Consider the following 121,896-nt stretch of genomic DNA (forward strand, 5'->3'; position numbering starts at 1 on the left):
CTTCCCCATGTTGGTGGGGAACTTCCTATGCTCCAACTTGCAGCCATTGCCCCTTGTCCTGTCTCCACAGACAATGAAAAGGGGCTGCCCATTTCCCCCTGCATCCCATACTGAAGATATTTATCAACATTAATAAGGTCCCCATCTGTCTCTTGTGCCTTGTCTTTAAAAACCATCAGCCAACACATGAATCAGTGGGTAGCTGTCTGTCCCCTGGCCCCGTGTCTGTCAGTTTGTCCAGGGAGATGAGCAGCCTTGAGACTTTTGGAGGGCTGTACCCCCTTGTGCCTCACCCCATAGCTGTGGGGGCAGTTTGGAGCAGGGCAGCACCGTGTTGGTGCGTTACACACCCTCCTAGATGGAGACATATTCTGCAGGCGGAGAGGACGCAGTTTGCTGCAGTTCACCCAGCATCATGTTTACCCAGGCCTCAGGCTATCCATTTCCTTCAGGAGGACAGGTCAAGGTGTTCAGCTATTTTCAGTTGTGACACATGATTTCAGAGTTTGCCCTTGATTCTTGCTGGCTTTCCTTTATTAAAGCCGCATGATTAATTATCCAGATATGCACGTACCGCAGGGCCTAATGAACTGGGCACCGACAGACGCCGTTTACCCACCTCCCAGTCTGTCCAGTTCCCAGTTCACAACAGGAGATGTCCAGGAGGACATTCAAACTCTCAGTTCTCCTCTCCCACCTCCAATCCCACCAAAGCCAGGTCACCAGGGGGGACACGCAGGTGTCACCGCAGGAGCTGGGGCTGTGTCACTCACCTCTCGTGTCCTCTGCAGGTCGGTGATGTGGGCTGACAGGGCCTGGAGGCAGCGCTCTGGGCTGAAGTGCACGAACCACAGCTGGGAGGGGCAGGGTTAAGGAAGGGGTCTTTCCATGGTTGCCCCTCTGCAGCCCTGCAGTCTCCATGCAGGTCACAGTACAGTCCAGCAAAGGCAGCTGGTGCCTATGGGATGCTCAGGACACAGTCAGGAACAACTAACACACCTCAGGGCTAACTTTAAGCCAAGAGGGTCTGGGCGAAGACAAAACCTCAAATAAATGGGGGAGAGAAGAGGGGTGGCAGGGAAGGGGGGCATTACCAGCCTTCCTCAAACACCTCCTGAAGCCTGAGGAGGAAAAACTGGGCCATTTCCCATCATCTCAGTGGCCCTACATCAGAATTGACTGGTGGGTCACACTGACTTAGCTCCCCTAGACTCCTCCCTGCTTGCCTTCCTTTGTTTCTAGGAATTAATTCCATTTATGTTTTACAGTACAGTGCAGTACTTGGTGCTTGTCTGCAGAACAAGCAGCGTAAAAGATAGAGGGTCAAACCAGACCTGGCACAGGAGCAGGTGGAAAGCATGAATCCTTGGGTTACTTTGTGCTCTCAGGCAGCTCTGGGACACGGAAGTAAAGGTACATCAGACCTCACTTGCTGAGGTGCAAAACTCCACTGGTCTAAAGAAACGTGTAAATCTGGTTCTGAAGTGTTTCCTCCTCATTCTGCATGACTTCACCCCTGCCAGCCCTCCTGCCACTGCCCCTGCCCCCTCGTCTGACCTCCTGTTTCAGCCTTGTTTCCCTCTGCTTTTGTACTTCATGCCTCTCTACATCTCCAGGGAGTGGGGGGAGCAGGGCTCCACCAACAAATCCTGGAGACCACCTCTCTCCCCTTCCATTAACACTTCCATGCAGTTTTAAACTCTCTTCTTTCCCCTTTGTCTAGTCCAGAAGAGGTATCTCTGAAAAGCAGGAAATGAGCCCAGGGATGGAGACTGGTGGTTTGTTTGGGTTTTTTTCCCCCCACAGGCCCATTGTTGTCACTCTGCTCATAACAAGAATCATCCCTGTCCTCTAAGTACAATACACTTACAGGAGTAATTGTCTGCCCAAAGGACTAAGCCCACTTCAATCTTTCAGACTCATTATTTCCACATATCTTGGTCCCCACTAATAGGGAAAGAAGAGATACCCAGTCCCTCCTGGCATCCCACAGGAGGAAAAACAAATCCTGGCAATCCTCCTGGATCATAACACCAATAAATACCTCCACATCATTAGCTTCCCATTAGTAGGACACAAGCAATTCTCTATTGAAAGGATACTTGTAGGATGTTGTGTGGCCCATCCAGGACATCTGTGATCCCCAGAATTAAATTGTGTTTGATAAAGATTTCATTGACAGCTGCCAGCCTCACGTCTGTATTCATATTTATCTATTAAAGAATGGGAGAAAAAATTAACAGGCTCTACAGCTAAAGCTGGGCCAGCCTGAAGCTGCACACTGCAGCTGGGTAACCCCAAACACCTGATATCTGTGCAGACATCTCATGCAGGATTGTTTCTCTTGTAGACAAGGTGGCTGAAGTGGAACTGACTTCCAGTATATCATGTTTTCTGTCCCATCCCCAGCAGTCCCCAAGCAATGGGCTCCTTTCCCAAACCTCTGTGCCAGGTCTCCCCTTGGAAGAATTGTTGCATGCCTGTCGTTAGAGGCTTGCTCCAAAATCCACTCTAACCAGTGCAAAGACCCCTCTGGATTTTGAATCAAGCCTTCCCAGTGTTCCTCAGGTCACTCCTCAGGAATTTCCATACTGAGCAGTGGCTGCTGCAGGCTGGTTGCCTCTCCAGCTGACATCACCCCCCTGTCACCTGCTACTGCCCAGGATACCGCTGGTTTATCATTTTATTCCAACTTCTATGGGTTAGGAGCTGCCTTTTTAGCTCTGGACCTACTGCCAGGCAGGTGTGGTCGGGGCCTGGACCATGACTCCAGAGCGCTGTAGAGACACAACTAAACAGTGCTATTAATAGGAACAGGCAGCTGAGATTGCAGGGACCGAGATAGCAGGGACTGAGGCTGCAGGGACCAAGGCTGCAGGAACTGAGATTGTAAGGATTAAGATTGTAAGGATTAAGATTGCAGGGACTGAGATTGCAGTCACTGAGGTTACAGGGATTGAGATTGCAAGGACCATCATCAGGCATGAGGAGTGAGCCCCCAAGGCTTCCCCCCAGTCGTGGGAACATGAGCCACACTCTGCAAGGGTTTATCTCCAGCAACAGGCAGTTTGAGCCAGGCTGCCAGGCTCCAACACCCACGTTTCAGGCATTGCGACACCTGACTTGGCTGTGTCACATCCCTTGCCTGAACCTGATCCCCAGCCCTGCTGTACAGATATTCCCTCCTCCCCAAATTAATTATGGTCTTCGCATGCATCTAGGACACAACCTGGGTCCCAGGGCTTTGGCAGGAGGGAGTCCCACTCCCCGTGCTCTGCACACAAGCAGCCTCCTCCTACCTTCCTCTGGCGACGATCGATAACCAGTATCACCACTACGGTGACCGCGACAGCAGCCAGGGTCACCAGCACGCTGGCCTCCCAGTAGCGTCCGAAGGAACACAGCTGGACCGTGGAGTAAATGTTTGCCCAGAGAGACATGTAAAAAACCTGTAAAAAACCCAGAGAGACTGATGGGAATCACAAAACCATGAAGGTGAGGAAAGCTACAGGAAGAAGAGAGCTACTGGTCCCTTCTCGCAGGGGAGAATGGGGAGAAATCTTCTTCCCTCACTATAAATTAAGTCACAGGAGATTTTTCAGAGGGTGAGAAAGGACAAAATCCCTTTGTGATAATAAATAAAGGACTAGAAGGAGCAGAGGATAGTTTATTGTAAAAGATTACTGAAGACAGAGTGTGAATTACTAATGGTGACTCATACCTAGGAAGGGTTTCAACCGAGTTCTCCATTTAGATAAGAAATGCACTCACTGAGGCATACTGATAATGCCTGTAACAGTCCCTGTATTCAGAAGGCTCCTGTGCTCAGAGTCCTCAGTTACAGTAACACTCAAACCACGGTCTCTGACACCGTGCTCAAGGACTACGCTAAGGGCTGACCAACTTGGCCTTGGCAGAAAGACAGGCAGAACAGAATTAATTTGCCCTTTATTTCAGACCACACACATTTGGGCAGGAGGCTGCCTAGAAGCAAATACAGCACAGCATGTCACAGCCTCACCTTGCAAGAGTATAACTCACTGGCACCAAACACCTCAAAGCACCGAGCACCGATTCCCACGGTGTCAGTGGAAGGAGAAGACTTGTACAATGGCTATCCAAAAAGATAAGGGCAACTAAGAGAAGTCAGATTTTATCACACCCTCAGCGCGCTGCAAAGTATGAGCCTTGCTAATGGTTGGGGTCTCTGGAGGAGCTTCTCCCACCAAAAGATGACAAGCAAGACTAGACAATCACCTCTGTAACCAAAGCTGACTGGCCCATTGGTCTAAATTAGCATCAGGACCAGAATATCTACAGATTTTTTAAATGAAATTGAAAAAGAAAAGTCTGATATAGGCACTGCTACCTCAGCATACACTGATTATCCAGCCACGGACAGCCCACGTCGCTGGGACTACCAGCAAGGTTGGAGAAGGTGCCTTGCTCTCCACCTACAGAAATCCTGTGGACTGAGGTTTCCTAAGGACCCCACAAGGATGCTGAAACTCAGTATCTCCTCCCCACTCCAACCCCTCTCCCCAGGCACAGGAACCCCAGGTCTTGATGCATCTCAGTGGGTGCATGTCTGTGAGAAATCCCACCGTCCTTACCACAGCAATAGCTATCTGGAACGCCCTGGAGTTGTAGAACATGTACCGCCTCACTTCAGGCTTCAGGACAGCATCCTGGATTAACCTTCTCCACTGATCCGCTGCCACCTGCTCAGGGAGGAAACAGCAAACTAGGTCCACCCACTGGTTTCCATGAAAAGAGAAAACTGCCTTTTTAGCATCTTTCATCACAAAAAAAAAGATGACAGATTGTCCCAGGGACACTCCACCCCATCAGAGTGACTTTGAAGCAATTCTCTCAAGCCTATGGTAAGTGGGTTTCTTAAGGAGGTGTGAGCCAAGGCCACTGCAGCTGACTTGCAGTCCATGGGCAAGAGACTGAAGCTGAGCATGACGTGGGTGAAATGATGTGAACCCCTCCAGCACTCACCCCAATGGGGTCCCCAGGGGAGATCACGTGAGGAGATTACCTGAACCCCAAGGGACTTCAGTTTCTCTGCACAAAGGTCCATGTCAAAGGAGGTGGCCGAGCAGTTGTTGTCCATGCTGAGCACCATGAGCACCTGGCCATTGAGGGGTTCTGCAAGAGCAGGGAGGAGACATCAGCACAGGTTTTCCTCCCAGCAGTTAAGGAGCATGTGGCAAAAGGAAGCCTGAGGAACACAGACCACATTGAGACCAGATCTACGTGTTTTAAACGGACCCAGAATTCCCCCTTGGATATTTCTAAGAACATCACAAAGAGCTCTGGAAGCAGCACAGGGGCCTGATGTCCCCTGTAAGGAAACACCCTACAAAGAGGAAGGAAATCCCAAAGGCATTCCAGGATCAAGCAGTCAGAGGTAGCATAATGCTCTGATCTTCAGCAAGATAATGTCTTGCCTCACTGATCCCTATCTGAAAGGATGATGGGCTCAAACTGCTGGGTGTTCCTAAGGATGTCTGCTTCTTAGAGAGATCTCCCATCGCTGACACACCCCACCCACTACGAGAAGCAGCTTAGGCAATCAAATCAAGGTGCTTTCCAATAATCACATTGTCTGGGATGTGGCAGGGCTGCCTTGGAGCATGAGCTCCATAGGTCCTTCAGCGTCCAGGTCCCAGGTCTCACAGTGCTCCTGGGCAGCGTGGCTCTGCTCAAGGCTCTCAGCTTCCCAGTTTCAGCCAGGGCTGGGACCACAGATGTAATCTGCAGACTCAGGTTGCAGTCAGGAGCCCAGAAAGCGTGAGGAGAGCCTGCCCTAGATTAGAAGAGACAGCTGCTCAGAGCTGAGATAGACCAGTCTTGGAGCAGCACAGCAGAGCTGTGATCTCCAGGCATCCTGTTTCACATTCACCTCGACTTTGCCCAAGCTGTGCTACATCAAGAGGAAGAGCTTGTGTCTAAGGAAGTGACGTGCTCAGATGAGATCCTGTTTCACTGAGGCACTGCACCCAGCTTTCCTTCCCCCTTAAAGATCTGGGGTCAGTCCCAGGGCTGCTCCTCCTGACACTGCCTTCTGGGGGCTCTCCTGGACAGCTGTGCTGCCCAAAACACACCTTGATGTTTAGTTATTTTTACAGGTGAGGTGCTGCCAAGGAGCATCTTTGAAACATCCACCTGGGGTTATTTTTCAGGTTGCTGCATTCGGTGCTGCCTCCCTGCTCCTCACCCAGGAGCTGCTCACTTACCTTTTACCCACTGCAGGGATCCTTCCTTTAAATCACTCCTACAGTAGAGGATGGAGGGGAACGACCCATTTTTCTCCGTTCCACCAGCTTGGCTTTTATGGGCCATGCTGAAGGTGCCTCTCCTTGAGGGACAATGCAGTGTGGTCAGAAATTCAGTGCTTCTCTATCTGCCTTATCTGTCCCTGCCACGAAGCCCTGATTCAGCCCCGCAGCAGCAGGCAGCAGGCTTGAGCTCCTCCTCGGGGACCAGATTGTGAAACCTTCATTCGCACTCCCACAGACAGCTTCCTGGAGATCTTGCTTTCCACCAGCAAGGAGGAGACATGTTCGAGCCCTGAAAAGAGGAAAAGAAACCCCAAATTTTTGCAGAGGCAGCAAACAGAGAGCACAGACCGCCTGGGCATACCCTGCTATCTGGACCCTACTGGCTGTAGGTGTTACCACATCCCTGAGAGCCAGCTGTGACTGCAGGACACACAGGAGCCCCTTTTGCTGAAATTACTTTTTCTTTCTTTTTGTTTTTTAACAGGTGGGCAAGTTATCCTTAAATATCCCATCAATTATCCCTGCAGCCTTAAATAGTCATATTTTGTCAATGATTAGCCAAGGAACGAGGCAGGGTTTCTCCTCACAAAGCCAACAGGCTTTTCACCATTGCTTCCAGCAGGCACTTTACTCCAGAGCCAAGTGTAAACGCTCTTCCCTGGGAGCCATGGTGACGTGGTGGATAACTCAGTGAGGCGGTGGATAACTCGGTGATGAGGTGGATGACAACTCCCCACCGCTCGAAGGAAGCCGTGCAGATAAGGAAGGAGAACGCATCCACCCCAGGCAGAGGTGAGCAGAGCTCTCTCTCTCACCCAGCACCAGCAAAGCCTTTCAGGTCCCCTCTCCTCTCCGCCACCAGCAGTGCCAGCCACGTCCCCGCGCCAGGCAGCGTGCCCACGGGTTTGCTGCTGACGTAGGTCTCTCACCAACTGCTGGGATCTGTGGGTGGTTATTAAAGCAAATGCTTGAAAGACTCTGAGTTTACTCTTCAGCCTCCAAACCTGTCCTGTATTTGATAAGCTCCGCTCCTGCTTTGGCACCAGGAGCCTGTTGCTGTCTCCTGGGCTTCAGGTCCCATGGGGAGCTCATCTGCTTTCCTCACAAAGAGGATTGCTTTAGTTTTTTGGCTGATGGTCGATGCTGCAATTACCCCCTTGCACAAAGCCAGGAGAGGACCATCAGAAAGGAAATTGAGGCAAGAGAAACAACACCAGAAGCTCTTCTGGTTGCAGAAAAAACCCGTGGAAGGCTGGAAACTGACACTTAAAGGAATCAAGCCACAGAATCACACAGTTGGAAAAGACCTTTAATATCATGGAGTCCAACTGTTCCTGTCCTGTGCTAAACCATACCCCTGAGCACCTCATCTACCCATCTGTAAAACATATCCAGGTGGGTGACTCAGCCCCTCCCTGGGCAGCCTGTGCCACAGCCCCACAACTCTGCCAGCGAAGAACTTTTCCCTCACATCTGCTCTGACCCTGCCCTGGGGCAGCTTGAGGCCATTTCCCCCTGTCCCATCTCCTGTTCCCTGGCTGAAGAGACCATCACCCACCTCTCTGCACCCTCCTGGCAGGTCAGTGTAGGTGGTGATAAGGTCTCCCCTCTGCCTCCTCTTCTCCAGGCTGAACACCCCCAACTCCCTCAGCCACTCCTCATAGGATTTGCCCTCCAGCCCCTTCCCCAGTCTCATTGCCCTTCTCTGGACACACTTGAGGACCTCAATGTCCTTCTTAAGGTACACACTGAGGTGTGAGGTGTGTGCACACAGGACAGGCACAGCACCTGCCCTTCACCAGTCCCAGTGAGGGGCGATTCTGCTGCACGCTCCAGTGCTGTTTCCACCGGCACGTGTTCCAGATCGTGTCTCCCAGCACTGAGAGCTGGATTCCGACAGGGAATTTTCTCACCCCTTTCCCCTTCAATCCCCTGAGGTTGGCATCAAACAGGAGGGAGAGTGAAAACACAGGACAGAAGAACCTGCACAAAACAGTGGCAGAGCAGAGAGTGAAAAGGCAGAGGAAATGAAAGGAAAACCTGATGGAAACCTACCACCCTGTTGTTGCTGCTATCGCATTACAGGAGAGATGAACCAAGGCTCCCTGGCTTAGACACTGAGGACTTTGAGTCCCTGGAGAGCAGACCCCAGGAGGTGTGGGGCGATGGGTGCGGCAGGGTCAGGGTAGCTCAGCCTTCCCCACCACGTCTGGGGGCTGCAGGAAGGAAACCGCCTTCCCCAGCTGGGACGGGCTCACCCACAAAAGCAGTTTTGCTTTTACCTCTCCGTGCAGCGCAGGCTCTTTTGGCTCTGTTTAGTTTCACTTCAGAACAGCTGCCTGGTTTTGGAGATGGCTCCCCCCAGATCTTCTTCTGCCTCCTCCTGTGCTCACACAAAGAGCATCCTCTCTCCTCCTGCACTCCCCGGGCTCTGTGTCTCTCTACATCTCTTCTTGTTCTTTATGCAATACCAACATTTCTCTGGTGGCTTTGCCTCTTTCAGGCTATGGTCCTTCTTTTTAGGGCGCCTCCAAGCCCTAGCTGATCAGCAGAGACACACTGGAAGCACTCTGCAAGTCCTCCTGCGACCGCAGAGGCTTACCGGCTTCAGCTCACCTCCTGCTCCTGGGGAGCCAGCTCAGCTCCCTCCTCTTCCTGCTCCTGCTCCTCCTCCTTCTCCTCACCGCCCTGGATCTGCCATCGTCCCACTGCCTGCCCAGGCGCCGCGCTGTCCCACCGCCGGGTGGGGGGGGTCTCCAGTCCCCCCAGCCCGTGCCAGGGAAGGTACCTCTCTTCCCGGCGTCTCCCAGGGACCAGGGACTAACCAGGCACAGCTCACCCAAGGCAAGCAGCCTTCGCCCCCGCGCTCCTTCTCATTACCCGGGGCTGCAAGCACCAACTTGCAAAATCTCCCTTGCACATGTGACTCTTCCCGAGGCGCGCTGCCGAGCCCTGGCTTTAACCCTCTAAGAGCTCCTCAGAAGCACTTTCCCACCCAAGGCTCAGCCTTGGGAGGAGATCCTGCTGGAGGACTAAGGCTCACCTTTTGCAAGGTGGGGGTCCAAGAGCTGGAGCCTAAAGGTCGTGAAGAGCTGAAGAGTGGCACAAACAGAAGGTTCTCCTCCTCCTCCTCCTGCTCCTCCTCCTCGGTCAGCCAGGCAGGACTCACAAACTACAAATCCCACAGTTGCATCAGACCCGTTGCCATGAAAATACTAATCAAAGCCAAGCATGGATGGAGAAATCACAAGAGCTGAACAAAGATCTCGTGGCTGAGGACGAGTCGCTGTGTATGACAAAAGGTCATGTTGAAGCACAGAGCACTGGGGATAACCTGTGGGAAGGGGGGGGGAGGCTGTAACACCCCCTAAGCAGGGGGCTGCACTGATACTGAGGGTGGGTGTGAGCTTCTTACCCGGCTGCTGGGCTCAGAAGCAAAGCAGTAGGTTCAGACAGAGGGTCAGAAGGACCCCCAGGGCAGCCCCATGTGCTGGGGAAGGTGCTCACTTTCCTGCAAGGAGGTAACACTGAGAGACAGCTCCTCAGCCTGGGTTCACGTGGTTTCACAAATGCTAGAGGATCCACAGAGGCTGGGAACAGGGTGGATCAAGTATCTTGGTGACTGGTAGTCTTGGTGAATAGTTTAATATAAAAAGGAAAAAAAAACTCAAGCTGTGTTGCAGTGCCTGGGTACCCTTCAGGGAGAAAATCATGTTCTTCTCTGGGAGGGATGGATCACAGAATCCCAAGGTCAGAAAAGACCTTTAAGATCATGAAGTCCAACTGTTCCTGTCCTATGCTGAACTATATCTCTTTTTTTAAACACACTCAGAGGCAGGGACTCAGCCCCTCCCTGGGCAGCCTCTGCCACAGCCCCACAACTCTTTCAAGGAAGAACTTTTCCCTCACATCTGAGCTGACCCTGCCCTGGGGCAGCTTGAGGCCATTTCCCCTTGTCCCATCTCCTGTTCCCTTGCTGAAGAGATCATCGCCCACCTCTCTGCACCCTCCTGTCAGGTCAGTGTAGGTGGTGATAAGGTCTCCCCTCAGCCTCCTCTTCTCCAGGCTGAACACCCCCAGCTCCCTCAGCTGCTCCTCATAGGATTTGCCCTCCAGCCCCTTCCCCAGCCTCATTGCCCTTCTCTAGACATGCTCCAGGACTGATTTCTGCAGCTCCAGACACTGCTGAGCAGCTTGCTCATGGCATCACGTGGCTGCATGGGGAGCAGAACCGACTTCCAAACCACTTACCCACACACTGGAAACTGGCAGCTCACACAGTAACATCACCCAGGTATTGGGAAAAATCATGTAAAACTTCTTGCTGTTGTCACTAGCTTCAGGCCCAGCTCAAATCCCCACCCAAGACAGGGCCCTGCAAAGCTTTAGGTCCGCTTCCAAACGCTCCTCATCAAAAGCTTTGGCTGCATTTCCTCCTCTTCTCGCCCACACAGGATCCTGACAGAGGGAGATGATGATGATGATGATCACCAAAGTGCTTAGAAAGAGCCCTGTCAGCTCCCTACAAAAAAAAATGCCAGGGGCAAAACAACATGGGGGCAATAAACTTGAAAGCACCTAATTATCCACAGTGCGCAAAGCATGCGCTTCTTGTTTGGCAAGACCTGCGTGCATGGGCTGATCTGGCTCCTTTGGGAGGGGTGTTGGGGGGGATTAAAAAGAAGATAAAAAGGTAATTCCGGTTTAAAGCAATCCTGGTTTTGCTGCTTGGAAGTGGTGCAGAAGAGCATGTGCTATTTAATGGTTAGAAGTTTTTAAAGTGTCTCTGAAAGTCTCCAAATCATCCAAGTTTTCTGAATGTTGAGAGTGCAAAGGAGCTGTTTAACTGCAAAGCAGAAAGAGGATGCTGGCAGGGTCCTGGTGCAGGCTGGAGGTGCTTCTGTTTCATGGTACCAAGCTGAGACCCTCTGAACCCGGCCCTGTTGGGCAAAGACATCTCCCAAAAGCCGAAATGCGGATGAACGAGAACTCGGACTTCTCTGTGCCAGGGAGCATCGTGTATACTCATGCTGGGTGGCTGGGGACCTGGGGATTTGGTTTACACATGTTAAGGCAGCTTGAGGTTTGTCTTGAGCTTTGTTCACCGGTATCTATGAAGAAGCAAGTCCTGACTTAACCCCAACCCAGGGCAGAGGTATTCGTAAAGCCTTCACGTGCTCTTCACCCAGTTTCTGCTCCCTGGTCTCACCTCGCTGAGCAGTGAAGTGATGAGCTCCTGCTGCAGCCCCCTCATGAGGGAGGGACACCTTCACCCCTGCCCCTGCCAAATGGGACCTCACCCACCCTTCCAACACAATGAAACCAGCTGCCAGGGCCAGCAGCAGTTGGGAGACAAAACCCAACCAGACAACCCCAGGACGTGGGGACAGAGGGCTGGGCTCAAGCGGTGGCGACGCTGGAGCCATCCCGCTAAAGAGCACGTCTCAGTGGAACCTTCCCCGTTTCAAATGAGGGTGATAACTTCTAGCCTCAGTGAGTCTGGGGAAGAATTAAACTTCTGGCCTCTTTTAAACAACCTCTTAATTCATTTCAAGATTTCTCCATCCTGCCATGGAGACTAAACAACTCCTTCCCTCCCCCGCAGAGCCACCTTTGCCGAACCTCCCCAGGCCCTTCAATGCTCTACTCAACAGTTTATTTTCAGCTCTTCCAACACTAGTGTCCAAAGAGGACACACAGACCTCACCTCATCCATGAGGAGAACAGAATCACAGAATCCCAGGGGTTGGAAGGGACCTGGAGAGCTCATGGGGTCCAACCCCCCTGCCAAAGCAGCTCCCCAGCTCATATTGCACAGGGCGGCGTCCAGACGGGGCTGGAATCTCTCCAGAGATGGAGACTCCACACCCCCTGGGCAGCCTGTCCAGGGCTCCCTCACCCTAACTGGGGAAAAGTTCTTCCCCATGTTGGTGTGGAACTTCCTATGCTCCAACTTGCAGCCATTGCCCCTTGTCCTGTCTCCACAGACACTGAAAAGGGGCTGCCCATTTCCCCCTGCATCCCATACTGAAGATGTTGATAAACATTAATAAGGTTCCCCCTTAGTCGTCTTCTCTCCAGGCTGAACAGTCCCAGTTCACTCAGCCTTTCCTCACAGGGGAGATGCTCCAGGCCCTTCATCATCTCCATAGCCTCCTCTGGACTCTCTCCAGGAGATCCCTGTCTTTTGTATCCCAGGGAGCCCAGCACTGGACACAACACTCCAGGTGGGGCCTGACCAGGGCAGAGCAGAGGGGGAGGATCCCCTCCTGTGACCTACTGGCCACACTCCTCTTGATACACCCCAGGATTCCATTGTCTCAGCCCCCAGGGCACACTGCTGGCTCATGGCCACATGGTCACCCATCAGCACCCCCAGGTCCTTCTCTGCAGAGCTCCTCTCCAGCAGCTCACCCCCAGCCTGTACTGGTACAAGTGGTTACTCCTTCCCAGGTGCAAGACTCTACACTTGCTTTTATTGACCCTCATTTAGTTTCTTACTGCTCAACAACCTCTGTCTCTCACCTCCATCCTACCTATGACTGTGCTATACAGCTCTGACTTCATTCTAACAATGCTCACTGCAGCCAGGCCAGTTCCCCCCCTCCCCGTTTTCTCAATCTCTGCAGCTGGCTCTTGATCACTTGGGTTTTGTGGGTTCCATCTCACCTCTCCTAGTTCAGTGTTACACTTCTCTTCAGGGAGTCTCACTGGTCTCAGACCATTTCTCCCATTTGTCAAGATGATTTTGAGTTGTAATCCAGTCCTCTGTGCCATTTGTATCCTTTCCCAGCTCGGTGCCCTGGACATTTAACTCTGTACTCCCTATTCCATTACGCTGCATTAATGAATATATTACAGGGAACCTGATTCCAGGAAAAAACCATCTGCATCTGAAGTGCTTTCCCAGAAGGACAATAACCACCAATACCTCCTGTCCTCTGGGATAACCTCACCCCTTGTCATGCCCTCAATAGAATCTCTTAGATCACCTTTCACTACATCAAGTCCCACTGAGATGTCTCCTCCTCAGCAGGCCCTTTCTAGACCCCCAAGACCATATTTTATGGCCTCATTGGATGCACATTTAAAAGGCTGATACCCCAGGACTCTTATCCCTACTTTATTTGCAGCGACTGTGGTTTCTCCCTACCTAAGCCTTGTTTGTGGCTGTACCCACAGCAGCAGCGAGCAGCAGCCAGCACAGACAGAGCTCATTTGCTTTTGATGAAGCTGCATTTTCAGTGGATAACTGTTCCTATTCCTCTTTTTTCCCCCGCTGAGCCTTAATTAGGAGAACAAAGCTGTTGAAAGCCTTGCCTTGCCCTCCCTCTTCCTGCACACCAAGTTTTCTTCACAGTCTCTGGGTTGGGTTTTTTTTTTCTTTGGTCAAACAACTCAGCGACGCTGACAGACTGACAGTCATTAAACACAAAACCTTCATTTCACAATCTCCCTCAATTACACGTTTCAAATGAAAAATGACACTTGCTTAAGGCATAAAGTGTGGTTCTTGGGGGGTTTCCTCCCCCCCTCCTTCAGCCTTTTTCCGACAAAGCCTTGAAGTATTATTCTTTTTATTATGGTAATGTAAAACCTCTTCCTTGCATCTCAAATTAAGAGAGAGGGAAAGCTTGCTATGTGCCTCAGCTAACGATTCAGCTATCGATCCAGCAGATGCTTTATTAGATTATTTTGAGACAGCCAAATGTAATTTAATACCTATTTATTTTCTGCTCCTGTGCCAGCCTGAGATACGATCTTCTCTGCATGAAATTAGCGCTGTCTCCTTTCAACCTCAGAGAAAGATGACACTGTGCTCCTTTCTTGCACTAGTTTGGGGAACTTTAACAACAAAACCTTGATCTTGAGGGTTCTCCACAACCCTTTTTACTTGCAATACTCAGCTGGGCTCTGTGGGTTCCAGGCTTGTCTTTCTTACTATGCATTAGCACAAGAAGTAGGGATGTCAGGTAAAAGGGAAGGAGATTCCAGATGAGGAAAATAGAGACAAAAGAGAAAAATGAGCAGGTTTCAGAGGCAGAGAGAAGGAAGAAGATCACTGTTCCTTTCACACAGCTACAGCTGTGGAGAGCAGGGATGAGTGCTGTTCCTCTGGGTTGGGATTGGGACCGGAGCTCTTTAACCTGTACAGGCTGGAGAGGTGGGACCATGTGAACCATGTGAAGTTCAACAAGGTCAAGGTCCTGCAGTGGGTCAGGGCAGGTCCCTGGTACCAGTACAGGCTGGGGGACGAAGGGACTGAGAGCAGCCCTGCAGAGAAGGGCTTAGGAGTGTTGGTGGAGAAGAATCATAGAATGCAGTAGGTTGGAAGGGACCTTCAAGGGCCATCTAGTCTGATCCCCCCAACAGTAAGCAGGGACACCTTCAACTAGATCAAGGTGCCCAGCAGCTCAGCATGACCCAGCAATGTGCAGTCAGAAAGCCAAACACAACCTGGGCTGTATCCCCAGCAGTGGGACCAGCAATTCTGCCCCTCTGCTCCACTCTCATGAGACCCCCCTGCAGTGCTGCCTCCCTCCTGGGATCACCCAAGCTGTGAATGACTGGGGAGGCACCTCACCCATCATCCCTCCTGTTCACTACACCTTTCTCTCATGCTCTTCCATTGAACTGCTGCAGCTTGAGCCCTGGCTGCAGGTTTGGGCACCACAGGGCAAGAGGGACAGAAAACTACCAGAGCATCCAGAGGAGGGCAGTGAAGATGGAGAAGGGTCTGGAGGGGAAGGCTTATGAGGAGAGGCTGAAGGCCCTGGGGTTGCTCAGCCTGGAGAAGAGGAGGTTGAGGGGAGACCTCATGGGGGTCTGTGGCTTCCTGATGAGGGGAAGCAAAGGGGCAGGTGCTGATCTCCTCTTTGGGGACCAGGGATAGAACCCAAGGGAACAGTGTGAAGCTGCACCAGGGGAGGTTTAGGCTGGGTGTCAGGAAGAGGATCTGTACTGAGGGGGGTCAGGCACTGGTACAGGCTCCCCAGGGAAGGGGTCACAGCGCCGAGCTGGGCTGAGGTCATCTGGGCAACGCTCTCAGTGCCATGCTGACATGGCTGGACCTGTGTGGAGCCAGGAGTTGGACCCGATGGTCCTGCTTGGTCCTTCCAGCTCAGGAAGATCCTGTGATTCTATGGAATGTGCAGGAGGTCAAACCCACACTGGCTCTGAACTGACCAAAACCATACTAAGCATTATTAGAGGTGGCAGACCTGAGCGGGATCAGGGGCTCTGACCTCCCCTCCTTTGGGATGCTGAGTGATGAGAAGGAGAGGCTGACAAGCTCAGCAGGGAGCGAGCTGTGTCAACGGATGTGCCTTGAAAACTCAACCCCAGCTTCAAGCAGACAAATGCAGGTCTTGACTGTAGCTCATAGCACATGGTCATCAGTCCAGATGACCCTCATATTCTGGTGTGAATAAGCCCTTTGTCCATCAGGTGTGCTGTACAGAGGACACACCTCAATAGTACCCCTAAAGGTGAAGTGTTACAACTCTAAATACATCGTGACCAAAAGGAAATTACACACAAATCAAGTACAAACCCTTCCTGATGAACATGGATGTGACTGGAGCCAAATGACACTGAGTAGATCCAACCCTGCCTGTGCTGACCCCAGGAAAGCACCTGCAGTGTTATCTGGGAGAAGCAAACAGCAGCACCCACTCACCTGACAGTGCACAAACAGAAGGGACCACTTCTTACCCCTGTACAGCGACTGTGACTGCGCTGACAACCGGGCAGCACTGCTGGTGGTGAGAGGGGAATTAACAGCATCAGGCAGCAACCTGCTTAAAGCAGCTTCTGGTCCTTCCCATGGTACAAGCCATGGCTCATGTACCCAGGAGGATGCAGGCAAGTCAGCAGCAGCGACACTCCAGGCACAGATTCGTACTAGCACTGGGGCAAGTTTCACTCTGATGAATCAAAACTTGCAGCAGAAAGTCCAGAAAATCAGATTTCAGAGGCAAGAAGCCGTGTCCAGCTCTGTACCACTGTCAGTGTAAGACTGCTCCCTGCAGAGGATTTTTCTGGCACAGCCTGGCTTAGGCACAGACAGCATCACAACAGGGTGAGATGAGAATCTCAAACAAAACGTCCCCCAGACTTCCTGGGGAGCAGTAATAGGAAGGAGTTCCTTCTGTCCCAGGTTACAGTCAGGTAATTCCCAAGAGTTAAGTTTCAGGGAAATATTACAGTAAGAAAACTTACATTCTTGCAACACACAGTTCTAAAGGGAGAGTCTTCACACTGCCTTTGCCAAGAGGAAACAATCAGAAAAGGGTTTTTCCTTTTCTCCTGCCTCTTAACTTTGCAGAGAGTATGGACACAAAGTCCTCATTAGCAAAGGGAGACTGATGAGCTACCAGGAGAAACCAGGGCAGACACTGTATTTTATTCCAGACACCATAGCAGTCTGTTACTGATAAACAAATGGGATGAAATTGCTAATTACAGCCTGGAGCTTGGAGGACTTTCAGGAGGAGTTTCACACTGGAGTCTGAGCACCTGTTCTCAACAGGAAGAAATGTTTCCTCTCCAAAGCACAAGAATTAGCATGGCTGCAGCCTTTTTATGAGGCCACAGCACCCCTCCAGTCATTAGACCAGACTGATTAGAACTGCTCTGATCCTGTTCCCCTCATTCTGACCTGGCTCTTTCCCCAGCCTGGCACATGTAACTTTGCAGAAGGCTTTTGTTTCAATTTTACAACCCACTTAATAGCATGAATTCCTAACAAGATCCTTTCAGAACTAGTGTGTTACTGTAAAATATGACACCAGGAGACACCCCAGCAGCCTACTCCTTCACGGCCCTGTGTGACTGCAGGCTGGCATTCATTCTTGTGACTCTCATCCACCTTACTTTCCTCCCTCATAGCCACAATCAAGTTCTAGAGGGCTGAGACACTTTTCCATGCTATGCTGAGGGTATGGGGAAATACAGGATGCTCCAAGGAAGGAACAGCACCAATCAGGTCTCTTCCTTAGATCCCCAACCGCATGACTCCTGGGGTACATGCTCATCGAGGTCTCTTCTCTGAAGAGTCTTAAAGGGAACCTGATAAAAGACCAAAGCTGCATCTGATAATCAAGTGGTGAGAGAGGGTGAGGAAGCAGCAGCTGAAACACAACCCCCTTGATGCATTCATGTGTACTTTTAAGAGCTGGAGAGCAATGCACAGACAACCCAAGGCGCTCCTTTCACACCATTCTAGGTACGGCAGGACGCACTGTGACCTTGGGATAAACAGACAGCGACCAGTACTTGACAAAAGGAAGGACAATGGCTGTGCAGCACCTGGCTATCAGACTATTCTAGTGAACTGGCAACACTTTAATTCCCCTAATGGTCACAAGAACATTTGTTCCTGGAGGTTTTTGGAATGATCTGGCAGGTAAAGCTCAGACAGGAGCCAAGAGGAGGAGCCCTGCGATGGGTTTTTAACTCACCTGCTGCGACCTCCAGACATTCCCTGGGTCTCTTTCTGTTACCAACACTTGTTCTTCAGGCTCCAGACTCCCATGAAACACAGCCAGACCTGCCAGTGTTCTTGGAACAAGTCAGCAGAAACAAGACTGACAAGAGACTTTAGAGTTAAATAAGTGATTTTACTTTCAAGTGTCATAGTGCCAGACTTGTAACTCAAGCTAAGAGCGGAATATACAGAGGATATTCAGAACAGAAACAATCAAGCAGCTGAAAACTATTGGCCAACACTGTACAGAGAGAGAATTCTTCTTAAGAGGTCTGACCCCTGTACAGAGGTGAGCACCACACCAAAGAATGCATTTTGGTCAACATGAATACAGTTACACAGGTCTAACAATTATTGACACAGGCTCTCCATGTAAACCTGGCCAGCAGCTCTTCATTCTTCCTACTTCTCAGAGAGAGAAAGCCTCTCACCAAACGTTACCCAGCTGAAAGGGGAGCATTAACGTGCCAACTTGGATATGCATTTAACAGCTTAGCACAGATCTGAGGAGACACGGCTGATTAAGGTTGGAATGAGCTCTGAATCCATCTCAAGAGAGAAACCAAGAAAACTCCCAACAAGATACTGATCACCTGCAACTCACAGAAATAATTTAAGACATTTACAAGAAGAAGAACAGTTAAGGTATGGCTAAGAGCTGTACATCACACCTGAAGCTCAGACATTACTACCAGCACTTCCAGTATGCTTATTCCTCCTCCTGCTACTACCCGTTGATGCGGTAATTCACGTGGATTTCGGGTTTGATGTCACACACCAGGGACAAGAGCTGTGAGAGGACAACCTCACGGTTCTTCTGGAAGTTCTGCTGGATCACGCTCATCTTTTCCTGGGTCTCCTTCTCGACTTCAGTGGTGCAGCTCCCATGAGATCCAAGTGCCTACGAACAGCGACAGACAGAGAAAGGTGACAGACAAGTGGTTTGGCAAAGAAAACACGACACCTCAGTCTGCACTTTGTTATTCTGGACTGGCTCAGTGCAGCATTCACCTCTCCTGACTGCACTTTCAATCACCCAACTGCACTTTAAAAAGAACCCTACCACGTTCTGTTGGATTCTCTGCTCTGATTTCCACCTAAATTTACCCCAATTTTTTTATTTCACCCACACTCCATGCCTTTTATTCTCTCTTCTTTACCATCTTAGAGCATGAGCTTCTACAGAAAGCCTGAAATAAAGGTCTTGCTGTACTGGCAGCTGGAACTGGGAAGCCCCAGGCACTACTGTTCTTGATGGCATAAGAAAAGCAATCCCTGTGATTTAGTTTAAGCACGGTCTTCACATGATCCTGTTGCTTCCACCCTGGAGAATCTTTATGAAGATCTCTGTCTTCCTAGCAGGAAGCACAGCAAGGAGTCTCTCAGAGCTTACAATGTCCTTCTAGCCCTACAATGAAGGGCAGAGAGAGCAAATTCCCTTTGTTAAGTGGGGGAAAAATGGCACAGAAAAAAAGATGTTGAAGGACAGTAGCACCCTGGGACTCAAATTCAAAGAGCCTCTCTCTCTGGAGGAGGATAAATAAAGCATAACCAGATGACAGGCAGCAAAGTCCACTTTATTAGCCTGTAATTGCCTGGGATTGTATGCCTGGGGAACCATGCTAACAAGTGGTGTGAAAAATTCATCTCAAAACTACTGACACAAAGGCTACTACACAGGAGAACAGAGGAGGTGGTTCTTCTGTGCTAACCAGAAGATGGACAGGGGCTGCTAGCTCATTTTCTGAAGATTTCAGGACTGACTGGGGCACACAGGCAGAGGAAATAACCTCAGCTGCTGAAGGGCCTCAGTTCTGCACCTTTGGGGAATATCTCTTCTCACTCAGAAAGGAAAAGCCACCCCTCAGGACACAGCAGAACACAGGCCTTACAACTGCTTCAGCACGGGAGCAGCATCTCACGTGGCAAGGGGTTCCTACCACATGAGCATGACAGAAAACAGCATCTCATGGGAGGGATGAGCCCACCTTTTTTTGACATTCCTACATGCAGCATGTTTGGGGAAGCTGCCACCATTCCAAGCACTGGCCAGTACATGAGTTTTTTAAACTAATTCACTGTCAGTCACTAGTTCTGGCTGTTGAGAGACAACACACTCCATTCTGATTCACTTCCACTGGTCTTTCCACAACATGTGGCTGTGCATCAGTTAGGGAAGTACTCCTCTAGCAACACGCTCCAGCCTGGGGGCTGCTCTCAGGGCACGTGACCCCAAACACAAGGCTAAGGGGCTGGGTAGGCAATAGTGAATGATCTAGAAAACCAACCGCTGCTTCCTTGGCTTTGAACTCCTTTTCCCTCTGCAGGCGGTACTGCTCGATCTCTGCCTGGGCTTCCTCCTTCGCCTGCTTCAGCCTCCGGTTCTTCCCTGTTTGCAAAGGACAAAGCAAGCAAAGTAAAGCACTGAGAGCACATTTCCCTGCACCTCTCCAGCCCCCCACTGCAAAACCATCACAGTAGCATTTGGCTTCTGTAGGAGGCATCTCTAGGGCACCACACGCCCTCACAGCTCCTCCAGCGTCACAGTGCGAGGTGATGTCAGGAGCCACCAAACCATCACCAAGCTCACCGAGTGATGAGCTCCCACCAGCAAGAACCGGAGAGGATCTCAGAGGCTGCAGGTTGGTCCGGCCTTGTTCATGTGAGCAGCATCCCCGAGCGACCCCGAGGAGCACAGCTGAGTTCTGCCAGTTGTGCAACTGATAGGAAAACCACCCACTGCATCAACTTCTCCTTCTGGGCTTTCCCACCGCCCCCCTCCCCTCACCCAAGGTCACCATCACTGGAGTGAGCCACAGCTACCTACTCCTCACAGGCCTGTCGGGAGCGGGAATCACAACACTGTGTGGCCTCACTTGAAATAAATAAAAGCAATCCTCACAATAGGGAGGGTTTGTAGAGGTGAGGAGCTTTACAGCCAGACCTCCTCTCGCTTAACAGGCAAATCTAACTCAGCTTCTCAAAGAGCAGCGGCTCCCTCAGCCTTCTCCCAGCCTGGAAACACAGGGCTCTCACCAAGGAGGAGGAAAGGGTAAACCAAAGGCAGGAGAGACAAACTGGAGCGCCCTGAGCCGAAGGCCCTGCTGCCCTGAAGGCCAAGGGGTCTGGGCAGCGGCCTCCTCCCAGGGAGCAGCCCCCGGGCCTGGAGCCCCGAGCTCCCTGGAGACCAGCCAGGCTGCCCCTGCCGCCGGCACTAAGGTTCCCCCACCAGCCGGGGCGCACGGAGCTCCCCTCCGCCGCCCTCCAGAGCCCCGCTGCGCTCACCGCCGCCCCTCTCCCCGGCGGAGACCGCGGCGCTACCGGCGGTCCCGAAGCCAGGCGAGCACCGCAGCCCGTCCCCGGGGGCCCGCAGACAGCGCTCCTCCGCCCCCGGCGCCGCCGGCCGGGGCCATCAGCCTTCCGCCGCCGGCCTCCCTCCCTCCCTCACACACCCCGGCGGCATCTCCGCGCTCAGCGGGGCCGCGCCAGCCGCTCCCCGCTCCCCCCCCACGGCGGGGCCGGGCCTGAGAGGCCCGAGGTGGCAGCGCCGGGCACTCCCAGGCGGCTCGGGGCCACGCACCCCCCGCGGCGGGGCCGGGCCGGGTCGGGCCGTACTCACGCTTGCGGGCCTCGGCCACCTTCTCGGCGGCGCGTTTCTCGGCCTGCAGCAGCTGCTGGATGCCCTGCGACTGGCTCGCCATGGCCGCGCTCCGCTCCGCCCCGCCGGTACGCGACAGCACTGCGCCTGCCCGCGCGCCGCACGCACAGGCCGCGCCCCTTCCGCGAGGCCGCGCCCCTGGGCCGGGCAGGGCCGGGCTGGGCCCGCCGGAGGTGGGGCTCCGCGGCCGGGCTGCGCCGTCCCCGCTTCCCCTCCGCCCGTTCCCCGCCTCTCCCGGGCCTGTCCCAGCAGCCGGTGGAGCCCGGGCGGGTCCCGCCTGCCTTTGCAGTTTCCCGAGAGTTTGCGTTTCTCCCGGCCGGAGAAGCGGCCGAAGCACGGAGCGGGCCGCTCCCTGTGAGGGCACGGGGCTGGGGGGGTGGGATTTGGGTTTGTTTTCCTTTATTTCACGGCTTTCCACCACTGGCCCGCGGCGGGATGAGCGCTGCCGTTAGTACCAGCATCCCCTTTCCTCCCCGGGAAGCGTCGGTCCCCTCCGGGCAGCAGCATCTCCTCGCACCGCAGGGCTCACCCCCGGCACTGATGCACAGGGGAGTTTGTAACAACCCAGGACCCCCTTCTCGGGGCTCCCAGGGCAGCCAGGCTGCTCTGAGGACGCACCTGCTGCACCCCAAGCCCCCCACCCCAGCCCAACCCTCAGCCATCACATCCCAGGGATGATTTAAACCCCCGAACGCGGCTCCCCAACACCTCCCGAGCATCAATTACAATTACTGCCACAGACAAGCGTCAGAGCCGTGACAGTGACTCACATCACTGCGGGGAGGGACGGGGGGCTGCTGGTTCGCCTCTCCGTCCCCGTGAGGGAAGGAACGGGAGACGATGAATCAAAGGAGTATTTATAGTGCGAATGGAGTTATGAGTGTTTGGCGGGGTCACCTTCATCTGGGCCCAGTGATTAACTAAATGAGCTTAGCGGGCCCGGCCATCGAGCGTTGTGCTTGACTTGGGAAAAGAAAAATAAAGGGAAAGATGAGGGGATGAGCTGTGATGGTAGATCTGGGTTTTGGAGCAAGGCAGGTTTGAGCACAGGGAGCAGGAGTGGGCGCAAAGCGGGGAGAGCAGGCATCTGCTGTGGCACCCACTGTCCCCATCCTGCATGGGTCTGCACTGGCAGGAAGGAAACCCACACTTCTGGTGTCTCCCAGCTGCCTTTGTGGGAAAAGAATGCTGCTTTGGGGAGCTGCTCGGCTTGTTTCGGGGGTTCTCCCGGCAGCATGGAGGCTCCTCGAGCTTCACCAACCAAGCAGGACACTCTCTGGATGACCTTCTCCCACAGTCACACCGTCATCACACCGTCATCACAACCAGCTGGGCTCCCATCTTCCCCCAGCACCAACCAGCTGCTTTCAGAGCATGGTACCAAGGACCAGGTGACAGCAGTGCCCCAGGCTGTGGCACAGCCTGGCTTCAAGGCACCATCTCCTGTAGGGTCCCATCCCTGGTACCCAGCACAAGTTCCCCCTTGCCCCATCACGAACCAACATCTCCATTTCATGTAAATGAGGATCTTTTCATAAGTGAGGGGAGCTGGCAATTCTGTTTATGTATTCTCCTGTTGTGATGAAATGTCAGTAGACCTTATTAATTCTTTGTGCACCAAAAGAGATCTCCAGTCATATTTCCTTGACATCTATCACTGTCCACTCATAATGAGAGGTCAAGTGCCCTTTGCAAAGGATGTGCCTGGAAACTTTAATCCATTGTTTGATGGGTGACTGGACGCTCTCCGTGGAGCTCTAGGCCATGAGGGAAGGCAACGAGAGTTGCAGGGGGATCCTTCCCAAACACTTGTTCAGACAAAAGTGATGCTGGAAGGATTCCAAGCGACAGCATCCGGGGCTCGAGCAAATGCCAAATACCCAAAGAGCTGCTGATGGGCAGGTTCCTCACAGGACTGCTCGTGTCAGTCAGCGACAGAGCTCCTGCCATGCTCAGCAAAGTGGGTTTTCTCCATAAAGAGCCAGGGAAGCGACAGACCCTCCCCTGCAGTTCAACCAAATGCTCTGACCTGCCCCTGGGAAGGGGAAGCTTTCCTCACCCCCAGCCCAGCGATGTTTGGAGCCTGAAGTCAGACAAACAGCTCAAGTGAGGTTTGCCAGAGGTACACAAGCACCTACGCATGTAGATAACTACCTAGTGGAACTAATTTGTTTACAACAATCATGGAAAAATCTTAATAACCAATTTCTATATTTAGTCTAAAAACGCCTTTGAAAAGCTGAGCATCATGTCCCTGTGCCTGCTGGCCCCATCCACTCATGTGGGGCTACGGGAAAAGGCCAGAAATAAACTGACAGCCAGCACAACCCTCCTGTCGTCCTGATGTTTCTGCCAAACAAGACCCAAAGGCTGCAGTTTTGCTTCAGCAACGCTGTGTACCTGGTTTTGTCTCTTAATTACCAAAGGCACAGATCACTGCCGAATCAAGACTACCTAGTTTACCCGAATTACCCTCTTGTTCCCCTACTGCTCTTCCCTCCCCAGATCAAAACCCTTCTCCATCCCACTTGTTTCCATTGCAATTTTCCAGACAGCTCTTTGCTGCAGGGAAAAAATAAAAATCAATCTATTTTTCCAGCACCTCATCCATCAGCTTCATGCTTCACCCAGCATCGAGCCTTCTGGTGCCAAGATGAGCTCTCCAGCAGCTGGCCACCACCGAACAAGCCCAAGGCCATTTGGTTTGCTGCATCAGAGCTGCGGGTGCAGAGGCTGGAATCATCTGCCTGGCCATGTTATGGGCAGGGGCACAGGAGGGGAGTTTGGGCTCCATGTAATGGGATTGCAGTTCAGTAGGTTTCAGGACATTAATAGTGTGATTAACCTGAAACAGCCACGGTAACAAATCAGTGATCAAGGACAATAAATCATCTCCTCACACGTACAGGTAGCCTGGAGGTGTCTGTGCATTGGGAAGCTGTAAATGTCTGCAGGAACCCCACCAGCCTCTGGTACAGAGCACCAGCCAGATAAAGCAAACAGCACATGATCAAACTGGTTTGGGAATGCAGGAGATAAAGGAGGAGAGGACTGCTGGCTTTTACACCATTAACCTTGGGACACAAGTAATGTGACAGCTTTAGTGCTGATTTCCCACCCCTCCCAACTGGCCAGGTCTTTTCAAAAGCCTTTGGGATCGACTGTAAAGGGCCTGGACCCAGCACGAGATGTGGCTGCTCTGGGCAAGAAGGACACAGGGAGGACCACAGCTGCTCCAGCACTGAGCACTGCAGAGCTGGCACGGAGCTGCAAGTGATGGGCTGGGCCCTACGCTGTTGGGGAGGACAGCAGGCCTGCCAGCGGCCTGGCTCTCTTCACCGAAGACACAGGCCCTGACAATATCCTCATGTTCCCATGAGACAGGAAAAGTTGCTCATGCTGAGAGGATTTTGATAATCACATTCTCAAACACAGCAGCCTTGATGACAGGGGTACAGACTGCCCTAAACCAAGAAGGAGTTACGTGAAGGTACCTGGGAGTAACGGAACATGTTATGAACCAGCCATAATAAGATGGTTAAAACAGCTGGTGTGTGGATGCTTTTAGACATCAAAGGTAAACTAACAATATTTAGCTATAAGATGTATTTATCAGAGCTCATTATAATCACTAACCAATCAGTGGGGTGTAAACAGTGTATGTAACCAATTAGCAGGTTTTTAGCTTGCCACGTTTACAGTGACAAACGTCTATAATCTGTGTGATTCCACCCAATAAAGGGCTTCACCTAAAATTCACATTGAATTGCGTGTTGCCCATCACTGATCTCTGCACTGCACCCCAGAGCCCTGAGATCACTGGCTTTACTTCTGCAGTTTTACACACACAACTCTTCTGCTTTGGCAGGGGGGTTGGACTCGATGAGCTCTGGAGGTGCCTTCCAACACCTACAGCTCTGTGATTCTGTGAATCACACCAGTCCCAGGGCATACTGGGGCTTATTTCACTTCTAGACATCTCCTGGGTACTCTCAAGCATACTGCAGCTGTAGCACAGAGGAGTGCTCCAGTGTTGCTGTATCTCAGAACCCCCCATCCATGTCCTTTCCATCACCTCTGGTCTGCCCTGGGCAGCAGCAGACCACAGGCTTCACAGCCCTTCTGCCCACCCCGGCCAGCTCTCCAGCACACAAGGAGTTATGCAGCTGCTCTGTGCTCTTTGTACCAGGGCTGGGAGTTGAGCAGGAGGCTTCATATAGACAGATGGGGCAAGAAATGCCAACTGCTGCTGTTAATAAGTCAAAGCAAGTCCATTCACAGAACTTAAATTGCTGGGCCACAGCTCACTGCTTTAATTTGAGAGTAATTTACAGCCAGTGACAAAAGCTAGATCCAAGCCAAGGAGATCACTAAGACACCCAGGGACTGAGCCAGAATAAGTTGGTATCATGGTGCCTTCAACCTGTATTGGTATCAAAGACAGCCTGTGACCCCCTCTGGGCTTAGAGACACTGGAAACTACAGCAAGGCTCCCATGCACCGCGTTCATTGTCCCCTTCCTCCCAGGAACAGAGTTTGGGGCACACATTTCTGGGCCAGGAAGAATCCAGAAAGCAACGGGATACATCCAACCTGTTGCACATTGCAGGTTGTGGTGGAGTCGGGACATAGAAAGACTGAGCTGGCAGGTGGGAGAACTTGTCCTTTTCCAGACTTGGCAGTGATGCCTCTGGGAGAAGGACCACAGGACTTCTTGGAGTAGCTTCCAGTGGCTCTGCTGCCATCCCCAGAGCCACTGAGTCGCCACAGCACTCAACCTGAGAGTTCCTCAATGGAACAAAACATCTTGCTGGTTCCTGGACATCTGCAATGTAAAGGCCATAGACTTGAATCCAGTCCCCCCAGCCCTGCGAGCCTTTTGTGACAGACAGGGCTCCCCACAGCCTGGCTCTGCTGCCAGGAGCTGGGGATGGAGTTAGAGGAACGAGCCATCCGTTATTTCAGTCTGCCAGTGATGAGACACAGGGTCCCAAGAGGGACATTACAAATCCATCTCACAGATAATAACATGATTTATGAGCTCAGACAATTACTTGGAAAGGGATGCAGCCTGTCGGAGCGACACTGGGCCATTGGCACGACGAGCAGAACCCTTGTAGCTGCCATGTAGCATGTAGCTCTGTACCCACCCGCTGCCTGATCCAAGACCTGACAGCATGGATCAACAAGCCCTATTGATTGCAGGAGTGTTGCATGGCAGTCCCAGTGCCCGGGGTGGAACAATGCTCCTATAAAGACTTCTTTGCTTGCTTAGGGCTTTGAAAGCATCCTTTGGGTTTTGCCAGGATGTGTGAGCTCGCTCTCGCCCCGTGTACGGCTTTCTGTTGGATTGATCGTTCAACTCTTGCAATCAATACATCTCGGCTCAGAAAGCAGCTAGCTCTGGAGTTCGGCTGCTGGCACGCAGGGAGGGCTGGAGAGCTGCTGTTTGGTGTGTATCCACCTCCACCTGAATGAACGGAGACCAGGGATTCACGAGTGGCATTTCCAATGGCTTTGAGAGGGTCTGTGGTGGTGCAGCCCCTTCGGGCTGCTTTGCCATCCCAGCATTGAGTTCTTGTCTTGGTTACAAAGTGGAGTGAGTTGGGATGATCAGGACCCCCCCCTAATCATACCCAAATCTCCTGCTGCCTGATCTAGAAAGTGCTGAACTACCTGACAAGAATGACAAACCAAATGGGAAAAAAAACCCAACCAAAAAACCACTGACTGAAGTCCATCATCCCACTGTAAATAGTGATCCTATGTGAGACCCTCTGAGCTCCCTGGGATTATAGAATCACAGAATGGCATGGGTTGGAAGGGGACCCCACAGATCGTAGAGTTCCAACCCCCTGCCACAGGCAGTGACACCAACCTCCTGGCCTGGAGCTACACAAGGTTGCCATGGGCTCCATCCAACCTGGCCTTGAACACCCCCAGGAACGGGGCACCCACCCCTTCTCTGGGCAGCCTGTTCCAGCCCCTCACCACTCTGTAAAAAACTTCCCCCTAATATCTCATCTAACCCTTCCCTCCTTCAGCTTCACTCCATCCCCCTTGTCCTGCCAGTCTCTGCCCTTTAACAAGCTGATTCCCCTCCTGTTTCTCTGCTCCCTTCAGGTACTGGAAGGCTCCAATGCCTAGCAGCCTTCTCCTCTCCAGGCTGAACCAGCCCAGCTTCCTCAGCCTCTCTCCATAGGGGAGCTGCTCCAGCCCTCTGATCATCTTTGTAGCACGCTGAGAGCCAGAACCTGCCCTGATCTGGGCACTTCTCGGGGCAGGTTTCACAAGGACTGTCCAACGACAGATGCCTGTAAAGGAAATTTAACTACAGGTCACGAGCAGAAGAATTCTGCCCACAGGTTAACCTCTGGGACCCCGTGTTTATGTGTATGTGAATGCTTTGGGCTTCAGCCTAAGCAGCAGTGAGCTCCATGCAGCCTGCTCTGCACTGCTACCCTAGATGGGGGTCTATGCCAGCTGTGAGGGCATGGGAGCCTTGAATTCCTTCCTAGTAACACACAGAGGCAAAGCCCATCAATATCCTGTGCTGTACAGCCTCTGTCTTATGATATCCCAATCCCATTGACTTCATAACCCACCTCCCGATGGAGCCTGAAGCAGACCCTTGGTATACACCAAGCCTACCTGGCGCCAGCAGCACAGCCCCTACCATGCTCCTCCCTGGGCTGGATGTTCTCCCCAGCATAAAATACAATAAAGTGAGTTTACAATAAAAAAGGAAAAAAAAAAAACCCTCCATAAGAAGTTTCTCTTTGCAGTCTCTTTCTGCTCCTGGGCAGGACTCTGGCAGAGTCCAAACTCCAGCTCCATTTCAGCTAGCCCAGCAAGGGGAATCAGATCAAAGCTTGCCTGCTCCTACCACAGACACACTACCTTGTAGCCCAAAGGAAACCTGATCTTGCTGCTGTTATTGACACTGAAAAATACATTCGTGATGGGCAGAACTACCCCCAGTTCTGGCCTGAGCTTACTGGTGTAGGAAGCCCAAACCCTGGGATGTTGCTGGAGATTAACACCGTTGGTCTACAGCAGATGCCAGTCAGATGCCAGGTCTGTGCCTAGTTGCTACATCTGTGCCTGGAATTTTGTTTACTAACAGACAAAACCTCCCTGCTGGGTCTCATTTCGGGGGCAGGCAGTGTGGGGGTTCACTCCTGGATGTGTTTTCCACCGTTTTTAATAAATCTGTTTGTTACTGACCCAAACATTGCAGATATTTAGAATGTACCTGCACATCCCTTCCTCCCGCTCTCTCTCATTTAGAGATCGTGTGTAATTTGGGCCTGACACTCTGAATGAATTGCATCCAGTTAAGCAAGATGCACCTTAATGCACTCAGCTACATATTTCATTACAAAATGTTCAGGCTTGGCTGTTGAAATCCCTTTCCCATGAATGATGACTGGTATTTAAACCAGGCACACAGCATTTTCCAAAGCATTTTTTCTGCTTTAATTAAAAACTAATATTTATAGAGCAGATGTGCTACATTCCTCCCAGCCCCTAAAAAGAACTCCCAGTCCCCTTTTCTGGATTGCTGGTGTCTTTCTGCAGTAAGTACCCTAGAATCACTGTTGAACCAGACTGAGCGTTATCGATTGTTGTCTCTACCAGAGGATATGATTTTAAAGAGCTCACAGGACCATACGGTCCAAGCTCATTGTATTTATTGATTGAGCCTCTGAAGACTGTAACCACATGTGAAAACCACAAGGTTATTTGTCAGCTGTTGCCTATTCCAAGGGAGCATCTGATGCTGCCTCAGATAAACCGAGTGCAGCCGCTGCTCTGGAAGGACTTTGTCACCATCGATGACTACAGACTGGAGCAGGGGAGAGTCCACGTGCTGCTGCAGGCATGTGCCAGCAGACAGAGCTAGCTCCTGCCTTCAGAAGCAGAGCCCACGCCTCATACAAAGCACCTTACCTCTAGAAAGGAGAGAGGAGATGACATCTCTCTTCCAGGGCCTGCATAGACATGCAAGGAGGCAGCAATCCCAGCTACAGGGCTGGTGGGCAGCACTTCACCCAGTATCAAAGGCTCAGAGTATATGGTCTTCACATGCAGGAGCTTTGTGTTCAGCAGAAGGATAAGAGGGAAGTTTTTGGAGCACCAGCCCTTTTTAATTGGTTCTTGTTGTCTAGCAGCAAAGTAGAGTTGTTCAGAACTTCCAAGGTTCACAATGCTAACAGCCTCCTGGCCTATCCATCTGCATTTTTATATGTATCCCAAAGGGATCTAATTTACCCCTGAAATACTCTGCCTTGTACCAGCAAAACACAAGGAAAAAAGGTTGCTTTGATCAAAGGCCAGGACATACCTCCTACCACACGGTGCTGACAGGCTGTGATGGGCTCATTCTGCAGGGAGCACAGCTCCTGGAGTTGCAGGGTGGCCCATTGCCCAGCCTGGATGGTGCTACCAGAGCTGCAGCATCACTGGGAAGCTCCTTGTTTGAAACCAGAGCAGAGAAGCACAGAGTCTCCCTTCCTGGGAAGGAGGGGCATGTCCTGAGCCAGCACTGCTACAGACACTGGGAGCAGGAAGGGTGGGAAGCCAAGGTGGCACTGGGGACTCCTCACTTCTGTGTCCCCACAGAAAGAGACCTGGAGGCTGTCAATGGGGACCACCTTATCTGAGACACCTCTGCAGCTCTGGGAGCTGCTTCCGAGATAACGGGGCAAAGGGAAGAGGAATCATTTCTACAGCCAGCCCAGCCCATACAGCAGTGGAGCCCCAGCCATCCAGCTGCACCAACAGCTCATTTACCTGGAGTATTTTGTTCAGATAGCTGACAGCCCTCAAGGCACAGCACCTTCTCCCACTGAAATCCAATGAGGAGAAGCAAGAAGGAGCTCAGGTGGTGGAAAGCTTCAAGCCCCAGTGAGTATTTGTTGGTAGAAGGAGAGCACCTGGGGAGGATGGGTTGGAGGTTGTAAGGAGGGGTAGTAGCCAGCTACTCCAGGTGGAACCCAGGTAGGAGAGCAGCAGTAGCTGCTGTGGATTTTGTTGGTTGAAAGAGTTAAAAATCTGTGGGGACCTCTGGTTTAAGAGTAATATTTTTGTCAAAGCAGTGAGAGAATGTGGCCAGATAAAATGAACTCCCATGGCCTGAGCTGTGCCCTTCTCTTCCCTGTGCTGGCTTGAGCACAAGGTGTTGGAGTGGGGAGGAGCAGCTCCTGAGTTGCTGTGGAGCCTGGGGAGCTGAGCTGGGGCTTGGGGCAGGCCCCTGACAAGGATGCTGGGCAGGGCAGCAGATGAGTGTTAACACAGACCCTTTCCAGGCTGTGGGATGCTGAAGGGGTCATGAGTTCCACTCAGGAGTGCTGCTGGTGCAGCAGCGTGGTTGCCTTCGTGGCCCTCCTGCTTGTGCTGAAGGGGAAGGAGGGTATCAAGCACTGTCTGTCTCCCTCCCCACCCATCAGCTGGCAGCTCGCCTCCTTTATCATCCTCACCAGTTTTATTGCCAAGGTTTTATGCAAAGTAGAGAAGCCTCATTAAGCGATGCTGAAAACGTGCCTCTGTGAGGCTCAAATGAGACGGCTGCGTGTGGGAGCTGAACGTTCTGGCTGGGTTAATGCCTTATTCAGAGGGATGCTGTGAGGTGCAGGGTGGGGAGAAGTCAGACCTGGGAGGGAAGGTGAACCAACTGAGTTTTCAAGCTGTGTCAGCCTCCAAGCTGGGAAACAAGCCCAGACACCCTCACTGTAAGTTTAATATCCAGCTGCGCGTGGCAAATGTCCTCTGACTTCTCTTACAGAGCTCCAGAGAGCCAATCCAGAAGGGCAGCTCTGTCCCCTCTGGCTTGTTCTGGGATGTCAGTGTTTCTTGAAGCCTGTGGACATGAAAAGCTTGGTTTTATGAGGCCCTTGGAGTCCCACGGTTGTGATCCTGGGGTCTGGTCCTCTTGTCAGGTCCTCAGCTGCTGTAAATCCGACAGCTCTGTTGCAGCCAAAGGTGCCATTGTGATTATAGCAGGTGAGAATGTCCTGCACTTCCTCATGGCTGGAAGTCCCTCTGTCCATCACCTCCTAGAGCATCTCACTCCTAGATCATCAGGTCAAAGCACATCCTCAGGGAAGAAAACTAGGAGCTGTGTTCGGATGTGGTGACCCACTGGAGCAACACTAACCATGAGCTGGGTACCCAGATGGTCTAAAGGGACCAGGGCATGGAAGAGACTTAAAGAATCAGGGTGCTAAGGGGCACTGGCTTAGAGCTGCTAAAGAAAACACTGGCTGGAGACCACTGTGTGTGTGCCAGCTCCTGCCTTCAGCACGGAGTTGGGACCCAGAGCAGGGAGATTTTTAAGATCAGGTGCTTTGATTTCTTCTCTGAAAGAGGTGCTTTGTTGTGGTGGGAGCTGAGAGTGGAGCTGCATGTGTGTACCCCCAGGAGATGTGCTCGAGCTGGGCAGTTACAGGAAGCAAGTGTGTCTTTGGGGGCTGGCTGCCTCCATGGGGGGAATCTGCAAATTCAGATTCCTCAGCTCCAGATATTAGAAAAAAACCCCACCAGGATGGGGAATTAAAGCCACATAAAGATCTGGGCATTGCAGTGCCAGGACCCCTTCAGCTGCTCTGCTTGGGAGGCAATTCTCCTGCGGTGAACCCCCAGCACCCCAGAGCAGCTGCTGTCCCAAAAATGGGGTTGGACAAGGATTTTATCTTCATTTTCTGTAATTCCTTTATTATGGAGGTCTCCAAAGGTTACAGAAATGGCAGCTCTGTAGTTGAGTCTTGCCCTGGGAGCAAGGATTTGATTGCTTCTCTTCTGCTTGTGCCATGTAAAAATTGTTTTCATCTGCCCGTTGATGGGCTGGGGTGGGAAGTGGAGCACAGAACACATAGCTGTGGAATTTGTCAGATAAACCAGTGCTTAAAATACCCCCCCCTCACCACATCCCATTACATCTCCTCTCCCCATTGCTTGTCTCATTCAGGATACTATTAACTCAGTCGCTTTAGCCGGAGCTCTGCTCACTGTGGAGCATTAAGTCCAAATAGAGCAACAGCTGCTTGAGATGCAACAGAATTCATCTCTGCTTCCTATTAGCCGGAGGTCACGGGCCCACACTGGGAAGAAGGTAAAAAGCAATTCATATAGTAAAGCTGGAAAATTAAATCTCTTGTGCCAAAGGGGAAGATTTAAGCCACATGAGAATCCATTTACTCCGGTAGTGCCCGCTGTCATTCCTGATTCCCACCAGGGACACAATGACGGGGAGATGCTGGCGTGGAAGAGGCCATCTCCATTCAGCTGCCCAGGTGAGCAGCTATTCAAAACTTACTATGAATCCAGCTATTTTAATATAGCTCAGGCTGAAGGGAGATATTTTTATTCCAGGCTAAATGAGATGTTTTTAATGTCAGCTACTAAATTATCTCGTGTAATCTAGTCGCTGCCTCCTGCTGAAGTGATGACTGTCTGCGCTCGGGGGCGACAGAATAATTTCCCTATGAATGTCTTCAGAGCAGCATGATGGTGACCTTACTCTGAGGCTCATGGCAAAGGTGCCATGTGGCAACCCAGAGCAGAAATCTCCTCCCCAGCCCAGGGCAGAGAGCAAGAGGCAGAAGAGTCCAGGCGAGGGGCCAGGATGTTGGGCTGAGATCTGTTGCTGACTCTGCCGCTGGTCTGTGTTGGGGTCGTTTTGTCAGTTGGCTGTTATCTAGCACTTCACTGCTTTTATTTAGATAGGAATCTCATTAATAGTATTTAGGGGCAGAAGCTGGGTGTGGTGGGCAGCTTCAGCTCGGGTTCAGGCTGGTGATTCAGGAAATGGCCATGAGACATGTCCATGGGCTGAGGCTGGCTTCTACCTTCAATGCATTGGCTCTTGATGACGAGGAGAAGAGAGGATGCTGTACTCAGAGCAAGCCTGAGGCCAAGCATCCTTCTCTCCCCTTCCCAAACAGCAGCATTTCCCCCTTCTCGCAGAGCAAGTCACAGTGGCTCCTGCAAGCCCTCCATCCCCACGAGCCGTGGGCAGGTCCTCAGGCAGCTCGTGCATCGTTGCTGCAAAGATCGTGGTTTCTGTGTTGTGTCTTCAGTCTGTGTCCTCACAGGAAGCAGCTGGGATGAGGGGCATGAGCTTGCAGTTGGGGTTGGCCTCTCTGTAGCCCTTCACTGGAACTGGAGCATCCTCGCTTGCCTGAGGGGCTGTTGTGGTAGTGTTCAGCACGGGTGGTTTGTATCTTCCTGGTGAGCCAAGTCAGGGCCCACTGGCAGCTTTGCTGCCTCTTAACACCCCCAAGTTTAATCGGTGCAGGACAGAGCCCTCCCAGTTCCCTTTGCTTCCATGGAGTGAGGGGGTTCTTCAGGTCAGGCAAAGACCGGGCACACGCTGGCCTTTGGAAGTGGCTGTCGGAAAGCAGCTTGGGCTGAGCAGACACAGGTACTCCAGCGTCTCTGAAGAGGCTCAGGCTGGGCTGATGCAAAGGGTGTTTAACATTCACAGCAGCGCTGGCTGCCGGGCTCAGTGCTGCTGCTGCTGCTGGGAGCTCAGGGTGGGCCACAAAGCCGGCTCCTAGCGAAAGAATAACACCCTTCAGCCTAATGACACCGGTGGCTTTACTCTGCGCATCCGAAATGATGAGATCAGGTGCCATCTAGCGTAAATCCAGTCTCTTAATGCAGATGTGACTCCATCCAGGTTTCTGGTATTTCTTCCTGCCCCCACTCTGAAATCCACAGCCTTTCCCCTGGGAGATCCTGCAGCAAAAGCCTCGCCAAGGGCCCGTCTGCGGTACCAAAGGCAGGGCAGCGGAGACACAGAGGTCTCAGACCTACACCAACATCTCTTTTATAGCCCAGCTGGGGAAATAAAGCAGGAGAGGGATGGAATGGATACACTGGGTGCTGGTGAGGGTGCCCTGGGTTGTCTCTTGTGCTCCTGGCCAAGCCTCTTCCCTCTGTACCTCCTGCAAAGTGATGGTGGGAATAGCTGGCTTCTAGGAAGAGTGAATGGGCTGGATCCAGCCTGCCTTTGACTCAGTGGGAGACATTCCCTCCTTGGATAGCACAGGTGTGCTTGTGACCCGTGCTGTACTGTAGCTCTCTGCCCTGGGGTTTTGAGGCACACTGATTTGTTTTACATCCCTACGGTGCTGCTGAGCAGCCACCCCATCACCACAGGTCACTGGGCAATGAGAGCAGAAGGCTGGAACCACCCTCTGGGGATACAGGGGTTGGTATCAATACAGCCAGCACTGATTAGTGAAGGATGTCTCCATAAATATTTATTCCCATCGCTCCTGCTGCTTGGCTTACAAGAAAAACAGGCTGTTTCTGCCTGCAGAAGTGTTTCATGCTTGTTTAACTGGGGTGTGAGTGTTGATGCACTGAGAGGCACAGCCACACACTCGCACGCCTCCGGGTGCAGTTCTCCCTCCTCGTGCAAAGGTGACTGGGAAATATTGGGCTTATCTCTAGGCTGAGATGTAAAGTCATCCTGAAAAGTAGGGAAGCATGAGCTGGTGCCTTCAAAGCTTGTGTCTGGGGAATTCCACGTTCCTTAGGGCACGGGGAAGGGGAGGGAAGGGGAGGGCTGGGGTATCAGTTCACTGCTGCCGTGTGTGGGAGTTTTGCCTGGAGCAGATCTGCTCCTGGGTTCAGAGCTCCCTGGGAAAGCCAATCCTGCCTCCGGGGAAGAGGATAAATATTTTAGAATGTAATCAGAGTCATTGGGGAAATGTGACAGGATTTAAACGATGACATAACATGCTTGTCTTGTCTCTGCTGTCTGTGCTAATGAGCATGAATTGAGAGCATTAGAGATCTATCCACAGGCATTAGTGTGTGTGAGTCAGGGGATCATAGCCTTAATTAGTCTCATCCTCTACTGGCAGCCAAGCCACTTGCCTGTCCAGCTTCAGCATAGCACGGTGCTGCCATCCCTTGTGTCCTGAGGCTGGACCTACACCTGGTCCTGGGGAGTTTCCTTTGTTCTCACCTCCCTAAGAGAAATAGGAGCACTTTTCCCTCTCTCAGAAACATTAGGACAACTCTGAGGCTGTTTGTTTGCTTGTTTACTACTGGATGTTGCTCACTCCAGGAGAACTTTCAGGCTCAGAAGAGCTTTTTTGCTAAAGCCACTATTTGTTCCACCAAATGCTTCGTTCCTACAAGTAAATGAGCTGGGCTAGAGGCAAACAAGGAAAAGCCTGCAGAGAAGGGATCTGGGATTCAAGCATGCCCTGGCTTTTCTTCCCATCCCTCTGGGCTCCTAATTCCCCAGCGTGGCCTTTTCAGTGAAATCTCCTGGAGCCCCAGCAGCAAGATTTGGCAGGGTAACAGCGTGGTTACTGAGCTGTGGTGGGAGCTGAGGGGGAGCTGAGGCTGTAGCTGCTCAGCCAGCTGAGCTCCTCGTGCTGGAGATGGGTCCTCTGGCATCCCTCAGCATTGCCCCAATGGTATGAGATGTGATTGATTCAGTTCCTTTGCCCCTCTATGTTTAATCGATGGCAGTAGGTATTTATTGCACTACATGCTACAAATCAATAGTGATTAGTACCTCGTTAACCTTCCCTGTTCTTTTGATTGTCATCTTGCAGGGTTGTAGTAACAGAGCAGAGCACCTCCTGGCAGAGAGGGGTTTGTAGGCTGAAGAAGATGAGTGCTGATGCTTGTGATGAAGATCATGACCCTACGGCCCTATTACTTCTCTCAAGGGTGGAAACGAGGTGTAAATCATGCCCACCGAGACAGAGATGCTCATGGGAAGGTTCACTCACCTCCCCGCTCCCGTGGCAGAAGCTGGCAAGCATCTCAGCCCCATAACTCTGGCAGTGGTGGAACAGGGAGCACAGCCCTGAGCCAGGGGGAGCTGCCGGGTGCTCTGGCAGCGTCAGGGCTGTCACAGCACAAGCAAGTTGCTCCCAGGTGACTCTTTTTGTGAGGCACTTGCCCCTGGGACACAGCACTGCCTCTAACGTGAGGGATGCACAGAAGAGCTGAGACTCCTGGTGAGCAGCTGTAAGGAGTAGCCCCCCCACTTCTTTTCTCCCTAGATGTGTTTCTTCTCCCCCCACCCCTTTTCTCTCCAGATGTGTTCCTTCCCCCACATCTGTGCAATCGGACCATGATGCTGGCTGAGCGGTGCTCCTGATGCAGACCCGTGGGGATCGTGTGTGCCGCAGCAGGCAGCCAGCTGGGACTTTCACTGCTGCAGAAGACGTGGGCAGCCCATAAATCCTGCTAGACTGACAGGCTCCTGCAAGATACATTTCTCTGAGTTAGATAAATGTCTTCAAATTAGATTAGCCCTGCGTGAGTTTGTTAATTCTCAGTGTGAGCAAAGTCCCTGAGTTTCCCAGCCAGTGGGAGGCTGGACTTGTGCAAATCACAGAATCAGAGAATCACAGACTGGTCTGGGTTGGCAGGGACCCCAAGGATCACAGAGCTCCAACCCCCCTGCCACAGGCAGGGACACCAACCTCCAGGCCTGGAGCTACACAAGGTTGCCCAGGGCCCCATCCAACCTGGCCTTGAACACCCCCAGGGACGGGGCACCCACCCCCTCTCTGGGCAGCCTGTTCCAGCTCCTCACCACTCTCTCTGCAAAAAACTTCCCCCTAATATCTAATTTAAACCTTCCTTCCTTTAGCTTTAATCCATCCCCCTTGTCCTGCCATTGTCTACCCTTTTAAAAAGCTGATTCCCCTCCTGTTCCTCTGCTCCCTTCAGACACAGAGAATGAGGTCCCCCCACATCCTTCTCTTCTCCTGGCTGAACCAGCCCAGATCCCTCAGCCTCTCTTTGTATGGGAGGTGCTCCAGCCCTCTGATCATCTTCATGGCCTCCTCTGACCCCTCTCCAACAGTCCCAACATCTTTCTTGTACTGGGGCCCCAGCTCTGGACACAGGATTCCAGCTGGGGCCTTATGAGGGCAGAGCAGAGAGGGACAATCCCCTCCCTGTCCCTGCTGCCACCCCTCTGGTGATGGCAGGAGCTCTGCAACACTCAGGTCTGTTCTCCAATTGCCAGATACCCTTGGCGAGCCCTTCGGGAAAGGACTGTGCTTCTCCTACATTGGTACTGTCCAGCCACAGCAACTTCTGTCAGCAGCCCAGCTCCTGTGGGATGGGCTTGAGAGCATGTCCAGCACCAGCTTGGGGGCCTTGGCTGTAGTTCCCAGGGAAGTCAAGGCTCTGGTGTGCAGACTTCTAGGATGAGACTGACTGGGCTGGGGAAGCGATGTGCCTGGCAGAAGGAGAACCTGGGACTGGAGGAATAAATTAGGCACTCACCGTGTGTGAGGTAAATGCCCAAATCCTGCATGAAGGCAACACAGAACATAAAGAATCAGTGCTCTCCCCTCTGTCAGAGCATCTTGACACTGCACACGTGAACTTGGCCGGTCCTCCTCTGCCACCTAGCTCGCCTAAGTGAGAACACTGTAACTGGCTTGATAATTTCCACAGTTAATATACATCAGCCCAGCTCCTGTGGAGCTTGTTACTCATTCCCCTGAGGCTGGTTCCTTCTGCATGCGTTGCATATGCCAGGGTCCAGAGGCTTCACCACTCCCACCTATGGACAGCCCAGCTTCAGGAATAGGCTCTGTGTCCTTTATCCACTGAGCAGTCCAACAGCCAAGCTGCCCAAATCAGGCAACGAAAAAGCCTGATCTGCCTCAGCAAGTCTCCACTTTGCCTCTCCATAGCATCCAGGCCCCCATTGGGATTTGGAGATGATTTGTGATGGGTATTAAAAAAAGCAAGCAAGCCGGTGACGCAAGTGGCTTTTTCTTTCAGGCATTTCAAAAAGGACTGGAGAGAACGTTAAGTGCAAGAAATTGCTGGAGAGGGGAGGAGGATTGCAGCTCTTAAATCCCCTGGCACTGCAGTTACACTCCGGGTGTTGTGGGCAGAGCCGGGTGAAACTTCTGGCCAGGCCAGAGTCAACCTCCCCCAGCAGCCAGCCTGGGGGAGCTGAGTTAGCCCCAGGGAGCTGAGTTAGCCCGTGCTGTTTCCACCCCACCAGACATCACTCCCCCATAAAAGGGGCTGGGAGAGGGGAAGGGCAAGGGCTTGGTGCCTTCAGGACAGACTGAGTGCAGCCTGGGAGGGTTGAGTGGGTCCTTATGTCTGGCAACACTCTGTCATCATCAGGTCAGTAAGGTACTCTGTGTTATCGCCTGGTGTGAGTGTAATTGGCTGTTATTGTTGCATGTTCACAGTGATCTTGTCAGTAACTGTCCTTACCCCAACCCACAGAGGCTCTGCCTGTCTCTCCTCTGGAAGTGAGTGGCTTGTGATGCTCAGCTGCTGCTTGGGGCTGACCCACCACGGTCAGAAAGGGTTTTTTCACCAGAAAATGTAGCTTCAGCCAAAGCAAATGCTTTCCCAAAAATGTTGTTTTGAGGGGTTTTTTTTAGTTGCTTTGGGTTTTAACAAGTGTCAAAGCATTCCAACAGCACCAGCCAAAATATTTCTGGTAAGACAGGTGAAACCATCGCTCTCTGATTCGATTAACTTTTTAATCCGAGCAGCACCTAAGTGGCTGACAGGCTGCAACCCCATGGAACAGTATGTCTCTGTGGTCTGAAATTACAATTCCCATCTTTGATCTTCTCCTGCAGACTGGAAAACAACAAATTCCTGCCCAGTTGAGGCCGTTTCGGGCTGGTTTTGCTCAGGAACAGTGTGGCACTGAGCAATATGAGCGTAAAGACTTGTGGGTCCGCAGGTACAGAAGGATTTAAGAAGTGTCTGAGTTCCCCCATTCCTCTGCCTGCTCGAGCTGTGCTCTTAAGTACCTACTGCTGGCTGCTCGCTGGGACGTGTCAAATTGGACGTGGTCTGATTAAGCACGGCAGCGCCCGTAAATTGGAAACACTCCCGTTGCGAGTGGATTACACTGGTGCTCATAACTCAGAGCTGAGAAAATCCCCCTTGAAATGATGATTTCTCACTGCTCCTAGGGCTTTTCCTTAAATCCCATGTCTGCCTGTCGTACCTGGAGCTGAAGAGATGGAGCAGCCAGCAGGGTGGGGAACTTGGTGCTGGAATTGTGCTGGGTTCAGCTTTACCATGAAGACAACGGGTGGGATGGTGCTGGGCACGTGGTACCCAGCCCTTCTGCTAGAAAACCCTCAGGATGCTTTTTCCTCCGCCTCGGCTATTTCTGCAGACCGCTCAACTGCAGCACTCAGCTGATTCTCTGGCCCTGCTGAGGAAAGCACATGTTGGGCCACACAAACCAGTCCAGCCGGCCAGGGACAGAGGATTGGGAGCCAATCTGCTAAACTGGGATTTAGCCAGGAGGCAGCCCTGAGTGCCAGACGGCTCCTAATGCTCTCTTAAGGAGCCTAGCAGCTGCCGCTCCTTCCCTGGCCATCCTCGCAGCTCAGCTCAGTCCTCCACCTCTGCAGCAAGGTATTTCCAACCAGAATTGCATTTTGGTGCCTTCTTGCTACACTGCCTTTTAATTAGGAGTGCAGCTGCTCTGGAAACATGGAGCTCACTTTTCAGCGAGTGCTCTGGAAAGTGATTACGGTGGATTAAAGTGGAAAGGTTAGGCAATTTATTCATCTGGCACTTAGCAAATGCATGGGATTATTTTGTGCTGCAAGGGTGATTTAAAAAAGAAAATTAATAACACCTTTTTGGCTCCTGATAGCTTTAAGGCACTCAGCTGCACAAGCTAGGTGTTGGGTCTGAAATGCTGTTTGGGAGCTGAGCTGCAGTGCCCAGCTGCTCTGGTTCAGCTCTGAGCTGCATCTGAGGGTGCTGGAGTTTCATCACTGGTGTCTGTGTATCACAGAACATCAGGAGTTGGAAGGGACCTCTGGAGATCATCCAGTCCAACCCCCTGCCAGAGCAGGATCACCCAGACTAAATCACACAGGAACACATCCAGTTGGGTTTCAATGTCTCCAGAGAAGGAGACTCCCCAACCTCTCTGGGCAGCCTGTCCCAGGGCTCTGTCACTCCCACAGTGACAAAGTTCCTCTTGACATTCCCGTGGAGCTTCCTCTGCTCCAGCTTCACCTGCTGCCCCTTGTCCTGTCGCTGCCATCCCTGAGCAGAACCTGGCTCTGCCCTCCTGACTCTCACCCTTTGCATATTGATAGACATTGATGAGGTCACCCCTCAGTCTCCTCTTCTCCAGGCTTGAGAAGCCCAACTCCCTCAGCCTCTCCTCGTAAGGAAAGGGTTCCACTCCATCACCTTGGTGGCCCTGCGCTGGGCTCTTCCAAGGAGCTCTGTGACCTTCTGGAGCTGAGGGGTAGCAGAGATCTGCTTCAGCCCATGGTTGCATCAGGAGCAGACACGGACTCTCAGCGTTCACTACTCCCCACTCCAAAGGACCACTCACCTGGAGGGCTGCAGAGGAATGTTGTTTTTTCCCTGGCACTGAGGTTGCACCCTGAGAGCTCGCTGCCACCCCCCAGCCAGCAGAGCTCCTGCTCTCAATGGACTATTTTGATTTATGGTTGTGGGAATCTGTCCCCCTGAGCCATGCAGCCTCACATGGGTATTGTGAGCTACTGGGAGGCATTTGTCCAGTAGGGTTACTTAAGCTGAGAAAGCTCTGAGAGGTTTTATTCAGGTGTGGGGCTGAGATTTAACAAGGGCAAGTGTGGGGTCTGGCATCTAGGGAAGAACAACCCCAGGTACCAGTGTAGGCTGGGGACTGCGCTGTTGGAGAGCAGCGTAGGTGAGAGGGACCTGGGGGTCCTGTGGGACAGCAGGAGGCTGGAGATGCTCAGATACCGTGCTATGGCAATGGTAGGGCTTTAAACAGAGGAGAGGAGTCTTTCAGAAGGGTACTAAGCCTTAAAACTGTGTTTGAGTGCATCTCACAGACAGGCGGTACCTCGGTTGCCCTTATTTTGTTTGGCTGACGTAGGCGTGTTTGTGTTTTCACTCACTTCGCTGTCCTATATCGTCCCTTTTCCCAGCAATGTTGACTGTTCCATCTGCTTATTTATCACCCACAGTTAGAACCCGCATTTCAATTAGCAATCTGCTTTGTTTAGCTTTGCTTAAAACAAGGCATCGAAAAGCTCCAACGCAGCTTTAATACATAAAACTGCTCGTAATGCAGCTGTTAGAGCTCCTCCATCATACCCACGAACAAAACGACTTCCACTGCTACCAAGATGTGCCTGATAAATTAGGCTTAATCCTCCTCCACTGCAGTGGATAGAAGAGACTTTACAGAAGACAGAAAGATTTCGGGTGATGGAGATGGGTCTGTGCTCCGGAGATGCCAAAGAAACTGAAAGCTCATGTAGGGAGAAATAAGTCATCCAGCAGCTGGAAAAGCCACCTCTGGATTTCTGCACTGGCTCCTAATCCTGCTGCTTGATGTTTGGATCCAAAGTCACAAGTTAGGGGGGTGGAAGCAGGAAAAAGTGTGTGTGGTGAGGTGTGGGGCAGGGTGTGCCTGTGAATCCCACTGATAAGGGCTGCGGTTTGGGATCTTCCTTCAGAGGACGAGCTTCTCCGGGCTGCCTGACACGGCCAGTATTTGCTTAATGAAGGGCATTAATTGCAGTGAGTTTGGTTTCGACTCCGAGCCTGTATGTCACAAATGGCTCCAAGACCCTGCCAGTAACACACGTGCCGAAATCCCGCTGCCCTGTGATTGAAACGACACCCCGTGCTGAAGTCCTCTGCGGAATCACGGCTGGATGGATGCGTTACCTGTGCTACAGCTCACCGGTTATACCGACCGGGGCTGTAATTTAACGACACCCCGCCCTCTGGAACAGCGGGCGATGGAAAAACAGCCACGGGGTCAAGTAACGGGGCCGGGCTGCTCTCCCGGGGGGTAAACTGACTCCCGGCGGGGCAGCATCCCGGCGGGTCCCCTTCCAGCCCGCCGCGGGGAGGGGCCGGGCGCCGTGCGGGGGGTCAGGGCGGCGGGGGAGTGGGTCCCGGGAGAGGCGACCCGGCCCCGCTGGGAGGAGGAGCCGAGGGGCTTTACGCCCCGGCCTGGCTCGGCTCACCCCTGCGATGAGCTGCGCGCAGGCCTCAGCCCACGTTGGGGGGAGGAGCGGAGGTGGGGGAGTGTGGAGATGATACCGCCCCGTCGAACCGGTGCCGTCCCCTCTCCCGGCGGCGGGGCGGGGTAACGAGCGGCCGCGCTGAGCACCGGTCCGGCGGGGCGGGGCTGGGGCGGGGAGGGGAGGGGGTGTGAGGGAGGGGGGGGGCGAGGGGGGGGGGGGCGCGGTCCCGCCGCCGGGCCGCTCTGTATAACCCGTCTCCCGGCAACGGCGGGCACGTCACTTCCTGGGGAGCCGCCGCGAGGCGCCGGCGAGCGCGCGCGTCCAGGCGGAGAGGCGCGTGCGGCGCCGGTCGGGGCCGGCGGGGTCCCGGTGCCGGTCCCGGCACGATGAGCGCGGAGCTGGACGGCGTGTCGGTGCGCTCCTCCTCCTCTTCCTCGGGCTCGCTGGGTTCGGCGGCGGGGCCGGCTCCCCGGCCGCTGTCGGCCAACGTGCGGCGGCTGCACCAGGCGCTGACGGCGCTGCTGAGCGAGGCGGAGCGGGAGCGCTTCATCCTCTGCCTCAACGCCTACCACGGCCGCCGCAACGTCTGCGACCTGGTGCGCTCCCTCCGCGCCCTCCTCGACGGGCCCCGCCGCCGGCAGCTCCTGCCGCTGCTGCGCCTCGTCCTGCCGCGCTCCGACCAGCTCCTCTTCGACCAGTACACAGCCGAGGGGCCCTACCTGCCGCCCCCCGGCCGCCCGGCCCCCGCCCCGCCACCCGTGGTCCCCGGAGAGCTGCGGCAGGTGACCCTGCGGCGGAGCAAGGCCCACGAGGGCCTGGGCTTCAGCATCCGCGGCGGGGCCGAGCACGGCGTCGGGATCTACGTGTCCCTGGTAGAACCGGGCTCGCTGGCCGAGCGGGAGGGGCTCCGCGTCGGAGACCAGATCCTGGGCGTCAATGGCAAGTCCTTGGACGGGGTGACCCACGCCGAGGCTGTCAAGGTAAAGCGGCTCCGAGCTGCGCCGCTCCGGCTCGCCCCGGCACGGCGTTTGGCCGCCGTGCGCCCCGTCCCACCTCCTCCGAGCCGGCCCCGGCCCCGCGATTCAGCCGCGCTTTGCCCCTCCGGAGCCCGCGGCTGTGCGTGTCCCCCCCCGCCCCGCTGCCTCCCGTTCTCTCCGGGCGTTGTCGCCGTGCGCCCCGTCCCGCTTCTCCCTATCCCCTCTCCCACCTCCATCCCGCTTCAGCCGGTGGGACAGAAGCCCCTGCGTGTCCCCTCGGCTCTCCAGGAAGCCGGGGGAAGGGGGCGGGGAGGAAACCCGCAGCCCCATCGCTGTGCGGAGACGAGCGGCTCCGGGTCCGCGTCGTGGCGGGGATCCCGGGCTGGTCCCGCCGGCGCACGGGCAGCAGGAGCGGTGCCTGGAGCCGAGCGGGGAAGTTTGCGGTGAGCTGAGCGGGGATGGCAGCACGGCGGCCCCGAGCTGGCACCGGCCGCGGTGCGGGACGGCCGGGCTCGTCCCCTCAGGGCTAAGCGAGACCTTTAATTTTTGCAATGGCAGCGCGGCGGTGCCGCTCGGGGTTTCCGTGCGCGATGAGAGGCTCCTGGAAGCCGGGAATCTGCCGGAGCCGCGTTCCAAGGCATGTACCCCCGCCGCTACACCAGGGTTTCCTCCCAAAGGTGGGGGAGCTGAGGCACGGAGCGTCTGAGCAGCGCTCCCCCCCGCTCCCCTCCTCCCCCGCTTAGGGCTGCACGGTGCCCAAAGCAACTCCCAGACCCTCCCCCGACAGCCGGGGGGAAGGGGAGCGGGTCCCCAATTGAAGTACCCCCGGCTCTTACCGCAGCCCATGTGCCCCCGAGACCTGTTGGACACAGCAGTGGGGTGCTACCGATGTAGCTTCCACGTAAGGGGGGCATGAACTGTGGGACTTCCACCTGTCACCCGCTGTTTGCGGGCAGAAATCTGCGTGTGAGGGATCCAGCCCCTTCACAGGTCCGAGCTTGTGGTCTGGGGGCTCAGCTCAGGGGGTTCCCGTGGCACAGCGTTGCCGGTCACAAACCTACCGAGCTGGAGAATCGAATTTTAGGGCTGTGATTTGTAGGCAGCGAGTGGCGAGCGGGGATCTGGGGTGCCAAGGGCTGTTCCGCGGCTGTTTGTGCTTTAATTCTTCCCTAATAAGCTAAAGCGCTTCTGCTGGCAGCCCGCGCCGTGCAGCGCGTCCCTCCGACGGAGCATTAATCTTGCATGGCTTTGAACAGCATCTTCACAGCCAACCTGCCTGCTGCCTGCCCCTGCTTTCAATCAGTGCCCCAGGCAAGGGCACATCTTCCAGGCTGGTAAATGAATTCCCAGTAATCTTGAGAGCAGAGAAAAGGTTTGTAGGAATTTTTTGTTGTTCCAAATGGCAGGAGAACCAGGGTGGAAGCTTTTGGAAGTTAGTCTGCAATTTTGTGCCCAGAGGATTGTGATTAAAAACCCTACATTTTTTGGCTGCAGTATCGGGATGGGTAGAAACCAGGTGTCAGGAATTCTCTGGTCTGTTCAATGACTTCATCTCTAATTCAGCCCACCCTGGGTAATTCACATCGCTTTCTGCTTGTTCTCTAGAATGTACACGATGTCTTTTAGACACGATTAATAGTGAGTGATACAAAGCGGTCCCTGCACAGAAATAATTCCTGTAGGATGCTGTCTGCTGAGGGGCAGCTCTGTGACAGGAGCTGCGTTTGGCTAACATGAGCTTCATACAAAGGAGAAGCTTCAAAATTGTCTGCTTTGTTGAGCTGAACTTCTTCAGACCCCAGGTTCATCGTGTGCAGCTCCTGCACAGCGGGGAAGGGTTTCAGCCCCACGTAGCTGTGGTGGAAATGTCCCTGGGAAGGGTGGTGGGGTGATTTACAGTACAGCTATAATAGTTCTTTTGGAGATTTTAAAATTAAGCAAGTGTTAATTTGTCCCGGTATGCTGTGTTTGTTGGGGGTGTGGGTGAATTGCAGAGAGCACTCAGTGATGCTGAAGGGCAGTTTTGGGGGGTTATGATGCAAATGCCTCAGGCTAATGGTTTGTACATCACGCAGGGTGTCAGAGCTGCAGGGACAAGAGGTGGTGATGTATAGGGTGGCCTGACCCCGTGTTCTCTGCTTCCCCTTGAAACCTGGGATCTCGGGCTCAGTCTTGATGTGTTAACAGCTCTGCAAAGGGCTCTGGCTCTGGTCTGGTCTCCTCAAGCAGAGCAAACCTCGCTGTGTCCCAACACCCTCACTGATGTCTGTCATCCTGCTCAGTAGCAGGTCAGTGGCGAGAGAAACATTGGATAAACAGGCTGGTACCAGAGTGAGTTTGATGCTGGGATGTACGTGTGCAACGTACTCCATCAAATACAGAGTGGGGGTGAAAAGGGAGCAGAGGGAGGCTTTCTTAATACATAACTGTGGCTACATCGCTCCGTCTCCCCAGCACTGTCTGTCTGCTTTGGACACGCAGATGTGAACTCTGTCTCCTTCAGAAGCTGTCTGATTAAAGCACGGCTCCGTTTCCGTGTGCGGAGCGATGGTCCTGCTCTCCATCTGTTGGAGAAGGAGCGCTTCCCCCCCGCTGCATGTCTGTCTTGACTGTCCTGCAGCAAGAAACTGTCTGTCTGGGACGGTGTTGTTATTCATAATATGCAGAACGTGGTGTTGTGAGCGAAGCTGTCAAAGCTAGTTCTTCAGGGTGTAAGACGATTGCAGGGATCAGGATGCCTGGCCTGCTCCCGGGCACGCCGCTCGCTCCAGGGTGAGCGTGATGGGCTGATGTTCCGACCCAGAAATCAACTTTCTGTCTGTCGGGGTGCTCAGCGATGCCTGGCTGTGAGTACAAGCAGGGAGGCAGCTGTTCAGATGGAGCAGTGAATAAATAACACAGTCTTACCTCGTTTGTGTGGTCTCACAAGAGCGTTCACGCAGCAGTTACTGCCTTCGCTTTACTGCATTCATTTTAGGAGTGGTGATAGCTCATTTGCCTTCCTTTTCATGCGTGTCTGGCCATGCAGGAGTGGTACCCCAGCAGCTTCCAGCACCCTTCTCATGGAGGAGAGAGGCACTGCTTGGGGGAGGTAGGAGGAATTTCTGTCTTCTGCCTTGTTTTTTCAGGCATCGCTCAGAGCCGTGAGGTACCAAAAATGGAATCATGGCACCGAAGGAAAACTGCCGTGGCGCTGGGCGAAGGCGACAGGGCTACTGAGCCACACACTGCCCCAGCTGAAAGCTGCCTGCTGGCAGTGGGTTTGTAGATACTTTGGTGTAAATAAGATGAAAAAAGTGGGATTCTGACTTAAATGACAAGATTACCTAAGCACTCCAAATCAATTCACTTAATGACCGGCTGCTTAACCTCCGTGTGAGTGGCAGTGCTTTCTGCCTTGGCTGCTTCGTGCTCTCTGTTTCATCCAAATCAAAATTAAATGACTCCATTACAATTACAGCTCCATCATCCCAGCGTTCAAGAGTGCACTCTAAGCAAAAGATCGCTGCGATTTGAATTACGGTGCGAGCGGAGAAGTTCGTGTTGTCTCTCATCTTCTCAGGGCTTGCTTGGTGTTCATCAGCATCACTTCACGGTATGCGGCTGGTGTCGTAGTAGTTGTGCTGAAAGCTTCTATTGATAAACTGTACTGTTTTGTCCAGAGCAGTTAAAATTGAGCTACTTAGAGCTTTAGACAGTAAAAACATTACACAAGGAGATATTTCTCCTCTGCTCTGGGGTTTGCATTAAACAAGTGCTCCCTTTCTCTCCCGTCCTTTACTTTTGGTGCTCTGCAGTAGGTTTTTATGTCCTTTTAATTGTTTAGGGAGGAAGGGAACGAGAGAAAGTGTAAAGTATCATGATGGATCATTGCTGATTGAGGATTTGACTTAATGAGCTACACCAACCTCGAGAGCTGCCCAGATTCCACCATTTGCCCTGCTGTGTCTCTGTTCGTGCTGGGCAAATCCAGTGAGCTCGATCAGAATAACCCAAACCAGGCTAAGTGGTGTGCATCCGTCTTAGGGAGTGCGTTTCTTCCGTCGCGGTGTGAATGTATGGGCTCGAATGGGGTTTGCTGTGAAGGAATAAGCTGCTGGGGTACCCAGTCTGCAGTCTGGGGTGCTTCAGAGAGAAGCTGTGGGCTTTGCTGCAGATGTGCTGGGACCAGGGGAAGGCTCGCGATGAGGCAGCTCTGTTACAGATGAGGCAGAGGTCTCCAGAAGGCAGCACCAGGCTTTGCTGTCCCTCTGCATCCCTGTCTCAGCCATGCCTGGGACAGCTGCCCTACAGCAGAGCAGCATCACATCACCAGCCACCACAGGCTCAGCTCAGGCGGAGGTTTCCGCTCCTTCCAAACCAGCAGCCTGTCCATCGCTTGCTCTCATAGTGTCAAGTGGGCATTTAAAATAATTAAAAGGAGATTAAAACTCTTTTTCTATTAATTTGGCCTTTCGCCATGGCAAGCAAAGTGGTGCCTTCAGAGACCATCATATTTCATACGTGGTAGAAAGGGCTCTGGCTGCTCAGGCTCTGGGCATTTGCTGTATCAAAAGACGGCCAAGAAGCGACAGCAGGGACGTGCAGCCCTGAGCCTCAGAAGCATATTTAGAGCAATTTTACCTTCCAGGCAGCTCAGAGGAAAGCAAATCTCATTTCATTGTTTCATGTGATGCCCAATTAATTGATTATCCTTATCTGAGGCTGCTTATTTGCTGTAGTTGGTAATCGCCGCTGCACCGTACGGGTGTTGTGGCTGCCGGTGGGAATGAATGCAGCCTGGCTGCTCTGGTTGGTTTTTAACTCTTCCCAGGGCTTTTTTCTTGTGGACCATCGTGCAGAGACGTGATTGGGATGAATGGGGGGTGAAAGCAATGCATCGACCCCCTGATTCTGTGAGGATACCAGGCTCGTTCCTTTAAAGGCCTGCTTGCTCGTCTCTATTTTTAGACGTCCCTGCCTGATCCAGAGGCTAGAAACCTTTCCCCTTCCCGAGGGGTCTTGGGTAGCTGAAGCATGGAGAAGAAGGATGTGACTAGCATCTACCTCAATAGTTAGAGCAGTAAACAATCCTTTAGTCTCTAGGTTTGGTTAGAAACAAAAAAAAAACCCACCCCAAGAATGGCACATAAAAAAGGACCTACAGCTTCAACCGCAGGCGCTGTGCAAGGCCGCAGGCCTCTGCCCCACTTTCTGACCTGAGAGTGCTTCCCATTTTAACTCCTGTAGCCAGCTGAGCTGGGAGAGAGCAGGTGGGAAGGGTAATGTCACCAGGATCCCTCCCTAGGAAAAAAGGGGGAGGGAAAGAGGTCACACTTGGTCACGGGGTGATTTGCATTTTAAATTCTCATGCTTCTTAAAGGGAAGGGCTGGTGGCAGTTACAGCACGTAGCCCTGGCGAGTGATGTTGTTGGCCTCATGGCAGATGTGATGGCATGCAGGCATGCAGTCGTGGGGACCTCACTGATGCTCTGTTGTCACTGCGAGCTAATCCGAGCTGATCAATTAATGTCACGTGTAACTTGGCGAGGGGTGATCCTGCGTGTGCAGAGAGCATCTGTGGGAGTGGGGGTTAAGCTGTTGCACGGGCAATGGGAGCAGGTTCTGTTTGCAGCTCTCCCACCAGTTTCCCTCAGTGGACAAGTTACGTCGTCATCTGTTTCCCTTCATTACACCAGCAAATCACAATCAGCCCTAATGAAAGCAAATGTCATTACACTGATGTAAAAGATTACAATGAAGTCCTTAATCTCTCCTCTCCTCCTAACACAACGATGATAGTGCTCAGTGTGGGTACCAGCTTATTCATCAGGGTTGGTACTGTTAGGGCATCCTTGAGTTCTTGGAGCATCAATGTTATTTAGTGGGCTTCTTGTAAATAAACAGTTTCGCCTCAGTAGAGAAATTGATAAGATAACCCGAAGGATAAAAGCCTGTCTTCCCTTCCAGTGGCCATTAGAAGAAAACAAAAGCATTAGTGTGCAGCATAGCTGGGGAGTTAAAATCTTCTACTGAGTTCCTCTGTCCTCAGGGAAGATGATGGATTTTCTTGACACCTTCCTCAATGCCATGTCTGCTTGGAGAATTATTCGGCTCTAAATCCCCTCTCCTGAACTGACGGTGTGTCTGCTAGAATGAGTTGGCTCAGTTTCTTTCGACTGGGTGCTCTGTGAATCCTGCCTGTCATGGACCACCAAGTGTTTAGTAAGTACAGGTGAAGTGGGGACCTGGGCAGTCTGGAGGCAGTCTTCCTGCCAGCTTCTTCTTGTCCAACACAGAAACTGCATCTGAGACTCTCCAGGACATCCTAGTACTTCTGGGGAAGGCTGGAAGGGTCTCAGCTTTGGCAGGCACTAACTGGTGTCCTTGGTGCAAGTGTGTCCGGCTGGTGTCTCCCTATTGATTGTTTCAAAGTTAGGATTTCCTCAAGTAACTAGCCCTATGGAGGCAGTATGGGCTTGGTGGTGGTTCTTGTGACATTGATCAGCATTGCTGTTCAGCATTTATTAGTGCAGGAAGCTCCTCACCAATTTGCGGAAGAACTTCTTCCCGGTGAGGGTGAGGGAGCCCTGGGACAGGCTGCCCAGGGGGTGTGGAGTCTCCATCTCTGGAGAGATTCCAGCCCCGTCTGGACACCAACCTGTGTGACCTGTCATAGGGACCCTGCTCTGGCAGGGGGTTGGACTCGATGAGCTCTGGAGGTCCCTTCCAACCCCTGCAATCCTGTTAATGCATGAATTGTTTGGTATGGAGAGAAAAGACAAGAGGAAATGGGGGTGGTGGTGATTCCCCTTGTGCAACCCTCTACCCCAAAAGGCACCTAAACAGCTTCCCAGGCTTGCACTTTGCTTTTCTGATGGGTTTGAGACTGTCCTGGCCTTGCCTGAGGGGTACGCTGGGCAGTGACCAGGGCTGTGGGGGTGGGATGTGACAGAGACATGGTCTTGAAGGGGGGATGGGACCTGCCAGCCCTTGGAGGGGTTAGGGAGAGGGCCCTGGAGCTAAGGTTTCATTTGACCTTTCCAGGTGAAAGGGACACGGGCTTCCCGATGCCTTGGGGCTAAATGTGTTCAGTCACCATAATTATGCATCCATTTGCATACATTTGCATAAGTGCCACTACTTGAAAGCCAAACTGCTGTCACCTTTGCCTTGGGAGAGGGGGAGAGGTTGGACTGTTCCTCCTGTAATCCCCATTTATCTTCCCTACAGGGGGGAGGCTGTTTCACCCCCTCTGTGCTGTGTTACCCACCTCCTTCCTCTAGCTCCTCTCACCCAGCTCCATCTGGAGTGCCTCCGCTTCCCTTCATCCCTCCTTCTCCCTGTCTCCCCATCTGCCTCCGTGTCAGCTTTTCCCTGTACCACTTTCCTCCATCCCAGCCGCCCCATCCTCGCTGCACAGGGATGACCTCTTTGCCTACGTCAGCACAGACACATCCCCGGTTCCTCTGCACAGAAGCAGTTCCCTGGCTGTCAGGCAAGATGGGGAGCTGATACATTTGATCCAAAGCATCTCGACCACAGTCTGGGACAGGGGAAAATCTCTCCTGATGCTTTTTTACAGGAGTTGGCATCTTTGGATTTACCCAAGGTGTGTAGTGGGAGCTGTAGTAGCTTTAAACTTGTCCTGCCTGCAGCAGGTGGCTGGAGCAAGCTTGTGGGGCAGGCAGGTCTGTGTCCTGCCCTGTCCCTTCTGCGTGCAGAGAAACTGCTTAGCTGATGCAGCTCGACCCATCGCCCTGGAAAAGCTCTCACAGTCCTATCCCTGCAGCCCCCTCACCTCCGTAAGAGACGCGGGGAGCCTCATCCTTTCCCCTGGCACAGAGATGGTTTTGCTCAGTGTGGCTGAACCCAGGAGCTTAAAACTACCCAGGTCCAGCAGGAACACCCCATGATAGCTCAGGAAATAGTGTCTGGACAAACTTGTGCGAATTGTTCCCTCTCGTGGGTGCTGTAAAAGCTCCCTCTGCCTCCCTCCTGTGGTACCTCTGTGATTCTTTCCTCTTCCCAGCTTTATTTTCAAGTCCGTGCCTTACATTTTTTTGGGGGGGCGGGGGGGGAACTTGGTGGAAAACTGTGTGGTGCTTCAGTGATTGATAACCTGCGTGCTGACCTTTACAGCTCGCACAGGGAGCGAGTGCTCAGCTGCCCATTATCTGAGCAGCCCGAGAAGCCAACGGGCTCTGGGAAGGCTTATTATTGCCGTAAGAAAACAGCTTGTGCCTGTAGCGAGGGGGAGGATGGCTCATATTTAATGCTTCTTGTATCAAGCTGTGATCTGCCCACAATTGGGATGGATTGCTCACTTCATGAGCGGCAAAGGTGAGCGAGTGGGCTGGATCCGTACGAGACGTGTGTTTTGTTCCGGCTGCCAGAAGAATGCCGGTGATTAATTGCCATTGATTTCTGACATCGCTGTTCCTACCGTGGTGGTGGGGATTTCTGAAGGCCTGGAAGATGTTTCTACACAGCCTTCAACCTTTTAGCACCCTCGAAGTGGAAAGAACGAGGGGAAAACAGTGAAGGTGGGAGAGGGAAGCCGTTGGTATGGCAGGATGTGCTGGGCAGAGGTGGTGGCTGGGCACAGGTGGGTGCCAGGAAGGGTGGCTGCTGTCAGGGTCGATCTTAGCAAAGAACATGGTATATCGTGGCTTGGGCTTGGCTTTGTAAAGGGTAATAACTGCAGGGACACGAGATGTGTGCTTCCTTTTTTGTTGTTATTTTTTTAAGCCATCTACTTCACTCTCAAAGGGCTTGATAGAGAATTAAATGGTGTGTTGTCAGGAGATCAGTGGCCTTATGGAATCGATCTGCCCTTCTCTCTGGCACTTGCTTCTCCTAATAATATTTCTAGGCAATTGGTGACTGTTTCCCAGCTAAATGCTTTGGCGCTGCTTGGGCTAAATGACTTCCTTCGGCCTGTCTTCCAGCAGAAGTGCTTGGATGCTCTGGTGCTGGTGGTAAACCTTTCCTACCCTTGTCCTCGCATGCATCGTATGTGGGGTGAAGTGAAATTTTGTCTGGACTGAAACAAAGCAGCACGTAACAACCTGTAGCAAGTCCCCAAAATGGCTTGAGAAAGGGAACAGAGATGCTGCGGAGGGGATTAAGGAGGTGGAGTTCTCTAATGGCCTGCTGCAGATGGGTTAGACTCACAGGGCCCATCAAATAACACCCTTTCCCAAAGGGCTCACAGGCTGAATTAAGCTGTTGTTTTTGGGGTGGTATACGCAATCATTGGACAGAGACAACTGTGAGCCAGAAGTTCCCCGTTGTGCTATTCCCACCCAGAGCTGATCCTTTCTCTCCATTGGAGCTGGGGTGACCTGCTTGGTGGGAACTGTGGTGTTCGTGTGGGCAGGTGCTGGCCCTCTCACTTGCTGTTGTTGCTTTCTAAGTGGGCCTGACAGCAAAATTGAGGCCAGCAGACTCATGCAAGCTCGCTGGCAGCGTGGCACATCACTGGGAGTGGGGAATGGCAGAGTGCGGAATGTTGAAGCAGTGGCTGGGCTGCCGAGCACCAGGACTGGCAGCCTGAAGGCTTGCAAGGGAGGAGGGTACAGTGATGGAAACAGAACCACAGAATCATAGGGGTTGGAAGGGGCCTTGAGAGCTCATGGGGTCCAACCCCCCTGCCAAAGCAGCTCCCCAGCTCATATTGCACAGGGCGGTGTGAGATGGAGACTCCACACCCCCTGGGCAGCCTGTCCCAGCGCTCCCTCACCCTCACTGGGGAAAAGTTCTTCCCCGTGTTGGTGTGGAACTTCCTATGCTCCAACTTGCAGCCATTGCCCCTTGTCCTGTCCCCACAGACACTGAAAAGGGGCTGCCCATTTCTCCCTGCATACCATCCTTAAGATATTTATAAACATTAATAAGGTCCCCCTTAGTCTTCTTTTCTCCAGGCTGAACAGTCCCAGCTCACTCAGCCTTTTGTCACAGGGGAGATGCTCCAGGCCCTTAATGATCTTCGTAGCCTCCTCTGAACCCCATTGGAACCCCCCCCTTCCACCAAGGGCTGATGCAGTCAGCCAAAACTCAGCGCTCAGATGGGTGTTGGGACACCTGCAAACAGATTCCAGGAGGCCAGGCTAGAGGTGAAGCTGTTGTGATAGGGCTGGAAAATAATTCCTGCTGATTAGTGGATGTTTAGGGAGAGCAGCTGGAAAATGTGTCCTGCCCTTTGTGCTAGGTATGGTCCTTCCTGACCAGAATGATGGCGTGATGGCAGGGAAAGAAAGATGCTTACAGAGAGAATGGTGAGGGGCTGGAACAGGCTATCCAGGGAGGGGGTTGATGGCCCATCCTTGGGGGTGTTCAAGGCCAGGTTGGATGGGACCCTGGGCAACCTTGTGTAGCTCCAGGCCTGGAGGTTGGTGGCCCTGCCTGTGGCGGGGGATTGGAACTCTGTGATCCTTGGGGGCCCTTCCAACCCCGACCAGTCTGTGGTTCTATGTGTTGAAGAAGCTGTCTGTGTGGGTCCCTGGTCTGTCAGTAATTAGCACCTCTGGTCCCCAGATTGTCAGTTGGCTCCTTCTCACCAGCCCTGAGAAGTTAAAATGAAAGGGAGGAGAGAGTAATCCTGCTTGCTGGGCAACAATGAGGAGTCTTAGTGCTGGATCTGCCGTTGGATACTGGTCTGAGTCAGCTCATCCAGAACTGGCCCACCCATGTCCTGGGGTTCCCAGCTGGCTTGGCAGAGAGCAGGAGAGGGAGGTGCAGCCTATGGTCCTGGCAGTGCAGAGCTCCAGCCGGGTGTTCCCTGGGCTCTGTCTCACCAGTACAAAGTCTTCCCAAGCTCCTGGCTGCTCCCAGGGGATGCCAGGACTCCTCTCCATGCCGTGTCCCTGCAGAACAGGGCGCTCTGCTCGTGCTGAGGAGGGGCTGTGGTGAGTGGAGGCAGCTCTGGTGAGCAGCAGCAACCGTTGCATTCTCCAGTGCCCTGACATTGACCACCTCCTCTCCGTCATGAATGGCTTTGTTGCTGCATCCTTGGCTTGAAAACCTTCCTTCCATCCTGCCATAGCCTGTTTGAAATGCAGCTATCACTGTCCCCTAGCACTGGCGTGTCTCCAGGGGCTTGCAGAGCCTCCCACTGCCTCTCCAGCTCAGCCGTTACCCTTTGCTCTTGCCTCCTTGGGCAGCTATTAATGATTTCCATTTTAGCAGCACCTCTACACTCAAAGCACTCTCTTTTATTAGAGGCAAGCCTTCCACCTCAATTCTCATTCTGAACCTGTTTCCTTGGGTACTCGGACACTCAGCTGCCTGCTGAGCTGGAGAGGAGCGGTGCCACATGAAGCACCCTGCTGCCCTCTGGCTTGGCCAGGCCCAGCCTTGCTCTGACCCTAAAGAGATCCTGGCCTGGTGTTAGTGCAGCTCGTTACTTTAGTGGCAGGTGTAAATAGCCCCATTAAATCTACGCTGTCCCAGTCCTGTAGCAGTAAAAATTCCCAGGACTAAGCTGGTGTTAGGAAATTTATGGGAAGTGCTCCATGACGGCGGTCGCGTGGATTCCTCGTAGGAGTCGGTGTTGGGACTAGAGCATCCTATAGATGGAGGCTTCTCCCAGAGCACTTCATAAGGCATCTGAGGAACAGCTGGCAGGAGAGTCATTATCATGTGCTGCTGCCTTTCCAAAGGTGCTGGATAATCCTGTTCAGTGGATGAGAAAATTACCTGCAAACTTCTTTGGGATGTTAAATCAACCTTGTTTGCTCCAGACTCGGAAAGCTGCTGAGAGCCTGATGGAAATGTGACTTGGCAGAACCAAAGGGATGAAATGGGGAGGAGGTGCTGAGGACACCTGTGTCTCATGTGCCTCAGGCTTGGTGAGAAAGCCTTCCTGGGACTGTCCTCTGTGCCTGGGTGGAAAAAACAGCTGAAGCAGCTTTGTAGGGACTCACTGTTTGGGGGGTGGGGGGCTCTGTTCTTTCCAGAAAGCAGATGATTTGTCAGCTTCAATAGTGGGAAACTGAGGCACTGAAAAATGTGAAGATGCTGTGGCAGAAGACAGGGGCAGGGTCTGTAACAGCTAGAGGTTTTTTGGCTCCTGCTCCAAAGGCTGCATCCTGTCAAAGCACAGGGATGGTGAACAGAAAAAGGCAGTGGAGGCCATGGGTCTTGCGGGCACGGCAGCTTGCTGGGCAGCCCATGGGCTGATGTGCAGGCTTTTGGAAGCTGGATAGGGACAGGGGTTAAGCCCCACAGGGCAGCGTGGGGTTGGAGTAGAGGTAGGATGGGAATAGGTGAGTCAAAGGATGTGCAGTGCAGAGATGGTCCTATTCGATGGGCTGCTGACCCAGCATGTCCCCACAAGGCCACTGCCCCAGCCGTCTCCTCTGTGCCACTTTTCCTTTCTTCCCCTGAAGGTAAGAGACTTCATCTCCTCAGATACCAGGGAGGGACACTGCAAACCAGATAACAGATACACCAGCCTTGGGGGAAAAAAACCCCAACAAAATAGAGGGAGAAGTACAGTGATTCATCCCACTCAGGGAGATGGGTGGCAGCTCTGCTCAGTTGGAGCTCACCAAAGCAGCTGATGGTGATTCTGTCTCTGTTGGGATGTATGATAGAGGCTGCTCCCATCTGGCTTAGCTGATGCCTCGTCACTCCACAACTCTGTGTGCCAAGTGCTTTGTTAAAGTCTGGTTTGCTGCATGGAGGTACAGAAGGTTTCACAGGCCAGATCTTGTTCCTGTGCTTCGTTATGGAGCACGTGTGGTGCTGTTATCAAAGAGAAAACACTGCTTCTCTTCTCCTGTCATAGCTGTGTCAGCTTTAGTTATACAGCTGCTGGCAGCCCAGTGAACAAAGGAAGCTTGGATGTTTAAACAGAACAGCCCTTAGTGGTTGGGGACATGGTTTGTGGTGACCTGTGATTTTTGACAAGACTCTGGTGGCCAGAAGGAGGACTTGGCTGGTGCTGAGCAAGGCTGGGCTCCTCAGCTTCTGACTCTCGTGCTTGGCCTCTTCCTTAGACTGGAGCTGTATATTGCCTTACTGGAGCTGTATGTCACTGTACTGGAGCAGATGTGCTTCTAGTGGAGGTTAAGCATAGAGACTCTTCAAGCTGTTTGTGCTTGTACCCTCTGAGCTGATGCAAGCCTGGGCTTATCCTAAAATTAATAAAAATAAATAATCTCTTCAAACTGATGCAAGCTCCCAAGGTAACAATCTGTTCTTTATAAATAGACTCAGCTTACAAATAGATTCAGCTTACAAATGGGCCTCACTAGCTGAATTTCAGACCTTTGCTTGTGCATGCTGCAGGCAGAGGTTTAAACGTTTGCTCTTCTAAGCACTTGCCTGAAAGCCGTGTTGGCTCAGCGGTGGGAGACTGTCTGCTAGGGGAAAAAAATCAGCTAATTAACACTCTTAAGTGGTCCCATAGTACTTCTGCATCCTGTTAAACAGCTTCTGCTCTTTACCCATGTCTGTGTGTGTGTGTCTCGGTGGTGCCTGCAGTGGTGTGTTGTACGTCTGTGTAACCTGTACATGGTGGTACATAGGTGTGGGTTCTCTGTGGCTTGGGGATGTGCAATGGTCTATAGCTCTTCCACCAGCTCATAGCTGGGTGAAGGGTTTGCTCATGTCCTGGCCCTTCGTTATGCCATGTGTTGTAAAGCTGATGAGGAGTTGAACCGGAGAGGATGGCAGCTGTATGGAAGCTGCTTGTGATGGCAGGGGCCATCTGCTGCACACTGGGACTAAGGTGTAGCCTGACTTGTTTTTTGGTTTCTTAGGGTTTTTTTAAGAACCCAACTGCATGCAGGGGCAGTGGATGTCACATCACTGAGTAGGTGTGACACCATGCCCAGAGAGGGGCTCTCAGAAGCTTTCTCGGGGGTTTGTGGAATCACCTTGGACAAGGTGTTTCCTCCTTGCTTCTCCCTGCCCTACTTGCTCTTTCTCACCCGTGTTCCTGAGGTGAGCACCATCCCTTTGAGTGTGTTCCACCTAGTTCAAGGGCTGGTAACTGGGGTCAGAGTCACTGGTTACCATCACTGAGCTGCATGGTGGTCCCACTCTGCCTCCCAGTTGTGCAGTAAGTGGGTGCTGCTGTCCTTCTCCCTGTTCCCCATGATCACCCAGAAGGTGCAGTCCGTGTCTTGTGTCACAGGTCACCTGCCAGCGTGGGTGGCTTGAAGGCCATCAGAGCTGTGTCCTGAAGGGCTCCTGGGTGTAGGGAAGGCTCCTGCTGGGACACTGTTCCAGTCCTGCACCAGCCTGTCAGTGTTGGGGAGAAATCCTGGGCTGGGCAGGAAACTGCTTTACTCACTGAGCCCTTGAGGAGCCCCGGTAAATATGTGAAGTACTAAGCAAAGTAGTAGCTGCCCACCGCAGCTCAGTCCTCTGCTAGGAGAGACCAACACCAGCAGTGTCCCTATGGGCACGGACAGCTTCTCTTCACTCCCTCCACTTGTGTCCCATCTTGTAGGGAGGCTGCTGGGTGGGGGGGGCAGGCCTGGCCCAGCTGCTGGGGGACCCTGGCCCAGCTGGCTGCCTCGAGCCAGACAGCCGCTCTCCTGGCCTCCGGCTCTCTGCTGTCACCTTCATGCATAAAACATCTCCCTCTTGACTGAGATCCCGTCTCCTGGTGGCCTTGTCAAGGGGGACATAAAAAGTCCCTTGTAAATCTCCGGCCTCTCATCCCTGGAAATTTAACGGTGCCTCCGGAGAGCGGCTCCGCTGCTGGCCCAGCTCCGAGGGCTGGCGTTCGGCTGAGGCAGGCCGGGAACAGCCAGCACTGCGACCGCTGCCGCCATGTTCTCAGGGCAGGCTGTGATCCCTCTGGTGAGGAGCTGGGCCCCTACCCGTGCTTCCTCACTTCTCCTGGGCCTGGCCTCTGTCCTGTGCATAGAAACCCCAGAGGGTTGTCTTCGGATCCCCGTCCTGTTGGTGTGGGTGCTCCGAGGAAGGGAGGAACTGGGATCTCTTCACCAGTCCCAAGAGACCCTCGTGGGAACAGGGTGGCAGTGAATGCTGGGAGAAGGGGGTGAGATTGTTTCCGTGGGGGCTGCACCCCATCTCATAGGGCTCACCTGTGGCATGTGAAAGACACGGACTCCAGTGGGTGCGAACATAGAATCAGCTTTATCACAGACGCTGCTGCTTAAAGACCTTCCCCTGAAGGGAGGCTCCGCTCCTTCCCCCAGTGATCACTCAACTCAGATCTCTCAGTAGCACCAAGCTAAACACTTGTCTCTTCCAAGGCCAGCGTTCAGCAGTCTCCTCCAAGTTCCTGTTCACTCCCACACTCACCCATATTTTGCTGCTCTGGATTCTCACTCAACACACACTCCCCCGTTCTTTGTTTAACCCTGGCTTCTTGGCACGTTGCCTGGACCAGTCCTATCAAATATGTTTCTGTTCTCTACCCTCCCCCTGTGCTGGTAGCTCTAGAGGAGATGAGAAGTCTCCCTGCCACCCCAAGTCATTGCTGTGAGGAATCTGAGGGTATCTGTGTGGCAGCTGCTGAAGGGGCTTTAGGTTGGGAAGCTGAACTGTGCCTGGAGGGTGGATGAGCCCCTTGTGCCCATGGGCATGGTTCCCCAGGGTGGGCAGCAGGCTCAAATAGTCCCCTAGGCCAATGGTGGCAGGGCTGGAGCGAGGTGAGCACCACTGCCTGTCTGCCAGGCAGGCTGGGCTCTTGCAGGGAGAGAAGAGATGCAGCCCAAGAGGTGTTTGAGGGCCAAGGGATGGAGTTCACAATAGCTTGGGACGTGGAAGTGCTCTTTGATTGTTCTGATGGGACTGGGTTTCACAGTCCTTGCTTAAGCTCTCCAGGCATGTGGTGACCTTGGGAGCACGTGACAAATTTGCAGCCAAATAGCTCTGTGTGATGGAGGTGCTGAACTGGGAACTGGCAAGCTGAATTCTCTCTAGCACTGGCAGGGAGGGACAGGAGTGTTGCCAGGTCAGAGCTGGGGTCCAGCCAGTATTACTGCTGGTATTACTCCTTACTGGTATAAGTTCTTCCTGGTACTGAGCTTTGCTCAGCATCTTCTCTGCTCAGTGGGTAGAGGAGACCTTGCAGGAGCAGCTTGTCAAAAGGAAGGACATATGTTGGGGAGAGAAACCCAACCAAAGTACGTCTTTTGTGAGAGCAGATCTGGAGCGTGGATGCTCCTGAGGGCTCAGAAGGGATCAGCACTTACAGCTGTCCCCAGGGACAACTCCTATATGTTAATTGAAGCCCACATTAGCTTCTCACAGTGGAAGCTGGAGGAGCAATTGCAAAAGGCCTTATCTGAATCTCAAGGTCATCTCAGTGTATTAAGTGTATGTCTATATTTATTAATTACTGTACTCATTAATTGACTGCTTGTGCTGGGGAGGGAGATGGTAATCAAATGCCACCAGAGGCTGAACTTCTGGGAGTGTTGTTGATGCCCACTGAAGGCATAAAGAGCCTTTCCAGTGGCAGAGCTGGGGGAGAGCTGAGGAGACCAGCGGTGTCATTCTCCTCCAGCACTGATCCGTCCTGCTCCAGCTCCTCTCCAGAGCTGCAGAAGGTGGTCAGTCTCAGGTTCAGCCCACACCAGGGTTCTTCCTGGCACATCACTGTCCACCTTACCTGCCGTATTCTGCTTCCCTCTGTTCTTTCCTGGGCTGGTGGGGAGAGTGTATTGTCTCTGGGAGCTACAGCCTTCCCGTAACACTGTTGCTGTTCAGGAGAGAACAGAAAAAAATCCGGCTTTGTCACTGCCTTTTTATTGAGCTCCATCATGCAGTTGGTGGTTGCAGAGTAGCTTGAGATCTTTCAACCCCAAGGAAGAGCAAAGCCATGTCACCCCAGAGTCCTCAGGCAGATTGTCCTTCCTTCTCCGTATTAACTCCCTCCTGTCCCTGGCTTGTCTTCCAGGTACTCAAAGGCTGCAAGAAGCTGAACCTGTCTGTACATTCGGTGGGACGCATCCCCGGGGGTTATGTCACCAACCACATCTACACCTGGGTGGACCCGCAGGGCCGGAGCGTGTCCCCGCCGATGGGCCTGCCACACCACCAGAACAGCTCCCTCCGCAAGGACAGCGAGAAGAGGAGCCACCTCCAGCTCCTGCAAGAGGGAGATGAGAAGAAGGTGAGCAGGGGGGGCTCAGTCACAGCTCTGGGGTCTGCCCGTGGGTGCCTCGTACCACGTAGGTGCCAACCCTTTACATTCCCTTCATGCTTTTTATTCGTGTGGTTCTGGCCTCCGTTGGGGTGGGCTGTCTCTAGGATTTGCTGGATCCTGGTTTCCTCCCTTTCTGTAGCGTTCCCTCTGCCTCCTGTGGGACAGGGTGGATTGGCTTTGTTCCTGTTCAACACCAGTAGAAGCTGATCAGGAGACAGGGCTTTGTTGAGGCTCAGGCTTGTCTGGGTATGAGGGTTCTGTCAGGAGCAGTGATCAGCCCAGAAGTTGCTTGCAAGGCTTTTCTCCAGGAGGTTGTTGGTTTGACTGGGATCCCACTCCCAACGTGGGCATTGCGAGGTGGACATAGATGTGTTTGGGAGAGCTTGATCTTGGGGCGCATTACTGCCCTTCTTCCTGAGTTTCAGATCTCTCTGTGGGTGTTCCCATGAGACTTTCTCTGGCTCTATTGGCACTTTTGTCTCAGTAAAAAGGAAAATATTTTTTTCTCTTCCAAAAATGCTATAAAATAACCAGGATGATTTTCCCTTCCCATGTGGGGAGAGGCAGGCTGAGCCAGGGAGAGCCTAAGCAATGCCTGTGTGAGAATCCTGACAAGTGGAAAGGGAGTGGAGGAAGGGATCAAGGATAAACTTTGTCACTGTGAGGGTGATTGAGCCCTGGAACAGGCTGCCCGGGGAGGTTGGGGAGTCTCCTTCTCTGGAGACATTCAAACCCACCTGGATGTGTTCCTGTGTGATTTAGTCTGGGTGGTCCTGCTGTGGCGAGGGGTTGGACTAGATGATCTCCAGAGGTCCCTTCCAGCTCCTGACGTTCTGGGATTCTGTGAATGGCTTTCATGAAGGTGCCCGTGGAGCTGGAGGTGTGTGGCCAGTGCTGGCTGCTCCAGCAGGGCCTGGTTCTCAGGCCTCTAGAGGATAAGGGAAGGCACGTCAGCACTTCCACCTCCCAGTCCCCTAACCATGAGCTGCCCTCTTTGAAATAGGCTTTATAAGAAGTGAAGCTGGCAGAGGATGTTTTCAAGCTGCAGATCTGATGTCAGGGACATGGTGTTTCTTTTCCCTCATGCTTCCCATGCCTGGACAGACCCAAAGACTCGTGGATGTGGAAGGACAGTGCTCGGATGCCCTTGCAGCGTGGCCGAGGCTGGAGAGACAGACTCTGCTTGTGCTCTCGGAAGGGATGGACAGGGATCCTGTTCATCCTGCGCAAGCAGGACATGGTATTGCCTCATCGGTGTCCATGGGACATCGAAGTCTTGTTGTATGAGTGAACAGGGTGATCACTTCCCAAAGGCACAGACCTGCTCAGAGCCTTGAGCATTTCTACCCTGAGACTGCTCTGGCTGCCCCCAGCACTTTGACTCTGTGCCCAAAACGTCCTCAGCTCCTCCTGGAAAGACTGTGGCTGGATCTGTATACTAGAGCCTCCCACCTCAGCCAGAGAGGGGGGGAAAATCTAATCCAGGATGAGGCAGTTTGCTGATGAAATATTCATGTGGGCCACAAGGGAGAAGGGCCCATTATTTTTACTTTAAGGAGGAGAGCAGCCGCTGCTGGCTTGCTGGTGTCCCCCACCCCCTCCCGCTCCGTGTCACCTTGATGGAGCAGGCGGTGGCTGGCTGGGGCTGTAGGACTGTTCCTCTGCACGTTGTTCCTTTAGTCCTCACTGCGTATCAGGGTGAAACGCAGCTCTGCACATCCCTGGCCAGTGCTTGAGCCCGGTGTGGCCCCACACAGCCCCTTCCCCTCGTTCCCCAGGGAGGTGTGATTCTGTCTCCGAGCAGCTTGGCTGCTGCGTGGGCTGCTCCTCAGACCAAAGCACCCTCCTCTGTGCTGCTGCTGGTCCTGAGCTGCTCAGGGTTGGCTCCCAAGGGGTGCACAGGAAAACTTGCAAGTTAAAAGAGCTTTAGTTACTGGTAGTTTAATCTGCTTTGTGAGGGAATGAAGCCAAGTTGAATGAAGTATGCATTGAGCTTCGAAGTGTATCCGTTCTGGGCTTGGCTTCTGTTAGATATGCTCCCTCCCAAGGTGTGTGTGGGGGCTCCAGCTCCAAGCTGCCCACTGTGGCACCATTCTAGCCAAGCTGGGCTGCAGGACCTGGGCTCGTAGAAGCAGCTGCCCTTGTTCTGGGCTTCCCTGGTGTTGTTGCTGTGGTGTCTGTGCCGCAGTGCTGTGCTTGTGGAGCACTGGGAAGATTTGCCAGCCTTGGGTGAAATGCCCAGTCTTCGTGGGGCTACCACCGTGTGGAGTGGTGGCTTCAAGGCTTTGTGCCCAGGCGTGAGGAGTGGTGAAAAGCTTCATGTTCCACCTGGCAGGGGAAGGACCCCTCTTCACCTGGGAAGAGCTGGCTACAGTTGAGGAAATGTTTGAAGCTCATAGGAGTGGGTGTGCAAAGATCTATTGCAGAGGCCAGCGCTGGCGTTGTGAGAACAGACAGAAGTGAACCCTCCCCTGGCCCCACTCCTCCATGGTGTGTCAGGCACCACATCAGTCACTCTTCCCATCCTGCCCCTCTGTGCCGTGCTGGCGTGTACAGAAGCCATCAACCATGTGCTGTTTCAGTCCTGGGATCACCATGCAGCTCTGCAGGTGGCCCTTAGCTACACCAGACGTGGCTTCTTCCATCAGAGGCCAGCGTGCATCCGGCTCTGCTGCTGCTGCACAGCTCTCAGCACTGCCAGGGTCCCTTCTCCTGGCCCTATCGATGGCTCTCCAGCTTTGCTGACCCCTGGCACGATGCACCTTTCTCCCTGGCCTGCTGGCTCGGTGGTTCACAAGCGCTTTCCACAGTAGCTGTTAGCACTGGTAGGACCTGAGATTGCCCAGAACAACACCCTGATCCCCCCTGCTCCTTGCACTGCTCACAGCCTGCCTCCTAACCCAGCTCCTCTTCGCAGTCCTGCTCACTGGGGTCAGTGAGCAAGGCTCGGGCTGGATGTTGTGATAACCTCCCCCCTCTAAACCCCATCCCTAAGACTGGTGAAAGAAGATAACTGGATGCTACAACTCTTAAATGACCATGGTCACCCAGACACTTCTGTGTCCTGGTTTTGCTGCTGATGGGGAAGGCAAGCCCAGCCATGAGCAAAGCCTGGCTGGCACTGAAGAGAGCCTGACCAGCCTGATAGATGTGACAGGGGTTATTTGGTGTCACCCCCTGTGTCATTTGCCTGAACACAGGCTCCAGGGTGCAAATTGGCTGAGTTGCTTTGTCCTGACTTCCTGAGCACCACAGAGGGATAAAAACATGTCCCAGGACTCGAGAGCACCCTGCCTCTGGGTTGTTTTTCTCTTTTGTTTTTACCTGTGCAGATGTATGTGTACATATACCTATTTAACTGTTGAAAGTGGGTTTGTTCTGTTCACAAATACCATGCAAATAAATACAACACGTTACTGGTTCATTCAGCCCAGTCAACTAGAATTGACAAGTACCCCCATGGGCTATTTGATTTCTGGTGGTTTTACATTGCAGGGGCTGGGACAGAGATTAGTTGGTTGTTTCCCCCACCCCTCCCTCTCTCCTATTTCTGATCGATCTGAATGGCCTAGAATACAACATGAAAGCTTTTGAACAGGCTCTCTTTGGGAAAGTACAGCAGAAACAGGACTTGAACCCTACAGCAGAAGGCTGAGCAGATGTCAACCAGCCAGCAATGGGTGCTGCAGCTCAGGGTGCCTGGAGTGTTGCTGTACTTAAGGTGATATTTCCAGCTCTTGCAAGGTTAAAGTGAAGGTTGGTGGAAACATCCTACATTCATCAGGCAACAGAGATATCCCTGTCTGGCTGCCTTTCCCTCCAGCACATCTGTGTGCCCAAAAGGATGGGGTTTGTAGCATAGTTTAACAAGTTTGCTTATCTGTAGGCAGAAGCATTCATTATCAAAAGGTTTGAAATGGAAACCGCTGCTGCTGGCATGTGTGATAGTGTAACTGATCTGTCTGGTGGAGGAGGGATCCGGTGCGTGGCTGTGCATCTTCCCGGAGCAGCCGCTCGGATGGGGGTGTGGAGCAGACAGGCTGGACCTGGAGTGCAGCCCGGGGTGGTTGTGGCTGTCAGCAAATGGGTTGGTCTGACAGCCTTGGGTAGCTCTGCTGGAGGGTGGGTTCTGTGCAGAGAGCAGCCAGTGCTGCTGGCGTAGGGCTGGCACGCTCCTTGCCCTTGGCTTTCGGTGGTAGCTTTGTGTGGATGCTGCGATTCCTTCGCTGTTGGCTGTGGAAGGAGGCAGCCTGGGGCTTTGGGAAGTTACTGCTGGGCTGGCGGTTGGCTTGTGCTCTGGCCAGTCAGGTCCAGTCAGTGGGACTGGGAAAGTCCAGCTTGCACCAGGCTTGGGTCAGAGGCGAGGCGGTGGATGAGCAGGAGGTGAGTGCTGAGATTAGGGCCGATTATTCAGCGCAGAGGTTACCGAAGAAGAAGGCACAAGAAAGGATGTGAGAACTGAAGGGGATGGAGGGATGAAGGAGGTGCTGGTGCATAAGCACATAAGGCTGTACAAGTCATTGCAGATCTTTACCCTTTCTGTATGCACATTGTTTGCAGCAGGTTGAAGAGATGGCCGTGCTTCCCAAGACTTGCTGCTATCAGTTTCCTGCAATAAGGGCACCCCTGTAGTTGTAATCACTGGATCCAGTGTTTCATTAGACCCCTACACCCATCTTACCTGTAGGTGAAGTAGCCAGTGCTGGTGGTCAGTAATAGATGTGAAATGAAGGGCAAAGCTCTGGTGAAGGGTTCTTGGAGCCACTGGTCTCCAGGACAGCCACAGCAGCCGGTGGCAGTCCCTCAGTGCCCTCCCAGCAGAGCTCATAGCCTTTTGGGGGGAAGAATGGGACCTGCTTTGAGTGGTCAGCTTGTGCTTCGCAGCAGTTTGGTTTTTATCATCTGTCCAGGCTTAAGTCCTGTAGATTTTTTTGCAGCAGCAAGGACTGCTTGTGCTGTGTGAGTTGTCGTTGATGTACTTCTGGGATCAACAGCTTATTTCATTAAAAGCACTTTGGAAACCATCAGCCAGGAAAAACTCGTAGGTGCTGCTGAGCTGGGGGGGGGAGATGAACTGTGCAAAGTGTTCTGCAAGCGTCGGACTGCTAATTCTCTGAGAAATGCCACTTCATCAACTGAATCGTTGCTCGGATGTGCTTATTGCCAGGGAGCTGCTTATTCCTTTAAGCTCTTGGTGCAGCAGAAAGAGAGAAAATATATTTAAGGAAGGGAGTGGGAACGTCTCCTTGCCTTCAGGCAGCTCTGCATTCAAAAGCAGCTATAATTATTATTTAAAAAATATATCTGCAATAGCCTTGCATGGGGCACTAATGGTGACCACTTGAGCATGAAGGGTGAGAGATGCAAGAGCGATAAGGAAGGATTTCTTTCTATTAGATTGTAATGACACTTTCAGCGTGAGGTGATGTAGCTCCCCCTGTCTCTTGCTGTTTGCCTCCTCTGACCTTGCTGGAGTTCGCCCTAGTTGGTACTACACTGATACTAAACACCTGTGGAGGTGTCTGGCATCATCACTGTGACAGCCAGGTCCCCAGTATGTCCTCGTAAAGCCTGCCCTGGAAGTGGAGGGGGTGATTTGGGGCAGCTCAGATCTGGCTTTGCTACCAGCTGTGACTCTGCTGCTCCCAGTGCCTCGGTTAATGGGGTGTGAGCTGGCTCTGGGTTCCTGCGAGCTGGGCTCAGATGTTGGGAGGATGTCTAGACGTGAGCCAGTGGGGCTTCCTTGGGAAGCAGGAGGAGGATGAGCCCTGTGAGGCTCCTTAAGTCTTGGGTTTGTTGTACGGTAGCAGCAATGGCGTGGAAATAGCTGTCGGCGCGGGTGAAGCCCTCTCAGCCGCTCCCGCAGCCGTGTGCTGTATCGGGCTGATGCAGAGCAGCTCTTGTCTGAGAGCTCTTCTAATGGCAAAATTGAATCTGTCAACAGGTAATTTCATCAACCTGGAGGAAAGAAATCCCATGGAAGAATCAACCCTGAGCAAATGCCTTGCTGATGACGGCATTTCTGCCTTCGCTTTCCCTAACAGGAGGCAGCAGATGTTTCAGTGTTGAAATTGAAATTAAAATAGTGACCCTGATCTTCCAAATGCTTGTGTTGTACCTGGGGGAGTATCTGGGGGCTGGGCACGGTCCTGGTATGGCACTGGGACGGTGGTGAGGACCATGCAGCATATGTGTTGCTGTCAGCCTGGGAATACCCAGCCTCTCTCTGCAAGGTAGGATATTCCCCTGCGCTTGGTTCCCCCCACAGAAGAGCTGCCTGGCTTTGCTGCCTCCGTTTTAGGATGATGGTGCTAGGACAGCTCTGCATTCAGCTGCTTGGAGGGCTCCCAGCTCTGCCCACCATTTATCAGCCCCTAAGGTATGTTACAGCTTCTCTGAGCTTCAGCCTGGCAGCAGAACAGGGGAGAGTTGAGGCAGGAAGAAACGTAATGTAACCAAAACGCCTTCTCCTGTGTCCAGACTTGAACAGCAGGGTTAACCCCACGTACAAACCTGCTGACCTGGGTGGAAAAGCCCAGGGTTTGGTCTGGGAACGGTGTGTTGGAGTCCCAGCAGGGCCCAGAAACAGTGCTTTCCATCGTGGCAGAGCCAAGTCACGGTGGTGGGAATCACTGGAAAAAACAGCCTGGTCACAGTGGATGTGGACACCACAGCTTGGCCTGTGCTTCATGGTCATCCCACAGGCTCCAGGGGAGCCCGCAGCCGGAGCTGGAACGTGGGAGAGGTGCCCAGCATCACCCATCTAATGCCATCACAGCATCTGCCTTCTTGTTGGAAACAAGGGGACCCTTGGAGACCCTCAGGAAATAGCATGCAGAACTCTTATCCCTGAGTTCTTAGCGACTCAGCCTTGGCTTCATCCCGCTGACAAGCTTCTCTCTTGGTTTGGCTCTTGAATGCCTTCTCCCTGCTCATCTTTCCTGCCTCCCTCCCGGCATCCCAGCCTGATCAAACCGAGCCCCCTGCCTGGGACCGCTCGCTTTATTTCTCAGCTGTTCCCTAAATCCCCAGTTTGTCAAGAAGCCAAACGCTTATTGTGGTTATTTCCTCTGGCCCCTGCTGCTGCCACGCTCTTCCCAGCAGCCTGAGCTTCGGTCGCGATTGCCGCAGGCTTTATTTGGAGAGGCGGAGGTATTAGTTGATTAAGAAATGCAATTAAGCCCTCAACAACCCAGCTCTCTGGGACTGCCAGCAGCGACGTATTTTTAAGTAGTACTTAGGGTTTTATTCACACAGCTTGGTTTTGGGATGGGGGGAAAGGGGGGTCTGTCAGACCTTTATTGCTTGAGGCTGCATCTGTGGTTTTCTGCTTCTTGAAGGGACTTGGTTTGCCTGGGACGTGTGTAAACAAAGCATCTCGCTGGGTTTATAGAGAGGGGGAGTATCTCTTACTCCATCTGATGGTATCGGGGTGGGGAGAGCAGCTTCTCAGCTTACCAGCCATTCGGGACAGAGTTAAAGGGAAACTGAAATGCCTCCATAGGGAATACCCTTCCTGTTGTGAACATTGGTGAAGTGTTGGCATGTATGTTTGTTTTTTGGGGACACCTGGGGAGGGAGGGGGTGCTGCCAGCTGGGTCTGTGACTGCAGGCACTTTGCTGCCTTTCTGCCACCTGCGTTTTTCCCAATGTTGGGGAGTTTTGGAGAGGTGCAGCAGTGATGGGATGAAGGAGCCATGGTAGAGGGGGAATATCCTTCCAGAAATGGGGAGAGAGCTGAATATTTCTCCAGTTTATAAAAATAACCCCTCGGTGAAATGTTCTCTCCAGTAATTGTTTTATGGCTGGAGAAATGTTTTCATGTACAGAGAAAATGAACCTGCCCTTGGTGTGACAGGCAGCCGCTCCGTTGGGTGGGTGCAATGCCCAGCTCTCCTCTCCAGCCTGAAGGTCTCTTCATGGCTCCTTGATCACACTGCAATCCAAAAATTGTTTGCTTTGTGCACTTTAAAGCAGGGGAGGGACTGACCCAAGGGACATATACAGCTCTGGACAGGGATGCTGATAGAGATGGTTAACACCTTACAGATCTCACGTTCCACGGAGCAGAGGACCTGCCACATTCACAGAGCATTCGTGAGATCCCCCCAGCTTCACCTCAGGGATCTGTAAAGCACATGCAGCTGATGAGGAATGGATGCAGTTGCCAGAAATTCCGGTATAGAAAAGCAGGAGCTGTTTTGGCATCTGTTTCTTGAAGTAAATAATTCTGTGGCTTGTAGTCCTTGGGTAGATTCACATCCTGCTGCTGGTTTCTGTCTTGCTGCTGCTCCACCGCCGCGGCAGCAAATGGGTTTTCAATACCAGGCTCTGTAAGGCTGGGCTGAATTCCCTGCGTGATGCCGTGTGCTTCAGAAAGGCAGGTTAATTAGCCACTCCGAGCTGGAAATTACATTTCTATGCAGGTAAATATATAAGCTTTTGATTTGACTTCGCTGAAGAGTTTTAAATATAAAAGCCATTCACAAACAGCCCATTCCTATCAGTGGGAAACGCCTTTCGGCTTTTCTCAGTTGTTTGTATTCCTGCTGCCTGCTTTTCTCTGGGATTGACTTAAAAACTTGGGACAAAAGCAAAAAACAACCCCCACCAACCCCCGAGTTATTCATTTAGAAAATGCTTTGCAGTGAGTGAACAAAGGCCTTTCAACCCGAGACTCCTCGAGGGAGCCCAACGCAGGCTTGCTCATTGACTTGAAATTCTCACCTGAACCTTCATCCATCATCCAGCCCTCTGAGGAGGAGGAGAGGCTGGAGGAAGGCAGATGGGAAGCTGGCTGGTAACTCTGACATACCCTGCGACATCAGCCCCGTGGCAGCTTTTGGTGGGGAAAACAGCTGTCCAGGTGCTTGAGCCTGTCGGAGGTTTGCAGAGAGTATTACCGACATCTGTTGCAGTATGTGCTGGGTAGGATGGATGGGGAATCTGTCCTAGCATTATTAATTAGAGGTAATAAGGCATATGGCCATGCAGAGGAGTCCTGAGTGCTTTCTGTGCTTTGGACAGGTGGGGAGTCCTGTGCAGCGTCGGGGCTGGGGCTGGTGAGGACTAGACTGGGCTGTGCCGGGGGCTTTCTCCCAGGTGGGATGGATGTGGGTAGTTGGTGTCTAGCTGCACGTCTGCGCAGGGCATGGGTGGGCAGGGGGGAAAGTGGCAGTCAGTGGTGAATGGTACCGCTGTGCCCGTGTCCACTGTGTCCTGGGGATCTCTCTCAGCCAAGGTTCTACCCCAGTGAGGCACCTGGAGAAGGAGAGTGCAGAATGCTGCCACAGATCAGCCCTTCCTCTGCTTTATGACTGATCCTCCCATGCTGTGTGTACTGCCCCTCTCACATAGCTGAGCCCCCTCTCTCCCCCAGAGCTGACGTTTCCTCCTCGTGATGCCCACCACATCCCCCTGCCCCACGGGAGCTGCCCTGCCCGGCCAAGGGGCATGGCAAGACACAGCAATGCGTGTTCCAGACGGATGTGTACCCTGCCTCTCCCTTCACTTGTCCTCCCCAGGTTGGGGATAGGGGAGCAGGAACAGAAGGGTCCCTTTGGCACTGCTTTGTCACTCCATGTCCTGTGACACACGGTGCCAGGGGAGGTGCAGTGGACCCGAGCAGCCTGGCCTTCAGCTGAAGGCCTTAACTGCAGCTCCATCTGCACCCTGAGGGACTCGCCATAAACCGGGGCGAAGCCTGCAGCTCGCTCTTTTAGCCCATGTGTTTAGCTGCTGCTGATGGAGGCCCGGTTTCCATGGGATAGGAGAAGGGTTGTATCCAGCAGAGCTCTGTCAGTCCCTTGCCTTCCCTAGACCCCAGCTCTTGGGGTGGTCTCAGTCCTTGCCTAAGCTGTATCTCCTTCCCTGAGGCCCAGAACCTCCTTAAACATTACTTGCTCCACTTGAGGCATTAACCTCCTTCTGTGCTGGTGCTTTACTTCTGGGTCCTGGGTGTCATTCCATATTCCTCTCTTCTTCCAGGTTTGCCTTTCCAAGAGCCAGACCTCCACACCTTCTCAACGTGCTCTGCCCTCTCGCTCTGCTCAAGCCTCTCAATTATTGTAAACCAGGACAAGGCAAACCAAACCCAAATCACACATGTTCCGTGTTTCCTATGCTCCACTGGAAAATGCCCCCTTGAGAGAACAGCTCTGTTTGCCCCTGTTGTGCCTGTGGTTAACCATGCTGCTCTTTGGGGGTGCCCATGGGGCATTGCCCACCCTGCAGCACACGTACATCTGAGGTGTCTGTCTGGCTGTGGGGAGACAAACAAGCTTAGGGAGCCACAGGAGCAGCTAGACCTGCTGTGCCCCCACTCTGCATTGCTTTCCTCCAGCTGCAGCAGGGATATCGCTGGCTCAGAGCTCTGTCTGGGGCTGTGGTAGTCTGGAGGCACCCACGGAAGCAGCTCTGTCCCAGGGTGTTTGCTGGGAACCAGTGGGAGAGCTGGTGGCAGCAGAGGTGACAGGGCTGTTGTCAGAAGTGTGGAGCTGATGAAATGACTGTTCCTCCCCCTGCTGCAGGTGAATCTAGTCCTGAATGAAGGGAAATCCCTGGGCCTCATGATCCGAGGAGGGGCTGAGTATTCCCTGGGCATCTACATCACCGGTGTGGATAAAGGCTCTGAAGCAGAGAGCACTGGCTTGAAGGTAAGAGAGAGCCCAGAGTGGACTGGTGGGGGGAAGGGGAGTGTGTATAACTTCACATGCAGTGGTTGTGGGGCCACACCAACATGTAACTGCTGCGGTTCCTCTCCCTCCACCCACATTCAAGCAGGGCTCTTGGTGGAGATGTGAGCATCACATCTCTGGACACAACTTTTCAGAGCACAGATGTTTTGGGTACTAAGCCTGCAGGGATCAGGGTGGTCGTGCCTGGAGAAATGCTGTCCTACAGCTTCTAGAGAAGGTCACACTTACCTTCTGCCTTAGCGCACCCACACACACGACTTCCCCCCCACCCCCCTTGACATAGCCTGAGGGCTTTGCTGTAGGTATTGTGTAGATACTGAAGAGCACAGCCCAGACCTGGCACCTCCCCAAGCTGGCAGGGAGGTGTTTTCTATTACAGATCCTGGTCCTGTGCCCTCTTCCTGCATCTTTCATCCAAACCCATTATGTTTGGAGCGAGCATTTTGTACAAGGTGCTCCCGTCCTGCCTGCAGGGACCATGTTGAGCTGCCATGATGAGAGGAGGCCAGGCTGGCTGCAGTGGAGCAGGGGAATGCTAGTTCCCTCCTGCAGCCTTGGCATTCGTGAGGATCGTGCCCTAACAAATGAAAACAGCAGGCTCACCCTCGGCAGTGGAGCAGAGCTGAGCTGTCAGCAGCCTAACTTGGTGTGTGACCTCCATCTCCCTCCGTAGCTTCTGAAGGATGCTCTGTGGGGTGGCTGAGCCCTCCTGAGGCTGAGCTGCTCCAGAGGCTCGATGGTTTTGCTGCAGAGCTCTTGTAAAGCGATGTCCCACACCTCTTTCATCCCACCATGCACATGCATCACCTCCAAGCTCCTCCAGCCTTCCCTGGCTGGGAAGAGAGGAGCTGGCTCGAGCTGCCCCAGGTGTCACACAAGTGACTTTGCACTAAGGGACCCACCATCAGAAGCAAGTCTGTCTGTCCCCAGCACCTGAGAAGCCTGTGCCAGAGCATCAGGCTCCATCCAGCTCCTAAACACCAGAACCCTGAAAGATTAAAGACAGAAAAAAGGTAAGGAGCTGCATAGTTTTCCCACCATTCTTTCTGCTTGTTTCATGTTTAGGTGCTTCCACACTGTTCCAAACCCCTCTCTTCACAGCACAGGGGAAAACTGCTGCTTTTCTTGGTTAAACCCACTGGCCAGTGAGCTCAGGACAGCTAATGGCACGCTGCAGGCTCGCACAGCCTGGCTTCACAGGAGAGGTGCTCCAGCCCTTGGATCATTTTTGTGGCCTCCTCTGGACCTGCTCCAACAGGTCCATGTCCTTCTGGTGCTGAGGGCTCCAGAGCTGGACACAGCACTGCAGGGGGGTCTCCCCAGAGCAGAGCAGAGCAGAGCAGAGCAGAGCAGAGGGGCAGAATCCCCTCTCTCTCTGCTGGCTACACTCCTTGGGATGCAGCCCAGGATGGGGTTGACCTTCTGGGCTGCAGATGCACATCGGTGGCTCATGTCCAGCTTCTCATCCACGAGACCCCCAGGTCCTTTTCCTCAGGGCTGCTCTCCAGCCCATCATCTCCTGCCCTGTATGGATAATGGGGATTGTCCTGACCCAGGTGCAGGACCCTGCTCTTGGCTTTGTTGAACCTCATAATGTTCACCTGGGCCCACTTCTCCAGTCTGTCCATGTCCCTCTGGATGGCATCCAGTCCCTCTGGCACATTAATCTCACCACTCAGCTTGGTGTCATCAGCAAACTTGCTGAGGGTACACTCAACGGACCCTTGAGGAACACTGCTTGTCACCTGCATCCTCCTGGACAACAAGCCATTGCCCACCACCCTCTGGATGCAACCATCCAGCCAATTCCTTATCCACTGCACAGTCCACCCATCAAACCCATATCTTTCCAACTTAGAGAGAAGGATGTTGTGGGGGACTGTGTCAAAGGCCTTCCAGAAATCCAGATAGATGGTATCCATAGCTCTGCCCTTGCCTACTGATGCAGATCCGGCCCTGCTGATGCTGGTTTGGGTACCACTGCTCACCAGAGTGCTCTGCAAGGGCAGCAGAAAGCAGGCTGGGTCTCTGCAGTCCATCAGCAGCTAAATATTCATTCTCTTGGCCTTGGCCTTCTTCATGTTTATTCATTCACGAAACTGCTGGCGACGTGTTCTTCGGGCATGTTTCAAAATGTGCTGCCTCAGTGGAAGTTGTGGGGCTGAAAAAGTGCAGGTTAGCAGAGGACTGCAAAGGAGGAACCTGAGCCAGTCTTGTTTGCTTTCAGCTTCTGTCCTTCCTCCCTCCTTCATGACGTTGGCAGCGATGCCGTGCAGGAGCCGAGCTCGTCCTGCTGGTGTTTGTGCTCATCCCTATTTCTCCCTCGTTCATTTTGTTTTCCTGGTAGTTTATTTTGTCAGGGTATTTTATTTTTTTTTTTAAAAGACATTTTATTTTCCTCTCCTTGACCTTTCCATCAGAAATAGCAGATTTCAGATGGCTTTCTTTGAACAAACAACTCAATATTGAGTTCCCTGCGCAAAGGCTGGGGGAAAATGAAGCTACCACGATCCACGTACAAGAGGAGGAGAGAGAGACTGTAAATAAGAAGAGGTGAATGGCTTTACATCATCATGGCAGTCATCAAGCTGCCTCTTGAAACCTGCCTTGTATTTTTGAGGTCTGCACGTAAACAAGGATAAGGAGAGAGAGAAGACTTAAATAAAACCCCTGTGTGGCTGCCTGGGAGCCTGGGGAACATACGAACAGCAGGGGAATCAGCTTTTTGAAAGGGCAGATAATGGCAGGACAAGGAGGATGGATTAAAGCTAAAGGAGGGAAGGTTTAAATTAAATATTAGGGATTGTCCCTCTCTACTCTGCCCTTGTGAGGCCCCAGCTGGAGTCCTGTGTCCAGAGATGGGGCCCCCAATACAAGAAAGATGTGGGACTGTTGGAGAGGGGTCAGAGGAGCCACAAAGATGATTAGAGGGCTGGAGCAGCTCCCCTACAGAGAGAGGCTGAGGGAGCTGGGCTAGGTCAGCCTGGAGAAGAGAAGGCTGTGGGGGGACCTCATTGCAGCCTTCCAGTCCCTGAAGGGAGCAGAGGAACAGGAGGGGAATCAGCTTGTTAAAGGGCAGAGACTGGCAGGACAAGGGGGATGGAGTGAAGCTGAGGGAGGGAAGGGTTAGAGGAGATATTAGGGGGAAGTTTTTTACAGAGAGAGTGGTGAGGGGCTGGAACAGGCTGCCCAGAGAGGGGGTGGGTGCCCCATCTCTGGGGGTGTTCAAGGCCAGGTTGGATGGGGCTCTGGGCAACCTTGTGTAGCTCCAGGCCTGGAGGTTGGTGTCCCTGCCTGTGGCAGGGGGGTTGGAGCTCTGTGATCCTTGGGATCCCTTCCAACCCAGACCATTCTATGATTCTGTGAATAAGGCGAGGAGGGAGGAATTGGATGAGAACGTGGGGGGTTGTGGTATGCCAGATGTAACCTTCCCTCTGGAGGCAGCACGGGGTGGCCCTTCCACCGATGTCACCTCTATAGGCACAGGTGTTACTTAAGCTGCTCCTTCTGGGCGGCCACCAGAAACCTCCCGGCACAGTGGTGAAACCGCCCGCTCCCCGGGAGACCAGCTCGGCCCCTCCTACCCTTTCATCTCTTTTGTTCCCCGTGTTTGTACCACAGGGTGTTTGGAGAAGAGAACATGCTTTCAGACAGCGCCTGGCACCCGCTGTTCCCTGGCCCTGCTTCCAGATCCCCTGATCCCTCCAACAGGCTGCGTTGGCCTCCTTGGCCGGGGATCATCTGCTCCGACCTGTTTCCCTCCTGGGGAAGCTCAATACCTCCTTATTTTTCTGTGAGTCCTAATTTGGCCATTTCCAAATCGATTCCGACTGTTTCCTGCCCGTATTTTGAATTTCCTGAGGTCTGCTTGCAGTAATTATTTGTGCTGGAGAGAGGCTCCTTCTACTTTAGCCGTGTCCGCGAGCGTAACTCAACCCCTCTCCGAGCACATTAGCGGCATTAAATAAGACCAGTGCTTGTGCCAAACCATTTGGCATCCTATTAGCCCTGTTATTCCCAGCTCAATTTGGTGTCATTTAACGTCAACTCATGTTTAAAATCTCTCACCTCTTTTTTTTCTCTCTCTGTGACTGAATTTCTCCCCGAGCCAATTTTGATTATTTTTTAAGAGAGTTTAGGTGCTCAGAACCCTTGTCTTAAACCCATTAAGCTCCTCTTGACTGCACCTCCCTTCCCCAGGTTTCTCCAGCAAGGGAAGGAGCCAAGCCCAGCACTGAGGTGTGTTATTTCTGAGCGCTGCTTCTTGTCACACATCGTGTTCAGCCCCTGTATTTCAGGGTACATTCTTCCCTAGGAAATAAGAATAATCCCGTTTCCAAAAGAGTTCAGGCACTCAGCGGGTCCTGTTGTGTCCACCCACCATCACCTGAGCACAACTGAAAGCTTGTTCTGGAAATATCCAGGGCAATGATTTTTCTGTGTTACATTATTATAACTCTTTTGCATCCTGTTATTTCCTCCTGGAGCATTTGGAGCTGGGCATACAGCAAATAATTTGCCAGGATCCGTGTTTTGTTTTAATAGATGGCTCTTCTGCATCTCTACAGTCCTTTGGTACCTTCCCAGCAGACCTTGACTTGGTTAAAAAAACCTAATTATCTATGTTAATTAGCAAAACCCCCCTTTCCAGCTCTAATATGAGCCTGTCATCAAGATAGGCTGATCTGCAGGCATTTGGGCTGCCCAGCAAGTCTCTTATCTGCCCTTCACCAACAATTACTTTGGCAAGGTCATCTTCTCCCCCCAGCACGAGGTTCTAAAACATACTCCAGTATTTTGTGGCTGGTTCTTCTCTCCCAGCAGCACCAGACCGAGCTGGTCTTGTGCTGGGTGCTGTGCTAACAGCACACAGGAGACCAGAGAGCCGTGAAGGACTTGGGATAAACGTTGAGGCAGCGGTGAAGGACGGACACAAAGAGATGAAGTAGGTTGTCCAGGGCCCCCCCGGTCTCTTTGATATGGTGAGGGCTTGCCAGGTTCCTTATGATCCATCCCTGAAAGGAGAAGCTAAAGAAGGGTTATTAAATGGGTATAATGGTCTTGAACAAAAAAAAAAATCATGAAAGTTTAATCCCCGATATAGAAAACTATTAAAGATTCATAATTGCAACACAACTAACTAATTGAGTTTGGGGTTTCGTGGTTTCAGTGCCGCAGCGAGCCCCCCCTGCTCCTTCTTTCAGCTGCACAGTCCAGGGGCTTGCCCAGTGGGTTGGAAAGATGTGAGTGTTGATGCTCATCACACCTGGACAGGAGTTTCTCTGGCAGTTTAGACACTGGCGGAATTTTCTCTCCCTGTTAATGTTGGTTTAAAGCTGAGGGAGCTTGAAGGGAGCCTGAGATATTTGTGGAGTCTCATGGTGGGGGATGTGGTCACTTGTGCCTTCCCTTGGGCTCCCTCCTGCCCTTCCTGGTCCTTGATCTCCTTGGATGAGCTCAGGTGGAGCCGGCTGCCTCTGGCTCTCTTTCTGCAGCTGACTCATGGAGGTGAGGTTGGCTCCAAGCTCTTCCCTTCAAACCACAGAGGTTTCACATCCCTGGCACGTGATTTTGGCAACTGGTCTGTGCCCTGCTGTCTGCTGGGGTAGGTGTGAGTATCCCACCCTGAGACAGCCCTGCTTTGTGCTCTCCCCTCCAGACAGCCAGTGTAAAGGGCCACCATCCCTTGGCAGGACTTGCCAAGCCTGACCTGTGCCCGGTGCTGTGTCCAATCCTTGTGTGGGGAAGGCCAGAGAAGGAGAAGGCCAGCCAAGAGCAGGCAGCTCCCTTTGCAGCTCCTACTGCTTTGAGCATTGTATTGGAGCCAAAGCACAAGACAGTGCTGCAGGACCTGACCTGTGCTGAGCCCAGGGCTGTCATGATGCAGCTGGGATGTGCTCCCCTTCCCTTGCAGCTGTGGGCTTGCAGCAGTGCAGCTTGAAGGCCTTGTCATCCTTCTTGGCTGGCTGTAGGACTGTGGGTTTCTCCCTTACATACACCACCTCTGCTGCCCTATTAGCTGCGCAGCTGCCCCGTTAACAGTGGTTATGAAGACAGTGAGCAGAGGGCATCGGCTGGCCCGTGTGAGGACAAAGCTCAGGGGCCTTTGACAGTGGCATTGGGAGGGACCTCTGTGCCACCACAGCCCTTGTGTCGCAGAGGAAGGACTGTCCCAGAAGAATGAGGTCGCTGGACAGAGCTGAAGGCAGAACCAAGCTCTGCTGCATCCAAGTTGTGTCTGGACTTGATCTTAAAGGTCTTTTCCAGTCCAACCTAAACGAGTCTGTGGTTCCATGTGGCTCATGCACCAGGTCCTTTTCTCCCATCAGTGCCACTCAGAGTGTCCTTCCAGCTTCACTGAGCATCCTCTGTCCTTTCCTCAGAGGGCGGGGTACAGAGGAGCCCTTCTCTGGCTTCTCATTATTGCCAGCATTATTTTGTATAGCTCGATCAAGCTCCCCACACATTATCTCATCTCTAAATTTAACAGGCCTAATCTCTTCGATCTGTCCTTTCACAGGCACTTTCATCTGTTCCTAATCATTTTTGTTTCTCCTGTCTAGAACTTTTCTCTCTGTCTCCTTGCTGGGCAGGCAGAGATGTGACCGGGGACCGGACTCACAGCAAGGTCACACCTTCACTGACATTGCCAGGACTAGTTTTAGAGCTATTTTTCACATGTTTCCCATCACATGTCTTTGGTCTCAGCTTACTTGATCATCCTCACAGCTGCACCCAGGGCAAAGTGGTCCATGAGTTGTCAGGTTACAGTCTGTTGGCTGAGTCTTCTATGGTCATTCAAGAGGCATCAGTCACATCTTGGCCAGTGGCAAAGTTCTGCCTGGTTCTTCAAACCACCTTTACAAGCTCCTTCTGACACTCTAGTTGGAACTAACCCAAGTAGAGTGTTAGTCAGAGTCACTCCAGGGCTCACTGCAGGCATCAGGATGTCCTGCCCACCTTCTGATGTTCAGTAGCCTTCAGGTTCTACTGTTCCTTTGCATCTCTATTGCTTCTGGGGCTGTTCAGCCTTGAGAGAAGAGGACTGAGAGGGGATCTGATCAGTGTTTATCAATATCTGAAAGGTGGGATATGGGGGGAAATAGCCAGCCTCTTCTCAGTGTCTGTGGAGACAGGACAAGGGGCGATGGCCTCAGGCTGGAGCATAGGAAGTTCCACACCAACATGGGGAAGAACTTTTCCCCAGTGAGGGTGAGGGAGCCCTGGGACAGGCTGCCCAGGGGGTGTGGAGTCTCCATCTCTGGAGAGATTCCAGCCCCGTCTGGATGCCGCACTGTACACCCTGTCCTAGGGAGCTGCTTTGGCAGGGGGTTGGACTCGATGAGCTCTGGAGGTGCCTTCCAACCCCTGCAGCTCTGTGATTCCCAGGGACATCCTGTGCCCTCTCTCCCTCTGCCTCTATCTTTGCAAGGCAAGAGGAGCACAAAGGTCTCCATATGTGACTCAGCATTGCCCTGCCTCTCTGCTGTCACCATGACCACCCACCAGTCCAGGACAGCCCTGGGGCTTCCTTCCAGCCCACAGCAGCTGCCTGATGCTGTAGCCATGCAGAGTCAGATGAACATAGAGCTGCCTCAGCAGACACCCAGCCCTGCAAGAGGCAGACGAGAGTCTGTCGGGTCCATAATCGGGACGGGTCTATAGTGTGAGGCAGGTGAGAGGAAGGGTGCTGGGTGGGAAGAGCCAGACCCTCCCTCTTGGAAACAGCCTTGTGTTGATCAGCTAACGCTGTGACAGTCTTCACTAGCAGGAAGGGGGGTCCCCAGTGCTCCGCAGCCTCAGCATGGGTCCAATTGTTCCTCCAGGTTCCTTCATCATCCTGGCTTGGGTTTGCAGTGGGAACTGAGTGCTGGTACCATGGGGCAGAGCCAGCCCAGGGCCCCTCCAAAAGGCACCTGGAATTTTCTTCTAAGACTCATATCAAATCAAACCAAAATGTAATACTAATGAAACTGCAGCAGTCTCCTCCCAGGGCGTAATTCCTCTTATCTTCCTCCTTAATTGCATTAAGTCTCCTCTAGGAACACAACTCCAGGTAAGGGGGGGGTTCTTTGCTGTCCAGCCAACAGTAGTAGTCTTGTTGTCCACTGTTACACCCAACAAAGTAGCACCAGTAGAAACTTGCCTGGCAGCAGAATCCTGGCCCACCACATTGCCACAGCAGTGCTTAACTGGGGCTTCTCCTGGGAGTAAATGATTTTAAGAACCAGGAGAATTAATCCCAGTCCTCTGAGGCTCCCTTGACCCAGCAGCAGACTGACAGGGCTGAAAGGATCATTTAAACTCTCCCTGTTACATTCTGAGCCTTAGGAATTCTTCCTGCTCCCTCTTTTCTCCTCTTCTGAGGTGGGGTGAATTACTCAGAGGAGTGTCCCGTTCTGCTTGTGTTGCAGAAAGTAGGGGAGGTTTGAAAGGTCAAGGGAAGGTCTGAAAGAGTCCAGAGAGGCAGCTTATCAGAACCAGGGTGAATTGTGACATGGGAGTAGAGGAGTGGCACCCAGTGCCCTCAAAACAGAGAGGAAGATGCCCTGGGATGAAGGGGGAAATGCTGGAGGATGGAGTGCTGGGTCGTGAACGCAGCCCGGCTGGCAGGGAAGCTTCTGGTTACGGTAAAAGCCCCGGCCCCAGAGCAAAAGCTCTTGGGAGCAGCTGTGGAGGAAACAGCAGGAGAGACGAAATCCAGCTGTCTTGGATCTGCAGTTTGCAGGGAGTTGGAGACTCAGGTTGAACCCTCCCTGCTGCAGGAGGAGATCCAGAGCTTCAGGGCTTCCAGCGATGGGGCCCAGTCTCCCAGATCAGCCTGAGGCATTGGGGCTGGGGGTCTTGATACTCTTTGAGGGCTATTTTAACCAAGTGGGTCTGTAGATCTAGTTAAGGGAGGGCACTGCACAGGTTGTTCTTATTTAGGATCCTTCACAGCCTGGTCCTTTACTGGCTGTCACTCACTAAGCTTGAGCACTTGGTTTCCAAGCATCAGCACTTGTCCCCTCACCCTCATTTATCTCCATCCCTCTAATTGCTGCATCCCTGGTTTGGTGGTGGGTCAGACTGAGTAGCTCCTCCCTGGCTGGGAGAAAGCAGCACATCCCTAACAGGAAAGTCTCCAGGGACTGCCAGGCTCACCCTGTCCTGACTCCACAGGTAGGAGACCAGATCCTGGAGGTGAACGGCAGGAGCTTCCTCAGCATCCCCCACGATGAGGCGGTGAAGCTGCTCAAGTCCTCCCGCCACCTCATCATGACAGTGAAGGACATCGGGAGGCTGCCCCATGCCCGCACCACCGTGGATGAGACCAGATGGATAGCAAGCTCCCAGATCGGAGAGACCCTCGTCAACTCAGCAGGGTAGGTGCTTGGTACACCTAGTGTGGGGCTGCACCCCCAGAGCACCCACAGGGAGATGGCATCTCTGGCCTGTAAAGTGGATCAGGGATGGACAATATCTTGCCACCCCGCCCCTGTTCTCTCAGGCCAGAAGCTTTCCGCCTTCAGGCACAGAGAGCAGAGTATGTAACAGGGCTTGTGCCCAGCCTCAGGTGATGGGTGAGGGATGGGCACGTGGTGCTCGGTGCTAACTGGTCCCCTTCCTCCTTGTAGGGCAGTGGGCGACCACGCTGCGGAGGCGACAGCCAGGGTAAGAGATGCCAGCCCTTCCTGGGTCCTGCCTCTTGTTCTCCATGGGAGGAAGGGCTTTTGTGCTCTTGGTCGGAAAGGGGTGTTGGTTTTGTGAGGAGTGGTGGGTCTGAACTGGCTCTGGCCCTGCTCCCCACCTCGCATTGCCAGCTGCATTTCTACAGACAGTGACACTGTCTCCTGTGGGTCAGCTCTGCAACACATCTGGTGCCTCCTAGCCTTTGTGCTACTGGGCAAGGACCGTGGGGACCCCTTCTACCCCGCAGAGGTGACCGTGATCACTTTCTCATGGTGGGTTTCTGGGGCCTGACAGCTCCTGGGACCTCTCCCACCCCAAAGCAGAGCCAAACCAGCCCTCTCGAGCACTCTGGCTGTCAGCAGGGCTGTGTGGTGACAGGGACTTGCCCAGTGCTGTGACTTCAGCTCTGTGCCAGTGTGTCTCCTCCAGAAACCTTTCTGTAAAGAACATTTCTTTTAAAGATAAATGAGGCAGCAAGGTTTCACAGGTGGCTTTAGCTGATAACACCTTCACACTGTCTGCTGGCAGTGCAGGCTCCCAGCCTCCACACCATTCAGTGTCTCCAGGACAGCCAGCATCTTTGTCTGGCTCTGTATCCACACGCTGACTGTGCCAGGGAGGGGAACAGTGAGGACCTCCTCTGAGAAATGCCTCTTGAAGGAAAAAACCTTTCAGCTGTGGCCAGATGCGTCTCTCCTGGGGACTCCTTTGGTTGCCAGCAGCTCTTTCTTCACCAGGGTCTGCTCCAAGGTTGCAGCAGGGGCAAGCGTGCCTTTTGCACCAGGTGGGAAGCTTGCTTCTCACGATCCCAGTTCTTGTAGCTTCTCCAGCTCTACTGAGAAGGAATACAGCCCACTACTGAGCTGAGCACGGACAGCGTCCATGCTTGCCCATCAGAGCTGGGAAGCTGGTTTGTTTAGTCATTGTGCTGTATAAACTCGTGGCAGGAACAAGTGGTGACACCAAGCAAGTGGCTGTGCTGGTGAATCCCTGGGGTACATTCCCTCCTGCCATTTTCAGCATCCCCTTTCCAGTCCTGTTTCCCAGCTTGGCTGTGGGTAGTTGGGTGAGAGCAGTGAGAATGTTGGCAGCTTGGGCTGGTGGGCAGAGCCCGGAGCAAGGGGACAGGTCTGGGTCCTGACTGCACTGCCCGGCTGCCTCAGCCGAGCTGCCCACCTTTCAGCAGCGGGTTCCTTGGCATCCCAAGCCAAAGCCCATCTCCTGTCTTCTGCAGCCTGTGTTTTACCGGGGTCTGGCTGGCTCCCAGGTGACACTGAGCAGCATGGTGAACCAGACCCGAGTCATGCTGGAGGAACAGGCACGGCACCTGCTGAACGAACAGGAGCGGGCGACCATGGGGTACTACCTGGATGAGTACAAGGAAGGCAACATCTCCGTGGATGCTCTGGTCATGGCACTCTTCGAGCTGCTCAACACACATGCAAAGGTGAGGCCCACACCAAGGTCAGGGACAGTCTCATGTCCATGATGGGCTGAGCAGAGGCGTTGTCACAGCGTGGCTCAGTGCCCTCAGGGTGATCTGCTCGGGGTCACGGGTGAGGGGATGGGAGCAGAATTCAGATACAGGACATTATGAGTGATACATGCTGGGGTTTGGTGGCTGAGAAAGTCTAGGACCAAACCTCCTCATGTGTTACCTGCCAGTACATGGTGTTACCACTGTAGAGCAGCGTGGGAGGATGGGTCTTCACCCACCCAGGAATACGGTTGTGCTCCAACCTCTCTCTGGTTGTCTGTCTGCCTGGCCCAGTTCTCACTGCTTTCAGAGGTGCGGGGGGTGATCTCCCCGCAAGACCTCGACCGCTTTGACAACCTGGTGCTGAAGAGAGAGATCGAGTCCATGAAGGCCCGCCAGCCCTCAGGGCCCGCCATCGGCACCGACTCCTACTCTATGATGTCCTACAGCGACACCGTCTCTTCCTCCAGCAGCCACTTCACTGCCACCACCGTCAGCTCAGCCCGGGTGAGTCCCTCCTGGCTGTTCCTTCTTCTTCCAGGGCTTGCTTCTGGCAGCCCTGCAGCAGTCTCACTTCCTGGGAATGCTATAAAGGCATCTCCCCACTTGGGAGGCCCTGTTCTGCCTCCTTCCCCCATGGATTCTCCCAAAGCCTTTTCAGTGTTTCCCCCTTTGCACCTCGAGGGCTGGGTGCAATAACATGAATTATCGGTGCAGTGAGGTGATGCCATGACACACACTTGGTGTCTGGGTGTCCCTGAGGCTGAGATGCTTCCGTCCTCTGCGTGACGGCTGGGCCTGCTGCTGTCACATTGTCCCCAGCAAGGAGGGAAGTCTGCCTCCCTCCTTCCCTCCCTCCCTCCCTCCCTCCCTCCCTCCATCCCTCTCAGTGATGTCCCACTGCCACACCATGCCTGCCACTGCTCACCAGCACTAGCTGTTGAAATCCCCTCCTTAAAGGCATTGCCTGCCCCCTCCCCATCCCAGCAGGGACCGCAACAGCCAGCCCAGCCATGTCCTGTCCCGTCCCAGCCCCTGCTCGCTCTCCAGCATTAAGCAGCAGCTCTCCCACACATCTCTCTGCCAGGCCTTCAGTGCACGCACCGTCTAATTAAGTTACCGTAATCACCTCAGAGTGTGCAGGCACACAGCCCTCAAATTAATTTCCTGGCCATAAAACGCTTTTCATGGTTAAAGCATTAGCAACCTTGGAAATTAAAACCTTGGTGAAAAGAACGGGGGACAATGGGCTTTTTGCTACTTTGACGGCAAGAAAACCAACCCCCGGCCTGGGGAGGGTGGGATTGTGCAGCAGAGAGCCCAGGCAACACAGCCAGTGTTTGGGGGAGGGGGGGAAACGGGGGGCTGTGCCTGCCTGTGTGGTTTGGCCCAGCCTCCCACGAGGCCTCGGGGAGTTTCAGAGCATCAGCGCTGTGCTTTTGTCCCGCTGACTTCACAAATACCCATGGGAAGGCCATCTGCTCTGCCCAGGGTGGATTAGGATGAGACCCTTTCTGGGTTGGGATAACCAAAGTGAGTTTTGCTCTCCGAGGGCTGGCTGGGAAAATCTTCCTGCAGTGTCATGGACTTGTGTGCCGAGTGGGACATCCCCCTTCTCATGCTGCCCCTGTGCCCAGGGCTGTCCCACTCGCTTTGGGTGCACCCTGCTCTCCCTCCTGCTCTGTGACACCACGTGCTGAGCATGGCTGTCTAGCATGATGGGCAAGCCATGGCCCAGCCCCACTGGTGCATGAGCCCTGAGGTCAGGGAGCGACACCCAGATGCTGTCCCAGCACGGAGTAAAGAGTGGGCACCGCTGTTTTAAGAGCTTCCTTGGAGAATGCCTGTCCCTTGGTGGCACTGCCAGGTGCTTCCCGGTGGTGTGGCAACTCTTCCCACAGGTGTGAGAGCACACACCCCCCTGAGCTCTGCTCGGGTGCTGGGAACGCCACCACTGCTGGCTTGAAACAACTGCTGGGCAGAGAGCACCAGCTCGTGGTGGATGCTGCTTATCTCAGCTAGCAGCAGATTGAGGAGAAGGGCAGAGTTCCCAAACTGCTTTACCCCCCTGCTCTGCCTTGGGGCCCTGCTGCTGTTGCCCTCCCCAGCCTCTCTCACGGAGGGGGCTCATTTCATCCAGCACCTTGGGCGTGGGGCACGGCTGGGCGCGGATTCTGCAGGGAGGGTCTGGGGGGAGGAGGGATGCGTGGTGTCGGGATCTGCTCGTCTCGCTTGTTTGTTCTGCATCCTCCCTGATGTCATGTTTTCCCTTTTATGCTTGTTTCAATCTGCTTTTCCCCCCTGCTCCCCCTCCCCATCGCACGTCCCCAGGAGCGGCTCTTGTGGCTAATAGACCTGATGGAGGTAGGGGCTGTCAGCGAGACGGGGACTCGAGTGCTGCGGTTGCCATAGTAGACGGGTTGAGAGTGCGTGTGAATGTGCGTTGGGTGGGAGGCGGGGGGGGTGGGTACAGCCTGTCCGGGGGGCCAGCATGCGCCTCTGCCACGTGAACAGCCACCTCGTTTCACCCATCTCTGCCTTTTCCTCCGATGGCTCCAATGAGCTGTTCTGGAGCCCCAGTCCCCAGTGCTGCCAAGGCTCAGACTTGAACCCAACCCCACTGGTACCAGAGTCCTGCCTGCAGTGAAGCAGTGCGGGTGCCTGATGGACCCCACGCTGCCCTTCCTGCCTGCTCTACCTGCTGCTGAGCTGTCTTGCACCCTGGCTAAATACCAGTAGGCTGGTCACATCCTGTCTCACATCCTCAGGGATGGGTGAGAATTTTCTGGACAGGCCTTGAGTCTGCAAAAATCTGTGCTCCAGGGCAGGAGGGGCCGGTACGCTCGCATCATGTGTGCTCAGCCTTTAGAGAAGCTAGACCTGGATGTGGGGAGACCTCAGAAATCCCTCAGCCTAACAGAGCTCTTGGTTGGGAGGAGGCTGAGAAGAGCTTCAGGCTCGTGCTCCCTGGTGCGGATGGAGCACGTTCTCTCCTCTGTCTGTGGGAGGAGATCGCTGGGGTCACTGGGTTGAGTGCACACAGTGTCAGACGGAGCTGATAGCTCCCAGCTCTGGGAGAGAGGAATTCCAGTAGCTGTGAACCTGGCCTGAAAGCAACACCCCCCTGGGAATGACACTTACCTGGAAGAGGAGAGGAAGGACAGACATTGCCCAGCTGCATCCCGTGGAGAGGCTGGGTGGAAGGGCCTTGCCTGGCCTCTGGTTTCACTGTTATCCAGAAAATAGAGAGGCTGGGGGAGCAGGGAGTCAGCAAGAGGGAGCAGCCTCCTCAGTAAGAACTCATTTTTCAGAGCAGTGACTTCCATGGGGCTTTCAAGGGAAATCCAGGAAAGCAGTCTTAAAATAGCCAATTCCTGAAAGCAAATGTGCTCAGCTTAAAAGCCATTGCGTTTTGGAGCCTGGAGCAATCTCTATTTAATTGCTTTTCCCCCCAAAGTCCTAATCCTGGGGAAAGACAGATCCCCTGCTTGCATACTGCAGCAGAAACAAGTGCCCTGAGGATGATGAGCAGCCTGGGCATTCCTGGGCAGGCGGGCAGCGGGATTGGGCTGGCAGGGAGGGCGCAGGGTGCAGTGTCCACCCCCTGTTTGCCGGGAGGATTCAAGTCTCGGTGCAGATGGGTCCTGGCTGCGAGGCCTGGGCTGAGCCGTGGCACATGATGTGCTCTGGGGTGGCCTTGATGTCATGGTGATGGGCACGGGCAGCAGGACTAGGGGAGAGTGGGTGCTGGCAGATTCCTGAGGGGCATCAGGCAGACTCTTTTGGGTAGTGATGTAACTATGAGTGCGTGATGCTAGGCTGCTCCCAGGCACCTCACAGGGCTCTGGTCCTCATGCACTTGCCAGCTGCTCAGTGAGCTCTGGGAGGTGGGTGTAGGCTGGCAGAGGCAGGGCTGGGAGGGGAAAGTTAGGGACACAACTGAGAGCCCCTCGAGTGACCCCTCGACTGCTGCCCAAATGCCCCCGTCTCCACCTTGGCTCTTCCTTGGCTCCTTTCCTTGTGCCTGCAGCCACTTGGCTGGAGTACCGGCTCTGGGCAGCATCCGGGGGGAGTGGTGCTGGGGCGAGGGGAAGGCGGCACTTGGGCAGCTCTCTGCTCATCAGAGGAAACCAGGGTGAAGGGAGGGAGCTGTGCAGCGAGGCGCTGGTGCCGTTCAGTGGGGTTTGTCCAGCTGAGCATCCCTGCTCCTCACCCGTGGTGGCCCTTGAGCTTCTTCAACTCATTGGCACTTCAGCCCCATCTGAAGTCCTGTTGCTGATGCACAGACAGCCCAGAGCAGTTGGTCATCTGTTTAACCCATGAGAAGGGAGGTCGCCTCTGGAAGAGCCCTGCCCTCCTCTTCTCCAGCCTCGGACAGACAGTATTGCCCTGTCCTTCAGGCCTGGCTGAAGCATGATGTCTGTGGCTCTGCCATGTGTTCCAGCCAGATCTGCCTTGGCCATAGCTTGCTACACCATCAGGAACCCAAAGGAGGGCTAGGGGATGCTTCTCTTTCAGAAGCTGCCTGCCTCTACCTTGGATTAATGGATGTTGATGAGCCCAGCCCTGGTTGGAGGAAAGAGTGGTTCCCCAAACCACTGCTCACCTTGTCGCTTTCTGAACAAGCCATTTCTCTCAGCTCTCGTTCTCCAGGGCTCCTTCTGAAGCCACAGAGATAAAAGCACTTCCCATTAATGTTTTTGCTGCTTCTCTAATGCTCTTAATTGTCTTCCCGCGTCTATTTTGGGACGCTAACATCTTCCAGGCACAGCAACAGCCTCCAGCTGATGGGGAAAATGCAGATGCACCAGCACTTCAACTCATGGGTTGTTTACCCTGCGATAAATAACGCACAGTTAAACACAGGCTGTACCCTGCCCACTCCAGCACAAACACAAACATCCCCCTGGACGTGACAGAAATGCAGTGCACCCTTTCCGAGCAGCACCAGCCACCTCTCTGGGTCAGGATTTCCCATGGAAAGAGGGTGCTGAGATTGGGTTTGCTCTTAGAGGGCCTTGCAGGGGAACCACATGGAGCTGGGGATGTGCAGAGCATCCCTTAAGGAGAGGACATGGGGCAGAGCCAGCAGCAGAGCCTTGGGACCAGTGGGGTTCATGCCAGGCACACCCAGCACCCTCTGCACACCCCCAGTTCTGCCCTCCCTGCTGTTACTTAGCCAGGGTGCCTCTTTGCTCTGCTCAACTCTCTCCAGTGTCATCTCCTGATGGAGAGCTGCCCCTGTGCAGGCGGCTGGCAGGTTCCCAAAGCCCTGTGTGATTTCTGGGGCTGTGATGTGCTCCGAGCCGCGGCCATACAAAGAGAGGGCAGTGTCCTTCAGTGGCACCCGGGGCCGACAGCTCTGCTGGGCCAGGGAGAGCAGTTTGAAACCTTTTTTTGGAGTTTCTAAACTGCTTTTCCTGGGAAAGATGCGGGTGTTGAACGTGGGGCTCTCAGAGCTGGTTCCTTCCCCCCCTCCAAATTAAGCTCTAGGCGCTGGGATTGAAGCAGAGAGGCGTGTGCTCCCCTGCCACAGAGGACATCGCCCTGGCAGGACCAGCTCGCAGCATGCTTTGAGCACATTTCTCCGTTTGGGGGAGTCGGTTTCCCAGCTGAGTCGCTTTGCTCATCTCTAGGGAACCTCCCAGGAATCCAAAACCTTTGGGGAAACGACGGGCCTTGCGTGGGGGTTTGGGCAATGCCGTGCATCACTCTGCATGCTCCCAGCAGAGGTTGCTCCTTTGCTGCTTGTGACCTGGGTGGTATTTTTCTTCCTCCTTTGCCCTGTTAGAACACGTCAGAACTGGAGGGAGGTGGAGATGACCACCAAAGCAGCATCAACACCCTGCCAGACATCTCCCTGGTAAGGCACTGCGCTGGGCTGCTGCGCTTGGGATGGGAGCTGGAGGGGAGCTGATGCCACTGAGTCTTGCCTCAGCATTCTGCTGCATCACTTACCAGTGGACATCACTGCAGTCGATGAAGCCAGTTAATCTGACCAGTTAGGAAGAAGAATTCTGGTTGAGTAAGAGGAGTAGTATCTGTGCAAACTGGAGCAAAAGTTGAATAGTTTGTTCTTCTTCTAATTGTCCTCACTTGTGAGTTGTATTCTTACTGCCAGTGAGGTCAGAAAGGTTTCTGAGGTTCCTATGAAAATGAACTGGTTTTGCCAGGGCTGCTATGAGAAGGTGACCATGGGCCTGGGCAGCTTCTTGCTGAGCACGATGTCCTAACGGCTTCTGTTCTTGGTCTGGCAGGACGACCTCTCCTCCTTCCCAGATGAACCACCCAACTTCAAGCCTCCACCTCCTCCTTCAGCCCTTCACATGCTGGACCCCTCTTCTGCCCAGCACAGGAACCCAGGGAAAGACAAACCCAAACGCCCCTCTTCTGAGTCCTCTCAGTCAGGCCTCTTCTTTGTGGCTCCCCGAAACCCCACGCCCCCTCCTACCCACCCCGAGAAGGACACGGTCAGCATGACATCCACCACTACCACATCCACTGAGGAGTCAGCCCCAAGCGCTATCTATGCTACCATCTCCCCAGCCCTGCACAGCTCCAGGAGGCAGATGGATGCTCAGCTCTCCTTGGTCAGCCAACACCCCATCGGTCCCTTCCCCAGGGTTCAGTCCCCCACGAGGTTGAAGAGCCCAACCCCAGACGGCCCCACAGCCGGTGGGCTTCAGGGCCCCCCTTCCCCATCTCCTCCTCCTCCCCCATCCCACCCAGCACCTCTTCCACCGGACAAGGGCAGCCCGCAGGCCGTGGCCAACCAGCATTTCATCATGGTGGAGGTGCACCAACCCAACAGCGAGCCCGACGTCAATGAAGTGAGGCCCTTGCCCCAGGCCAGAGGTGGGTGACATGTTACCAGCCATCGGGGTGGAAAAAAACCCCTCTTTGGGGTGTTCCTCAAGAGAGAAAGAGGAGAAGAGACACATCTCCAGGGCAGGGTATGGGGGGTCCAAGAGGGAGACCTGCAGGTCCCTGCCTGAGCAGCGGACTGGGTTGCTGGAGGGATGGATGTGGGCTGGCAGTGCCAGCCAGGGAGCGGCTGCAGGGGCAAACCATGCAAGCTGGGTTCAAATTCAGGGCGGTACAGGGTGGGATGAAAGCCACAGAGCCCGGATCAGTGTGGCAGCCTTGGGTAGCCATGTGTTCCTTTGCTTTTTTCCTTTTATTTTTCCCTGAGATGAATTTTCAAGGCAGAAAAGCAGCTTGATTTACATGGGGAAAAGACATAAATCCCTCTGCGGTGTTAGCAGCAGCAGCGGGGTTAATCCCCCAGACAAAGCCCGCTCCCCATCAGCATTCCCAACGCTCCTCAAAGCCTCCCTGGGTCCCTGGTACAATTCAGGCTGACCTTTACTTCAGGAGCAGCCCTGTGAGGCGGCTGATTGCATTGGGCAGGGACTTTGCTGTGTTAGTTCCTCAAATCTGCTTCCAGCAGGGTTTGAAAAGGGAAAGAAAAGCAGTTCTGGGATTTTTCCATTAATTCTGTGTTTTGGAGAGGGGAAGGGGAAGTCTAAGCGTGACCACGCAGAGTTTGGGAGTCAGATTTGTCCTGGGCATATCCTGGATAAATGAAGTGGAAGTGAGGGAAGAGTGTGTTGGGCTCCGCTGGTCCCTGGGCAGATGGTCTGGTGGGGGTGGGAAGGGTGCCCCAGAGCACTGGGGGTGCCCCAGAGGGTGGTCTGGGGGTGCCCACAGCGTCCCCAGCCCCTGTGAGCCCCCAGCAGTGTCTGGGCTCCGTGTGCCCAGTGTGAAGGATGCTGTTGCCATCCCTTGGCACCGTCCCCCTGCTGCCATCAGTTCTGGGGTGCTGTGGGATGGGTGCTGCCCTAGGAGGTGAACAGTGTGACCCCCATCTCCGGGACATTCGGCCCTCTAAGGTGCTGTCTGTCCTACATTGTTCCTGGCGCTCATTTCCAGAGGCAGAGTCTCCGGTGGGAGCAAGCTCCTGCCTGGCATCTCCTGTCTGCTCGGGTCTGTCTCCGTCTCCCAGACCCCGGTGTTGAGTGTGAGCTGGCTCAGACTGTGCTCCAGCAGGACCCCTGAGATCACCCTCCTCCCAGCCCAGTTTGGGAGCTGGGGCAGATCCTGGACCTGGGTTTGAAGCTGCCTGTTCCTTCATGCTCCCTGTGCCCTGCTCTTCAGGAGGGGTCCTCTTGGAAACCCCACTCTGAAGTCCAGGTCTAAACCCCAGGGACCCTGCCCAGCCCTGGGAGCGGGTGAGATATCCCCCCTCCAGCCCGGGGCCCTGTGGGTGCTCGGCTGGCCGCAGAGCTGCGCTGCCCGACCTCTAACAGCCCTCGTCTCTCCCCAGCCTCCACGCTCTCCCAGCTGTCGGACAGCGGGCAGACCCTCAGCGAGGACAGCGGGGTGGACATCGGGGAGGTGGAGATGAGCGGCAAGGACAAGAGCCGGCAGCCGGTCCCTGGGAAAAGCCGAAGCCTCAAGGCGGCTGCGAGGAGCGAGGGGGCAGCGGAGGGGGTCTCCAAGCCGGTGAGGCTGGGTGCCCAGGGGCCTCAGGGTGCTGCCGATCGTGGGAGGTGGGCACCCAGGGGCTGCCGTGGGGCAGTGCTGCTCCCCGCTGCCATCCTGTTCCTCCTGCCCGTGGGCAGCAGCCCCTCTTGGTGGGGGGGAGGTCTTGAGTCAGCTCCGGGGGGGCTGAGCTGTGGGGAAGGGAGCTGGGCTGAGATTGCCACTCTGGGGAAATACAACCCCTCACAGCTCCAGCAAGCAGTTGTTTAGGATGTGTCAGAGTTCCTGGCTCTGAGGGGACATCCAAGGGCACAGTGTCCCATGAGCAAAGTCCCCTGTTGCCCAGAAAGGTGGGTGACACGGGTGCCAGGAGCAAATCGTAGGGTTCCTCATGGTGGTGAGGTTGAGGGGCATGGGCAGGCAGAGAGCTGCTCCGCTGCTCTCCAAGCCCTTCCAGACCTGTGCAGGGTTGGGATCTTGGATGTCAGGAGTTGGAGAATAACTGCAGGCAGCGTGGCTGTGTGTGGAATCCTGCCGTGGGTGAACCTGCTGAGGAGCCCCTGGCAGAGGGACCGCGGCAGGGGTGCTGCTGTGCTCGGCCTCCCTGGGCAGCGCTGCTGTCTCTCCCCGCAGCCGGGGCTCCTGGAGCCCACGTCCTGCCTGATCCGGGTATCCAAGAGCGCCCCGACCCTGGGCATCGCCATCGAGGGTGGAGCAAACACACGGCAGCCGCTGCCCCGCATCGTCACCATCCAGGTAGGGCAGTGAGAATGGGAAGAGCTCTGTGCACATCCCATCCCTTTTCTCCCCACTCCCCCCCTTCCCAGGACATCAGGAAAGCCCAGCAGCCGGTGCAGCCATGCCCTGGGGCAGGTTTTGGAGGTGTGATTTCCCTTGGTAGCCCTGCTTCTCTGCAGGCATCCGAAACGTGGTTCTGCTGGTGTGGGGGGGCTTTGCCCAGGGTTTTGTTTGTGTTCTGTGGATGATCCCATTCCATAAAGCACATCCCAAGAGCCAAGGATTTGCAGCAGACATTTCAGAGGGGATCTGGGCAGCCCCAGAAGCTTGGCTGGGATCTCCAGATGTCTGCTCAGAGGATCGGGGAGGGGGGATGAGGGATGACGACTGTGGAGCTGAGCCCTCAGGAGCTGTCTCCCCACACCCTTCCTTCTGCTGGTTACTTGGGGCAAAATTCAAGTTATTTACAGCAAAAGAAAGGCAGAGCTGACTGCACCGTGGTTATTCTTGGCCATCCCAGCTGGCGCTGCGCTCCAGGAGCAAGCAGGAGGGAAGCCAAATTCATCCCCTTTCCAAACTGGGGAATATTTTACTCCCATCATGTTCCCCCTGACCCAGCGTTCACCCAGGCAGGGTTAACATGATGGAAGGGAAGAGGTTCCCGCTTCCCCGAAGCCGCCTGGCTCATCCCCAGGCTGAGCCAAGGCGGGTGGTGGGAGCAGGAGCTGACCACCTCTCTCCTGCAGCGCGGGGGCTCGGCGCACAACTGCGGGAAGCTGAAGGTGGGTCACGTCATTTTGGAGGTGAACGGCACGGGGCTGCAGGGCAAAGAGCACCGGGAAGCCGCCCGGATCATCGCTGAAGCCTTTAAGCTGAAGGAAAAGGACTACATTGATTTCTTGGTCACAGAATTCAACGTCGCCCTTTAGGAACCCGGCTGGGTTTTGGGAGCGTGGCTTGGGACGGGGAGCACCCCAACGGGGAGGAGAGGCAGTGCTGAGGTGTGACGGCAGCATCCCACCACGCAGAGCCCTCGCCCGCTGTGCCACCCTGCATGTACAGACACCTCTATCTCGTCCCCAATTGTCCCCTCACCCACCGCAGCCTCTCACCGCCTGGGTAGGGCAGGCTGAGAACGGGCAGAGATCAGTGCACATCCCTTAAGCGTCCTCTCTGAGGTGGGGGGCTGCCCTTCAGGGACACCCTCTGCCCCTCAGCCAGGCTGGGAGTGGGGCAGGAGGATGGCAGAGGTCTGGGTGTCCCCACTGTCATTTGAGTGCCACATGCAGAGCAAGGGGGGGCCGTGGCAGAGGGTTTTTGGGGTGGTCGCCCCTGTGCCCAGGCAGATGGCATGGGCCATGGCGTGGAGGTGCAGAGCGAGCAACTGGAGGCCTTGTAAATTGCTGGCAGCGTCGTCGTATTTATACACACAGAGCTTGTGCTTTTAATTTTACAATAAATCCGTCAGGTTAGAAAAAGGCTCGTGGGGGCTTCTTGGGGCTGGGTGGGGGGAACGGGAGGCGAGGGGCAGAGATGCTCATGGAGCATCCCGGCTGGGCAGAGCAGCCCCATCCCCGAGGTGGGGGGGGAGGATGCCTCATCCGCACCCTAAACCCATCCCAGCCCGCGCCAGGTCCCTCCCCGGATAGGAGATGCCCCATTCCCACCCCTATCCCATTCTACCCCCTGCCAGGTCCCTCCCCGGAGTGGGGATGCCCCATTCCCATCCCATCCCACCCCCTGGCCGGCTCCTCCCTGGAGAGAGGATGCCCCATCCCCATTCCCACCCCCATCCCTCCCCCTGCCCGGTCCCTCCCCGGTGGGGGGGATGCTCCATCCCCATTTCTACCCCTATCCCATCCCACCCCCGCCCGGTCCCTCCCCGGAGGGGGGATGCCCAGCCCCATTAACAGCCCCTTCCCCATCCCCTGCTCCCCGGGGATGCCGCCGCCCGCCGTCCCCCTCCGCCCCACCAGAGGGCGCCAGTGCTGCATAAATTATGCCAATGAGCGCCATCCTCCCCGCCCCTGATTGGCCGCCTGGCACGGGCTATGCAAATACAGCGGCGGGCTGGCTCTATGCTAATGACCTCCCGCTCCCCGCCCAGCGGCGCCCGCGGATTGGCGGGGAGCGGCGCGGATGCTAATGAGCGCGCGGGCCCCGCCCCCGCCGCTGGCGGCGCGCGCTATTGTCCGGCGGGGCCGGGCCGGGAGGCGGCGGCGAACGGCGCCGGGACGGGACCGGGATCGGGCTGGGGCCGCCCAGCGCCGGGCTCGGGGGGCCCGGCCGGGCTCTCCCTGCAGGTGGGCAGCCGCGGGGCAGCTGTTACGTGCGGGGACGGGGGCGCGGGGGGGTGCCCCGCTCCAGCGGTGCCGCCCCCGGGCCAGATGTGCCCCCGGGCTGTGTGCCGGGCCGGGGCTGGGGCCGGCTCCGGGCGGTGCGGCGGGAGGGAGGGGACGGGACGGGACGGGACGGGACGGCCCCGGGGCAGCGGCTGGATGCGCGGCTGGATGCGCGGCGCGGGGCGGGGACCGTCCCCGGGGCCGCATCCGGCTCCGTCAGGACTGGGAGGTGGCTGGGAAACAGCTGGGATCCCCGGGACGGAGGGGAGGGTGGGGATGGGGGGAGATGGGGAGACACCCCCCCCCCCCCGCCCTTCGACGGGTTCCCCGTATCCCCGAGGCGTTGCGGGAGGGTGCGGGACACGCCGCCGCTTCTCGCCCACCCGCGCCCTGCCCGCGCCGCCGCCTCCCCCGCGGCTCCCGGGAAAACTCGCCGTAACTTTGTTACTGCGGCGGTTCCTCCCCAGCCGGGGCCCAACGTGCCCCCCGGGTGTGATCCGGGCGGCTCCCCGGGCAGGGCGGCGCGGAGCCAAGCCCGGGGCTCGCACCGGGGCTGCGGGACCCAGCCGCTGCCGCCCCCGAGGCGGTTACAGGGGCCGCCTTCAGCTTCGGTTCCTTGTTTTATTTAAAGGGCAGCGGCGGCCGCGCTCGGTTCCCTCCCGGCGGCGGGGGCCAGCCGGGTGTCTCGGCTCTCCCTTGCTCCGCAGCACCCACGGGGGTTTTAGGGATTCCCCGGAGAATGTAGCGGTCGGTGGATGCTTCACCCATCCCGGCCCATTGTCGGTTCGCCCCATCCCAGCCTGTCGCCAGTTTCCCCCATCCCGCGTTCTTGCTGGCGGGTTCTTGGGGCCGGCCGCCCTCCCGAATCCCCCGCCGCCTCCCCGTGTCCTCTGCTAATAAGGGATCTCTGTGCCACCGGCCCTGCCGCGGTGGCCGCTCTCTCCAGACGGGGATTAAGGCCGCCCTTGGCAGGCATTACGGCCCCCGGCTCACCCCCACGGACGCTGGGGCTTCATTCAGCCCTCGGTAGCCTGCGGCTTTCTGGGGCAGGCCCTGGGGACATAGGGACAGCGCTGTCCCCCCAATAAACAGGGCCTGCCTTGGGAACATGAGGGTTCCCGTGCTGGGGAAGAGGCAGGAAAGTGGCTGTGGGAGCAGCTCCCTGTCCTGCCGTGAGGCTCCGGTGCAAGCGATGGAGAGATGCTGCCTCTCTGGGGAGGATGTGCTAGTGCTGAGGGGCTGGGGGGCGGAGGGGGGGGGGGGGGGGGGCGGAACGTGGCCCCTCCATGCAGAGAAGGAGCCGTGTGGGCTTCAGAGCGATGGTGTGTAGTAGTAAGAGGCGTGTGTGCGTTGAGAGGACGGGGAGGGTTTGTCGGGCTCTTCCTCGCTGTAGACGTTCCGCCCTTGTTTCACTGGGAAAGAGCACAAGCTAAGAGAGCGTTTCCGCTGCTCTGCCCCCTGCGTGCTCTGAAGCGGGGCTCTGGGCTCCAGAAAGGGATTCCAGCCCAGGAGTTCCTGCTCCCGGGGCGCAGACACCCCTTGCCAAGGTTCAGCCGTTCTGACCTCCTCCAACCCCTCCCAAGAAGGGATGCCTGGGGGGGCAGCGCTGTGCAGCTCCTGCTTAGGGGCTCAGAGCCGAGGCGAGGAAGGGGAACGTTGGGGAGGCTGCAGGAGACCCACGCTCCCAAAGATAACCCCTCCCCATCCCTCCCCTGCAAGGCACCAGCACCAGACATCAGCCCCAGCGTCTTTTTTGATGCCCAAGCAGAAAAACGTGTGGGCAGCGCACCCCTGCAGAGCCCTGGGCTGCACGAGGACTCAGGGTCAGAGGGTTCTAGCCCAAAACCCCATGGCTGGAGGCCTCTGGCTGCGGGCAGAGGGGGTCTGTCCCCTCGAGGTGCTGGGGTGCAGGTCACTGCGGGGATGCAGGTGCTGGACACCACTGGGAGATGAGCTGCTCCCTGGAGCTGAGCTTGGGTTTGGAGCTGGTGGTGTAGGGAAATAAAATGTCCATCCCTTGCCTGGGAGGGGGTTAAACCCTGGGGATGCAGGGGGGGTTACAGCCCTCCCCCTCCCAGGCAAGGGATGGATGTTTTAGTTTGGGGCACCAGGAGGTTATTCCCCATCATTCAGGGATGTTGCCTTCACGTCGCAGGGATGGAGGTGGAGGGGGTTAAGCCCCCCCTCCTCGACCCACCTACTCTGCCCAGGGTTGCTGAGGCAGCACGGGCAGAGTGACAGCAGCGCTGCCGTGTGTCTGTGTGTCCCTGCTGTGTCCCTGTCACCGCACAGGCCCCGGGGTGGGAGATGCAGCATCTCCTCTGCTGTCACCACCGATAAACCCCAGGAGCGGGGATGGGGCCACGTGCTGCTTCACATCGGCCTCAGCTGCGCGGCTGTTCCTCTGCCTCACGGGTGCAACGAGTTGGGCGGTCTCAGCCCTGCACTTCCCTGTCCCACGGTGGGTTGCAGCATGGTGAGGGCAGGCGCAGGGTGGCTGTGGTGGAGGGTGAAGCTGCCCAAAAAGGGCATCAGAGATCAGGAGCTGCGAGCAGGGACCTGACAGCACTCATCACTGCCCTAAGCACCCCCTCCCTTGCCTGAGCACATCCACCCCTCCAGGCCCTGGCAGGCGATGGGCTGTGGGGGGTCTCAGGCAGGGCAGAGTTTAGGGGTGCAAGACAGTTTCTAGGCAAGGATTTTATGCTTCTTTTTAGCTCCTTCCCTGAGTACCCTGTTGTAAACCTCTGGTTTTCATGGAGCGAGATTGAAAAGAAGCAGAACAGACACAGAGACACACAGACACAGGGTAGGGATTGTTTGCATTTGCATTGTGGGTCCTGAGCCCGCAGCCGCAGCATTTCTCCAGCTTCTCTGTGCTGCTGTAACAGCCAAGCAACTCGCTGGAACGGGGGGAAACAATCCAAGGTCTTTCTCTCTTTACCACCGTGGCCGTCGGAGGAGGGACCTTCTGGGGAAGTGATAGAGGGGTTGGAAGCAGATCCCGTGGCTGCTGTGGGCGGTGCAGCCTGGGGGCTGCTGCCCAGAAGCGGGGTGATGGGCAGTGGTGTGTGGGTTAGGTGAGATCTGGGTACCAGCCTGCCAAAACAACGTAGCCAGCCTCTTAACCCTCTTTGCCCCAAAACAACAGGACCCACCACCCAGGGCCTGATGTCTGGGGCTCCTCATCTCTCTGGGGTGATGCAAAGTTCAAGGAGGGGAGGGTGCTGCTTCTCCAGAGCAGGATGCAGGCTGGGGGCTGGAAACATCCCACCTCAGAGAGGGGCTAAAGCCTAAGTTGCTCTTTAGCTGCACTGAGAAGCTACAGAGCCTGAGGCATCCCTTGGGCAACCCCATCCTCCCTGGTGGCAACCCCCCCAGAGGCAGGAGAAGCTGTGGAGCACCTCCAGCTGCAGAAAGAGAAGTTGTCTGGCCAGTACACAGGGATAAAAACTTCCTGCAAACTCCCTGGGAGGTTTACAAAACCCTAAGGGATGCTTTGGGGTCTGCTCCCTGCCCGTGAAGCCCCAGGGATGCAGTCAGGGCTGGGAGTGAGCTGCTCCCGGTGTGAGGACGATGTGTGAGGACCTTCATCTTGGGTGGCACTGGAAAATAACCCCCAAATTCCCACTGACAGTGGGAATTTGCAGAGCTGGAGCTTTGGGATGGGTGAGAGGGCTTCCCCAGAGCGTGCTGCCCATCGCTGGCATTCCCAGGCCAGCGGCACTCCCTAATCACTGCAGCACCCCTCCAGCTGAGTGCAGCACCCTGGGGACCACGCCATGGTTTCCTTAGCACCCAGGAGCTCTCCTCCTCGTGCCACTAATTGCGCAGTAACGAGCTGGATTCCTGCCCTCCTGCAAACATGCCAGGGCGCGTCGGGTGCCTGGTTACGGCCACAGCGTTCTCAGGGCTGTGAGCAGCATCTGGGGGTGGGGGCCAGGCAGACCCTCTCCCTGGAAATCTGGAATATGGGCTTTGCTGAGGGGGAAGGTGTTCCACCTGGCTGAATTTTGGGGCCATATGGCTGAATTTTGGGGCTGCTCACTTCCTGGAAGGCTCTCTTCCTGATGTCTTCTGGAGGCTGCAGCTGCTAATGGTACCAGGCATCCCCTGCCCCCTCTCCCACCACCCCCCAAAAGTTTTGCTTCAGCGTTTTTGCTCCAAACTGGATTAAAAAATGAAGGTTTTGCCTTAAAGCGGCGCGGGCTGAGGGTTGGTTCCCTGGGGCGCAGGGCCCGATGGGGTTAAGCAGTTTGTGGCTGCCTGCAGACTTGCAGGAAGCACCGAGCATCATTTCCTACTTCTGCAAAAGCCCGCCTGCCCCGGGGGTGTGGGGAGGTTTTTGGGGTGCTCAGAGGGAGTGCTGATTTAGCGACCTCAGCGGGGATGCTGGTACAGGGTGAGTACCCCACATGGGGCCGGTTGCTCTGCCAGGCTCTGGCGTTGGGTTGGGGATGCTGTGGGGTGGCTGCTGGTGATACCAGCGTGGGGCTCAGTGCTGGTGTGTGTGGTGGCAGCCATGGCTGGTGGCCCATGGCCAAAATTGGGTGGTTGTTGGGAAAACCCCTGGGCCTTTCCTGCTGCGCGCCTCATGGTTGGGTCTTCGGCATCTGGCATCTCTTGAGTGGCTCTGGGAACCCCGGTGAGCTCCTGCTTTTGGGTTATCTGTGGAATGAGTGTGTCTGGCCTCTGCTGTGAACCTTTCTGCTGTCAGATCTCCCTCCCAGAGCCAGAGGGGCCTTGGGGTTCTCCTGCCTCTCCCGGCACCATCCTGACATGGCTGATGGTCCCCAGGCTGGGGCTGCCCTGGCAGGGTGACATCTGGAGGGTGCTGGGTGTCACCCCATGCCCACCCTGCGGGAGGAAAGCCTTTTGGGCTGGCCCTGGGGGGCTCCTTTCTACAGGGACCTCTGGGGACCGTAGTGGCCATGGGGGATGCGATGGTTCTGACTTCGTGGTGCTGATGATGAGATGGGGATGGGGGTGGAGGGGGAGTTGCTCTTGTCCCCAGGGTCTGTGGGACAGGGGAAGCCCCAGCAGTGAGTGGGGTGTGGACACACCGAGCAGAGCCCGCTGTGTCCTGCTGAGCATCCCTCCCCCTCCCTGGCCCACCAGGACGTGGCGGTGATGATGATGATGATGATGATGATGTGACCTACATTCTCGGGAAGGAGGTCCCCAGCCCGCTGCCGCTGTGGGGCCATGAAGCGGCGCAAGTGACAGGGACGTCGTGCCCGCGGGCCATGGCCAGCCCGGCACCATGGCTGCAATGGACACAAACACAGCTGACGCGCCGGGACGGGGAGGAGGAGGAGGAGGACGACTTTGAAAGGCGGATGGACGAGGATGGGGTCATTGGCCTGGGGGAGGATGCCGGGAGCCCACCGTGGGGTGAGTCCTGTCCTCCCCCACTGCCCCAAGACCCTTGTTGGAGGGGGGAGCCGGCTGTCCCTTGAGCTGGGAGGGGGCAGGGGGAAGTTGTGAGGGGGCAGGGGGGTGGTGCCGGCTGGCTGGTGGCAGCCCTGTGGTGCTGGTGTTTTGCAGGCGATGGTGAGGACCTGGAGGATGGGTCCCCGGTGGAGGAGGGTCACTGGCACCTGCGGCGGCACCCGGAGGAGGAGGAGCAGGGCAGCTCTGGGGGGGAAGAGGAGCTCTGGGGGCCGGAGAGTGATGGGGACCCCTACCCTGAGCTCTCCTATGAGGGCCGGTGGGGCTCGGGATCCAGTGGCAGCCCCGAAGTGCTGCAGGATGGCCGAGGGGTCTGCCAGCCCCACGGCTGCAGCGGTGACACCTCCGGGCTGTCCGACACCAGCCCTGACCCCGCCACCCCGTCCCGCTGGCACCGGGGCTGGGCCACGGCTGGGGACACCGGCGGGGGGAGTGGGCAGGGCTGGACCCCGAGCCTCCTGCTGCACCTCTCCAGCGATGACCTCGGCGATGCCACCAGCACCGAGCCCGTCCCCAAGCCCCAAGCAGCTGGGATGGGGCTGCCGGCCCCCGGCACTGTTGGCTTGGCACCCACCGGGGAGCCCTGGGGTGCTGGGACCCCCCCTGCACCCCGAGTGCCCAAAACAGCGGCGCCCACAGTGCCACCCCCCAAACCTGGCTGGCAGTCGCGGTCCCGAAGCCCCCGGCAGCGGCCTGTGGGTGGCAGGGAGACCAGGGATCCCTCGGGATCGGGCACCAGCGCAGCCGATGGCACCCCGTACGGCCAAGGGCGGCTCAACCACCCCCTGCCCGACCTCTCCAAGGTGGAGGCGCGGGTGAAGTTTGGGCAGAGCTACCGGCCACCGCGGGGCCGAGCCCTGCCCCCCTGCCCCAGCACCCCGGGCGGCCCCATCGCCTTCAAGTCCCCCGCTGAAATCGTCCGGGAGGTGTTGCTGAGCAGTGGGGAGGGGGTGTCCCCACAGCCCCCCACTGCTGCCAGGCTGCCACAGGAGTTCAGTTCCCCCAAGCAAGCCACTGAGCTGGTGCAGCAGCTCCAGGTAATGGCCAGCTTCCCCAGTTCAGTCCCAGGCTGTACTGGGAGGGTCTTTGGGGTGGGTGGGGGGACCAGGGGTGTGCAGCCGAAATGGAGATTTCACCAACCCAGTGAGTTAGCCCTGCATTACTGGTGGGGTTTGGGGCTGGTCACCCCTTCTGCACAGGGGCTGGCAGGGAGGGAAGGAGCAGGCAGGGATGTGGGCATCGCACTGGGCTGGAGGCAGGGATGCTTGGGATGTTGGTGTCCACCCCAGGGTGTCTGTACACCCTCTGGATGCTCATTGCCCCTGGGTGCTTGTCCCTTGGGATGCTTCCTGTCCCCTGGGAGGAGATGGAGCCTCCCCCTTGCAGAGAAATGGGGACACACACCTGCACCAGATGGACAGGGTGCTTTGGGGGGGTGGGTTTCTGTACCCCAGTGTGTTCCACACCCGCGGGACCCCCCTCATCCCCATCAGCCCCACACAGGGATGCCTCCCTCTGTGTGGTGTCACCCCTTGGGCATCCTCGGAGCCCCTGTGCCAGGTGCCACCACCCGCTGCATGTCCCCTCTCTGTAGGATGACTACCACAAGCTGCTCACCAAGTACGCCGAGGCCGAGAACACCATCGACCAGCTGCGCCTGGGTGCCAGGGTGGGTGCCAGGGCTGGGACGGCTTGTAGGGGGGGTGGCTTCTCACTCCACTCCCCCCTCCCGGGGTTATTCAGTCTCTCTTCCTCTCCTGGCCCTGCTCTTCCTCCTCCCGAGGAGCTGCTGCGGTTGAGCAAGCCCAACCCGGGGAGGGGGGGGTGACACTGCTGTGGCACCCGCAGCAAAGCCGGGGGCTGTCGTGTTCCCGCCCCCCCCCACCCCGCTCCCCGGACAGGCTCCCCTCCGCACCAGGGAGGTGGCTGAGCCAAACCGGCCCCGAAATGGCTGGGGGGGGGGAGGGTTTGCAGGGCACACCGCCGAAATGGCAGGACAGGGGGCGGAAGCGCGTCCCCGTGTCGCCCTCACCGCCTCCCGCCACACACTGCTGCGCGGGGGGGGGGGAAACTGAGGCAGGGCTGGTGTCTGACTCTGCCCGCCCTGCCTGCTGTCCCCATGGGGGTGGGTGCTTTGGGGGGGGGGGGGGGTGTGTACGTCTGGATGGGCAGTGCTGGGGTGCAGAGTGGGTGCCCGAATCCCTTCTCCCTGCCCCCAGGTGAGCCTGTACGCCGACCCGCCGCGGCCCAACCGCAGCGTCACCGTGGGCACCATGGGCACCGGCTGCCGGGTGATGGCCCTGAGCATCCCGCGGGCCAGCGCAGCCGCCCTCAGCTCCGCGCCGGCCCCCCCGGCCTCGCCCGGTGGAGGTGGGTCCAGCTCTTCGCCCTTCCCCTAGGGGTTGGTTTTGGGGGGGGGGATGTTCAGCCGAGACCGCACACTCACGGCACCTCCACAGTGTGTGTGTGGGGGACACACACAGCCCGGTGCTGCGGGGGGGTCCCCAGTATCGCCTTGTCCTCGTGTTTCCTTGCAGCTCCAGCACCGGCACCGCCGGACAAAGTGGGGTCACCCCAACCTCCATCCCCGCCTCCACCCGGGGGGGGCTGCCCCACCCGCCTGGGGCCGCAGCTGACGCGGAGGCTGGCGGGACAGACCCACAAGCTACAGGCGCAGGCAAGCCCCGGGGAAGGGGGAAGGGGCGGGAGAGGGGGGTCAGCGATGGGGGGCTGCCCCGGGGAAGGGGGAGGGGGCGGGAGCGGGGGTTCAGCGATGGGGGGCTGCCGCGGGGCTGGGCTCAGCCCTCTCCCTGCCCAGGTGGAGGACTTCGAAGGCTGGATCCGCGCAGGGACCCCCGCACCCGGGGAGCAGCTCCAGGTGCGTGAGCGCCTTCCGGCACCGCACCGCGGGGATGGGCGGCGGGGCTGGGGGTGCGGGAGCCAGGGGGGTGCGGGACCCGGGGGGTGGCGGGGCCAGGGGGGGCGGGATCAGGGGTGTGCCGGGGCTTGGGGGTGCGGGATCCGGGGGATGGTGGGACCCGGGGAATGCGGGACCCGGGGCGGTGCGGACCCGGGGGTGGCGGGGCCAGGGGATGCGGGACCCGGGGGGTGCCGGGGATGCGGGCCGGCAGGTTGGGCATGGCCGCGGTTGTGCCGCAGAGGTTTCGGAAGCTGAAGGACGCGCAGGATGCGCTGGAACGGGCGTACCTGGGAGCCCGGCAGCAGCACCCGGAGGCCTCCGGGGACTTCGATCCCCACCGGTACGTGCCCGTGACCCCCACCCAACCCCCGCCCCTCCCCGCCGGCGAAGCCCCGGGGCCGGCACTGACCGTCGCCGTCTTTGCAGCGAGGTGGAAGGGGAGATTTTCCGCCTGGGAATGCGCCTGGAAGAGCTGAAAGAGCGGCTGGAGCCCGGGGCCGGGCGGCAGCTCCCCCCGCAGCGCCCGGCCCAGCCCCGCTCCCCTCCAGCCCCTTCCCCGCCACCCCCCGCCCGCTCCCCGCGCCCCGAGGTGAGCCGGGCAGGGATGTGGGGGGGTCTGTAGGGGGAAGGATTGTGGGGAAGGAGGAGGGGCACCCAGCTGCGGTGCCCTTCCGACCCGCTTTGGCTGTGCCCCGCAGAGCCCTGCGCTGATGGAGGGTCCCCGGGGGGCAGCAGGGGACAGCGAGGGGCTGGCCCGGCGGCTGCCCCGGCCCCTCTGGCGAAAGCAGCTCCGGGCAGAGGAGGACTTCGGGGATCTGCTGGCGCAGTGAGTGCCCTCGTGGTGGGGCCAGAGGTGGGGGAAGGCAGGGGGTGGCTCCCCAAAACCACCAAGCCCTGCCTGCGGGTGTTCTTCTCCCAGGTACAAGCAGTTCAAGTCCTTGCCGGAGTCACTGAGCCTGGAGCAGCTGAGCCTTGCGGAGAGCGGGTCCCAGGAGGAGGTGGATGGACCCACAGCAGAGGACAGTGGCCCCAGCAAGGACCCCTGCATGATACGGTCACTAGAGGAGGGGGCTGATCTTGAGACATCCCCCTTGTAAGTGAGGACAAGGCCCCAGGCAGGGCAAATGGCAGGTCTCACAGTACAGCCATTGATAGGCTTCAGAGTTAACAGCCTCCACAGGAGAGCTGGCTGGCTGCACCGGGACATTTCCCCACTCATTGGGCTGCTCTACCTCATCGCTCACGCTCCATCCTTTCCCCACAGGCACCCCCCAGCGAGGAGATCTGCACCGCTGCCCCCTGGGGAGTCTTCATTGCCTGGGGATGCACTGGGCCACCTGTCCCTGGTCACTGCTGAGGAGGTACCAGCCACAGCCAAGCCCACTCTGGGCCTCCCCGACCCACCACGGGCACCCCAATCACACCGCAGCAGTGGGGTGGGCAGTGCTGCTGCCCAGCACAGGCCACGCAAGGTGAGTCCCCCAGGACTGTTGGTCCCCATCAGCTGACCCCCTCAAACCCTGCTGGGGGGGTCCTGGGGGTACCCTGCACCAATCCTGCCCTTCTGGTGCATCTGCAGGAGCAGCGCATCGTGTCACCAGAGACAGACAGTGGCTTCGTGGGCTCGGAGACCAGCAGGGTGTCACCCCCTGTGCACACCCCTGAGCACCGGCCCCCCAGCACTGGGTATGGCTTAGGGTCCCTGCTCTCACCTGGGGAGGGGGGATTCGGGGACACAGACTTTCTGCTCTGTCTGGGGGGATTTGGGATATCGGAGGGGAGCAGGGGTGGGGGAAGAGGCAGAGAAGGTGTGGGGAGCAGTGACAGGGTGCAGGGGGGGTTTGGAGATGTGCAGAGTGACCCACAGCTGGGGGGGGGGGCTGCCTGCATCACCTGTCCAATCCCCAGGACCCCTGGCTCGCTGGGACCTTCCATCCTCGTCCCCTCAACCCTCCATCCTTCACGGAAGAAAGAGGCGACCCCGCTTCCCTCCCCGCCGGCGCTGATGGGCACCTACCCCTCAGTGGGGCAGGGCAGCACGGGGGGGCTCCATCTGCCCCCCAGCACCCCCTCACACAGCAACTCCCCCCACTGCTGGGCCGACAGTGCGGGCAGCGAGGCAGGAGCCAATGGAGACAGCGGTGAGTAGGCAGCGTTTTCGGGGGGGTGTATCCCCAGGGAGAGAGATCTGGGGGGCCCTGGCCCTGTGGGTGGAAGAGACTCTGGTTTATGGAGTTTTCCCCCCAGACCAGTGCTGGCTGGGGGTCCCTCCTGCCTGCTGACTCTGCTCTCCCTGGGTGGGGGGGACACCCCCACATCCCATGTTGCCAACCTTGGCTCCCCGTTGCCTTTCTCCTCCCCAGCTCACACGGACTCGGAGGCGGAAGGCAGCAGTTGTGCCAGCGCCAGCAGCCACCCCCCTGCCCCAGCCAGGGACCCAGCCAGCCCCCCACCATCCCCTGACACACCGTCCCCCACCCCACTATCCCCTGACCTGATGTCCCTTGACCCGACTCACTGTGACCTGCTGGGCTCCCGTCTGAAGCGCGAGTGAGTGTTTATGTACCCCACCCCCCCCAAAACCAGGCTGAACACCCCCTGGGTGACAGAGGGACCCTGCCAAGCAAAGTCCCCACAGGCACCAGCATCTTCTGCTGGGCAGCAGCAGGCTTTCCCTTCTCTGAGAGCCAGGGCCTAGCTGGGGCTGAGTCCTCCAAACTCATGACACGTGTGGGCTGGCTGAGACTGGATGTCAGCCCAACCAAGCCCCAGGCTTGATTTTGGGGACCACCATAGCATGAGCTGCAGGGTCCTTGGGTAGTGGGGATGGGGACAGGCTTGGGGTCTGGGGAGGACCTGGACAGGGCTCCCCCCCTCAGGACACCCAGTGCCAGCCAGCACTGCCAGGACCTCGCTTGCTGCAGGCGCCCCTCACCGTGGCATCTCTCTTGCGGCAGCCAGGCCATCCAGGCGCTGCGGGATGAGGTGTGGCGGCTGCGACAGAGGCTGGAGGAGACCCTGCGCCGCTCCCACAGCTATCCCGAGGGAAAAGCTGCCCCACGGGCCACCCCGGCCAGGAGACCGGCCATGGCCAGTGGGACAGCAAAGGACACCGCACCCCCCGGGTAGGTGTCAGGAGGGACCCGGGGAGGGGGCAGCGCCATGTCCCATGGGCATGGGGACACCCCCTTCCCCAGCCCACCCTGTATCTGCACCCAGGGAGGGGCTGGGCTTTTTTTTGGGGTGGGGGCTCTGGCAGTGTGGCTGTGCAGAGGTGGTGGGTCAAGAGGGTGCTGAGGGGTTTGGTGGGTAACGGCACCTCTGTCCCCCCTGCAGGGAGCCGAGCCCCCCAGTGCGGGGCAGGGCAGCCCCCGGGGTCGCACCCACGAGGAGGGGGAGGTCGGAGTCGCTGCCACGGGACAGGCTGGAGCTGGACCTCAGTAAGGAGCCCCCCTGGGGTAAGGACAGCGGGGATGTGCTCCTCCCCATGCCCTTCCCCAAACGGAGCTGGGGGCTGCGGGACCACAGGGCAGGGCCTGGTGGCCCCGTGAGACCCGGCAGCACTCAGCCCAGGGCCAGATCCTGCTCAGAGCCCCCACACCCACCCCTCTCCCCAGCCTCCCGGTCGGATCCCTCGCCTGCTGCGCCCCAGCCCACCCCCTCCCCACAGAAGAGCCCCCCAGGAGCGGTGACGTACCGGGGGCACTACACAGGTGGGTGCCAGCAGCGGTGGGGGCTGGGGGTGGCAGAGCCCACCCAGGGGCCCCAGGCTCACACTGTATTTTGGCAGGGACACGGTACGAGGCGGTGACCCCACGTGTGGCCGCGGCGCCGCAGGAGGAGCCGGGCACCCCAGGGTGCTCCCGGTGTGGTGGGAGCAGGACTCGGTTGGGTGAGTGGTCCTGGGAGCAGCCCCCCCCAAGCTTCCCTAGCCCAGTAATGGGGCTGCTAATGACTTCAGCTCATTAATTACAGAGGCTCGGGGAGGGGGGAGGCATGACCCTCACCCCAGGCCACTTGTTGCCACAGAGCGCTGTGCAGCCCCCCAGCTTTTGAAGGACCCCCTCTTACCCCCTCCTTGGAGCTGCCCGTGCAGGGAAAGGCCTCTGCCTCCTGCCCCCCTCCCCAAACTGCCCTTGCGTGGGGCTGCTCTGGACGTGCTCCCCCCTCTCCCCATAGGTGACACAGCGAGGCAGCCCCGGCACAGCACCCCAAGGAGGACATGCTGCCCCACTTGCCGGGCACCCATGGGTGCCCCTGCGCCCAGCAGCAGGGATGGAGCTGCACATGGTGGGTGGTGTCATCCCTGTGTAGGGGCTGGGGGGGGCCAGGAGGGAGCCCTGGGGCCTGTGGCACATTGCTGAGGACAGAAGTGACAGACAGTGGTGCCACCACCCCCTCTCCGTGGGCTCTGTGTCCCCATCCAGCAGTGGCAGCCCAGCATGGCACAGGAGGGGTGGGGGGAGGAGGGGTGTCTCACCTGGGGCTGTCGCTTGCTGACCCCCCCCCGGGTACATCTAAGACCCCTGGGGACATCTAACCACCTTTCTCCTGCAGCAGAGTGTGGCCCCAGTGCCACAGCCCCCCCAGACCCCCACGTTGGTCCCCGAGCCCAGAAGCCGGAGCAGCAGCCTGGACTTTGGTACTTGTTGGGCAGCCCCGGTGCCCCCACCGCCGTCAGCTGCCTTGCGCCCGTCCCCCTCGTGCCTTACCTGCCCCCCATGCTGTAAGGATGCTCTATGGGTGGGGGGGGAGGCTGGGTGGGAGGTCAGTGTCTCCATGGGGAAGGAGGGTGCACGTGAGAGGGGCTGTACCCACCCCAGGGACCTATTGGTTCACCCATGGAGCTCAGGCATTGGGGTAGCAGCCAGCCGGGAGCAAGGCCATACACCCCCCCCTGCTCTTTTTGGGTGGGGGGTGGTCTGCATGGGTGTGAATGTAGGGAGATGGGTGCTGGGGGTTGGAGGTGGAGGAGAGGGGTGTGCCCTGGGTGGTGGGGGGCACAACCCAGGGAGCAAAGCCCAGCCTGTGTCTTCTCCTTCTCCCCAGCTACTGCTCCCCAGCCATACCTACCTCAGCCCCAGCTCTGGCCGGGGTACCCCCACTCCAACCCGCCGCAGGACATGGGCGAGCAGACCACCCCCCCAGGCTGCGTGCTGCTGGCCCCCACGGCTCCCTGGCCCTGGAGGAGCTGGAGGAGCTGAACCGGGCGCTGAGCCGGGCCGTGGATGCTGCGCAGAGCATGAGGGTCACCACCACCCGCATGAGCCGGGCCCTGGCTGCCGAGCTGAGCCGAGCGCGGGACCTGCAGGGATCCTGCCTCTTCTGAGGGTCCCGCCGGCACCTGCCAAACCCTCCCTGCCCTCCCAAGGAGCGGGAGGAAGAGGATGATCCCTTCATCAGCACTGTGGATGCTCCCTGCCTGATCTGGGAGCACCCAAGACATCTCCACGTGGTCCCGCACCAGCTCCCGGCCCCATCCCGCTCGCCCTGGATCTCCTGCACTGCTTGTCTGTCCATCCATCCATCCGTCCACTTTCAGGACCAGCCAAGCTGCATGAGGACCCTCAAGACCTGCACGTCCCTGGGGTGCAAGCACAGCCCTGGAAGGAGGACGCTGTACCCCAGGACCCTGGAAGGAGACCCCTCTGTCCCCTGGGACCAACGAGGTGGCCCCTGGTCCCCAAGGCAAACATCACCCCGAGATGAGAGCACTTCTGGGACTGCTCTGACTTTGGGTAGGTCCTGCTGTAACACAGGCCGAGCCCCTCATGTTTACCTCTGCTGCCCAGGGCAGAAACACCCACCAGTCCCCACTCAGCACCTTGCCCAGTCTCCAAGCACCCTTGGGGTTCCACACCTGGGGCTTGACCCACGTCCCCCCCGGCCCCCTGCTCTGCCCCTGGACTTGACCTGAGCCAGCAGCCCCTGGGAAAGCTCTGCTTTCTGGGGGGGTGTGTGAAGTTGTGTTTCTGAGGTGGCAAGTGGGTACATCCCTCTTCCAGGGCTTGGGGTACTCAGTGTGTGTGTATGTGTACCTATAGTACCTACGGACCTGTGTACATGTTTTGGGGCTAATTTCCAGCATAATCCCGAGGGACCTGGTGGGGATGTTTCAGTCCAGCCCCTGGATGCAGCTGCCTATCGTGTTGTCCAGGAGGAAGAGCAGGATTTGGAGTTTTCCTGGGAATTCCCTGGGGGATCTGGGCTGGCAGAGGAAGAATTGCCTGGTGAGGCCAAGGCACAGGCAGGATCCAGCCCCGAGGGGTGCACAGAGCCCCCACGCCTCCCCAGAGCCCCCACACCTCCCCAGGCCCGTTCTCCCATGAGTTACTATTTTTTTAGGGAAGAGATGTGGTTGGAGCAGCCCTCAGAGAGGTCACAGTGCTTCAGGGGTGGGTGCTCTGCACCCCACAAACCCCCAGGGTGACCCTCTGGCTGCACCTGCCAACACCACAGTTCCCATGTGGGACCTGCACCCTGTGCCCCTGGCATGGATACAGCCAAATTCCCCTCCCTCCATGCCCTCCCCTCCACCCTGAGCATCTGCAGCACCCCAGGCTGTGTTTATGTAGGACCTACCTAAAGTGCCCACGTCAAATGTATTTATTTTTTAATCCTTTTAATGTTGTTGTTGTTGTACAAAGACCCACTTTGGGGGGGCTGGGGAGGGGGGTTGGGGGGCTGTTGCTGATGCCCCCAGTGAGTTAACTCAGGTCTAGGGCCACCCCAAGCACTTGCAAAGCCACTGAGCCCAGGAAGGGGGGGCACTGTGAACGGGGCTGCCCCCCATGCTGCCCTTTGTGGGGAGAAGGATGAGTTGGGGAGGGGGAGGGGGGTTAAAGGGTGGGGGTTACATGGTTTTGGCTGCATCTCCTCATACCTGCATCCCAGCGAGCCAACGGGACAGGTCACGGAAGCCATGACACCCCCCCCCCCCAGCCCAGTGGGAACGTGTTTAACCCTCCCAAATGCAAGAGCCGGGAGCACAGGTGGGGGTTGGGTGCGGGAGGGGGGGTGGGGGGGTCCTGCATCTCCTATTTTGTACTCACCAGCAGATTTTGTACGCAGATAATTGCCTATTTTTCTGAACAAAATAAACGTGGTTGGTCCTTTACAGAGCCCAAGGAGTTTGGTACCTGCTCCCCCCACACCCAGCATAGGATCATAGGATAGACTGATCTAGACTGGTCTGGGTTGGAAGGGACCCCAAGGATCACAGAGCTCCAACCCCTCTGACACAGGCAGGGACACCAACCTCCAGCCCTGGAGCTACACAAGGTTGCCCAGGGCCCCATCCAACCTGGCCTTGAACACCCCCAGGGATGGGGCACCCACCCCCTCTCTGGGCAGCCCCTTCCAGCCCCTCACCACTCTCTCTGTAAAGAACTTCCCCCTAATATCTCCTCTAACCCTTCCCTCCCTCAGCTTCACTCCATCCCCCTTGTCCTGCCAGTCTCTGCCCTTTTAACAAGCTGATTCCCCTCCTGTTCCTCTGCTCCCTTCAGGGACTGGCAGGCTGCAATGAGGTCCCCCCACAGCCTTCTCTTCTCCAGGCTGAACCAGCCCAGCTCCCTCACCCTCTCTCTGTAGGGGAGCTGCTCCAGCCCTCTGATCATCTTCATGGCTCCTCTGACCCCTCTCCAACAGCCCCACATCTTTCTTGTATTGGGGCCCCAGCTCTGGACACAGGACTCCAGCTGGGGCCTCCCGAGGGCATCTCACCCAGGAGCACCCCAGGGAGTACCAGCACCTCACCCTTAGGGGGGTGATTGGGCATTTTGGGGCTGGGTGAGGCTCTTTCCCCCCTGGAAGCAGCACGGCAGAGCCCTGGCTGCACGAGGGATGGAGATCGCTTTTATTGAGTCACTCGAGTGCTTTAGTACAGAAGAACAGAGATACAGAGATGATGATACAGGTTTGTGCTTCAACACTTCCAAACATTTAGATTCCAGTAATTTCAAGGTAAACAAGTTCCAAGACAGACTAAGATTAATTTTTTTTTTTTGAAGTTTTCCTTTTCGATAAATTATTTTTTATATAAATAACTGTAACAGAAAAAAAAACAAACAACCCATAATAATAATAATAATAATAATGTTCAACATACAAGATCCTGAAGCATTTGCATTGCTAAACCAAGGAGGAACTCAAACCAGGGAGGGAAGACCAAGGAGGAACCAACAAATATCAGTGCAATGATACAGCCTTTGCCCTAAAAATATATATTTAACTTTATGGGCAAGGAACAGCCGGGCAGGGAAAGGGAAAGGGGGGGGCTAACCACCAACAAGGCAAGAGAGAGAGATTTTGGGGCAGGAAAAGGAGGGAGGGGGGGTCACAGCCTTCAGAGGGAGAGAACAAAACGATGGACCCCGAAATATTGCAGTGCATCTAACGGCAGGGAGAAGGGGGGGGGGGGGGAGAGAGAAAAAGGGGGTGGTGGGAGGGTGATCCTTGGGTGTAAAAATAAAATTTAGAAAAAAAATAAAATGACTGAAGGAAGAAAAACAAACCAACCACCCCACAACTAAAATCTGAGGGTCGGTTAGATCACTACACACCAAGCTTGTAAGAACGTCACGAGACACAGTCATTAATATACACAGAGTCCGGCGGGGGGGGGGGGGGGGGGTGGAAGGGGGACCTTGGGGCGACGGAGGGGGGGGGGTCTCCGGGCGACGGGGGGGGGGGGGCCCTCGGGGCAACAAGGGGGCCTCAGGGCAACAGGGGGGGCCTCAGGGCGATGGCACGCTCGGGAACGCTGCACCATGGGACGACATGAGCGGAGCCGGGCACGGGGCACCCAGCCTCCCAGGGGATTAAGATATATATATATATATATACTTTAAAAAATCAAAAAGTTAATTTTTTTAATATATATATATATATATTTATTTTAAGGAATAGCCAGAGGAGGAGGGGGTCAGGCTGCAGGGGGCAAATGGGCCCCGTCTCCCGGTTTGTGACCATTTTGGTCCCTTTTCACATGGGAATTGCCACAGCACAAAGAATCCCCAATGCACCCCCCCCACCCCCCACCCCCCCCCCCCCCAATCCCATCCCCAACCCCACACCCCATTCCCACACCCCCACCTTGGTGTGCGCATCCGTCAAGGGCACCCGCTGCCCCGAAAAACGAGGGGGAAAGAGACAGTGGGGGGGGGAATATATAACCCCTCCCAACCCCCCTCCACCAAAAGCTGAGCACGAGCAGCGAGGGGAGAGCCCAGCCCAACCCAGCCCACGGCGCCTGCCTGAGGCTGGAGCGTTGGCGGGGCGTCCGTCCGTCCATCCATCCATCCATCCTTTCATCCACACAGGGACCCTGATGGGGAGTGAAACTTTGGGGGGGGGGGGGGAAGTTTTTTTGGGGTGTTTTTTGTGTTGTTGTTTTAATTTTTTCCCTGTTGGGCTGGGTTTTCTGTCGCTGTCCTTCGCTAGCGATGGGCGATGGGTGCCTCAGCCATGGGTGCTTTGGAGAGCGGCAGCTACAGATACAGATGGGGGGTTTATTTCCTCTTTTCCTCTTTCAAACACAATGCATCGGGTTTCTTAGGGTGATTTTTTTTGGTTTTTAGGATTTGTTTGTAGGTTTGTTGTTTTTTTTTTTTTTTTTCCAGCTGCTCTCCCCTCCCTGTGGATAAAATGAGATGGGGAAGGCGGCAGGAGGGGAGGGGGCAAATGGGTTGGGGGGGCGGGATCAACACAAGAACAAGAGAGAAAGCTGGGCCGGGCTGGGGCCGGGTGCGGGGTGGCACCCTGGGCCGGGTGCCCAGAGGGGAGGGTGAATTCGGCATCGCGTCGGCGGGAGCGTTTCCTTTTAACTGCTGCTTTCTTCCTCTGTTTTATTGAGTTTCTTCAGCGTGTCCAGCAGTTTCTGTGGGGTGAGGATGTGCGTGGACCCTGTGGGGATAGAGGAAGAAGAAGGGGGGATGTCAGGGATGGTTTTGGGACCCGCCCCACCAATGTTACAACCCGGCTGCTGGCCCTGCTGACCCCAAAACCCACCCCCTCCCCTCCCCAAGTGAGGCCTTACCTGGCCGTGATGGCCCCACGCGCCAGTGGAAATGCTTGCGAGGAAATGGACATCTATGGGAGGGTGGGAGTTGGGGGGCGTGTGGATAACGGGAAAGGAAAAGGAGGAATGGCGATGTATGGAGCTGGGCAGGATGAGGGGGGGCTGGGAGGTGCCTGTGCCTGGGGTGGTGGATCTTCCATCCACTCCTGGACCCGTGTGGGATGCAGGATGCGTTGGCCAACAAGGCACAGCAATGCAGGGGCAGGAGGTGTGGGGAGGCAGGGACTGTCCGCAGGCCCCCGGAGCATCCTGGGGTCAGAGCGGGTGGGCAGGTTGAGGTGGTGGGGGGAGAGGAGGAAAAGGGCTCTCGCCTTCTGCTGCCCCTTGGTCAGTGGTTCCCATCACGGTGCTGGGCAGGCCCCAGCCACACTGCCCCATCCCTGCTCTCCCCAACACCGTGCCGCCCCCAGAGCCCCCTGGGTCACAGAGGCAGCGGCAGCTCGGGGTGGGGGTCCCCGTAACAGGCTGTGCCAGCAAAACCACTGGTGGCCAAACCCCAGTGTGAGGTTTGGGGGTCTGCGACGTCGGGCGGCTCCTGCCCAGCCAAGGACACGGAATGCCACAGCAAACCCCAGAGTTCCCATCACCGTGGGGCTTCACCCCCACGCACCCCAGAGCTGGAGGGGAACAGGACAGCGCCCAGCCTTCACCATTGGGGGGCCAGAGCTGGGCCAAGTGCTGGGGTCCTGCCACTGCCCACTCACCCCTGGGCACTGAACCCCTGGCCCTGCTTCAGCTGCCCACCATGGGCAGCATCCTGGGGTGTTCCATCCCCCTGCCCAGCATCGGGATGTCTCCCCTGGGCAGGCAGGACCCCGACCCACCATCCCCAGCCCCTCCAACCCCAGCGAGGGGTGGGGGGGAGAACTTGTGGCATGAAGGAGCCGGCCAGGTCCGGCTGAGAGACATGGTGGAGGGATGATGGAAGCGGCGCTGGATGCTTTTCCACCTGGAAGGAGGAACCGCAAGCATTTTCTGATCGGAGACCCCAATGGAAACGACCCCCAAAATAATAATTAAAGGAAGGAGGAACGGAGGGATCAAAGAAAACCCTTCAGGGAGGAAGAGTTTCTTTTTCCTTAGTAAGCTGCCTTTACTTGGTTTCTTTGGCTCACTCCATTGCTGGAGCCTGATCCTCAAATGATACCCTAGTAGAGTCCCTGAAGTCGGGGTGCCTCAGGTCCATGAGAAATTTGGTGGGAGTGAGAATGTGAGTAGAACCTGCAGGAGAACAGAGCGGGGCTGACGGCTGCGCCAACACCCCCCCCAGCCCCCATTGTTTCTTTTGGGGGTGAGGAAGGACGCGGTTGCCACCCGGAGCATCGTAGGCGCATGCAAGGGGATGGTCCCCGGAGAGACGCGGGATGAGATGGGCAAAAAGTGGGATGGAGCTGGGCAGGAGTGGTCAGTCTGGGGATTTAGGGGGGGGTCACACAGCCAGGGGGCTGTGGGAGGTGATGGAGAAAGGGCTGCTGCTCCCAGGGGAGCAGGCAAGATGCCAGCAAGAGGCTGTACCAGGCGCCCCGGGGCAAGAATCCAGGGACCAGATGAGATGGTGAGGGGCTCCTGCCCCTACCCTGTAAGGTGTGTATCCATCCAGGGGGATCTTAGGGGACCTAACAGCTCCTTGCTAACATCTGGCAGGGCTTCCACCGTGTCCTCCATGCTTCACCCATGGCTCCTCCTCCATGAGAGCACGGTCAGAGTGCCGAGGTGAGTACCCATCTCCCATCGCGCTCCACGTGCATCGGGGCACGCAGCAGGAAACGCATCTCCAGCTGCACGTGGGGGGCGCGGCGGGGCCGGCACGTGGTCCTGCGCACCTCTCTTATTCCAGGGTTTGTCTGGTTTTCCTCCCTGTACCAGCCCCGAGGATGCAGGTGCGACAGGAACCATTCCAGCTGCAATCCCCCTTCCCAACTCTGCCCAAACAAACCCCCCCACAGGAGAGAGAAAACAGGAGCAAAACTGGGGATGGGCTGAGGGACGTACCCTGGGCAGGGTGGGGGGACACACAGGGATGACACCAGGAGAAGACCTTTCCGCAGCACCAGCTCCCGCAGTCATCTGGAGCCGGGGCTTTGCGGGGTGGCAGAAGGAGCGTGGGATGAGCAGCCAGCGCGACGGGGCGCGGGGGGGGGTCCGGCCCGGGGCGCGGGGGTCCGGCCCCAGCTCCCACTCACCTATTAGCACTTCCCACTTGCCGCTGGCTTGCGTCACCTCGTAGGCGCAGCGCATCTCGTTCATGCTGACGCCGCCCAGGATGAAGATGATGAGGCGGGGGCCGCTTCGGTACTCGCCGGGGGCCTTGTTCTTGTGCCAGTGGCCGTAGCGGGCGCTGGAACGAGGAAGAGAAGGATGAAGGGCGGGCAGGAGGATGCTCGGAGATAAATGCGTGTGCTGGGTTCACATCTTAATTAAATCACATGTTAATTACCCTCCCCCCCCAGCACTGCTAGGGCAGGGAAAGTCCAGCTTTCCAGCCACAAGCCCTGCTCACTGTTGCAGGGGGGGAAACTGAGGCATGAGACTGCTGGAATGACCGCAGAGCAGCTCACACACCTGCCACGGGTGGATGCTGACAGTGATATAGGTGCCAATGTATAGGGGGATGAGGGGGAGTGTGTGGGGACCCACCTGACGGCAGTGGTGCTGAAGGAGGCGGAGGAGCGGGTGGAGATGTACGGGTAGTGCTTGGTGTCCAGCTTGTCATCGATGGCATCCTGCAGGCAGAGAGCCCCGGGATGGGGCGGGGGGTCAGCAAGGAGCCTGGCTCGGCCCCTGGAACCCCCCTGCAGAGCTGCTCCTGGCAGGATTGGCCCAAATGGGTCCGGATTTGTTTCCATGGATTTGCGTTCCTGACTTTTTGGAACACCTGGGCTGTGCTCCTGCTACAGGGCGCACTTGGGGGAGGAGGGTGGTGCTTGGTTGCTGTGGGCCAGGGGCAGTGTTGGGGGGCTGTGGTACAGGGGGAGGCTGTGGTACAGGGGGAGGCCCTGACAATGGGTGTCTGCGGAAGTAGGGCAAGGGGTGGGGCAAGGGGTGTCTACTTCTGGGAAGCTCAGAGGCTCTGAGCTGGAGGCTTCGCCCCCTGACCCTCCCTGGGGTAGGGGACCTGCTCTGGCTTCCCTCAATGGAGCAGGGTCCCTTCCAGGGCTTGGTGAGATGCTGCTGTGCTGTGCAGCCCCCTCTGCTCCCGGGGAGGTTTGGGGTGCCCAAAGCCACCCAGGGAGGGTTTGTAAGGACTGTGGGAGAGGAAGGGAAGAGCTGGTGTCACGTGTCCTTCTAGGAACCAAGGGAGCTGGAGCTCAGCTTGTCACTGGTGCTGGGACACGGAGGTGGCACTGTATGGGCAGGGAAGTCACTTGGGGCCAGCACTGATGAGCAGGCCAGGAGACCCTCCCAAAACACCCGAACCTCCTTGGAAGTGCAGGCAGTGAGCAGCCCAGACAGCACACATCAGGGAGTGGTGCTGGGATTTGGGTGGAAGCCCCCAGCTCTCTGCAGGTCCCTTCCTGGGTGGTGGGTGCTGAGGTCCATCCCCCGTCCCTGCTGTCTCACCTCCATGATGTCCTTAATTACAGGGGTCCATCGGGAGAGCTGGTAGGTCTGCTCACTGATCCGCTCCTTCCGCTCCGGCTTGCTCCGGCGGCGCAGGGTGGACTGGGGGGAAGAGCACAGGGGACACCCCGAGTCACGGGGCTGCCGTGGTGGGACCAGGGCCACCCTGCAGAGGGACCGGGGACATCCCGGAGGGTCCTTCTGAGGAGCCAGGAGGGCCATGGAGAGGACAGGAGGTGGGCACTCACATCTGTGATGATGGGCACCCCGAGGTGGGCCATGTTGGTGATGATCTCGCTGTCCTCTGCTGGGATCTGGGCGTGCTGGATCAGCTTGTTCAGGTTCTCCTCGGTGATACCTGGAAGTGCAATGGGGAAAGGGGGTCCCCTTGAGGAGGGCCACCCAGCAGGGACACAGCTCCGTGGTTGTCACCGTAGGACATGTGTCTTGGTGGTAGTAGAGCTGAGCTTTATGATCTGGCTGCTCTTGGCCCAGCCCTGCCAGAGGCTCCTGCCCAGCCCTGCCCAGGGGTCCCCCCTCACCATTCTTCAGGAAGATGTAGAGCAGGATGATGCGGATCTTGTCGTAGGTGCTGACATTCCCATCCAGCAGGATGGGGACAATGGCCCTCATGGGGTCCTTGATCTTCTCACCTTCAGCATCAGTGCCCATGGCCAGGTCCTGCCAAAACCACACACGCTCATCACCCCTCAACCCCTGGCTCGGTGCTGAGTTGTGGGACAGGAGCTCCCAGCCTCATTTAACCTGGTGAGGATGTGGGGTGGGGAGAAATCTGGGGCTGGGCAGCCAGTACCTGTTCAACCCTGCAGAGCTTGTCCACCGTGCCCTGGTAGTGCTTCATGCAGTCCTCAGCCAAGTGCAGGTGGGTTGAGTACTGGGGAGACACGAGTGTGCAAACACCACTGCGGCACTGGCAGCATCTAAAGGTCCCTGTGCCACCACCCCCTGGGCTCAGCCCCCCGCCCACGGCTCTAGGGACCCTCTGGGGAGAGCTGCCACCCCCCTGGGTGGGCTCAGCACCAGACATCCCCCCACTGCCTCATACCTTGCTGAGCTCCTTCTGGTACTGTGGCATCTTCTTCAGCATCTGGGACAGGTCTCTCATGGTGGTCTGTGAGCAAAGGGGACACAGTGACTCTCCTGTGGGGACTCAGGGACCACAGGCAGCGAGGGAATGATCCTGCCAAGGACTCCTGTCCCCAGGCCAGCCTCTCGTGGGGGTTTGGTGACACCCCCCAGGGCATTGGTGGGTCTCCTCTGCTGCAGGTGAGGGGTGGGGAGGGGGTCTGCAGCTCTGCGAACTGGAGTGCCAGGGGAACAAATCCCCCCCCGGACCTTCCCCTGGGACCCCCGTGTGCTTGGCTGAGGCTGAGATGGTGCTTTCAGCCTCTGGCCACGTTTACACTCCATTGCCACCCAGTCCCCTCACTGCCACCAACTCGGGGTCTCGGTGAAGAAACCGGCCAGGCCAGAACCGCTGCAGGGTGGGCACAGACCCCGTGCTGGGGGCTCTCCCAAGGCATTGCTTCCCCAGCCCCCCACACAGGGCTGGCACCCCACAGCCATCTCCCCCTGTCAGGGACCTGAGCACCCTTGGCCCTTTGCAGGGTCCCCATCAGGCACTCCCCACACCCTGTGCCAATGTGGGGCTGAGCCCCCCGGACGCCTGTCCCCAGCTCAGCGGGCGCAGTCAGGTCACCTTATCGCCTGTGTTCATCCTCTTGCTTGAGGAAAACTCCTTCAGGGACCGGGTCACCTCCCTGGGGAGAGGAGGAGGAGGGTACAGCCGTCAGTGGGGAGGGGACCCTGTCAGCTGGGAGGGTGGCAAAGCCAAAGGTGACATCCCACCCAGCTGGCAAACCGCCCCACAGGGACACTCACTGGGACACCTCAGCGATGTGTTTGTGGCGCAAAGTGACCCACAGGTCGTCATCCTCGTCCAGGAGAACCTCCTTGATCCGGGCTTCTCCAATGCCACTTGTCTCATACCTGGGAAGAGGACATGGGGCATCAGGGCAAGGATGGGGATGGGGGAGGCACACAATCCCCTCGCTGGCTCTAAAGGATGGTGGAGGGAATCTGGGGGGACACAGGACCTCTTCTTGGCCCTGCCAGCAGCAGGGTAAAGTTATTACAACTCTGTTCCATGTCTCGCCTCCTTGTACCCCCTCATCTGCTGACCCACGGGAAGGGGCCAAGGGTTGAAGGGTAGAAAAGCCCCTTTGGCATCAACCCTGCCCATGGCACCTGCCAGGCTGCGGCAGGGATGGTTTCTCCCATGACTTGTGATGGATGGAGGGATGCTGAGGCTCAGACTTCATGGCTGAGCTTCCAACTCCCGTTCAAGGGCTGGACTCGTGAGGCCCGTTGGGGTCCCAGGGACAACAGCCCCACACTCACTTGTAGACGTCGTTCTCGATGGGCAGCAGGTCGTAGCTCATGGCCTGGAAGGTCAGCTCGTGCAGCACTGGGGAAGCAGGGTCAAAGCCACGGTCCAGGATGAGGAGCTGGGAGCGAGCCTTGTCCGGACCCTACAGAGCCAGGGGGGACACCCATCAGCAGCAAGGCCAGTGGTTCCTCCAGTCCCACAGCTTGCTGGGAGAAGCCAAGACCATTTCAGGGTCCCCAGTCAGGGTTTGCAACTGCTGCGTAGCAGAACCCGAGCGTCCTCCCCAGGGCTGCTGCCACCATCCCTGCTCACCTCACCCATGGTGGGGTCATCAGCCTTGTACGCGTCCAGCTTGTCCTGGATGAGCTGTGCCAGCATGGCATTGTCCTTGTAATCCCTGGAGGAGGCAGGAGGAGAGGTCAGCTCCCAGCTCAGGATGGGGACAAGCTGCTGGTTTCCCTGGGCAACATCCTCAGCTCATGGGAGAAGGAGGGACTGGAGCAGGTTTAGATGCTGATTCCCACCTCTCCTCAGGGTGCCCTGCTTTGCCTTGGTGCCACCTGGACTTCAGGGTCCCAACCTCTGCAGAGCATCTTCAAACCTGAGCCTGCTTCTGCCCTGAGCACGGGTGTCTGTCCATCTCTCCATCCCCCCCATCCCCACACCAGGACCCTCCACACCCCACACTCGGCACAGCCCCAGCTCCATCCCGCTGCCGGAGCAGAGGGCAGGTCTGGGGAGGGGGCTGCCCTTACCCCCTGTACCGCACGGCCGGGTACTCCTTCAGCGTGGCGCACAGCGTGGCGATCTGCTCGGCCAGGCGCTCCAGGATGGGGTTCTTCATCTGCGCCTTGTGAGGGCTGTAGAAGCTTTGGAAGGAGTCAGCCGAATCCAGGGAGTAAACCTGGAAGGTGCAGTCGGAGGAGGGGTTAGAGGGGACACACCGGGGGGATGGCCAGGGGAAAGGGGCCCTGTGGGACACCCCAGAGGGTCTGGAAACCAGATTCAACCCCAGATGAAGGTCCCTGGCTGAGCCTGGGACTAGGCAGGCAGGAGCATAGCGATGCTTGGGGCAGCTCCAGACCCTGACCAGACCCCAACCCCTGCCCAGCTACAGCTCTGCAGAGGGGGCCCTACCCACTTGCAACCCCTCGGGGTAAGCAGAGGACACCAGAGACCCCCCATCTGCAGCAGCCCCCTGCTCCTGGGCAGAGAACCAGAGACCCAGGGACAAGTGGGGACACGCTGCTCCCCTGCCATGCCACCAGTAAGGACCAGAAGCCAATTTGGCTGTGTATGGGGATGCCAAGAGGTCACCTTCTGCCCACCCATCTCCCCAGAAATGCTGAGGCTGGACGGGTTAATGGCACCAGGCAGGTGGCACCATCTGTCCCCCCTGTCCCCCTCATCCCCATGGCCCTAGCATGGGCAGATGGCACAGGGCTGGCTCCCTGGTGCCCTTGGCTGGGGGCGGGGGCAGAGACAGCACACGAGGCTGCCGGCACCGGGCCAAGACGCGGCGCCTCCTAAATCCCCTGCAGCGGATCAGCCCCGAGAAGTAATTGAAGGAGACAGGGGGGAAGAGCCAGGGAGGAGGAGAGGAGCCAGCCAGAGGAGAGGGCTAGGGGGCTGTTACACAAACCCTGAGGGGCTGGAGGAGGGCTGTCCCGTCCCCTGGACCACACCAGCGGGGCTGGTCCAAGCCCAGCCTCACCTGGGACTCGGAGGGCAGGAAGGCAATGTTGATCTCCGTCAGGGTTTTGATGACCTTGGCGGCGCGGGACTTCACCAGCTCGTTGAAGAGGGCGTCAGGGCAGGCTGCGAGGGAAGAGGAGGGCAGCGCTCAGCATCCCAGCATCCCTCCATCCCCCCTTCACCTGCACGTGGTTTAGTGACAGGGACTTTCCCTCCCCTCTGCTTCTTGGAGAAGGGCTGGCTGCCACCGTGACCAGGACATCCCTTTGGGATCGGGTGATGGAAACCACCCGTTTGCACTTGCGGCCACCCAGTGCCATGGGCAGGATGGGGCTGTCACCCCACCATGGTTCCCTCCTCCTTCTGTCCTGTCCAGAAGCTATCAGCAGGGAGCTGGAGGTCCATGGGTGATGAGGTGGGAGCCGTGACCCCCAGGTACTCACAGTCAGTGAAGAAGACGTGGGCAGCTCTGTACTTGGAGGTGGGGGGATCCTTGAAGTCATTGATGAGGGAGTGGATGGACTGCAAGAGAGGGGAGGCCAGGTGAGCGGGGCATGGTGGCATCTTAGGGGGGGGTCAAGCTCCGCACCCTGGCAGCACCACCCCAGGGTGAGCATCCCTCTGCCTCCCCCTCCCAGCCAAAGGCCTGCCCCACACATTCACCTTCTCGGAGGGGGTGATGAGATAGACGGCCTCCAGGCTGGGCAGCGGCTCCCGGCGCTTGTTGATGTCTTCCACAACTGGGGGGGGAAAGCAGAGGCTGTGGCAGGGACAGGCACTGGTGGGGGCTGTTGGACACCCCATGGCAGCACAGGAGTGGCCCTGCCAACCCCCCTGTATCCAAAATATCCCCAGCCACTCACCTCTGCCCACCTGGGAGCCAGGGCAGGGGCTGTCCCCACCCTGTCCTAGCCCTGTGGTGCCACGCTGGGGCTGTACGTGTGGGTGCCAGGCATGGACGGACCACCCAGGGGTGACGCTCTTGGGGTACCCAGGCTGGGGCAAAGCCCCACCACCCCGAAAACCTCCCAATACGCTGCCTTGGGTTTCCTCCCCCCTTCTGAGTGCTGCTATTCCCAGGGCTGACATAAAGTGACACCTGCTCTGGTCCTCAGGGACAGCCAGGACATGGGGTGCAGGGGCTCCTGGGGCCCCAGCAGGCAAGGAGGGAGCCTGCTAAACATCAGCCCCTCACCGAGACCGGTGTCCAGCAGCAACGGGGAAGCTGTGTGTCTCCATGCCATGCAGGACAGGGCTGGGGTCACCTCTGCTGGCTTGTGCTGGCATGGAGATGCCTTTGGGGGTGCCCTGGTACTGGGTTTGTGAGGGTGGGGGGCAAGGACCCCGTTACTCACTCGTTATGCCCTCTGTCATGATGTCGGTCATCTTGCAGCAGGAGGAGAGCATCCGCATGCTGAGCTGGTCCACCACCAGCACCTGGGGAGAGGGGCAGTGAGCAGAGAGCATGGGGGGGCAGCCCTCCCCCACCCCCTCCCCACCCTTGGGGGTCCCTGCCCACAGCTACCCTGTCCCCTGCTTCCTCCTCTCCCTCCTCCTCTCCCAGCATCCCCCCCAGGGTTTGGCTCTCACCTTCCATTCGCCCTTCTTCTTCACTTTCCGGATCACATCATGCATAATCTCTGCAAGAGAGGGAGCGTGGGGGGGCAACCATGAGCACCCCAAGGCCCACAGCACCCCAGGGCCTGTCAGCAGCCCCAGGGTCTGTGCTGGGGACTCCAAAATCCCCCAACCCATGTGTGAGGCCACGGTGAGTCACACCCCCCCAGCGCCCTTCCTTGAGGTGTGGGGAGGAGATGGGAGGGGGTGTTTTTGGGGTACCCCTGGA

At 56.1% G+C, this 121,896-nt stretch overlaps 5 protein-coding genes across 6 annotated transcripts in view; 2 read left to right on the forward strand and 3 right to left on the reverse strand.

Annotated features, from left to right (window-relative positions):
- TMEM268 (transmembrane protein 268) overlaps positions 1–6,351 on the reverse strand; it is a gene marked incomplete at its 5' end in the record, with an annotated part of 7,856 nt that extends 1,505 nt beyond the window's left edge. The window contains 6 exons of the mRNA XM_084272472.1: positions 774–854; positions 2,103–2,213; positions 3,300–3,449; positions 4,614–4,721; positions 5,045–5,154; positions 6,246–6,351. Coding sequence (XP_084128598.1) covers positions 774–854; positions 2,103–2,213; positions 3,300–3,449; positions 4,614–4,721; positions 5,045–5,154; positions 6,246–6,351 — 666 coding nt within the window. The remainder of the gene's footprint in view (positions 1–773; positions 855–2,102; positions 2,214–3,299; positions 3,450–4,613; positions 4,722–5,044; positions 5,155–6,245) is intronic.
- An 11,549-nt stretch (positions 6,352–17,900) lies between these two features.
- On the reverse strand, positions 17,901–21,498 carry ATP6V1G1 (ATPase H+ transporting V1 subunit G1). Its single transcript, XM_084272628.1, has 3 exons — positions 21,398–21,498; positions 20,067–20,167; positions 17,901–18,679 (listed from the first exon to the last, which is right to left on the reverse strand). The coding sequence occupies exons 1-3, from the start codon at positions 21,477–21,479 to the stop codon at positions 18,506–18,508; spliced, it is 357 nt and encodes a 118-aa protein (XP_084128754.1). The 5' UTR covers positions 21,480–21,498; the 3' UTR covers positions 17,901–18,505.
- A 21,314-nt stretch (positions 21,499–42,812) lies between these two features.
- On the forward strand, positions 42,813–92,519 carry WHRN (whirlin; the record flags this gene model as incomplete). The annotated part of the gene is made up of 13 exons (XM_084272401.1): positions 42,813–43,406; positions 60,274–60,489; positions 71,052–71,177; positions 80,382–80,584; positions 80,837–80,873; positions 82,126–82,338; positions 82,663–82,875; positions 84,700–84,732; positions 88,160–88,231; positions 88,626–89,223; positions 90,695–90,873; positions 91,486–91,608; positions 92,337–92,519. 13 exons carry the CDS (start codon positions 42,813–42,815, stop codon positions 92,517–92,519), a joined length of 2,790 nt encoding a protein of 929 aa, XP_084128527.1.
- A 1,122-nt stretch (positions 92,520–93,641) lies between these two features.
- Positions 93,642–107,632, forward strand: AKNA (AT-hook transcription factor; the record flags this gene model as incomplete). The annotated part of the gene is made up of 24 exons (XM_084272735.1): positions 93,642–94,147; positions 94,273–94,518; positions 96,650–96,741; positions 99,051–99,326; positions 99,480–100,420; positions 100,978–101,052; positions 101,603–101,753; positions 101,921–102,060; positions 102,202–102,261; positions 102,543–102,643; positions 102,730–102,892; positions 103,002–103,129; positions 103,223–103,396; positions 103,568–103,775; positions 103,883–103,989; positions 104,212–104,444; positions 104,667–104,853; positions 105,261–105,428; positions 105,640–105,761; positions 105,921–106,016; positions 106,094–106,195; positions 106,483–106,593; positions 106,861–107,029; positions 107,353–107,632. The coding sequence occupies 24 exons, from the start codon at positions 93,642–93,644 to the stop codon at positions 107,630–107,632; spliced, it is 4,836 nt and encodes a 1,611-aa protein (XP_084128861.1).
- A 3,766-nt stretch (positions 107,633–111,398) lies between these two features.
- On the reverse strand, positions 111,399–121,685 carry LOC311198408 (syntaxin-binding protein 1; the record flags this gene model as incomplete). 2 transcript variants are annotated; one of them, XM_084272353.1, is made up of 18 exons in its annotated part: positions 111,399–112,209; positions 114,568–114,722; positions 115,022–115,107; positions 115,946–116,047; positions 116,194–116,303; positions 116,488–116,626; positions 116,760–116,840; positions 117,012–117,077; positions 117,666–117,726; positions 117,848–117,955; positions 118,367–118,497; positions 118,668–118,752; positions 119,111–119,259; positions 120,070–120,173; positions 120,494–120,572; positions 120,714–120,790; positions 121,406–121,487; positions 121,641–121,685. In XM_084272353.1, 18 exons carry the CDS (start codon positions 121,683–121,685, stop codon positions 112,127–112,129), a joined length of 1,743 nt encoding a protein of 580 aa, XP_084128479.1. In that variant the 3' UTR covers positions 111,399–112,126. The 2 variants fall into 2 exon arrangements, with proteins under 2 accessions (XP_084128479.1, XP_084128480.1); XM_084272354.1 differs by lacking the exon at positions 111,399–112,209 and adding an exon at positions 113,323–113,605.
- Between the last annotated feature and the right edge of the window lie 211 nt (positions 121,686–121,896).

The sequence above is a fragment of the Gallinula chloropus genome (genome assembly GCF_964237585.1).
Source record: "Gallinula chloropus genome assembly, chromosome: 18".
In the NCBI taxonomy this organism is placed as follows: domain Eukaryota; kingdom Metazoa; phylum Chordata; class Aves; order Gruiformes; family Rallidae; genus Gallinula; species Gallinula chloropus.

Bases quoted from the DNA above. Each gene is read 5' to 3' on its own strand.
- ATP6V1G1 (XM_084272628.1), bottom strand. From the start codon at position 21,479: ATGGCGAGCCAGTCGCAGGGCATCCAGCAGCTGCTGCAGGCCGAGAAA. The intron at 20,168-21,397 runs GTGAGTACGGCC...CTTTGCAAACAG, and splicing joins GGTGGCCGAGGCCCGCAAGC to GGAAGAACCGGAGGCTGAAG. The intron at 18,680-20,066 runs GTTGGTTTTCTA...CGCTGTTCGTAG, and splicing joins TCAAAGCCAAGGAAGCAGCG to GCACTTGGATCTCATGGGAG.